General features: G+C 39.7%; 1 protein-coding gene across 1 annotated transcript; it reads left to right on the top strand.

The window, feature by feature from the left end:
* The first annotated feature begins 33,651 nt into the window (after positions 1 to 33,651).
* On the top strand, positions 33,652 to 91,130 carry SNCAIP (synuclein alpha interacting protein). The gene is made up of 11 exons (XM_009953496.2): positions 33,652 to 33,708; positions 43,141 to 43,213; positions 55,697 to 56,559; positions 58,158 to 58,337; positions 61,294 to 61,407; positions 66,705 to 66,830; positions 72,225 to 72,394; positions 80,526 to 80,618; positions 83,099 to 84,161; positions 86,366 to 86,436; positions 91,046 to 91,130. Exons 1-11 carry the CDS (start codon positions 33,652 to 33,654, stop codon positions 91,128 to 91,130), a joined length of 2,895 nt encoding a protein of 964 aa, XP_009951798.1.
* The last annotated feature ends 53,049 nt before the right edge of the window (positions 91,131 to 144,179 follow it).

Consider the following 144,179-nt stretch of genomic DNA (forward strand, 5'->3'; position numbering starts at 1 on the left):
AGACCAGTAGTTCCAGCAGCCTTTGTGGGATGCAGCGTAATATCTTCCCTCACACAGTTTTTAAACGTTTCAGCTGACTAGACGGGATGTGCAGCACAGCTTTATTTCCACCCCTGTCTGTCTCTGATTACCTGCATGAAGTTTCAGAAGCAACCCATGAATCATGAGCATGGTTACAGAGCAAGGAGGGGAAGAGAAGCGAATGATTACTGGTTTTATTTCAGTTTTATTAGAATTAACCTACATCTATTTCAGGTTACAGTTGAAGGTGAAATGCCAGCGGGAGATTATTCTCATCCTTCCTTATGCAGCCATGTTAATTAATACTAAGTAAAATAAAGAAAAGTTCATGTTTTTCAAGTGAAAGTCTCTGCAAAGAACCCATTTGCCAATGCTTTGCTGTATATCATTTAGGAAATACAGTGATTTTGTGCAGTTGAAATGCGTATGTCCATTGTCAAGATGAAAAATATGTTGAAAAAAGTTGAGAAGGATTGGATTTTGGAAGGGCAAGTAGTTGTTCTTTTCAACCGTTGTCAGAATAGGACCATAACTAAAAAAATTGGCAAGGGGACTTGGAGGAGCATTGTGTCTGTCCTCTCTCTTTTCCTGGCAGATCTGTCTGTTTCTCAAAGGAGGCAAAGTAGATAGGCTTACATGGAGCAGGTGCATAGTAAACACAAGGGAATTTCTCTTTACATGCAAATGTGGTTGTATGATAGATTTATATGTGCAATGAAACCATTGGAAACAAGAAAACAGAATATATGCATCAGATACCTTATTGATTTAAGGGCCCAAGAGAAAATAAGAGAGTTTTTAGCTGAGGGGAAAAAAACTAATTAATTAATTTTTGTGGTAGAAATATCACCTGCTGCTTACCTGTCTAAGGTGGAACTGTAATTTCATCATCTAAGATAAAGCCTCAAGTGATTCAAAGGTCTGAAGATCTTAGAGGTATCAAAAAGAAGTACAATTCAGCTGTCGTAGTTTGGCAGTTGAGGCAATCCTTCATTAGGTATATTTTCTTGTATGTTAAGGAGGCTTTACAGAAGCCTATTTTGAATATGAGTGTGGTTGATTTGCGCTTCATAAAGGATTATTGAGTAATGCTTGAAAATGTCTTTTTTTCTGGTTAAAATGTAGCATTAGATTTGTAAGGTTTGCTGTGAGAAAGCTGTTTCCTCCACAGTTCTTGTTTGCAGTCAAACTATTGGCATTATTTTTCTTTGTTTATACTGCAGAAAAAGGCATTGTCTCACTTAGCTTTCAAATTCAATACAGTGTGTTACATGACCTCTCCTTGTGTATAAATCCTCCCCCCTCTGTCCCCACCTGTTTTATTGTTACTGTACCAATCTGGAGCTTACCATTTAAAATTAAATTCTAATCAGGAACTTAACACTTCCCTTCAACCCCCCCATTTTAGCAAACTTGTTTACATCTGTGAGTACAAGTCAGGCTGTGCCGCATAGCTTTCTCACATGTGCATGACAGGGGTATGCACATGATTATGATTTGAAGCTATACTGATCTGCTGGTTATTCATCAGTGTAGTCCTTTTGCAGGAACAGGCCGTACTGACTGGCACCTTTCTTAAGAAATAGGAAATACCTTTAAGTGTCCAGACTAACAACATCTAACTTCTGGCATGTTATACATGCGTGTACATAGTTCGTGTTCTCTTTTATTAAAATACATCTGTAAATATGCTGCCTTTCGTATGCTATGCTGTCAGTTCCAGCTGAGTCACAGTAGTAAATTTATGGAGAGCCCAAGAATCGCTTTTGAATTGGCTCAAGATTTTAAGTATTAAAGTTGTCAGCATGGTGAGAGATTTATTTGAATATTTATAAATGCTGTGTCCAAGATGTTTTTAAAAGAAACAACAAACAAAATAAAGCAAAATAAAACTGGGAAATCTAGTGCGCGCAGAAGCAGAAAAGTGCTAGCAAGGTGAATAAGCTGCATGTCACATTTCCTGACCCACACTTCTATTGTGCTCAGTGTGGGTATACTTATTTATTCTCTTGTACTTTCAGATATAGTCTTAAGGTATGTGTCCTGCTTATGTTAGATACTGGGATATTATAATTTTTCAAACTCATATGTTGAGCACAATATTTGTGCTTGTTGCTAGGACATGGGCAAAAACTTAAGTTACAGAGTGAAATCACAAGGAAATTGAGTTATACTTACATCATTAATTATTTGCTTTTCATTAACCTAAACCAGATCTTAAATTAGAAATAAAGGAATTTATGGTGGCTAAATGTAAGCAACTTTGAATAATACTGTAATCTTGAATTCCACCAATGCTTTTCACTTCATATCTGCAGAATCGTAGTTACCTGGGCCCCTTGACAAACATTGTTCATGTTTAAGTTAAGGGCATCCTTGTGGTAGATGTGAATAGAGTGAGGCGGTCTACCCGTCAGAAAAAGGAGGATTCAGCTTTTCACTGACATTTTGAGTATGATATATTGCACAACAGCTTGATGTGGTATTTGCTTAAAGCAATTTAATAGCATAATTTTCAGGAGGCTGACTTTTTTTATATTCCTCTACATACATCTTTGTGTTAGTTACTTGTGTATGGCATTTTAAGTTTTCCATAGGAAAAGGAGAACTACCTTTTAAACGCTAATTATGATAACAGTAGTTGCTGTTATGATTGAACAGACCAGATCTTGGAAAAAAATCTGTCAATACAATTAGTTGCAACTTAAAAGAGAGACAAATTTGTGATATACTGTTACAGAGCACATGGTGTAGTTCCAAAAATTAATGGCTGGAGGTTTTGCATTAAGTTCAATGTGGTTCCATTAGTGTTTGTTTGTGTTAGTGTACCATGTATCTTTGATAAATGGTGATGATTCTGCTTTTGGTGATAAGCTGACTCTTAATTCTTAGTTCAGGAAGCCTCTGTTTACAAATAGCTCAATACATCGTTTCTTGGAACAGAGTTTTGGGAGCACCAATGTCTGGGAGATGAATATAAAATCGTTACTTACAGTTCAACATTATGAATCTGCTAGTGGTATGTATGACAGAAATTTAGCAATTATCTCAGCTGCTCGGCAGTGATTTCAAAAGCATTGATGTCGGTCTAATAGGTAGGTTTTTCACACCATGCTTGGCAACTTTATCTGTCTTTCTCTAAGACTGAACAGCGAGCAATTAAACTCTCACCCACCTCCTAGTTGTTCTTGAGGGTCATAGATGAAGCACATTAGCAGGCAGCGTAGTGGAAATTGTATGTCTGCTCTTTACTGTCATGCTCCCTGTGTGGAGGAGTTAACCATTGCCTCTCTGCACTTTCTAGAAAAGCATTTCACGAATCGGATCTGAGATGAAATGGCTAGAACAGCACTGCCCAATGACTGGAGGTTTAGCTGTGATTGAGTGCTGAGATGGCCAGATCCAGATAGCTAAGTGGAGCACAACTGTGCACATGCTCAGGGTTTCCACAGAGAAACCAGCAGCAGCATGGTATTTTTATCCCTGCACCCAGAAGTTTCTGTATTTAACTAGTTTGCTTCTTCCCATGGTAAATTAAGCCGTATGTAATCCCTGCTGCTGTGATCCGATTCCTACCCGAACTTTACTTGTCTTGAGTTAACACTAGCTTGTGTGTCTTTATACTGTCCTCATAAGGCAGCTAAGTGTGCTGAAGAACTGCATTCCTTCTTAACTTGTCTTCTGGTTGTTATTTAGCAAAATGCACACAAAATCTTCCTGGAGTGAATCATTCATTACGCAGTCAGTTTAAGAACATGCATAAATCCTGTTGGTCACTTGCTGGACAAATGGTAGTAAGACATCCTTGAGAGAATGTAGTGTCTGTAGTAGTTTATAGATAAGTAGAGGATGTAGTGTTGCAGTTGTACAGCAAATCACTGTTTGAGGGGAGGAGGTCCTGAATTTGAAGGACTTTATCAGCTCCTGCGTTTCTGCGTCACAGTAAGTTCTGCCTCTGGTAGCAGCAGTAGTGGATGAAGGTATTGTTGGTATCTTGATGTTCTTCTGAAATAACTGGCCTTGAAACAGTAGATAACTAATGTGCCTGTGTAGGTAGATAACTAATAAGCCTGAGCTTCAGCATCCAGCATTAGTACTTTATGAAGAGGAATGAGTGCCATTTACATGTAACATGGTTGCCTCCAGCTGCCTGTAAAGTGTAACAGAGTCTCTTCCTGGGCAAGTCACTGTAGCTGAAGGATCAGGTTAATCTGGCCTGATTCTCTGGATCACAAGAAAGGCCAACCAGCACGTGTTACGGTGTCCTCCAGGAGTACAAGGGAAGCAGGTTGTGTAGGTGTAGGAATTAGCCCAGCTAATGCAGTTTAGCAAAATGGACACTCTCTCCAGCATGTGTTCCTCATCAAGTCCCATATGCTTTATGATATGTTCCCAGGCTTTAGTTTTTGCAAATGTAGTTTTTAGATGAACATAACCACAGTAGCACTATTTCTGGATGCGTCTACACTGCAGTCAAGTAGTGTGATTGCAGGACAGGCAGAATGATCTGTATTAGCTTTGATCTATATGTGATGTGAAGACATGTCAGGCTAGACTTTAGAGAGGGCTGTCCAAGTGTTCTGGACAGATTGTTAAGCTGCGCTGAATTCTGCTTTCATCTGTCTTTGCTGCTATTTTTAATTGTGCTATCTCGATTAGCACTACCATGGATACTCCTACACATGCTGACATATATTCACGACTGCATGCCCACTGCTTCACTACAATATCGTTGGTGGATGCGCTGCATCTGGGCGTGCTGTCCCTTCTTTGTACAGAGACGGTATAGTTTTCTCTTCCACTGAGTTTAGTTGTTATTTCACTATTTGATTCCTCTCCATAAGTAATTATAGAAAGGGCAACAGAGTGTAGGAGAGACTTCTGGCAATTTTCCACTCCAAAAATTCATTTTATGGTCTCTATTCCAAGTTTGATTGTTAAGCTCAGCATTAAAGAACCTCCAGATCCAGGCCACATGTTTTTGCAAGTATTGAAATCCAAATGAGAGACCAAGTTGATGGAGCAATGTTAGAGAGTTAGAATTTTAAAATGTTCTTTATGAAAGCGTTGAATCTAGAGCACAATTATGTGGAAAAAAAAAAGTGAAATTATATGAAAAATATCAGCAATGACGGTAAGGTGCTTAACATATATAAAGCACAGTACAACTTTATTAAAAGGATTTGAGTGTATTTTTAAGAGAAGTAACATGTATATTTTTTGAACATTTCAAGGAAGAGCCCTGCACTGCTAAGAGTTCCTTCTTGTTTTGGTTTGTGGGTTTGTTTTTTTTTTAATGCATGCAATAATGGTTGCTTTTGCTTTGTCAGTCAGATAAATTGTTAAGTTACTCCACAGTCTTGTCAATGAAGTGTGCTTCAAACTAAGGTACAATGTTGTAAGGCTGAAGTTTGACGAGTGTACTTGCACATCAGATTTTAGTATTTTTTGTTCAGAAATAGACTTTCCCTTCCTCATTAAAAACCAACCAACCAAGCAAGCAAACAAAACCACATAAAAGAGCAAAACTGGTCTGTATCTAAGGGTATAGTCTGAAAAAATCTGTTGAGCATCCAATTCTTTTACTGTGCAATTTTCATGCTATTTAACAAAGACAAGGGAGAAAGCATGGCATGAAAATTGAAGTTAGGACATAAAAAGATGATTTTATGCAAATATTTTTTGTGGAACAAAAATTTTTCACATAAAAGCAATACTGTCAAGGAAAGAGGAATACGAAATGGACTCTAAAAAGTCCTGTGTTTCTGTGACATGAGACACGCTCTGGAGGAGTAAGGTGAAGCTGAGCTTTTCAGACTAGTGGAATGTTTCAGCTTACTTATCTGCCAAGAAAATGTTTTGTTTCTAGATAGTGGTTGAACTGAAATAAATAAAGTATTCCATGTTCTTTCTTTGAACAGTTATTTAAAAGGAAGTATTTCTTAAAACTGTCCTTGACACCTTTCTGAGGAAAAACAACAGCCTTGATTTACTGGATGGAGCACTAGAATGCAAGCACGTACCAACTAAGCCTGGTTCTAGCACCATGTGGTCTTGAATAAATTCTTTAACACTCTTCACTTATCCGCCTATAAAATTAGAAAAAAATATGTTAGGGAGCTGCATTAGCAGAAGTGTAAATAGCAACATCTTTTTGTAATATGGAAGGCTAAAGATGCCTAACATTTTTCATTATGAAAAAGGTTCATCCTTTTCCTGAACAGGAACATCCTTTTCCTGAACATCGTCTGAAGGTGCTAGAGGCTGAGTGTGTCTCCTGTGGTGTATTTAGTCTTCTTCATTCCCCTCAGTGGTCCTGCATAATGCTAGAGGACCCCTCCCTCCGTAAGACTGTGATCTACATGGGTACTTTGTTATGTGCTGGAAGTGGAGAACTCAATGTCTTCTTTTGGTTGACGCTCCTTTAAAAAAAAAAAAAAGCCATTATTGGAAATGACATGAATAGTTAAAAAAATTGTGATAGTTACAAAGTCAGGTGCTTCAAATTAATAAAATGGGAGAGCCACTTTGTGCTGTCCTCGCTCTTCCCTTTTTTAGCAGGTTGCATGATGGTCAGGCATCTTTAGCAGATAGCCTTGGCTCATTTGCTAATGGAGGTGGAAAGCACAGAGATAACAGGGTAAAGAAATAGTACGAGGGATGTGGTTACACAGGACATGGAAAAGATGGAAGTACTGAATGTCTTCTTTGCCTGTCTTTACCAGCAAGACTGGCCTTCAGAAGGGGAAGGTTGGAGCAAGGAAGATATGGCCTTGGTGGAGGAGAATCAGGACAGGGAATACTTCAGCAAACTGGATTTACGTAAATCCATGGGCCCTGATGGGACGCAGTACAAGTGCTGAGGGAGCTGGCAGATGTCATTGTGAGGCCACTCTCAATAGTCTTTGGTCAGTCATGGTGACTGGGAGAAGTACCTGAAGCCTGGAGGGAAGCAGGTGGCACTCCTGTCTTCAAGAAGAGCAAGAAGGAGGAGCCAGGGAACTACAGGCCAGTCAGCCTCATCTCAATCCCTGGGAAGATGCTGGAGCAGCTAATCCTGGAAACCACTTCCAGGCACATGAAGGACAAGAAAAAACATTAGTAATAGTCAGCATGGGGGGGAAGTCATGCTTGACTAACTCGATAAACTTTTATGATTGAACGTCTAGCCTAGTAAATGAGGGGAGAGCAATGGATTGTGTCTACCTAAGCTTCAGTGAGGCCTTTGACATTGTCTCCTATAAGATCTGCACAGAGAAGCTGTTTTTGTAGGGCCTGGGTGAGCAGGCAGTGAGGTGAGCTGAAAACTGACTGTATGGCTAGGTCCAGAGGATCATGACGAGTGGAACAAAGTCTTGTTGGAGACCAGTGACTAGCAGTGTACCTCAGGGGTCAAATCTGCATCCAGTCGTGTTTAACACCATCGTTAGTGGTCTGAATGATGTGGCAGAGTGCACCCTCAGCAAGTTTGCAGTTGACACAAAACGGGGAGGAGTGGCTGATATGCCAGAGGGTCATGCTGCCAACCATAGGGACCTCAACAAGCTGGAGAAGTGGAGAGGGTGATGCTGCCAACCAGAGGGACCTCAACGGGCTGGAGAAGTAGTCTGACAGTAACCTCAAGTTACTGCACTGAAGTACAGAGCCCTGCACCTGGGGAGGAATAACCCCATGCACCAGTATATGCTGGCAGCCACACAGCTGGAAAGCAGCTTGGCAGAAAAAGACCTGGGGGTCCTGGTGGACACCTGGTTGAACATAAGCCAGCAATGTGCCTTTTCAGCAAAAGCAATGAATGGCATCCTGGGCTGCATGGGACAGAGTATGTCCAGCAGGTTGAGGGAAGTGGTTCTTCTCCAGTACTCAACACTGGTAAGGCCACGTCTGGAGTACTCTGTCCAGTGCTGGGCTCCCCAATAGGACAGAGACATGGACACGCTGAAGAGAGTCCAACAAAGGGCCACGAAAATGAGTAAGAGATCGGAGCATTTCACGTGAGAAAAGGCTGAGAGATCTGGGCCTGGAGAAGGAAAGCTCAGGGGGACATCTCATCAATATATATAAATACCTGCAGGGAGAGTGCAAGGCAGGCGCCAGGCTCTTTCCAGTGGTGCCCAGGGACAGGAAAAGGGGCAATAGGCACAAACTGAAACACAGGAGGTTCCCTCTGAACAGCAGGAAACACTTTTTCACCATGGGGGTGACCAAACACTGGCACAGGTTTCCTAGAGAAGTGGTGAAGTCTTCATCCTTGGAGATATTCTGAAGCTGCCTGGATGCAGTCCTGGGCAACTGGCTCTGGCTGATGATGCTCAAGCATCGGGGCTGGACCACGTGCCAGAGGTCCTTTCCAACCTCAATTGTTCTGTGATTCTGTGAAACGCTGCAGAAAGAAGATAAATTATAGTTAATGACAACAAGGCAACACTGGCTAGCCTGTGTCTCTGCCTGTGTGATGGCAGCCTTGTATGGTGCTAAACGTGAAATCTGAATCATTATATAGTAGGTAGCCACGAAAGCTGTATACTGTCACGTTTAGGTTGTCTGCATTGATCCTTTTGGCATCTGATATGTAGAAGTGAACTACAGTGAGAGCTGTCTCCCGCTTCTGGCAGCAATCAGTATAGTCTGGAGATATGGACAGATACGCAGGTACTTCCATGCGGTGTTTCTGATCCTGGCCTTTCTGCTGTGTTATTCTGTGGCTTCCTGTAAGTTTCTTTGTCTCTGTTTCCAGTTTCTGGATAGGTATAATAACACTTTCTCATCTTGTAATGGAGATAGTGAATGAACTAATGAATGTTTGTGAAACACTTGGACGATACTGATGAGCATCCTTGAAAAAGCAGTAAAGGCATAAGCGATCTTCCATTCACTGTAGGGCTTAGACAGGCTAAAATGCTAAATGCTGGATGGGGGAGGAGAAAACAAGGAAATAGCCACCTAATGCTATGAGTAGTTTTGGTTGTGCATGCATGTACCTGCATGAGGCAGATACCCTTTGGTAAAACATTAAAGTGTGGTCCTTTGGTTAGATTCTGTATCGAAATCAGTACAAGCAAATGAATGTCCCTGTGCATAAATCTTGTAACGTTGTAGTTTTGCATGTAGGGAGGTTTGTTTCTTTAGCATAGTTTCATAAATGTAATTCTGTTTTTGGAAAGTGTTTCAGGGATCTGTGACAGAGACATTACAAAATTATAGCCTTAAATAATACTACTACTGCTATAGTTGGCATTTCTGTGATCATCTTATCCCACACTTTTGTTAGAGCACTAGTATCTGTACAACTGAGCTTTAATATCGAGTCGTATCTGCTGCCCATATTATTTAAAACAAGTAGTATTAGATAGCTGTACTCTACATAGGATAGCATTGTATAGGTGCAGAAGTGCAGTTGCAGTCTATTTCTGATTTCTTAAATGAAAAAATAATGACAATTTCAGAAGACTACATTCTGATTGCAGTGACATAGATGTTTCACAAGAATAATTTAGCTGTACTTCACTGAATTTTCCAGTTTCCACCAAACTTTAACTGAATAAAAAGTTCTTGTTTCACAATGCTTAAATTTACAGTAGTTTACACTGTTTAACTTATAAGAATTTTTGCAAACACTATCATAGGCTGTGACTAGGGAATAAGGTATGAAAAAGTGTCAAGTTTTTTTCCATTTCTTCTTTTTAATTTTATAAAAATAAAGCTATTGGCATAGATGTTAATGGTCGAGTGCCATTATGAATTATGAGAACAGTTAATATTTGCAGTAAAGTTGTTAAATGCTTTTAAATAGTATTTCTTTGCTTTAAAGGTAAATACATGTGATATATGCACACAGTCAAATTTGTGTGATTCATCAAGTAGTCTCAAATGAATGTGGGTTGGTCTGAGTGACAGGGAGAGTGAGATATTGTGAGCAAGTTTTTGAGTTTGTTTTTTTTGGCCCATGGCCACAATATGCGTAGATACATGCTCTGTGTGATGTGCCCACCCTAAGGCTAACTCACGTGCCGAATGGAAGTGTAACGCTGGTTACCCACTGGTGCCCCTGTGAGTAGAACCCACTTTGCATCAATGGGAAGCTTCACTTTGAAATTTGGAGTATTACAGTTTGTTAGTTTAGCCATCGAATGTCCTTGTCAATTCCAGCATGGAAAGGATGCAACAGTAGAGTTGATTGTCCAAACGTTAAAAAAGAGGAAAAAAAAGGGTGCAGGTGGAGGAGGGAATAGGAAGGTGGTTTGCCTGTTACTGCAGAGAAAACAGGCCTTCCACATGTGAGCAGGGCAGTGCATAGACTTCACACAAATGGTCGATACACTTGACATATTGTGACCCTTGCAGGGAATGTTACTTGCATTGGAGTTTTCCTTTGAGTTTATAATTAAAGTTCACATGAAGCAAAAAATCATCATGGGACTAAATGCAGGATATATATTTTGGCAGGCAAATGTAAATGAGGCAAGTTCTGAATTACTAACTTCAAATGCAGCATTTGAATGTTACAAACTTAAGAGAGTACTGTTTGGCATTAGTTCTTTCACAGAGTATTTCTTAAAGTAATTGAACAGACCACTATGGGACTATGAGGTGTTGAAATTCTAATGGATGATTATTGAATTGAGGATGAGGAATTTGAAAGAGAAAATGAAAGATGCAAGGAAGTGTTTGAAAAATGCTTTTTTCTCATCCTAAAAATAATAAAAATAATCCCCCCAAACCCAACATGACCTAACAGATGCTTTCAGTGTTCAAAATATATTGAGGAAAGATATCTGAGATTACTTGGTTCATTGAAACAACAATTATAAATGAGATGTGTTCTTTAATAAAAAACAAAACAAAACAAAACAAAACAGCTTAGGAAGATTTATGGAGATGGTATACTGATTAAATTGTCTTCACATTTTTCTGTGAGCAGTGCCACCGCAGAAGATAGGGTGAATACGGGTGTTGCATGACATTAAGGAGACAAACCAAAGCCAGGATTTGAGCACTGTGCATAAAACTGCAATGTCAGATACTAGGATTTAATTGAACTGATTGTACTGACGGCAAAAACTTATGAAGGATCACTGCCTCATTGCTACTGCCCCAGTGCTGCTGATGTTGATTCAGTGGAAAAATGAGAGACCACAGTTTCTGACTTTAAATGAGAGTGCAGTGAGTCACATCTGCTTTATTAAAGATGTTGACACAGAATTCCTCACCTCCCCCCAAACCAACACATCGTTTGGAAAGGCTGAGCTCTGCTATGCTTGAGCTCATCCTAACATGAGTGCTGGAGCCTACATTACCAGTAGTAGCTGCCATAAGACCTTTGCTATTCTGTATCACTTTGGGGCCAAGTATCTGGTTCCTTGTGGATGCTGTTACTAGGCTGTATTATTTTTGGATTTTTACACAAGGACTAGGCTACCAAAAGAAGGCATCTTTTTTTATTTCTGTAGTTCATGAACTTGCAACAGCCCTGCAGATGTTGAGTATTCATTGCCTTTGCCAAAAGACTTCAGAAATCTTTTACAGCACAGTACTTTTCAAACTGTACCTGGAATAAACTGTTGTTAAAGCAAGATATAATGAATATTTGTATGCATCACTTTCTTCTCAAGTTGATTTGGAATCATATGTAACCATTCATTTCCTGAGTGTTATGTTTAATTCTCCTAAAAATGCATGTCTCTGAAGTCTTGCTCAAGTAAGTACAAGGACAGTGTGTACACTCACACACACTTTCTCACGTGCTGTTTCTTTACTTTGGTAAAGTTTTACATTACTATGGAGTGGTTTTAGGTGGCACAGGGTCTTTATATTTTCAGCTACAGTTTAGGATACAATTTTTGAATTTTCATTTTTCTGTGTGTTTTTCATATAGAACGAATCGTGGTGGTTGTCTTGACTAATGGCTTATGGCATGCTATGAGGCTTGATAGGGAATGTGGAAATGCAAAGGAAGACAACATTAGTATTCAAATAGTTAATTCCTTCTTATTTGAAAATGTTACTGGATAGCTGCACAAGGCTCTGCTCTTTCTTTGCTTACATTAGCAGTGTACTGATTGTGTCAAATAATTTAGGAGTCCTGTCAGCTGATGTCCCAATTGTCATTTAGTAGTTGCCTCTTGAATTAAAGAAAAAGAATAAGCACTGGCTTTAGTGTGGAGTGCACTGTATTTCAGTCATTAGTATTCTTTGAAATACTGAAGTGAACTGCAAATAATCTTGACATGAAATAGCATAGCATTTTATGTCTCTCTTTCAGTGTTCCAAGCAACCATGACTTGATCCATGTAAGTCTTTGGTTCAGTCTCAAATCTAAGTTTAATGGAGGATTTACAGAAATGTTGAACAGCACTAGTACTTGTGCATGATTGATGCAGTGTTCTCTCTATATTTTACAGTTCTGCTTTATAAATTATTTGCTGTTTTAGTATTAAAAACAGATGACAACCTATAGCTTTAGTATTATGTATGCATAGGAGATGGACATATACCCATGCATACTCTCTGTCTTGGTGATTGTTTAATCTCTATACTATATTAAAATGTATTATTCATTTCTGCCAACAATCATGAGTCAGTGGAAAATAATGGGCGCAATCATTTGAAAAATGCACATTCACAATCTGCTAGTATTCATCTCAAAGTTCAGACTGCAGATGTGTAACCATTCATTTTACTGTTCTCAGTGATGCGTATAAGCCTTCTGAGGATTCACATTTATGAACTTCCTGCATTGCCTTTGGTATTTAAAGTAGAACAGATAGGTAACATGAAATAATTTTTTCTTCTGCCGTAGAATTTAATGATATAAGAGGTGGTTATAAAAAACCCAACACACAGCCTGATCTTGTTAGTTCAGCTGCTGTATTTTCACTTGTAAAGTCATAAATTCAATTGCAGTGGGCTTTTCCTAGTAATTGCAAATATTGTATGTGCGTTTTCTCTAAGGAGTCACACATTGCAGTAGAAGCAGCTTTTTTTTCCTAAAATTTTGCAGGAAGTAGAGAGAAAAAGATTAGTATCTTTTAAGCTTAGTTTGTTAAGGAGGCTTTTCTAGTCAGATTTCACATTTCTATAATGACTGAAGAACAGAATTGTTACTTCCTGATGTTTCTGCTCAATCATAATTTTCCATGGAAAGTTATGTCATACACAATCTCCTGATCTGAACATGAATGTATTATTTTAACCTGGGTTTGGTGTTAGCGTTAAATTACCAATACTCAAAACAAATGTATTTGAAGACTTTTTTGGGTAGCTCTGCTTAAGAAAATATTTTTAAAGCACAGAGGAGGTACAATGAACTAGTTACTAGCTGTGTAATTTAAACTTGAACCTTTGTACATACAGTGCTCCGAAATATATCAATGGCAGATTTCCCACTGTTGTGCGTGTTCTGGTTTATTACTGATTGTTCCAGATTATGCTTCTGGTCTAATGTAATCTTATTCATAGCCTGATGGGATATGTAGGGGTTTTTTCCTTTGATTCAGTTGTTTTTGTTTTGGTTTAGTCCATTCATTGATACTGTATCTTGTATGCTTTTTCACCATTTCAATAAGCAAAGGAAAAAGCCCTTTCATACACCTTCTTAACAGAGCTGCTTTTTACATAGTGCTGAGGTCTTGCAATTTCAGAGTTTGTTTTGACTGTGGGGATAGTGCAGTCTGATTAATCATAAATTCAATCTTATAAGAACTTCCAAGAAAATATTGCAGTATCAATCCATTGCTGTAATTTTGGCTCTTGAAACAGTTTGGAATCTGAATTAAGAGAAGCATTTTTTCCTTCTTTTTTTTTTTTTTTTTAATTTTAAAATGTGCAAAGATTGATTGCTGTGATGGAGGAGAAAGTAAAAATCGTGTTTTAATTACAGGTATGGTGTAATATAATGTTCCCTAAGTGTATTAGATCTCCAACTGCAACATGAAAAATGTGAGTTTCACCAGGACCAACAGACAGAAAAATTCTTTTCCCGTAAATGGAGTGGTTTAGACCAAATGGGATGCTTGAAAAATTATAGTACTTACAAAATCTTTTTAAAATATTTGCAGATTACAATTTTTCTAGACATTGCCCTCCCGGATGGCAATGTAATAAGTAACCTGCTTTGAAGGAATTTGCTTCCATGAAATTGAGAAAGTGAAAAAATCACTCTACTTTATTTACAGCACCATAATTCTGCAGAGTGAAGGAAGTCATTCTTTTTCTTGTTTTGAAAACTGAATTTAGTGCAAATTGAGAAAGAGATAGTAATTTTTTTTTGGCATCCCTCACTCTCACCCTATGGAGTACTATTCCAAGGCACCCTGTCCTAGCTGAGAGAGGTGGTGATTTGGAGCCAGCACAGCTAATGCCTGAACTGTTACATCATTCATTGGTGCAAGCAGGAGGATAATCAGTCCTTGCTCTTTTCTAAACTCAAAGGGAGCTTTTCAGATTTCTAAACTAAAAAGTGCACAAATGCATCATGATTTCTGGGGGCTAAAGTACCTTCCCCTGATTTCAGCTTTGGAGACTGGCTGATTTGGCAGCTCTGGTTTTCAGGTGGATAGGTGAATCTCAGTTACGTTAGCAGCAAATCCTGTCTGGTGTTCAGTGTAAATCTGAATTTTAGGTTCTGTATATATTAGGGTGTGATATTCTGTAGAATTGCTTGTTATATGCACTCTTGGTTTCTGTATATACATCCTAGTGAGACTGCCAGCTGATTCTGAAAGATCTTGCTTAGATCTGACTTAGATCCACTTTCCTTATCATGGAAATAACTGCTTAAAAGGACCTTCTACATTTTTAGAAAATTTGTACAAACCTTAACTAATTTGCAGGCAAATGGAAAGTTGAGTCATCTTGCAGGGAAGGCTATGGCTTCATAAGTATTTTGGTGATGGGTTCTTTCAGTCTACCAGTTAGAGGAGAGATTATTGTTTTTACCACTTACAATTCTACAGATGCACCTAATCTCTTGTTGAAAGTCTCCCATAAGCCGCTTAGTAGTTTCTTTTGTGACTCTCCAGCGCTTCTTACAGCTCGGCATGTGTTTCTGCAAATCCACCAAGAATGGTAGTGCTACAAAACTCAGTTGCTTATCTGCACTTGTGGTTGTTAGATCTTTGAGTGTTTGAACAGCCGAAGTCAGTGAAATTCTTCATAAACAATCAGAACTTTGAGAACTCGGCTATGAGGGTTGCAGTCTCTGTGAGATCCAGCATTTCGGGCAGATTCAGAATTCTCTTGCCCCTGTTATTCTGACTTCACTAAATACAATATCATTTTTAAGGCAGTAAATTTGCAAAATTTATATGTCTGAATAACTGCCTGTTCAGCGCAATGTCTGTACTGTAGTTCACATAAGATTTTACTATGATATTGCAACTATTCACAAAAAAAGAACTGATGGTGATGACATAAGGGGCATTCATATTTTACATGAGCCTGAATCACCAGTTCGCAGAAGATTCTGACAGCTGCAGACAATGCACTCTTTTTTTTTTTTTTTTTTTTTTCCCTTTCCCCAGACAGAGTTCTTCTGGAATTGTGAGACATCATCTGTTATCTCCTAAGAGCATTCGTGAGTTACAAGTGACTTTTGAGTAGCAAGAATATACTTCTTGGAAGACAGATTTTCTAGATAACAAGCAACCTAAGATCATATTTGTCAGTAGCAGATAAGTGCTGAACTGACATTGCAATCCAGAGTCCCTTTTCAGACTATATCGCTATGATAAAGATCAGTGAATCGTTGTATAATTGAAACACCATATGAACATCCTGGACCACATAAGGTTCCGAACTTTGACAGGATTCCGCAATGCAGATTCTGGGATTGGCAACACTTTCTTCTGTGTAGTCAGATATATGAACCAGGAAATCCTTGTTCCTCCCTGCTCACCAGATGTATTGCCCCTTTACCTTGCAACAAGTGAATGGAAAAAATTGGAGCAGATTTAAAAAGAGTAATCTTTTCAACAGTTGCAACTGGTGCTGATTTGTTTATTAAAGCTGTCTTGTCTTCCTGGAACTGGGACAGATCCTACCTGGAGTGTTGGTGCTTGTTTCAGTGTATGTGTGTGTGGGAAAAAGAGGCAATAAAAGAAGTATTCCTTTGTTGGAAAAATGTCTTACAACACTGCCTAGCCAACTGCATTTATTCCCAGTAAAGTGATTACACTTGTACCTTGGTCAAATGCCAAGACTAATGATGTGCTTTGTAGATGCAGAAAATTATATTAATAAAACTACAAATTATAGTGCTACTATCCACAAGCACAAGTTTTCCTATGACTGTATTGTTTACTTAAAAACCAAACATTATAACATTGATGCTAAATTGCGCAGATTTAAACCAAATCTAGCCAATCAGTGTTTCTGCTTACTTGTCAGTTGCAGATAACTAAATATTTGCTTGTGAAGCTAAGCTGCTGTCTGCCAAATGTTCTCAGTTTTTTATTTTTCCTCAGTAAATAGATGTATTCCCAGTTTCTAATTTTGTTCTTTTATACTCTCCTAGAGCTAGAAGTAGAAATGTTGGTTGTTATAATTTTTAGTGAAAAAAAGGTATTGTGGTATCTGGCCATACATTCTTTCAATAATCCCTGTCAACAGATTTTACTAAACGTAACAGCTGTTCCTGATGGGCCCAATAGTCATTACTAGGGAGAGTTCAAGAGTGCAGTACAGGCTATCTCAGTGGAGGTGGAGGAGTTGGGGGGACTGGAAATAAAGATGATAGCTCAATGGTGAGAGCTCAGTCATTCTCTTTGTATGATAAGCAGCTTGGGAGTACAGTTTCTGTATCTTAAATTACAGTCCCTTTCAGACATCATCCTAAGTGATATGATTGCATAATTTCACTTCTGAAGGCTAGCAGCTAGGAATCAGAGTTGGATATTAGTTAATAGTTACCAGAGATCAAAGCCATCTGGTTTTTGCATGCTTTCTCGTCGCTTTGAACAGAAATGTAGTTGGTGTGGAGCAAAAAATAAAGCTACTGCTGAGCAAAATCATAAGTTACAAATCAGTCAATACATAAGTGTATCTCTGATGTCCCATTCTGGTTTATCATCAGGCCTTGTCTGGTCATCTTTAGCTATTAAACTTCCTAGTTCTCACTCTCTAGCTCACCACATGGTTTGGTACCTTAATGAATGACTTCTTGTTTGGTGAAGTTTGAGTCAAATATATAAAAAGAAAATAAAATGTGTTTTTAACATTTCAATAGGCTCATACTTGTTAATATTTTTATTTTTCCATTACCTTTGAAATTTTGAGGTCATTGCCCCAATCTTTCATTTGAGGCTGATTTTGGAGTCATTCAGCTTCTTCATATGCTTGAAGAAGAGGCACTAGACTGTTTCTCTCAGCTGCAAACTTTTCCTGTTATCCAGCTCCAATTTTTCCTACTGTTGTCACCCATGTCCATGTATTCTGGTGTTTTTCCAGACAACAAGGCTGCTTTTTGGCTCCTTCATTTCCTTTCCATGTGTCCTTAATTAACAGTGACACCCACAGAAGTAGCTAGAGTCCTTTAGGCAAAGCACTGAAAATCTTGGGCTTTAAGAGAGTCACATGTAATGGAGTAGGGGAGTCTGAATAGTTGTCTGGAGAGTAGAGTCCTGGATGGAAAGTAACAGAAGTGCAAAGGAAAAGTTTTTCTGTTTGTTTTAGTAATTTATAGTGTGGAGTCAAACCCGAGAGATAGATTTAAACTTTAGCAGTAGGACATCTGTGGTCTCGTTTCCAACTGTAGTAGCAAGTCATTGTGGCCAACTGACATCCAAAAAGTTAAAAATACTATTGCAATATTTTTGCATGTGGTAAAGGAAAGCACACTGGTTTAAAAATTAATTTTACCATCTGTGATACTTCAGCATGGAGGGCATCAGTAATAAATTTCTGTATGTTCATTAAAGGTCTGATTTTTTTCTTTCTCTTCCCTGAATTTTCTGCAGCTATTTTTACCAATACAGAGTAAATGTAAGTGAGAGTAAAGTACTGGTAAATTAGAATGGAGGAGTTCTAAACCCAGGTTTTACAAATGTAGTAAATTACACAGCGCAGAAGTGCACCACCCCCTTTCCTTATCTGTTCTCTTTTAAATACATAATTTAAACTTGCATAAATCATAAAGGTCAGTGTTGGTCCAGTGAGTGGAACACAATGAGGCATGCCTGTTCATCTGTCTGGTAGACAATTCTGGAAAAAATAGCAGTTGAGAGAGGACGTGATGCATGCTTTCAGAGAAAACATACACGGTAGTCCTGGCAGAGTTCTGGCTGCTACTGGTTCTGGTTTTGGTAAAAACAGATAATTACAGTAGGTGATACTGGATCACAGAGCTCTTCAGGAAGTCTAATTGCTAGATGTCTGATTTGGAATATGAAAGAACTATATTTAGAATAAAAAGATGTTTCTTGCATTTTTTTCTGGTTGAATTCAGAATGTTTCCATGTCTAGTGTGATCTTGGTTTTTTTGAACTGAATTGCCTTGTTTGATGCAAGAGGATGAAAACTCAGGAAGGAAGCAATGAAGAAAAAATAGCTGAGGAAATCATGCTGTCCGTTTTAGATTGTAGGGTGATCTACATTTTTTTAAGTAGTGAAGTTTTTTTAAAATTTTCGTCAATGTTAGTGTTCCCCATCCTGAATTTTGTGACTTTTATATGCCCCTAATGGCTTATAGATATTTAGCTGAATGACAATTAGTAAGGGAGCTGTGTTGAGCTGTTTGTGTTCTTTTTGACGTATTAGTCAATAGTAATAAAAAAACTGTAGGATCAATTTCAAAACCTCTTAGCAACCACATGAAAAATAACAACTGTATTGATTTCTCTGATAATTGTCCTGGAAGAATGGTAGGAGCTTAATGGTACGAAGGTAATGAAATGCATTTATCAATAGCCTATGTGCTGGATATACTGCATTAAAAGCCTACAGTAAGATGCTGTTGGTAGGGGCTCTAGATGTAAACTTTTGTGGCCTCTTTCACAGACTGATGAAAGTGCAGAAATCATGAAAATAGGAGAGAAAGTGCAGAAATCATGAAAATAGGAGAGAAAACAAATATTACAGAATACCTGTAGCAAAAGGCAGACATTTGAAAAGAAATGCAAGAGTAATGTCCTCTTCATTAATCTAGCAAGTTCCTTAAAAGGATGCAAAACATAGTCTGTTGTACATATGTTCTAGATTTTATAGAAGAGACTTTGTGAGAAATATTTTCAGAGCCTGCTGGGATATAGTCAGGATTATGGCAATTTCCCATAAGAACATGTGTTTACCAGCTCCAGCTTCCTTTTGAAACACTGTAAAGAATTGCTTTCATGACTAGGTTGGGTTTTTTTTCTGTTTGAACAGGCAGAACAAACAGGATATCTTGGTCATAATGAACAGCATAATGAAATTATAAGTACATCCTAACTGCAGCTTGTTTATATCATGATTACACAAACACTTATTTTGATAGGTATTTCGCTTTCTACACACCCTAAAAAGCCTTTAAACAGTATTGTCTTTTTCGTTCTTTTCTCTGTTAAATACTTCAATATATAAGAAGGACACTAAAATGCATTGAAACAATGCCAACCTGTAAAAGTGTATATAAAATGCAAAATTAGTCTTCATCTCTGCCTTGGGTTTAGTTCTTAATGTTGACTGTCCTACATTACTAGCATTATGATACCCAGTGTTTGAAATGTAAGCTTCCTTTAATTTAGTTTCACACAAATTTATAAGCTAGCAAAATAATAGAAAATAAATGCTTAGAGAAAGAAGGCATTGCTAACATAACAGCTACCAATACTAGTCCATACATCTCTTCAGAGATCTGATCTGCTTGGAAGAATACCATGGGTTACAGCCCTGGAAGGAAGAGGAGTTTGAAAGCATTTGTGATATACAAGGATAACCTCCAAGCTCAAGAAAAGTCCATCTCAACAAGCATGAAATCAAGCAAAGGTGGCAGGAGTCAGTCCTTCTTGATGCATGGATGAGCCAGGAGCTCCTGACTGAACCCAGATATGAAATGTACAAGAGGTGGAAACAGGGGTAGGTGACCCAGAAGCAGTATCGAGTTGTCTGATCTTCCATGGATAACATTATGAAAGCCAAAGCTGACCTGGAGTTGAGTCTGTCAAAGGATGTGAAGGGTAACAGAAAGGCTTCTTTTACAAGTGCATAAACAGCAAAAGAAACACTAGGGAAAACATGAACCCACTGCTGAATGGGGCAGGGGAACTGGTGACAAATGACACAGAAAAGGCCGAGGTACTTAATGTCTTGTGTCAGTCTTTACTGGTATGACAGGCTGCAGGAATCTCAGGCACCTGAGATCAGAGGGAAGGTCTGGAGCAAGGAAGGAGGAGGAGGAGAAAATTAAGAACAAGGTTAGGGAGCACATAAACTGGACACATACAAGTATGTAGCCTGAGAGGTTGCAACTGTGAGTGCTGAGTGACATGGCTGATGTCATTGTGACCACTCTCAATTACCTTTGAAAGGTCACGGTGACTGAAGACTGGAGAAAACCAAATGTCACTCCTGTCTTCAAGAAAGGCAAGAAGGAAAACCTGCGGAAAAACGTCCTGATCAGCCTCACCTCAACCGCTAGTAGTGAGGTGATGGAGACAATCTTCCTTTAAAGCACTTTCAAGCACATGAAGTGCAAGAAAGTAATCTGGAGTAGTCAGCATTGATTTATGAAGGGCAAACAATGCATAACTAACCTGTCAGCATTCTACAGTTAGGTGACTAGCTTGGTGGATGACAGGAGAGCAGTGGATGTTGTTTACTAAGACTTCTGACACTGTCTGTCATAACATGCTTGTATACAAGCTGACAAAGGTTGGCTGAAATAAGTGAACGGGGAAATGGATTCAAAACTATCTGAGTTTCTGGACCTGGAGGGTTATGATCAAGGTCTATTTGGTGGCAAGTCACTAGTGGCCTACCTCAGTGGTCAGTACTGGTGCCGGTACTGCTAAAAATTTTCATATTAGCAGTTAAACAGACCTGGACAATGGGACAAAGTGCAGTCTCATTAAGTTTGCAGATGTTACAAAACTGGAAGGAGTTCTACCATTCAGAGGGACCTGAACAGGCTGATGAACTGGGCAGAGAGGAATCACATGAAGTTCAACAAAGGGAAATGCAAAGTCCTGCATCTGGGGAGGAATAACCCCATGCACCAGTACACGCTGAGGGCCAACCAGCTGGAAATGAGCTCTGCAGAGAAGGACCTGAGGGTCCTTGTGGACAGCAAGCTGACCATGAGCCAGAAACAAATCCCTGTGGCAAAGGCAGCCAACAGCTTTCTGGGCTGCTTTAGTCAGTGTTGCCAGCAAGAGAGGTGGTCCTTCCTCATTGTTCAGCCCTGATGAGGCCACACCTGGAGTACTGGGTCCAGTTCCTGCCTCCTTAGTACAAGACAGATATGCACTTACTGGAGCAAGTACAGCACAGAGACACAAATACAATTAAGGGTCTGGAGCCTCTTTCATATTGACAAAGCCTGAGAGAGCTGGGACTGTTGAGCCTAGAGAAAAGAAGGGCAGGAGAATCTTACCCATGTGTATAAATACCTGATGGGATAGGAAGAAGAAGAGGGAGCGAGGCTCTTTTCCATGGTGCCCACTGACAGGACAAGAGGCAATGGGCACAAAGTGATACACATGAAATCCCATCTGAACACAAGAAAACACTTTTTTACTGTGAGGCTGATCGAACACCATCACAGGTTGCCCAGGGACATTGTGGTCTCCATCCTTGGAGACACTCAGAATCCAACTGGACACAGCCCTGGGCTTAACCTGCTCTAGCTGACCTTTCATGAGCAGAGGGGTTGGACTAAGTGATCTCAGGTGAGCCCTTCCAGCTTAAGTCATTCTGTGCTTTAACCTCAACCATTCTGTGCTATTTTGAGGGTTAATGATCTCTCTGTGAGTTATTTCTGAGGCTATGTAAAGCTGCTTAAAATGTCTTCAGTCGTTTTTTCACTTTTCCCTTTGAGAAAATAAATTTTCCTTCCTGAAAATTGATTTTTGTTGACGGCAAAATATTCTTTGCTATTAAAATTTCTGCTTGTAAGTGCACTGTTTGCCTCAAGCATCTATTGTTTTTTTGAAACCATTAGAAAATTTCGTATGAGAAAATCAAGTATATGTCATGGGGAAGACACTTGTCCTTTTTGTGAGTGGAAGAAGTGTCCCTTTCCTACCTCAATGATAAGATCATCACACTTAAGAATCATAAAATCATTAGGTTGGAAAACACTTCTAAGATCATCAAGTCTAACTGTCAACCCAACACCACCATGCCCACTAAACCATATCCCTAAGTGCCACATCAACATGTTTTTTGAACACCTCCAGGTGACTCCACCACTTCCCTGGGCAGCCTGGTCCAATGTTTGACCACTCTTTCAGTAAAAATTTTCCTAATATCCAATCCAAACCTCCCCTGGCGCAACTTGAGGCCATTTCCTCTTGTCCTATCACTTGTTACTTGGGAGAACAGACTGACCCCCACCTCACTACAACCTCCTTTCAGGTAGCTGTAGAGAGCAATAACGTCTCCCCTCAGCCTCCTCCAGACTAAACAACCTCAGTTCCTTCAGCCACTCCTCATAAGACCTGTTCTCCAGGCCCTTCACCAGCTTCTTTTTAGGTAGCTTGCTTTTTTTGTGACTATTTCATACACCTCTGGATGACTGGTTTTTAAATGTACAAGTAGATAATTTAAAATAGACATTAGTATTTCTCTTGTAACAGACATTTGAGAGCTATTATTCTCCACATTAAGTAGAAACACTTTGTCATTTTAGAGTCATGCTGTCACAAAATATTCAGTGGGAAGACTGAGCAAATTCATTTGGAGAACTAGCCTTAACTGAAGATATCATGAGGTTAAATACATATTCATAGAACAGTTTAAAGGAAGAAACAGAAGCTCATTATCATGAAAAGACCCTTTTTAAGCAAGTAAAGGGAGCAGCCATCGTGCCCAAATAAGGTCAGAGGCTGGCAGGAAGTAGTACTCCTCAGCTTAGGTAAGTGGAATGAAAGTAGCAGTGGAAATAGGTAGAACTACAGGATATTTTCCACATTTGACTAGTTTAATGCCCTTTAACAAAACATTGCTGAGAAGAATGAACAGTGCATTGTTCATTTTATCTTCCTTTCTTTTTTGTATGGAAAATTACTAAATAAGGAATAAGCTTAAAGAAATTAATGCTTAAAGTTACTTTGTGGTCCCTGTGTGTGAGAAGTATAACAACGTATCACAGTGGAGAGGAAAGGGTGCTGCTGCAGTTCATTTAGTCAGTAGAAACTGTACCTCTGTGCGTGATACCCTGGTTAAAGCACTGCTTTTCTTACTAGCATGAGTTGGCAAGTGGATAAGTGGCAGAGCCAGACCAGGTTCCACTTCTAATGCAAAAGCTGAGATGTTAGAAGTTGGAGTAAATCCTACCACCTGCTTTTCTTACAGTTTGGCTGCAGATTGCATCCTGGGCAGCAACTATATGTTCCACTCCAAATGTGCACAGAGCATCCAATATAGCTACTATCCTACTCTGGCCTCTGTTGTCACTGGATCAGTACAAACAGTGGCATTATAGAAATAAGTTATGATAATAGAACAGCCTGTATTCTTGCTGTGTGTTCTAGCAAGGTTTGTGTCTGGGCTTTGCCTCCATTTATACATATATGAGCATATGGCATTTACAGAAGGGAGTTGTTCGATCTGGTTTTGATCTGCATGTTGGTGAGAGTTAAAGCCCATAGAAAGAGTTAGCTGGTGTGAAATAACTGAAACAGTTCCCATATAAGCTAGAGAACAGTAAAGTAAGCATATTCATTTTGCATGACTGTAGGGTATTTCATATTAAGAACAAATAGTGTTGTAGTAGTTCAAAGGAAATAAAAATGTAAATTAATCAAATACAGCCAATGAAATATCTCTTTTTCAACAGATCACTTAATGTCTTATTTGTTTTGATCCTGTCATTAAAGTTAAGCAGAGTGTGTTAGCTTTTGTACAGTGCTTGAATCATCTATGCTGTTTCAGGTCTTAAATAACAGCTATTAATTTCCAACTCCAAAGGTTTCTCCTTCAAAGATAATTAAAACAAACAAGTTTATTTTTCTAGGCCTCATTCCAGAACGCTCATGTGCATGTGTTCTGGCTGAATGCTTGATGTCCAGTTTTCTTTATACTTGAATCTTGAAGGAAATACAAAACCATGGGGTGGAAAGGATGGTTTTGTTATGAGAAATCTGGGGTGGTTTCCAGTGAACAGATGTCTTTCAAATTTTGTTACAGTCAAAACAACTCTTCGGTTAGTCAGATCACTCAATAGCCTCAGTATTGATTGCTTTTTTTTAGGTTGCGGTTTTCTTTTCGGAATGAAGAAGTAGAATCAATCTCTTTTACTATTAAATGTAATGGTTATTCGTGAGAGGACTAAATGGAGGAGTATTTAGGAAAGCAAGAAAGAAGTAATTCCTAACAGCCAAATAGACACTCTTTGCCTTAAGGTGAGTGACGTCTTAGTCACACAGATATTAATGGCAAAGCTTGCTTGTAGTTTACTGGAGCTCAAATGCCATCCTTAGTGTAATACTTTCCTTTTGCAGTAAGTTATGTGGAGTGCTAGTCAGCGTGCTGAAAAAAAAACAAACAGATATGACGAACTGTGTCTTAATCATGCTTTATCTTCACTCTGTGCATCTTGACATACATACTACTTACAAACTACATAGCACCAGTCATTGTAAATGCCTCAAGTTGTAATGAATTTTCCATGCAATTCATGGGGGTAGATGATGGAGTAGGTGAACCATACACTATTACCTACCTCCACAAGACTTCTTTGAAATCATAGAATCACAGAATCTTAGAATAGTTTGGGTTGGAAGGGACCTTTGAAGGTCATGTAGTTTAACCCCCCTGCAATAAGCAGAGACATCTTCAACTACATCAGGTTGCTCAGAGCCCTGTCCAGCCTGACTTTGAGTGTTTCCAGGGAAGGGACTTCTACCACCTCTCTGGGCAACCTGCTCCAGTGTTTCACCACCCTCATCCTAAAAAATTTCTTCCCTATAGCTAGCCTAAATCTGCCCTCTTTTAGTTTAAAACCATTATTCCTTGTCCTATCACAGCAGGCCCTGCTAAAAAGATTGTTTCCGTCTGTCTTATAGGCCACCTCCAAGTATTGAAAGACTGCAAAAAATTCTTTCCGGAGCCTTCCCTTCTCCAGGCTGAACAATGACAAATATCTGAGCCTGTCCTCATAGCAGAAGTGCTCCAGCCCCCAGATCATTTTTGTGGCTCTTCTCTGGACTCACTCCATAAGGTCCATGTCCTTCTTGTGCTGAGGAGTCTAGAGCTGGACACAGTACTCTGGGTAGGGTCTCACGAGGCCAGAGTAGAGGGGGAGAATCACCTCCCTCGACCTGCTGGCACACTTCTTTTGATGCAGCCCAAGGCATGGTTGGCCTTCTGGGCTACAAGCGCACATTGCTGGCTTATCTCCCTTAAGACACAATAGAATTGCTTTATATCCAAGCAATATGGGTGAAGTTTGATTATATCTGGCCAGAAATGCATTTGTTCTCATCTAAAACCAATGTTGATTTTGCATTGGCTTCATTATGAATAGAACTGGGCTTGGTGTATGTGCCTCTTCAAGGCTACAGATGGATTGTTCCTGCATGTATGGAGGGCAGTTTTTCTGAAGTTAAGTTTTGAAAATAGCATCTTTTGGTCTTGGTAAATTGTTGTGCTTTGCTGCTTTCCTTCTTCCTGTCCTATCACTGTATCTTGTGCTCAGATGGTACTTGAGTGGTAATTAAAAGCAGTGCTTTTATTTCAACTTGCTTTAGAGGTATCTTACTATTATGAATTGCTGCTGTGAACTTTTAAACTCAGGAAAACTTCTGAATAAATGTGATAAGGGATAAGGTAATCCTGGTCTCAGAATTCATTCCTTCACTGAAATAAATCACATAATTTTTCAGCCTCACTCTTAACTTTTTTAATAAACAATAAATTGTTTTTTAAAATTCATCTTTACTTTTTAAAATCTCCCCCTGCTCCTATCAAACTTTTCCTTTATGTTTTTATATTTTAAGTTTGACTGGACAGATAATTTCCTTTGCATGATATATTTTTCTTGGTTTACATAGAAAGAAGAAAAGTAAATAAAACAAACTAGTGCAAGAGAGGTGCTCAGTCAGTAATAGACAATCCAGACACTGAGCATGACAAGTAATAGAAAACATGTTATTTCATGTAATCAGAAAAAACACTTTGGGAGTCCTAGAAGGTAACAAAAATTGGTTGCACGATGCACTTCAGACTGCATTATAATATCACAAACATTTGTATGACTTAAAATTGTCAACGTAGTTTAACTGTATGTCAGGTTGTCATTTTATTTGAATGCATGAAGATAAAGTGTTGTGCTTGAAAAGCAAATGAACCTCCATTTGGGCTGCAGTGTCTCTTTTTACATTCGTAAAGTCACCTGCTTGAATATTTATTGATTATAGCTAAGTAATTTCCCTCTTAGAGCTAATGAAGAGAATATAAATATGAATGAGAAGCTGGGGTCTTCTAAGAGTGCACATATGTATAGTATTAAATTTAAGTATTTTTCATGACTAGATGATCATCATACATCTCTTCCAGCTGAAATATTCTTCTCTTCCCTCCCCTCCCCTCCCCTCCCCTCCCTCCCCTCCCCTCCCCTCCCCTCCCCTCCCCTCCCCTCCCCTCCCCTCCCCTCCCCTCCCCTCCCCTCCCCTCCCCTCCCCTCCCCTCCCCTCCCCTCCCCTCCCCTCCCCTCCCCTCCCCTCCCCTCCCCTCCCCTCCCCTCCCCTCCCCTCCCCTCCCCTCCCCTCCCCTCTTCTTTACCCTGCCCTGCCCTGCCATGCCCAGGAATATACAAGTTTTCTATGCGGAGGTACCATCTGTACTTGGTGAATAAAGATTTTCAGTTGTCCTGAGGATCTCCTACAAAGCTTCAAATATGACATCTTCCAGAGTCCATTGCAGTGTATTCACATCATGTTTGTTATTTAATTGGATTGCTCTTGTACCACAGAGATCTGTTAATAGACAAGGACACAGGCTATGTGAAACGCCAAACAAATGTAGAGTGACTACACAATACCTGTCTTGAAGAACATGTAGTCTTTAATATGAGGCAACAGACAGCTGGGCACTGGGGAGCTTAAGAACCAGTAAGAGGTGTGATAGCTGGGAGGCGATGGTGTAGCCCAGCCTAGCTTTGCTAGGACCCAGTGGCCAAACTTTCATGTGTTTGTTCGATAGTCCATCTCTCATATTCCTTAATTATGTCAGTGCTCCTGAACATAAAATGCTTTCTTTATACTGTGTATTAAATAGGCTTACAAGGCCAAATTAATTTTTGGTAGAACTTCACTGTTACAGTGGAATATGAGGATGGAGGAACTGAATTCAAAGTTCTAGATATTTCCTACTGCTGACATATCATGTGCCTTCCTGAAATGTAGATTTTAATTGGATGCTGGGCTTTTCACAGCGTGCTAAATAGATTTAACATAATGTGACATTACACTGTTCTATTTGAAAGTGAAGAAACTTGGGTTTATGCTCTTGGTATTTCTTAATGTTAGGAAATAACATTCAGACACCAGATTTCAAGCATAACTTGAAACACATATTATGTGCTTAAATTAAAGGTGTAAAGTCTTTCCTTTCTGCCCATGAATCTTGTTCATCTTTAGCTGCTATAGCCTCTGATGCTTAGGAAAGGGCAATATGTTTATTTTGTTATCTTAGACCTATAATTGTAAAATGTAACCTTATCCCCTAATTAAAAAGCAACCATCATAGCATTCTGGCATTTGAAGCCTAAATTTTTAATATTAACTGTGCTTAAGGAAGCAGCCTTTTGCCAACCACTATAGAAGTATTTACATCTGATTTACTTTATATTTGATTGAAAGTTTAAGTAAATCCCCAAATATTTTGGTATAGTAGTTTTGAGATGTGGAAAATAAAATCCCATGTGGCATTTAGCAGGATTTCTTAGTTACAGCTGAAGTAGATATTTAATTGACAGCAGATCTTTTTTATTGTTATTTGTTCGTGTTATTTATCTATCCATAAATAATTAAAATTATGCTTTCTCAATTAGTTGTTTTGCTTTGGCTCAATAAAGGACATTTCCTCTGTGCTCCCTCTTGGATTCAGTCTTTCATGTGCAGCACTGACAGTGTTTATTTCTCTGATATGCTGGAACAGAATCCTTTCAAAGCTACCAAATTTGCTACAACCTTCTTTAGTTCACAGTTTTGCATTGAGCAAACAGAACAAGAAACTGAACCTGATGCTTATTTTCTGCCTGCAATAGCAGTCTCTTCATTCACTCGGTTAATTGACAGACAGCAAATGCTCACCTGTATGGCCTTGTTCTTGCCTGATGTGCATTAGTATGAATAAGGCAATGGCCATTGGCTTCACAATACAAAGTCGGCAACAGGACTGGCTTTTAAAGTTTTCCTACCATTCCCCCATTGAGTCTTATTCATCCTCAAAAGGCACACCAGCCCCTAAAGACTGTTGTCGGTGTGACTGTTTTTAAAGACTGTGTAGTGTGACAAATCCAAGGCTTGATCTGCCTTAAAAAAGAAATCTGTGAACACTGTAAGCATTTCACCTGTAGGTAATGCATGCCATCGGTCTAGATTGGAGTTTTAGTGTTTGCAGAAATTTATGGGTTTGTTCCCTGTATCTGATGCTGTATTGCCTTTTTTTTTTTTGCGGGGGGGGGGGGGGGGGGGGGGGGGGGGGGCAGGGGGGGGAGCAGGAGGTGTACTATTTTACTGGGTATTACTTTCTGTGCTCCTTTTTTTCCTCATTCACCTAATGTTATTGAATGTTTGCCCCTAACAGGATTTCAGTTCAGACAACTAGTACTAGCTGAGAAGGATGACAGCAAAGGAAATCTATGTTTTGGAAAAACAATAGCGATTGTTACTGTTGTTTGAAAAGTAGAAGGATGATTATTTTTTTTTACTTCATTTTGCAACCTAATCACTGTTTAGTACCTGTTGCAATGCAACATATGCAACATGTTATTATACTGATACTGCTATTACCACATTGCTGTGTGGTAATTTTTAGCTAGATGATTTCTCCTGGTGGAACTGTTTCATGAAACTATGTGAATTTTTTTCTGAACCCTCTGAATACAGGTTTGCTTTTACTTGTATAAAATGTATATGCATGTGTGTGTCTCTCTCTGCAAGCTGAATTGCCAGACAAGAAATGCACTTTTAGGGGTTAAAGTTTTGTGGAATATTTAATGACTAACTTCCAAAATACAGTTGGGAAGATTGATCAGTTAAATGTCAGACATTTCGCTGGCAGGCTAGAGGCAGTCATCTATATTGCTTTGGTGTTGATGCTGGAAATACATTATTCATCTCGTTTCATCCATTGCTGGCAGTTGCAATTTTGGTTGCAATTATTTTTACCTTGAATTTGACCAGTTGTGCTTATGATCTGCTTGTGAATGCTATTCAAATTGTTTGTACTTCTGGTGATATGCTGGATTCCTCTGTTGCAAAGGTCTCAAAATAGTCACAACTCTGAGTACTATCCTTACCGTGTGGTTTGCATTAAACATGGTGTATTTCTTCTACGTTAAATTGCATCAAAAAAGTGCACCTCTTGAATAAGACTCCAACTACAGTCATGGGAAATCTTATTTGGTCATAGTATTTGTCCTGAGTTGCTGTCCAGTCTTACCTCATCAAGAAAAAAGTTAAAATCTTACAGTGAACAGAATGCATGGCATGAGCTTCTTGCCCTTTCCTTACGTGTAACTGAAGACTGTCTTCAGAAACATAATTTTTCCATTGAGAAATGTGGTTGTTTTGGTTACCAACTTTCTTTTCAGCCTATGTGTGTTTCATAGTCTTTATGTTTTGAGAAGACAGAAGATAACATTTTTGGGAAGTAATGTTGCAAGACTGTGGACTGGCATGATGAGTTTTGTACATCTCTAAGTGAAATGCAGTCCTTTTATCAGCCGTAGATGGATGCAGCTTTTTTTTTGCTTCAATGGCTTCTTGCAATTTAGAACCTTAAAAGGAGTTTGAGAGGTTGAGATCTTTTTGTTCTAAAATCTTGAGATATGTGGTAACCAGGAACAGTAGATCTTTTATTAAAGTTATGGAATTTTTTAATCTGAATAAATCAGTTTTAATTGCAAAATAAAAACCTTAGGTCACTTCTTGATTCTGGCTTATTATGTGGCATGTTTAGAGTAGCTTTATCTCTTCCATTGATTTTTGAACATACTGGGTGAGGGTTTTTTTAATCCATTTAATTCCAGTGAAAAACTGAAAATCAATGAAGCTTTGGTTTGTTTTTAGGCTGTTTGTATGTGATACAGTCCATATATGTCTTTAAACTTTGAACTTTTATATTCTAATTCTTGTTCTTGCTTCATCTCTGTATCACCTTATGGAATGATACTAGGTATGTTCTACAGTCCTGTAATTTGTGTAGGACAGTACATATACAGTTGGTATTTATCTTGCTTCTAAAACTGACTTAATTGGTTTAAGCTGGTATCAATAGTCACAGTGATAAACTGACAGCTAGTCTTTACCTCTCTGGAGGGACACTGTGATGGATTGACCTTGTCTGGCTGCCAGATGCCCACCCAGCCGCTCTTTCATTCCCCCTTCTGAGCAGAACAACAGGAGAATATAAGATTAAAAAGTTCATAGATTGAGATCAAGACAGGGAGGTTGCTCACCAATTACCATTGCAGGCAAAACATAGGCAACTTTGGGAAAGTTGATTTAATTTATTGCCAATTAAAAATGTAATTGGATAGTGAGAAACAAACACAAAAACTAAAACACCTTGCCCCCACCTCTCCCTTCCCAGGTTCAGCTTCACTACTTTCTTCCTGACTCCTCTACTTCCTCCTTCCCAATCAGCACAGGGAGACGGGAGATTGGGGTTACATTGAGTTCATCACACATTGTCTCTGACACTCCTTCCTCCTCATGCACTTCCCCTGCTTCAGCATGGGTCCTTTCCATGGGGTGCAGACCTTCAGGAGCAGACTGCTCCAGCGTGGGTCCCCCTTGAGATCACAAGCCCTACCAGCAAACCTGCTTCAGCATGGGCTCCTTTCTCCTCCCTCCACAGGTCCTGCCAGGAGCCTGCTCCAGCATGTGCTTCCCATGGGGTCACAGCCTCCTTTGGGCATCCCCCTTCTCTGGTGTGGGGTCCTCCACAGGATGCAGGTGGACATCTGCTCCACTATTAACCTACATGGGCTGCAAGAGACCGTCTTCACCATGGGCTGCAGGGGAATCTCTGTTCCAGTCCCTGGACCACCTTCTCCCTCTCCTTTTTCACTGACCTTGGTGTCTGTAGAGTTGTTTCTCTCACAAATTCTCGCTCCTCTCTCCCAGCTGTTGCACAGCAGTTTTTTCCCCTTGTTAAATATGTTGTCACAGAGGCACTACCACTGTTGCTGATGGGCTCGGCCTTGGCCAGCGATGCATCCATCTTGAAGCTGACTGGCAGTGGCCCTGTTGGACATGGGGACGGCTTCTGGTGTCTTCTCACAGAAGCCACCACTGTAACCCTCCCTGCTACCAAACCTTGACATGCAAACCCAATACAGTGACAGTGCACTTTGCCACAAGTAAGCTGTAATGTCACCCAAATGCAATGTGTTAAAGCATAAACCTTAAAAAAGTACACTGAAATTCTATGTTTCTGTTAAGAAAGCAAAATTCTAATGTGGAAAAGAATCTGTAGACCTGAATGTGTCACACATTTTCACAACAACTAATTCCTTCCATTGAAAGGATTTTGTCCGATTTTAGTGGTTCCCACTAAGAATAAATTTAGTGTTTGGGAACTGTGCAAAATGAAATATTCTGATTAGTTTAACATTATAGCCACTTCTGTTTGTATAGCCACAACCTCATATGAAGTTGGATTAAGGGCTTTATACTGTTTTTTCGTTTTTGTAGCCATCTCTTTTCCCACTGCTTCACTCAAGTCTTATCAACCACAGTGACAGCCAATAGCAAGTAGCTGAGGTTGTTCTTACATGCTGCCTTCCTCCCCAGGAGTTCCTTCCTTCTCATGTTGCAAGGAGCAGAAATATCCTAATACATTAAAGAAAACCCATGGAATCTTTTCCCCCCTATTTAAAGAGGAAATTATGCTGAATAGTCCTTTACCTTCAATAACTTGGTGTGAAATAAAAATTTGCTTTTCCAGCTCTTCCAGCTTAAAACTGTAGATTTGCCTCTTTGTTCTTCTTCTAGTAACTTTTCAAGAACAGATGTCTTAAGATCAGTTTTGTGCTTGAGTGAGGTGTTATGAAGGAGATTAGTGACTGAGGTTTTGTTTGCCAATAAGTGTAACACCTGCAGGAAAACCTTTTCTTCAAACTGCTTCTCCACAGACTATGTGCAATGAATGTTGCACACAGTGTTTTTATTTAGACCTACACAGCTGACTTCATTATTGATAAACATATTTCTTGGCAGTTGTCATATGAACAAACTGGACTTTTATTATTTCTTTCCTTCAGGCATTTCGTTTTGTCACGTACAAGTACTAGAAGGATTTAATTTGCTTCCGTAATAATGCTTAACACTTATGTAGCGCCTCACATTATTTAAAAATGCATTATGCTTTTCTTTTTCAGCTTCCTTTAAAATAGTTTCCTTTTCCACTTTTACATCTGTTGTGCTTGTCTGTAGTGATAACACACACTTTCAATCTAGGTAAGATTAAGAAAGTAATGATCATCTTCAATCTTCTGATTGTTTAAGCACCAATTTATTTAGAATTATATATTGACTTTTCCAGATGAATTTCTTGCTTTGCAAGAGTGTTGTCTTCTTTTCACTCGCTGTGAGGAGATGGTTAAGGCCTCTGATAATCAGTGCACATTGATATAATTCTGGTTTTGCCTTGGTTACTGTTTCAGGGGAAGTTCACTTGCAGGCTGAGGATAGATAAATCACCCGTTGGTAAAACACTAACTGCATTGTGTGTTAATCTACTCGTTAAATGGAGATAAGGTGTGACAGGATTTTGTTTTCTGTGCACAGCGTGATTCTTAGTTCTTTTCTGCCTTCTTGAGCAGAGGAAAACTGTAGAAACAGAAGTTGCTGTGTTCGGTCCAGTAAAGTAATAGCATCCTTAAGAGAAGATAGTGTCATTAACGCAGCGATGGTTGCAGGGTCATGAGGGTGCTCAACAGCTTAGGTCTTTACACCTGTATTGAAGTTCCGTAAGGACTGAGTGATGCTGAATAAGTATTTTTGCCTTCCAGTTCAAGTACCACTTAACTATTCTCCCTAAAAATTGAAACGGCTTCTTCATGGTATGCGGAGTAGAGATATTTAGCTTTTAGGATTAAGTTATGAAAGACTTTACTATACAAGTTAAATGTTTTCAGTAATCTAGCTACTATATTAAACCATTTCTATGTGGTTTTGACTCTTTAGTAGACAATCCGTTTCTCTTTTCTTAATTAGGTCTTTACTACTGTGCTGACTGACCCAAAATGTCAATAGAAGAATAATGGAAGCCCCTGAATACCTTGATTTGGATGAAATAGATTTTAGTGATGATATATCGGTAAGTACAAGTCTTATTTTATTTGTTCAAGTTGAGACAATCGTAGATATCTGAATCCTGATATAACAACACTATTGTTAGAAGCCACACTGCTTTTTACCTCATATACAGGAATGTTTAAGTAGGTTGAATCTAGAATAAAATAAGGTGTTTTGTAAGGGAAATCTCTAATAAGCTTGGAAGGAAAACTTGATTCCTCATCTTTAGGTAGTAAAAATGACTTACGAATCAAATTAATAAATTATTTTTATTTCTGGGTTGCTTATCTACTCAGTTATCTTGAATGAGTTATATGCATTCTAATGCTAGCCTTAGACACCAAAATGATGTTTACCTTTTTTTAAAAAAAAATGAATATATTTCAGTTGTAAAAAAACTCCTGCCTCTCTCATCTCTGAATTGCTCTTTTTTCATGTAAGTTCTTACTGGGCCCTTCCACCAGCAGTGATCTCCAAATACAGCAAGATTTTATCAATAGGTTTGATGTAGCTACCTGTAACATGGTAGAGTATACAAAGAGACAGAAAGACTTACAGGGGTCCATAGACAGCACTGATCCTTAGTGTCACAACTAAAACAACTGCAGCTGTGCATCTACATTGTTAGTGGTTCTTTTAAGAAGAACAGATACAGTGTATTCTGTTACTCATAATAGTATTCCTACTGCCAGTGTTTCTGCTTTTTGTGTAATAGAGTTGCTAATATGTTGAATCTGAATAACAGTGAACTTGAATGAATAAATTAAATCCACTCTAAGAAAATTTATCAATTAAATTGTCTGATCAAAGAAAGTGTGCCACCATCTCCTTCCACATTTTTCATAATTTTATGGTTTTCTTTCTTTCTTTCTCTTTCTTTTTTTCTTTTTTTTTTTTTTTTTTTTTTTTTTTTACAAAGGGCCTGCTTTTCCCTTTAGCATTTGGGACTCTTGATTCATTTAAAAACATTCCAGATGCTTTATTCACAGACAGATTCCTTTTGGAGAGGATTTTTTTTAACCTATTGTAACATTGAATTTTTATTAAAGAGGAGTAAGGCAAATGCCCAAAAATATTACAGGACAATGAGCCAATCTTGAGTGAATACCTTATTCTGGGCAACTTTCTTTTTATTACTCTTATACGCTAGATCATGTCCTGGTATCTGTTTCTATACTCAGTTTTGTAAAACTGTAAAACATAATAGATGTAACCTCTCCATGTCTCTCCCATTGTGGCTGTTGCTGCATACTGGTGGGTTAGGTTACTCACTTTTCCGCTGAACAGCTCAGGCTGCCTGTTTTAATAGGCTATTCTTTCATTGGACACTGAACCTTGAATAAAAAATCAGCACAAATTATAGAAGTAGCAGTTTTACTCCCTGCTTTAGCAGGTAAAGAACAAAGGATTTGTTGTCAGAACCCAGATTAACAAGAGAATTCATGGTTATTCTAGTGCTCTACTCATATCTCAGCATACACAATTTAAAGATACCTGACCTTCGCATTTTATCATTAGCATGCCATGGAAAGACCAGCTGCACAACATCAGTGTTAGTAATTTATATTATTCCTGTTAGTCCTCTGGTCCTAATCCAGTGCAGAAAAGTACTGGCTAAGAATAATGGCAGCAAGAAGACTGTTAAAATGATACACTTATAATATACTTGAATTAGAAAGCCACTGTGTACAAGTGGCCAGACCCTTGTAAACCATTTCAAAAATGACCAAAATGTAATAGACATAAAAAATAGACAGAAGTTTGTTTTAAAAGGTAAATAGGGTTTGGTGGGTTTGGTTTCTTTTTTTTGTTTATGTTGCATTTGTACATAAGAAAATGAAACTGTACATTTTCCCACTATCATAGACTCATAGAATCATTTTGGTTGGAAAGGACCTTCAAAGGTTATCTAGTTTCAACCCTCCTGCTATAGGCAGGGACATCTTTCACTAGATCAGATTGCTCAAAGCCCCATTGTGGTAGGTTGACCTTGACTGGCCACCAGGTGCCCACCAAACCACTCGGTCACTCTCTCTCCGTCAACAAGATGGGGAGAAAAATATGACAAAAAGCTCATGATAAAGGACAGGGAGGTGACTCACTGATTACCATCACAGACAAAAAAGACTCAACTTGGGAATATTAATTTAACTTATTGCCAATCAAACGGCATAGGATAATGAGAAACAAGAAAACAAATCTAAAAACACCTTCTGCCCACCCCTCCCTTCTTCCTGGGCTCAACTTCACTCCTGGCTTCTCTACCTCCCCACCCTGATAAGCGCAGGGGGCCTGGGGGCCTGGGGGTTGCATTCAGTTCCTCACATGTTGTCTCTGATGCTTCTTCTTCATCATGCTCTTCCTTTGCTCCAGCGTGGGTTCCCACCCATGGGAGACAGTCCTCCATGATCTTCTCCAATATGGGTCCTTCTGATGGGCTGCAGTTCTTCATGAACTGCTGCAGTGTGAGTCCCTTCCACGGTGTGCAGTCCTTCAGGAACAGACTGCTCTAGTGTGGGTCCCCTATTCAGGGTCACAGGTCCTGCCAGAAAACCTGCTGCTGCGTGGGCTCCTCTCCATAGGACACAGTTCCTACCAGGACTCTGCTCTAGCATGAGTTCTTCACAGGCTGCAGGTTCTTTCAGGGCACATCCACCTGCTTCAGCGTGAGGTCCTCCATGGGCAGCAGGGTGAATGTCTGCTCCACCATGGTCTTCACCAAGGGCTGCAGGGGAATCTCTGCTCCAGTCCCTGGACCACCTCCTCCCCTCCTTCTTCACTGACCTTGGTGGCTGCAGAGTTGTTTCTCTCACATATTCTTACTCCTCTCTCCCAGCTGCTGTTGTGCAGCAGGTTTTTCTCCCCTTCATAAATATATTATCACAGAGGTGCTACCACCATTGATGGTGAGTGCGGCTTTGGCCCGCAGCAGATCCATCTTGGAGCCAGCTGGATCTAGCTCTGTCCCACATGGGGGCAGCCCATGGTGTCTTCTCACAGAAGCCACCTCTGCAGCCCCCACTGCTAGTTTGCCACATTAACCCAATACAATCATCAGTGATGGACATTCACCACTTCTCTGGGCAACCTGTTCCGGTGTCTCACCACCCTCATTGTAAAAAATTTCTTCCTTAAATTCAATCTAAATGATGTTCTTTCAGTTGCCCCTTGTCCTGTCATTGTAGGCCTTGGAAAACAGTCTTTCTCTATTTTTCTTATAAGCCCCCCATATATATTGAAATGCCATAAGAAGGTCTCTCTGCAGCTTTCTGTTCTCCAGGATGAACAACACCAGCTTTCTCAGTCTTTCTTCATAGCAGAGATGTTCCAGCCCTCTGACCATTTTTGTGTCCCTCCTCTGAACCTACTCAACAGGTCCATTTCTTTCTTGTACTGGGGGCTCCAGATCTGGACACAGTACTCCAGGTAGGATCTCCGAAGAGTGGAGACAAGGAGGAGAATAACCTCCTTCACCCTGCTGGCTGCACTTCTTTTTTGTGTAGCCCAAGGTATGGTTGGTCTTCTGGTCTGTGAGTGCACATTGTCAGCTTATGCCCGATTTTTCATCCACCAGTATCCCCAAGCCCTTCTCTACAGGGCTGCTCTCAATCCCCCAGTCTATATTGATACTGGTAGTTGCCCTGACCCAGGTGCAGGACCTGGCCCTTGTTGAACTTCATGAGGTTTGCATGAGCCCACTCCTTAAGCCTGTTAAGGTCCCTCTGCATGGCCTCCTTTCCCTCCAGCAAATCAACTGCACCACTCAGCTTGGTGTCATGTGAAAACTTTCTGAGGGTGCACTTAATCCCACTGTCTGTGTCACTGATGAAGGTAGTAAATAGTATTGGTTCCAACATGCACCCTTGAGGTGAATGAGGAAACTCATTACTGGTTTCCACTTGGAAATTGAGCTGTTGACTGTACCTCATTGGACATGGCCAATTCCTTCTCCATCTAACCATCCATCCATCAAACCAATCTCTCCAAATTAGAGCCAAGGATGTTTTGTAGGTCTGTGCCAAAGGCTTTACATATGATGAAGTAGACAACATATGTTGCTCCTGTCCCTCCATCATAGAAGGCCACTAGATAAGTCAGTCACGATTTGCCCTTTGTGAAGCCATGTTGGCTGTCTCTAATCACCTCTCTGTCATCCATGTTTCAGCATAACTTCCAGGAGGATCTGTTCCAAGGTCTTACTGGGTACTGAGGTGAGACTGACTGCTTGGTAGTTCCAGGGTGCTCCTTTTTACCCTTGTTAAAAACGGATGTGATATTCACTTTTCTCCAGTCACTGGAGACTTGACCTGACTTCACATGACCTTTCAAATATGTTTGAGAGTGGCTTAGGAAATACCAGTTCCCTCAGGACTCTGGAATGCAAATGTGATGCTTATTTTGCAAACTGAGGTGGTACTATTCAAGATCCATGTGATATAGTATATTTGAATGCTGTTTAGACAGCAGAATAGGCTTCTGGGACTTTTGTTTACATTAAACAAAAATAATATTCAGTCTGCAATGATGCTAAGCAACTAAGCTGAATATTTTAATTTATTTCATCCTGAGTAACTACTCACAGAAAGGAAGAAAAAAATATTATGACTTTTAAGTTGCATTAAATTATAGATACACTATTACAATTATGTTTTAACCTTTCCCCTTTTTCTGTTAGTATTCTTGATTTTGCCCATAAATTTATTCCTGCTTGTATGTTGTATGCTATTGTTACAGTTACCTGAAGGTTTCCTAATCCTTTAATTAAAATGCAGGATTTCTATTACACTGGCAAACTTTTCAAATTGAAACTATTTTATTTCTTGGTTTACAGAAATAATACCAAATCACCTAGTCATAACCAGAGCTCCTTTTGCTAGTTATTTGTAAACTAGTTGGAGTTGTTGGTATAGATTATTGCTCTGATCATTCAAATAGCTCTGTATGAATAAAAGCCTGGCTTAGTGGTGCTAGTGCAGGACTGGGCCTAATTTGAAACTTTGTGAAATGTGAGTGCAGTAAGTGAATTCAAATGTAATTAAGCAGCTGCTGAATTGTCAGGTTTGAAACAGCTTGAAAACCTTCTTCATGTCAATCTTTGCCTGGCAGGGTAGATGTAGACTGTGTATGGTCAGTACAGCTGATCTCCTGGCCTCCCATTTACTCAGCATGCAGTACCTCCTGAGACTGCTGCCACCCTTCCTTGACCGTGGAAAGAGCTGGGTCACCCCACAGGCTCACATAGGTGTACAGGCAACAGACAGCCAGACTTGCCTACGCCATGACCAGGACTTCAGGGCTCAGCATGGAGGGTCCTACATAGCTGTGCAGGCATAGTCACTAACTGAAGTGGGCTGATTTATTTCCCATCCAGGTGCTGAACTTACTGATAGTTCTCTTTTTTTCCCCCTCTCCCTTTTCAGAATGAAACAAAATGCAGATGGCCACTAAAAAGTTCATAGAAAGTATTAGATTCAGACAGACACTTTGTACCTTTAACCGTGTTAGTGTCTATAGAAGTCTCCTTTAAGTTAAAGAGAAGAGTAACATACAAAATGTCTGTATAAGATGCTATAAACAATACATAGCACAAATAGCCTAACCAGTAATCCAAAGATGCTGATCACAGCCATTAAGTAATAAGTTTATTTTGGGGAGATGTTGTTTCTCACATGCACTGTGGAAGCCTAATCTCTTTCCTCCATGAGCTGCTTAAATTGACACTACTATTGAGAAGGATCTTTCTGCAACCTCAGACCAGGTATTGTTGCTTTACATGTTCTCGATGTATCTTGATACTCCCAAATAAATGTCTAGGAAGAAGGGTGGTGTTGCACAGTTATAAATGATTAAGCAAATATAATATAAAACATTAATTTGATTGATCAAATATTAATGGAACAGTTTATTTTCCACTATGGCAAGTAAACTGAAATGAGACTATTAAATGGCTTACAGTGATAATAACACCTGGAAATAAATTGAGTATAATGAAGGTGTCTGTTTTCTCTGTCTAAATGGAAACAAGGAGATGTGCTTTTAAGAGCAGGACACAGTCACTGGTGTCTTGATCCAGTGGAGGTGAATTGTTTTGAGTTTTGATACTGACTCCAGCTGGAATAGGACACGGTCCTTAGTCTTTTGGGGGTGTCATAGTTCTGATGACATGGTCTGAGAGTCACACTATATGCTCAGCATTGTCCTTTGACTCCATTAAAGGTATTCTCCACAATGGAATGTTAAAAAATAACTTTTGCTTTTTAGTTTACCTTTTGTTACTATTTTGTATATATATTTCTATGCTACTACTCATGATTCAGTATGTCTTCTTTCTAATACTTCTCAGACACAAGTGAGTCTGCAGGTGGCAGACAAGTGGCCTAGCACAGAACAGCCTTACTAGAGACTGAAGGTTTTATTGTCATGTGTTTGGTTTAAAATTCATTGCATCAGAATTTGAGAACCATGTGAAATTAAAAGGTTAATAACATTTGCATTAATTCAAATTCTGTAGTGCAGTTTCACATAATTAACACATGTTTTGTATAATACATTAATTTCCATTTTCCCCTGAATTAATAGTGCCTGTTGAAGAAAATTGGGAATATCTTGCATTTGCATTTAATACTTGTTACTGCTTCTTGTCTCTTGTTTGCTGTTGATACTTTTCTTCCATCTTACAATGTTCTTAAGGGGTTTACTGAAATTCATTTTTACTGGTTGGACATAGGCATGCCTTAAATGCAGAAAAAGAATCCAAACCTCAAACAGCAATGAAAAATGCCATTACATGCATTATGCTGGGAAGAAGCCCTTAGTTCTTGTACTGAATTTCACCATTAACTACAATACACTTTGATTAAATACTAAAGATCACAGTAGGCATTGATGAACAAAGAGACTTGATGCGCTTAGCTCTCACATTGCCACTTACGCCTTTGGGCGTGGCCCTCAACTCTAGTTGACTTGGTTACTCTAATGGTGAAATATGAGAAATGGTGTTTAATTTTGTATGTAAAATGATTTATTATTTTTGAATAAATTAGTCAACAAAAAGTTGGAAATAATTAATTTTAAGTGCCGTTGAATAAGCATTAAATCTAAAATTCTGTTCCAGGAAAGGGTTGCAGTCTGAACCTCTTTTGTGGTCAGTCTGTGATACTGCTAGTAACCTTGAAATTTTTGGCTGAAGAAAAGCTAACAAACATTACTGATGATTAGAGCTGGAGCTAGAGTATGAGAGAAAGTAGCTCTAGAGGGAACAGCTGGCAATGAATTGTGCTTATAGTAGGGAAAGGTCCACTTTAAAGAGTAATTTCAGTTGCTTCCTGGACCAAAAGCCAGTTCTCCACATCTTGACCAAAAAATACAGATGGCAGAAATGTGAATGTGTAGAAGTCTGCTTGTGGACAGAGGTGAGCAGGAGGAAATCTGTTAATGAAATCAAAGCAATACGATTAAAATGCATAGTCAAATTTATAACATTTGATAGATTTTTGGTGGTGGGAGGTGGTAACTGAATACATTTTAGTGCAATGCTGAAGCAGAAAGAAAATCTGTTCTTCCAGGAAAGAACAGGAAAAAAGGCAAGAAGAAAAATGGCTTTCGGTTTTTGATGTTGCCTGACAAAACACATAGCAGTGGAATACAAAAGGCCTCATTCTAATTGAATTACAAACTGTGTAATAGTTTAAACTGCACCAGCTGGTCTTATGAAGCTACCATATTCCTTGGAGATGTGTTCCTTGGACTCTCTTAAGAATCTTACTAGACCATTCAACATTGCCTTCTGAGTCTTTGTGCTGAAATAGCAAGATGTGTAGCTTAACAGCTCAATCTTTATTAAACAATAACTAAAGTGAAGCATGACACATGGTGTTTGTGCATGTGTGCGTTTAACTTGTATTAATTTGTATTTAGTAGCATCTTTCTCCCTATCCCTGTTCTGCTCTTTGATATTTTAGGCTGTCCTGTCCTGGAGCAGTCACAGAGTTATACACAACCCCTTGTTTAATAGGGATTGGAGTCACTGGGTAGTTCTGTGGAGTGCTGCTACATATTTTAATTAATAAGTTCAGTGTTGATCCTGGGACTACTTATGAGATCTTCTTGTTGTAGTTGAGGTTTGTCAATACATCCCTGAATCAGGTCAGCAAGGGAAAAAGCCTTAGCATGGGAGGTTTTTGGGGCTTAATAAAGTAACTATAATATTGAGCAACAGTCTTAAACTTGCGCCAGAGAAGTAAATTACTTCTGCAATTGGTCACATGAAGTGAACTTCAGATTATTTTGAAGTAGATTGCCAGCTGTGCGTTAGAAGAACATCAAACTTTGAATGACGAACTGTCAGCAAAAAACAGGACAATGTATGACCATTTCTTTTTTTGTGTCAAAAGCTCGTGGTTTTATATGTAGTTGTTTTGCTTCGTTGGTCAATAGCGCACCAGCTAAAAATATCTGTTTCTTTGAAAACATATGGTGTTTATATATTCTTTAAAAATTTTCAGTTGTGCTAATCCTAAATGCTTTTTTTCTGGTTTAGTTTCCAAAATACTGTTTTTAATAGGGTTTTTTTTTTATATGAGCAGAGCCATTGATCTTTCACAGACATAATGATTTTCATTTGCTTTAGTGAAGATTCCTATAACATTTAAGCATTTGATTAAGGAAGGCTTTTGATTAAGTAACTTTATTTCTATATGTCAGAATATGTCACTTTATGACACTGGATCATTTATCTTAACAAGGGTATTCCACAAGTTTGTAAGAAGATTTCTGTTTAGTAAGATACATATGTCATCCCTGTTTTTTTTTAATTTTTAATGTTGAATTCAGAGAATAACATACTGAATAATAGCTTGCATATCCTGTCATGTCAAAGTGATAATGCAAGTTTGCTTTAATAAAGCCTATGTTAGAGAAATGAGCCTGTCATCTGATATGTGTATGTACATGCATCCCTCTCTGAAATCAGATATCTGCTGTGCAAATATTCTGCATTAACTTCTACGTATTGGTTTGCAAAAGCTTGAATTCTGATTTTTAAGCATGAGGTATCTTTCAGTATAATCACCATAATAGATGCTCAGGTGGGCAAAGTGAGACCCTTGTGTACTCTGAAGCCTAGATCTATTCTCATCTTTGAGGTGTCTTGCATCCCATGGGAAGGGTGGATATGTACAATGTATTTGTGACTTGAATAGTGGTGATCTGAAGGAAGGAGAAATCTGAGGTGAAGAGATGCTTTGCGGTAGCTTTGAAAGTCTGTTTGATATTCCTTAAGGTGGGACACAAAAGCAGATGCCATCTGCTTTTCTCCTGCAACCTGAGAAGACCATTAGACTGTTGGAAGTACCCTTGGGTTGGTAGATTTAGGCTGTGCCCATGACGTCAAGACCTCTTGAAAGTTTATCTTTTTAAATTATTTACTTCATATACATTTTTTCCTTTTCTACAGTATTCTGTAACTTCTCTCAAGACCATCCCAGAATTATGTAGAAGGTGTGATTCACAAAATGAAGACAGATCAGGTATGATGCCCACTTCTGTCCACCGATTTTCTAGGCTGCTTTTTATCATGTACAACTTGGCAACCGTAGCTTCTTGGCAGTGTTCTGTTATTTTGTTTTCTCTCATTTTTGTACAGCTTTCTGGAAACATGGCTTTTTTTTTTTTTTTTTTTTTTTTTAACAGATGTTAGTTCATTAGAAGGAAAAAAAGTTCCAAAAAAGGATTTGGCTGTATACAGATAAATGTAGGGCTTCATCTCAGCAGCTCCAAACCACAGTATATGCAACAATTTACTTGAAAACCCGAGAAACCATTGGTGACAAGACGTAATAATGTAGGCGCCAATGAAAAAATGTTGGATACATTTACTACCCATATGGCCATGACCAGTTTGAGGGATGATGTTTTGCCAGAGTCTGAAACTGTATCAAGGATGCTACATGATAGAATCTACTCTAAGGCATACTGTAATAGTTAAGATTAAAGCTGAGTTTTTTAGTTTAATAATGTAAACTAAATGAAGAATCATGGCATATAGATGAGAACCAGCTGGAGACCTTCCCCCTGCCCCCCTGACAAAAAGTGCATCCAGTGTTGTTTTTCACTTTGTAAATCAGATTAATCCGCTTTTGTTTCTCTTTTCCTGATGGAGGAGAAATGAATTGGTGAGAGGGGCATTTTTGTTGAGCTATGAAAAGTTTACTGTGCTTTCTGCTGTTTTAATTGAACTTTCATTAATGTTTCGACAAATACTTTTGTAACAGAAACAGGGGACATGGAATTTGTGGGATGATAGGTGGCTTTAAGAATGGTGTTATGGCAACTTTTATTTCTACATTTCCTTTCAGAGAGTTGTAAATTTCTGAAGTGTGTAACTAACTCAAAACTTTCTGAGAGCTACTTCTTCTATCAGAGTAATTAAAAGCCAGGTCATCACAACTGTATGCCACTGCCCTTGGCAATAAAGGGAAGCAAAGCTCTCCTTACCATAGCTGCTTGCCATTGTACTGCTGCACAGGGCACAGCAGGGATTGTCACATGGTATTACCTGCTGCAAGCAGAGGCAAGGAAGAAGTGGAAAGGGAGAGGACCCCTGATTCACCTTCCTCAATTTACCCTATCTCATTCTACCCCAATCTTCCCTCTGTCCTCCCTCATCCTCCACCATCCTTCCCTTCTTATGTCCACCATCCTTCCCCATTACACCCTTCTGTCCTTGCCCTGCCTTACCCCCATCCCTTTTCTTCTCTCTTCTTCCTCCCTTCTTGCTCCTTTTTCTCCCCTTCTTCCCCTTTGTCCCCTCTCCTTCTTGCTTCTTCCCTCTCCTTCCCTCCCTCTTACCCACATACCCCCATTCTTCTCAATCCCTATTCTCCCATTCTCACCTCATTTCTCCCCACCATTCTTCCTCCCATTCTTCCATCATTTCTCCTCCTTCCTTCTCTCCTCCTTCTCTCCCCTGCCTACTTCCTCCCCTTTTCTACTTCTCATTCTTCTCCTTTCATTCTTCTTACCATTCATCCCCTCATTCCTCCCACCATCCTTCCCTCCATTCCTCCTCCCATTCTTCCCCCATTCTGTCCACCATTCTCTCTGCCATTCTCCCCAGTGTTTTCCCACCTGTTCTCCCTACCATTCCTCCCCATCATTCTTCATCACCATTCTCCCTAATGTTCACCCCACCATTCTTTCGCCCAATTCCCCAGAGCTTGCTTTTTCTTTCCCCGCATTCTTCCCTCCCCAGTCTTTCCCACCATTCTTCCCCATGAGTCTTTCACCTGCTTTTCACCCGTCTTCCCCCCAAGTCTTTCCCAATATTCTTCCCACCATTTTCCTAGCTCTTCTTCCATTCTTCTCACCATTCTTCTCCCCACCATTTACTGCCTCTCATTGTCACCTCCATCATTCCCCACTGAGTAACCCCTCATCTCTTCCACATCCCCCTTGCTCCCATTTTCTCCCTACTACCATTTCCCCCACTCTTTCTGCCTACCAGTATTAGCAGCTGATCATGTGGCTGCAGGGCATTTTTTCATCTTGTCATAGGAAGAGTTAAAGCCACTTATTCCCTCAGATCCTCCAAAACCAAAGTAAACCAGAGCACAAATAGCCCCTAAGACATATTGTACTGAGTGGTCTGTCCACGGGGGCTACATGGGTACACAGCCACAGTGGTAGCATCAATATCTATTTTCAGGAAGAAGAGCGTATTCTTTTTAAAATTCAGATAGTAGTCTTAAAGTAAAATGCAGACCGGTATCAAGGATGAAGCACTGGTTATGAGCTCTTCCTTAAGACTGTGAGATAGTGACAGCTTACTGTGTAGCTCTATTATTTCATGGTTGACTCTGCAGTCAGACATTTTTCAATGGTGATTTTAATTACATCTCATCTATTGCCTTGAAAAAGGATTGACAGAAGCAAGTACAGGCATTGCTGGAAGACAGTAGCAGCACTGGGGAGTCTACCAGTGGGTTAATTTGCAGCTTTGTTTAAAAATATTGAGTCAAAAAAGAGGTCTTTAGCACTGATAGTAGTATTACCAAACTGGAAACAGTACTAAAATCTACTTTTTCTCTCTATTTATCACTTACAAGTTTTGGTGAATAGGGAATAGTACTAAAATCAGTTTTATTTTTACTCAATCACTGACTAAACATATAATGCTGAACACAAAATTTAAAACTCTTTACGTCTCTGTACAGACTTCAATACCTGAAGTATCTTGAAATATCAACAGATCTGCATCAGTCAACATTGTGTAAGGACCCATCTGTTGATTTTTCTTAGTTGCTTTTGATGCAGTCTCTTGCCTTCCTCATAATGTAGAGCAATAAAAAAATGTTCCCCAAATTATTGTTGTTATGTGCCATTTGATGGAGATGGATTATATCATAAATCTTTAGTATGCATGGCATTCACGCTATGACATCCTTGTTGGAGAGACATGGACTTGATGGGTGGACCACTCAGTGGATAAGTGACTGGCTAGAAGATCGCACTCAAAGAGTTGTGATCAACGGCTCCAAGTCCAGGTGGAGACCAGTGACAAGTGGGCTTCCTGAGGGGTCTGTTCTGGGCCCAGTGCTGTTTAACATCTTTGTTGGCGACATGGATGGTGACATTGGGTGCAACCTCAGCAACTTTGCTTATGACACCAAGCTGTGTGGCATGGTGAACTCGCTTGAGGGAAGGGACGCCATCCAGAGGGACCTTGACAGGCTTGAGCAATGGGCCAATGCAAACTGCATGAGGTTCAACAAGTCAAAGTGCAAGGCCCTGCATCTGGGTCGGGCCAATCCCAGGCACAAGTACATGCTGGGTAGAGAGTGGCTTGAGATTAGCCCTGAAGAGAAGGACTTGAGGGTGTTGTTTGACAAGAGGCTCAACATGAGCCGGCACTGTGCTCATGCAGCCCTGAAGGCCAACTGTATCCTGGAATGCATCAAGAAGGGTGTGGCGAGCAGATCAAGAGAGGTGATTCTCCCACTTTACTCTGCTCTAGTGAGACCCCACCTCGAATACCCCACCATAATAGGGACATAGATCAGTTGGAACGAGTCCAGAGGAGGGCCAGAAAGATGATCCAGGGCTGGAGCATCTCTGCTATGAGGATAGGCTGAGGGCACTGGGATTGTTCAGCCTGGAGAAGACTCTGGGGGGACCTTATGACTGCCTTCCAATACCTGAAGGGAACCGACAGGAAGGCTGGTGAGGGACTTTTTACAAGAGTGTCCAGCAACAGGACAAGAGGAAATGGTTTTAAACTGAAGGAGAGTAGGTTTAGACTAGATCTCAGGAAGAAGTTCTTCAGTACAAAGCTGATGAGACTCTGGAATAGATTGTCCAGAGAGGCTGTGGATGCCCCCTCCCTGGAGATATTCAAGGCCAGGTTAGATGAGACCTTGAGCAACCTAGTCTAATTGAGAGGTGCCCCTGCCCATTGCAGGAAAGTTGGATTAGATGATCTCTAGGCTCCCTTCCAACCTAACCCATTCTATGATTCTATGATTCTATGATTTTATATCTGTATGCCGTTGACAATTTAAGTAGTTACACATAGAAAAACTCGAAGGTTTTACAAAGAGATATTCCAACTTTCTACCTCATACTGACTCCTGCTAAGTTAGAGGTTGCATTTCTTCTTTAAAACAGAGAAATATGTGGAAGTAGAACTATCCAAGAATTATTTTTTTAAAATCATTCTCTTCAGCTTTGTCTCAGAAAAATATTTAGTTCAATAAGAGTTAAGACAAAATTATAAAGAAAATAAGATTCAACTTGATACTTAAATATATATATATATATATATATATATATATAAAAATATGCAGACAACCATTTTTGCTAACAAGATTGTTAGAACAGATTTAAACCAGACAGTTCCTCTTCGTGGAATTATATTTTTTAATTGTATGGCTGATATTATGGAAGTCTTACTACTCATTGTGCACAGAGAAGTTTAATAAATAGCCCTATAAATCCTATTTTCTTTCCCCATTTCGTGTAAGCATTGAATAATATGTTAGTAACGTATGAAAGTGTTTGGTTACATTGTTTTCAAATGACTCTAAGCACTTTTAATCCTAGGCAAACATACCAGTGTTTACCAGCCAGTGTGGTTTCTCAAGCATTTCACATAGACCTTTCCACAGTTTTGGGGATTTTTTCCGACTATTTTTGCCTGCCTGTGACTTTTGCTCAAATTACTTGTTCTTTTGAACAAGGAGAGATTGGAAAGTCTCAGAAAGGATTTAGCTATGTGTAGTTTTTCCTCCCTGAATTCCCACTGTCACCTCCCTTTATTGGACAGCACTGGCCAGTGATCTGTACTGGTGGGAAGGTCCTGTGGTTCCTTCCTTACCCTTTTGCAAGATGTGCATGGAAGTCATCCAGTCAGTATAATCTCAGTCCTGACTCCTCTTTGTCTTTCTCTGGATTTCTGACTCAGGAAAGTTCCAAGGGGTCCTTGGAGCCAAAGTATATGTGTCATACCCACAGATTACAAGGTAAAAAGTATGTAAGATTGGAGAAAATGTGTAGGGCAAATCCTGATTTAGCCACAATAAAGCGTAGTTAAGGGTAATTGTTTTCTCTACCATCTTGCTTCAAGAGAATGATCTTTCTAGTTAGCATAATAGCCACTAAGATGGGCATTGTTCTTCTTCAAAGATAGAAAATGAAAGAATGTAGTTTAAAAATGGATCTAGCTAACTCATTTTTCTGAATTGAAATATTAGCCATCCTGCCTATTGATTTCCAGCATTGTCTATAGTGTAGAATGATGAATTGAAACAGAAATCAGTCCTTTATGCTTTTGTTATTAAGCATGAAAGTCGTTGCTTTCTTTCTGGGCAGATTTTCTTAGGTTACTTGAACAAATTGTTCAAGACATCTCTGTTCAGCAAGCTTCACTGAGACATATTGTTGTTGAACTATATTCTATCAGCTATGATGACTTTTCATTGTCATTAAATGTATGTCTCAAATGAGGACAATATCCTACTCTAGATCTTTATTCACAAACTGTTAAAAGCAAGTTCATCTTTAATCTCCAGCAGTTATTCTGCACTGCTTTATTCGTTCCCAAAGTAATTGTCATTCACAAAGTTATATGACATTAATTATATGACATTAATTTCACAGAGTCTGTGTGCTCTAAATACCTCCCAGGTAAATATGTCTGAAACAACACAGTATTGATTAGGTAATTCCTTAGCAGAATGCTGAAGAATTTTCTCAGGAAAAAACCCAGTAATTAGTATGCAGTGACACTTGTGATAGCTACAAGCACTTTTCCTACCTTGTTTTCACATCCTTCCTCTTCCCATTTTACACATTTTGTGCCGGAATGACCTCTTCTGATTTTTCAGTAGAACTTTACTTGCTGCCTCCCTTGTATATCCTTAGATCAGTCTGGGTAAGGGTAAACTAAATTTATTAACTTTGACATTTTCTTTGCCTCTTCTATATTCTCTACTTTAGATATGACAGCTTTTGTAGTGTTCTTCCTCAAGCCAAGATAAGAAAAATTATTCATTCATTGAGGCTCTTATTCATGTTTGAATTAACCTGGAAAATATGCATTGTTATTTAAAAGGAAGATTTATTATTTACCCTGTTTGCCCTTTCTTTCCTCTTTAGAGTGGCTTCAAATTCCACTTAAATGGGAACAAACCCTCTCAGGTCTTACCTGTGCAGGGTTGCTCTTTAATTCAGGTTCTCAGGCTATAGAGCTTACATTAAAGAACCCTAAAATGTACTCCTGGAAGTTATTAATATATGAAAACTGTAAAACAGTGCCACCTGCAGTTAAAATTGTTAAATATTATTTCAGTGATATTAATAAAACAGTAAATGGGCATTCAGAACTGGTTTTGATTATCCATCAATATGTAAGGGACACCCCTTCCTTCATCTTGGAGCCCCAGTATTGCTGCCAGTGTTGCAAATAAAGTGGTGTTAACAACAGTGAGGAATTTTCTAAAAATTTCCCTTCTGTAGACACACCTCAGTGTCTGTATACAAAGTCAGAACCACAGTGCTCTAGATGGACCTGGAATAAGTACAAGTCTTAATTGGTTCAAGAGTCTCTGCTGAAGTCATATCACAAAGAAAAGCTTTTTTTTTCTCTCAGAGGACAGTAAAACTCCAAATGTGCAACTTTGTTTATACTTACTGCAGGCCCCAAATGATTGTGTAGTATATGAGCAATATGGTGAAATACTGCATTTAAAAATTATTTAATAGGTATGGACAGTTGTCAATGCTAATCCCAGGCTTCCTTAATGAAGATAATGAAAAGTGAAGTAGACTCTGCAGTAGTGAATCTTTAAAGCAAGGAGGAAGATTTTCAGATAAAGGAAAGTCATTTGAATGCGTTCATCCTTTGGTAGCAACAGAGGCAACCTGACAGAGTTTGTTCTCATTTATAGAATCCTAGAATCCTAGAATGGTTTGGGTTGGAAGGGAGCTTCAGAGATCATCTAGTCCAACACCGCTTTCATGAGCAGGGACACCTTTCACTGTATCAGATTGCTCAAAGTCCCGTCCAGCCTGACCTTTGAACACTTTCAGTGATGGGGCATCCACAGCTTCTCTGGGCAACCTGTTCCAGTGTCTCACCACCCTTATTGTAAGGGTGCTAGACCTTGGACTTGGCCTTGTTGAACTTCATGAGGTTCACATGGAGCCAGTCCTCAAGCCTGGTCAAGGGCCCTCTGGATTGCATCCATTCCCTCAAGAAAACCAGCTGCACCACTCAACTTGGTGTCGTCTGGAAATTTGATGAGGGTGCACTCAATCCCTCAGTCTATGTCATTAATAAAGATATTGAACAGTACCTGTCCCAATACAAATCCCTGAGGAACACCACTCATTACTAATCTCCATTTGGACACTGAGCTGTTGTCTGCAACTCTTTGGACCTGGCCATCCAGCCAGTTCTTTTTGCATCAAGTCGTCCATCCATCAAACCAGTCTGTCCAAATTAGGGACAAGGATGTTGTGGGGGACCGCATCAAAGGCCTTGCAGAAGTTGAGACAGATGACATCAGTAGCTCTTCCCTTGTCCACTGATGCAGTCACTCCATCGTGAAGGCTACTAAGATTAGTCAGGCCCTTGGTAAAGCCTTGTTGGCTGTCTCTATTCACCTCTCTGTCATCCCTACACCTTCACATAGCTTCCAGGAGGATCTGTTCCACTATTTTCACAGGCACGGAAGTGAGGCTGACTGGTCAGTAGTTCCCAAGGTCCTCCTCTTTACCCTTTTTAGAGGGTAGATAATTGAAGTCTACATGGTAAAGAAGCTTCTTCTTGTCAGCAAGAGTAGAGGACCTATTCTCCAAACAAATGCTGCAATGAAGAACATTGCAACCAAGCTACTTTGGGAAGTGTTATTAGGGAAGCAACCATAATGCTCCCATTTCTTTATCAGCAAGAAATAACCGTGATTCAACCTCACAGGTTCATAGACAATTGAAAGATCTATTAAGCATGATAAAATCAGCAAATAGCCTTACCGTAGTCTAAGACTCAGCTCCAAAGCAGTGTATTGTTCTCCATTATTCGCAGTTTTACTGTCATTTGTGGCTGCACAGGTATGGAGTTCATAGAAAACAAAGGTTGAAATACAGATTATTTAGAGTTAGCACAGTCTGGATGCAGGTCAGGTTGTTATATGGAAGCACTAATGCATTGATGACTGATAAGTGTTTAAATAAAGGGAAGTCATCTGCTTTTTCTCCTGGACAGTGGTTCAACACAGTTAACTGTAGAATATTCCTCCCTTCCCTGAGAAGAAACAGAGATAGCAAGTTAAAAAAGACTCAAGGATTTCATTGAGTGATGTAGCGTAGTAATGGTGATCACTGGTTGTCACCCGTGGAAGAACAGGAGTGAAGTGATACTCTTATCCCTGTTAAACCAATGTATGGGTGTCAAGTGACCTAGAAGAGCAACATGGACTCAGTTGCCATCTGCAAAAGACTCAGAACTTTACATCCATTTTTGTGCTTGCCTGCACCGCTGCCTGTTATATGTCCCAGCTGTTCAACAGCAGCATTCATGACTACAGAACGTTGGTCAAAGCATAAACCTAAATGAGTCTGTGGTGATGGTGACAGAAACACGCTGTTAGGAGTTTGACCATTTCCTCAGACAGTCAGGGCTCTTTGAATGTGAATCATTCTGGGTTTGTGAAGATTTGGCATAGCAACATCTACAAATACCACTCTGCAGTATGTTCAGTTCATTTTGTAGTGGTACTGATGGGTGATACACAGCCTTCTGCCACCTCCTATTTGTGTTATCAGTGCTGTAAATGTCATGAAGCCATCATCATTTAAAGAACATTACTGTACTCATATGCCATGGAGACAGACTCTTGCACACACACCAGCAATGAATTTCAGTAGTAGTTTCCTTATAGAGCTGAAGCAAAAACTTTGTTATTTTTGTTATAGTCAGGACAATTTAAAGGTATTCTGATGTTTGGCATTAGATTGTAAGTATTACAGAAACTGACTGTCACAAGGGTAAAGTTCCATCTGTGCATAAGATAGTATTGATGTTTGGACAAAACTCGTATAGTTACCCTATAATTCTACAGATGCTTATATACCAGATATAACTCCCCCTCTCACTTCCCCATGCCCTAGAAACAGAGATGATGTTGAAAAATGGTCTGAAGTCAACAGATGCTTCTAATTGGAAACATGTTATAAGGATCTTTTTTAGAAAGTTCAAGGTAAAATTTGATTCCTAAAATAAAATCTAATGAAGTTATTAAATTGCAAGAGAAGTTGCTTCCTAATTGTCCCTTTTTCTGATTAGTGGCCCCTAGTAGTTCTAGGACATCTATAAATAAGTAAGTGAAACTATAAATAAGCCTACAGGCCTCTTTATTCATGTTTTGCATTTTCTTTTCCTCAAGAAAAGCATAGAGCACACTATATGGTGAAGAATTACTTTTACAAATTTGACCCTTGCCAGTTCTCATCAAATATTTTTTATTTAATGCCAAGGAAATTCTTTGGCACCTCAGGGCTGTCAGGCAGCACGACACTTCTTTATGATGTGAATGAAGTCTCTGCAGTTTTTGTGTTCCTCACTCTTTACTTCAGCAACACAACAATGGGATCTTCCAAATGTCTTATATTAATGAATAAAAATTAAATAAATAATTTAGGCAACATAGTTGGAAAAAAATTTTTTCGTCACATTTTTACATTTGAGATACTGGTGCACAGAAGAGATATGGTTTATCCAAGATTATACCAGAATTATTTGTCAGATTCTTGAATCAAGCTGGCTGCTCCACTTTCTAGTCCCCTGCCTTAAACTGAGACCATCCTTTACTGTTGTTTATAAAAGAATCAAACAGTATTTGTTTGACCTAGACTTTTAATGGCCCTTGCCTGAGTTCATCAGCATGGAGGGATGAGCAAGAGGCTTTTCCCCTGAGGCAGCTGTTGAAGACTACTTGCATAACCCCTGCTGTGCTGGTGCTTGGGAGGACATAGGCAGTACTTGCTTTTGCTTCTTCAGGGAACAAGCATCTCAAAACAGAATGGAAGAAATTCAGGCCATGCCCCCGTACACTCTGGCCTAAGGTTTCAGTGTCTGTAGGGGGAAACCATGCTGTAACTGCCTAAGCACTGACACAGCCTGTACAGCACCTGAGTAGAAAATGGCACAAAGAAGGATTGTGTCTACCAGTCTGACTTGCTTTCTTCCCTACTGCTGTGTGGTTAAATGCTATATTCTAATCCTTTATTAAATGCAGTGTAAATTCATCACCCCAGGTAAGTGAAGAATAAGTTTGTAAGTCAATAAAAATACTGCTAACTATTGTGTTCCAGTTTGTTTTCTGGAAAAACGGTGTTTGTAAAGAGATGTTGGGAAGAAAAACAATGACAAAATAGAGTTACCGTACTCTGCTCCAAATACAGGACTTTACAGTGATCTCAGACAGTTTTATAACAAAGGTAATTGCTTCTTTGCAGTGTTCGATTTTACAGTTTTGTCATCAGCGGTTTATGTAAATGCCTCTTAGTAAGGTTAGAAAGTAGAGAAAGCCAAGCAACAAAACAAAAGTAAGCTTAAATAAAGTGACGACAAACAAAATGTTGATGCCTTTTCCTCTGTCTAGACCCCTGTGTTGAAAGCAGTGTTTTCATAAAACTCAGACAGAATTAATTTCCATACTGAGTGCTTAATAGTTCCTGTCAGAACAAAACAGCTGGGAAACATATGGTATCCATTTCCCTGTATCACTTGGAAAAAATTTCACATGTAAATAAAACCAACATAAAAGTGTAGGCCTTTGAACCTAGAATCTTATACAATACATAAATAAGTCAGTACAGTGCATTCTTTGTATTGGCCCACTAAGTTACATGCCTTGTGATTATTATTATTTTTATTTCTTCTTCAGAAATGTATTCCTAAGTGCTTCCAAAAGTATTAAGGTAATTTTCAGACATCCGTAACTACTAAGCCATACTAATCTTTCACTTCAGGCATTAATGTTGCACTGAAAGTGTATATATCTCTTTCCTTAGGAAGGTGTTCATAGCAAATTGTGTGTTTTGACCACAAATTAGATCCCACTGATAAGCAGTTAGCATTTGTAATAAATCTGCTTTGTTTAAACAGTATTCTTGACTTTCAGAATACATTAACTCTTAGTGTACATTGAAAGGGGCATAAAAGCTGCCTAAAGGCTTTAGTGGTTTTAGTACTGTCCCTCGGCTGAAAAATAACAAAACAAGAAAAACTCTTTGCCAGAGTTCCACTGATTATGGAGATCATAAATATCACCAGCTGGAACTGTGTGAAAGTGTGCAAGTTCAGTAGGATTGAGTTCCAGTTCAGTAGGATTGAGAGTTCAGATGCCTTGTGCTCCCTTTCTTCTCTTCAAGTCAGATTCACTGGTCAAACTCTGTATCTTACAGTGCACTGAATGGTCTGGACGGTCCAGAGCTATACATATGTGTGTGTATGTGTATGTATAAATATATACAGGTTATATACATGTGAGGGATGGAAAATTTTGAGAGAGAAGCCCAACATAGAAAGCAGAAGTGGAAAAGAAAACATCATACCTGAATAAGTAGGCTTAATTTGCAGATCAGAAATTTCACAAAATAATTTAGGTTGGCAGGGCATCACTTGAGATCATCTAGGCCAACAGTCCTGCCTGAGCATGGTCAGCTACAGGTTAAGCCCAGGTCTATGTCCAGTTGGATTCTGAGTGTCTTCAAGGATGGAGACTCCACAATGTCTCTGGGCAACCTGTGCTGGTGTTTGACCAGCTCACAGTAAAAAAGTGTTTTCTTGTGTTCAGATGGGATTTCATGTGTATCACTTTGTGCCCATTGCCTCTTGTCCCATCAGTGGGCACCATGGAAAAGAGCCTCACTCCCTCTTCTTCGTGTAGTTATACACAAGGATAAGATTCCACCTGACCCCTCTCTTCTCCAGGCTGAACAGTCTCATCTCTCAGTCACTGCTCATATGAATTTCCAGTACTTATATGAAAAACACATGTTTCAGAGATAATGGCCTTAAAAATTGTTGTTACTTTTGTTAAATCCACTAAAAAGTTTTGACTAAGCCTTTTATTGACCTCCCAGAAAATCGTCCTGCTCTTTATGGTGCATCTCTATGCAATTAAAAAAAGCAGGATGCAAACTAGCATAGGTGGATAGGACCACTGTGAACACCACTAGGCTTTTATTGATGTCCACTAGTTGATTAAAACTACTTTATTTGTAATTGATTATAATGTATGCCTTGTTTGAAGAAAGTTTTTTTTCTGGAGTGTCAAATTCTTCAGCTGTTTTGATAGAGATACCATTAAATCTGCTTAGATATGAATGTGGCATGTTATCATGTAATTCTTGTTTTCCGGTGTTTGGCTAGGTATATCTTTAAAGCATGCTGTATCATGTCACATGTCTGGTAGTAATCACTAAATCACATTCCTTTATTTCTTTAGTTTCCAGCAGCAGCTGGAACTGTGGAGTCTCAACTCTTATCGGAAATGCACAGAAACCAACAGGAATTGCAGATGTGTGCAATAAATTCAGACCAGTGAAGAGGGTTTCCCCATTAAAGCACCAGCCAGAAAGCTCTGAGAACAATGAAATTGATGACCAGAAGAACCAGAAGGGAGAATATCAGAAAGGCAACAATTCTCAATCTGCACCTCCAAATGATGACCAGAGTCCAGGAGAAGGAGAGAGCCTTAAAAGCAAAAACATCGAGCCCACTGTTCTGCCTGGGGAGCTGGAGCACTATGACCTGGATATGGATGAAATTTTGGATGTGCCTTATATTAAATCAAGCCAGCAACTTGTTCCTTTTACAAAGGTAGCTCCTGAGAAAAAGCTTTTGGGTGTATGTTCAACAGTAAATGGTCTTAGTGTCAAGACCTGCTCTGCAGGGAATGTAGAGAGCTTGCCTGCCAGTGGGATGCAGTTCTGTGTGCTGTCTCCTGTGAAAGGCTCTCAGCTGAGGAAAACACAGCCCATTGTCCTTGATCAGCACAAGCATTTAACAGAAGAATTAGAGCTTTCCCAGTCCTTAGTTAAGTGTAGCTCAGTCCATGAATCTGAAGCCCAGGGCAAGGGCTTCCTCAACAGGACATTTGTTGATCCTCATGCTCACAAAACTGAGAAGACTATGCCGAACTGCCACCTGAGGACTTTCCACCTGCAGACGGCAGTGGCAGAAAGCAAGCAGCTAGAGGAACTGAGCATGAACTGGAGCACTGCAGGGAGCCCAGAAGAGAAGAGCGAAGAGGTGAAAAAAATTAAAAGCATCTTAAACATTGTAAAGGAAGGCCAAATATCTTTATTGGTAAGTATCATCATTTTCATAAAACACATAGAATAAGGACGATCTGTGATGCAGTTTATTAAGCCAGCACTGATGAAGTGCATATTTTGAACTGCTGCCCTTTTTATCTTGTACATTCCTTAGAAATTGAGTATGTGGGCTTCCAAATGGGAAGTTTTAATCTTTAAATCAAATACATAGCAAAATCAAGATACTGGTTTATGTAAACGAGGACAAGATTGCTATTTTGTGCAGCACACTGAAATCTTATAGAAGGCAGGCATTTTAACTACTGAGATCACTTAAATATCGAATTTAAATCTTAATTGAGTTTTTCACAACATTTGTGGGTTGCTGTCTTCAGTTATTGCGGGTTTACCTCAGTTTTTATTTAGAGGGTGGTGATGGGAACAGAGGGGCTTCTGTTGTATTCTGATTATTATTCAGGAGTGTTTATGCTGTCTTGTTGCAGCAGCTTTCTCAGGCAGGAGCTTTCTCTAAAGCCTCGTTGGCCTCTGACCCATATGAAGTTTTGTAGTAAATTCTAGCACTGTGATCAGGCACTATCAATGATGGTTTCCAAAGTAACTAGATGCAAGTCAACACAATGATGCAGAGCGTGTAATCTCCACTCAGAACTGCTGATGGAGGCACAGTGTATGTATAAAAACTGTTTTTGTTAGATTTTTGTTTAGCTTCTCTGTTTACCAGTCTAGCTCCAGCACAAAGGCATGCTGTTAACATAGCAGCAAGAACAAAGGCAGATATTCAAAGACTAGACAGAGGCAGAAGAGAATTTTAGATTGCCTAGTAAGAAATAAAAGCAAATTAAATAGGAATTGGGGAGCGGGGGTGGGGGGGGGGAACAGGTCATCATAGGTAGATAGATGGAAAGAAAATATGTGTATTTTACAAATAGGTCAAAACCTCTGAATGAAGTAGACTCATTGAACAGTACCCCGGCAAGTCTGTGCAACTCTACGAACTTATCATTGCTACTCCTTAACTGCCTTCCTTCTTCAATTTTTCCTTCTGGATTTTCTCAATCCAATTGTTTTATCTCAAAATTAGATTTGGGCAGAAATAATGTATTACGTCATGGTTGTGTAGTGCTTCGGATAAATATTCCAACAAATTTTCTCATGGAAACAAGCTATCAAATAAAAATCTTCAGTCATGTGTTTTAACTACATTTTAGATTGTGCTTAGCACAAGCTGCCAGTTTTGAGCAAAATTAATGAGGAACTTGTTTTAGAAGTCATGGATGTTTTCTGTTTAATTATTCATCAATATAATTAAAGAAAAGAATTAAAAATGAGAGAAACCAAATGCAAAATAGAAATTATGAAAATACGGGTATTTTTGCAGCTACTTCATTGATCAAACTACTACAGACTTAAATCTACTCAAGATCTTGCACTCTTGTATGCCAATTGCATGAGAAGGAGAGAAAGCCAGGTTCTGTATCATGATGTGAAAAGCTCATAGTCTTGAGTTATAAGAGAACATGCTTATGGGGAAATATCTTTGTGTTTGGCTTGTGTCTTGGGCTGTGAGGCTTAATGTTCTGTATGTCTTTTTGTCCTTAGTTGTAACTAAGAAAATGCTTTTTTTAACAGCCACATTTAGCAGCAGATAATCTGGATAAGATCCACGATGAATGTGACAACAATCTGTTGCATGTAGCAGCATCAAAGGGACATGCAGAATGCCTGCAGCATCTTACTTCTTTGATGGGTGAAGACTGTTTGAATGAACGAAACATTGAGCAGCTAACTCCAGCTGGATTAGCAATAAAGGTAACTTAATCTCTGTTCCTACTGTATTGTGGCATAAAAGTCATTTAGTTTTCTTCTGTGATGGCAGCAAGTAATACATCCAGCAGGATGTTATTTTTCAAGCATTTTGTTAAGAGAGAGCAAAAAGAACTGTTCGTTGGTACCACATAAGCAAATAAAAATGAATTACTGTGCAGGTTACATTATCAACTACATAACATTGACATTTCATAGTTGCTGTCAATGCATATACATTAATTTTTAAATTGGTTAACTGACTAAAAAAATTTGTTATATTTTAAGACACTTTCATTTAATTCAGACTCAGTTGTTTCTTTAGAAAGCATAACAGTTTCTTTGATTTTTTTACAAATACACATCTTGTAGGACAGGTGTGAGAACATGTTTTCAAAGCATAAAAAAGCCTCTGATCCACATCTGGAGGTGAAAATTCTTGGTTGTTTACAACAATCACATCAAAGTTAAAATATACATATTATGGAACCACCAGTTAGAAACTGCAAAAGTTAACGTCAAAGCTTACAGGAAAACCTATTATGTAGGAAAATGTGAAAAATATTTGTGTTGCTGCACTAAAATAAAATGTAGTGGTGTGCAGGAAGGCTGATAATTTAACCATACAGATTCTGGTTCTTTAGTAAGTGAGATTGAATGGTTGGATGCCATTCCTTTTAGCCACTAAGTACCTTAAGAAGAAACAAGGAAAGAGGTGAAATGTAATACAAGAGTTTCTGTTTCTTCCGGGGTTTATCATTATTTGCTTCTTGGGAAAACTTTAGAAACTGACAGAGGACTGGTGGATTCCAGCCTTCAGGTTTGCATCTTTGAGACATTTCAATGACCTAGGGCCCTGGTGACCTAGGGCCCTGGTGCAGGTTTCAGTGCTGTGTTTTGTTTTTTTTTTTTCTGGGACAAGGAATATGAATATAAAATTAAACTGATATCTAGTTGTACTAATCAAATGCTATTATAAAAGTAAGGTATTTAGATTAAATTCCTTGGCACACGTCCGAACTGAATAGTTACAGTGCCAATTTGAAATCTTACAATTTTAGTTGGAAATAATTTTCTTTCTTGTTTTTTCAACCTAGGTATATATTGTGTTTATAACCCAATAAAACCTTTCATCTTTTTTTTCCAGAAGGGTTGGCTTTTTTAATAAATGCTTCCTTTAGTTTCTATAATATTTGAGCATGCTTTGACATTCACAGAAAAGCATGTAAATGTAGCTTTTGATCCTTACTCCAAAAGTTGTTTTGCACACTGGTAGAATAGACTTTATTTTTCTTGCTCTTACTTTATACCATTGTAACTCCCATAATATTATACTATGTGGGGTGTGCACCAATGTTCCACAAGCATGATGATTATCAGAACAGAACAAAACTTGTGTTCAGGAACATAAAATTCCATGGAAGAGAATTTCAACAATTTAGTGATAACATTTCCCAATAAGGAACGAATTAATTAAAAATAATTATTTTGATTCAAGACCTCTTTCTGGCCTTGAGCTATGAGCTAGATTGTGAAAATAGAGTGGTATGTTATGGCCAGTTGCACTGTCACATTGACAGTTTATTTTAACTAACTGTGGAGAAATCCTTTCCACATAAGCAAAATTATCTTATTTAGCAGGTACTTAATTTTTTTAATTCTTTACCTTAATTTTAAAAATACAAAAGTATTTTACTCAGTTGTGATACAAAGGAAAACAACATAAAATTTATTAGTTAGTCGTGCTTACTAATGTTTAAACCCAAATATGATGATGAGGATTTTTCTAGTGTAACAAAAAGAATGTAAGTAGTTTCATTGTTTTACTTCCTTATTGAAAGTGGGAGACATAGAGGAAAATAAGCAAAGTAAAATGTTGTGCGTTTTTGTGTTTATATACATACATTACATATGGAAGGAGTAAGACAAATATCAAATTAATTTTATTCCAATTTTTTTTTCTCCCATGTAATTTTAAATGGGTTAATACTTACTACATTCTTCTTGTTTTTATGAAAATAAAACTGAAACATGAAATGGATATTACTTTCCTACTCATGATAGCTTTTTCCATTTTATGCACACAAACAGCTTTTTGTGTCGTGTATGTTGACCTCTGTGAGGTTTTGACTGAGCAATTGAAATACTTCTTTCAGCTATAAAGAATATAATAGCCTTTATGAACACGAGAGTTGAAAAACGAAGTAAGAGCAGGCCGGAATGTAGGTCATGCCAAACTGCATTTACCAAGGTACCATCACTGAAAACGGGCTGCAGCAAGAGAAGCTGCTAAAGACTCTTGCCTTTTACACTGAGCCACAAGCATGCTCTGAAGAAAATGTTCATCCAATTCCACAGCATCTACTTTCCACTTTATAGCAACTTGCAGACCACTAGAGCATTGTGTTGCAGCTTTGGAATCTTGAGACTAGGCTGCAAAAAGTGTTCAGGGCAAGAACAGTCTCCTTTTTTGTGTTTGTACAGTGTCTATTATAGATTGATCCTAATCCATGAGGATTAGGTGTTTAGATGCTACATACATAAGAATAGTTTAGAGAGCATGCATTTAATTCCTGATCAATGAAGACCTGAGTTTGTAGGGAGACTGTTCACTCTGCTTCAGCAAATGATCTCATTTAGTCAGTGAGCCTTGCTGTACAAGATGGAAACAGAACTATGGTTTGCTCTGAACAATATGAGAGTAGGGACCGGATTCTGTATGTTATACTATTTGACTGCCACTTTCAGATTGCCACTTTTGCTATAATCAATAGCCAAGCTATAATTGATCCAGGACAGCAAGGTAAGCAAGTGCGTTACATGAGAAAACAGATAACAAAACGCATTTTCAAACAAATTGGAATTTTGTAACATTTTAATAATTCTGATAAGCTTATCCCTGTTTAGTAGATGAGTTTAGAAATTAAACAACTGAAATTTAATTTTTTTTTTGTTTGTATAGAATGGTCAGCTGGAGTGCGTTCGATGGATGGTGAGCGAAACAGAAGCTATTGCAGAATTAAGTTGCTCAAAAGATCACCCAAGCCTTATTCATTATGCAGGTTGCTATGGTCAGGTATGACTTTCATTTACATTTTCAACTAGATTATTTAGATGCTTATACGAGAATTTAAACTTAAAGCACATTTATAATTTTGTGGCTTTTAATTACAGGTGTTCTTATTTAGTTCAAGTACAGCAAAATATTTTCCCACATAATCTGTGTATTTTTTGTCAGTATTTTCCCTTAAGTCTTTTTTTTTTTTTTTTTAAGCTTTAAGTGGTGGCTATTTAGGCCAACCTATCTATCCCAAGAACGTCTAGGGAAATTAGCTGTCATAATCCCTAGAGGACTCCGAGGACACCTAAGAAAACCATCAAATATTTTGGGGTAGTTCACATCCTCTTTCCAGGAGAGACTAATCTCAAAAAATTTTGGCAAATGGTGACAATTTAGGAATTCAGTATATTGGAAGTTAAGTGAAGTGTGGTGAAACTTGAACATCATCTGTCTAGCTCTGGGCAGTTTTATTGAGAATTACATATAAAAATACATTGTAAATCAATCCTGTTCCACACTTAACTTATCTATAAATCTAATGATGAGAAACCACAGAAGTACAGCATTTCAGTCCTTTGCTAATGTCTGGGGAAACATACACCATTTAATTGCACCACATTCTCTTCCCACAAAGCCTGGTTTTCCTAAGTAGACCTTACAACAATCCCTCTTCAAAGGACCTTCTCCAGGATCTGCTACACAAGGAATAGTGAGCAGTTATTCTTCTCTAATCTCTTTGGTGGATGGGCCACTTCATCACATAGTTTTTTCAACAGATATTACAAATAAATGCAGAAGACCCACTGTTTCTGTGCTAATGCCTTTTTTCTCTTGTTAAGAGAGAACAAGCAAACTGTCACCACTAATAAAATTATAAAATTATCTTTTTCTTTCCTGTACAAGTGTGGTTTTGTCATTCAATGTCATACAATTATTGTGGTGTATTTCTGCTGTTAACTGATCCTGTCCAACCATGAATTTACCGGAGGGGGAAGGAAAGAGAGGGGGCAGGTTTGGAAGGCTGTGGAACTGGAAGTCTGCCCTTTCTCATGCTGTTTCCATAGGTACATGGACACCCTTATTTTCATACTGTGCAAAGACTTCCTTTGCCTTTTCTCAACTCACCTACTATGCAGGTGTTACCAGTGCAAGTTAGAATACTGCTGGATATACTGATTGCTTGTGTCCTGCTTTCCGTAGCAAGTTTGACCTGTAAACCTAGCACTGAATATAGGGAGGCTAGGAAACAGATCAGAACTGGATTTGAGAAAGACATGTTTGCTGCTGGGAAGAAAAAGTTTGGAAGAGAAAGTTTTGTGCGAATTTACATTCATATATTCAATTGATTAGCCTAATTTTGTCCTCATTTCTAAAGATACTTATACAAATTAAATTCAGTGAACTTTGTTTTTTTCAGTGAGCTATGCTGTCTACTGCCAGGAACAGATCTGGCACACTTTATCTAGATTGTTTTCAGAGCAGAACGGAAGCTCTACCAGTTAAGAAGCCAAAGCTACAATCAGCCACCCATGAAATTTAAAAAGGTGATATATAAATTGCTGCCGAATTCTCATAGTTAGCTGAACGCCAAAGAAAGTTCGCATGTAATGTCAATTATCTTTTGTTTATAATCCATAAACATCTTGCAAACATGAGGGAATGTTGAGACTGAAAGGTTGCCAGACTATCTTACCCAACTGTATTTAGAAAAAAAAACTCTGAGAAATCCAAATGCATAGCTGACGCTATCCTTGGAACTTTAATTTATTTTACCATTACTTACACGAGAGATAATCCACGTAAACACTGGTCTTGGCAGAATTACAAGAGTAATATTTTTACAAGGAAGACCTGTTATTGAATCATTTTCTAAAAGATTCAGTCCATCCATTGTTTCCCCAGGCATTAGACATGCGCACCATATTTTTCTTCAATAAATGTCATTTAGAAGGGCAGCAAAAGGGAGTTCATAGTAAAGCCTCTATGTTAAAGGTCATCAAGCCACAGTCACGGCCTGGCTCCAGAGACATCTCAACAGTATATTTTTCCAATGAGAGAGGGACCATATAAGTTTATCGGATGGAGGAGAAGAGCTTAAAGTCAGCCTGTAGCCTAGTCAGCACACCTCCTAGCAAGGGTTTCTTTAAGCATGGGGTTATGCAAGAGGCAACCATGGTTGTTGGCAGGCCTCTCCATGCCAGGCATACATCATGGGTACATGGCAGATTGTGTAGCAGCTGTGTCTAGCGCAGTCACCATGTGACAGGAAGGAGGTGGTGGTATAGCCCTAGGTGCACATAATAGGTCCTAAGAGCTTCATAGGGCTGTAATTTCTTTCCAGCACAGATGCTGTGGAAGCATGGACTGCACAGGTAGGAGGCAGAAGGTGCTAGAATGAATGCCGAGAATTTGTTGCCTCTGAGCTCCAGAGAATCCATGGGGACTTTAGGGAACCAGAGCTACAGCATGGCTCACAACCTAGAATGGGTTCTGTGCAGCACTTAACAGTGGTTTAGTGCCGGAGAGCACAGTGGGGAGGAGCGTGTGACACCCAGATACACAAATGCCTAACAACACGCCTTTTTTGCACCTCAGTATGTTTGTCTTCCTGTCTAATGTCATTTTTCCAAGGATAAGGTGTTGTTTTCACTCACTCCTACTCTACTGGGAAGGGATACTGGGAAGGGCGGCTTATTTAATTAATATGGAATGATGGGGCAGAATTAGCTGTAGAGTCAATACTCTTCACCATTCTAATTCTGCCATTTGTAGTCAATTTAATGATTTAAGTGGTCTTTATTAGTTGTTCTTTCTGTCCAAAAGCCAGCTGATGGAGGCAAAGTCTGCAGCCTATCCCAAAATGAAAGTTACGTATTGTGACATTTTTCCAGAATCTTTTTTAGGGAGGTTTGAGTTATTTTAGGTCTAGAATATGCCGGAGGGGTGTTAACCAGTGCTACAAGTATTAAGACCATTGTAGGTTTTAAAATTATCAGATATACTGAGTAATTTGTCAGTATTTATCAGTCCATGCTACATAACAAATATGTGATTATTTTCAATTATATTAACGTTACAACTTTTCTTGTTATCCTTCATTTTGCCTGAATAAGTTGAGTTGATAACTCTAACACTATTCCTAAGAAAAACTTTTCTTCCAAGTATGTAATGTGTTACTAAAATGATATGTGATCTATTTTGACATGTGATGTTTTCATCTTCCCTAGAGGTCAGTGAAGAAAACAGTTGTTTTCGGGTTTTTTTTTTGGTCAAGGATACATTTGTTAAAAAACATAGTAATTTGAGAGAAGCACAAACTGTTTGAGTTGGCCTCTGACTTGTGCCTGTGATCAGCTGATGCACAGTCATAAGCACAGATGATTGCATTTAGCCATCCAGGCACTTGATTCCTGTGTTGCTAAGACAAATGATGAGAAAGCATCATTTGCTCTATGCTGATTGTCATCATAAAATTACAGAACATGCTTAACATTTTAGTTCCTATTATGTTCCAAAGAAATACATACTTTCAAAGCTATAGTTGTCTTCCAATTCTGCAGAGTTTTGCTTAAATATTTTTCTTTTCATTATTAAAACATAAAGGAAATTTATAGGAGTAGTGTAATCCTTCTTCATTGCTGGCCAACACCACAGGCATCTTGAGAAATTGCTCAAAAGTATCTTAAAAGGGATATATGATCTGAAGTCATCTCTCCATGCTGGCTGTCAGCTGTATTGGGCATTCAGCCAAGGAGAAGTAAAAATACGTATCCTTTCACCCTGTAATAAAAACAAAACTGTTGTTAAAGTGCAAATATGAAGAAGATAAGTTCCAGACAGACTAGCCCTCTGAAGTAGTAAGCAGAGATCCAGGTGCTTGAATGGGCAGAATCATTTGGAGGAAACCCAAAAGAGTCTGAGGATCTATCTCATTTGCCTTCACATTAAAATGTCTATGGTACTTTCATACAAAAAAAGAGATTTATACTCAAGGTTCCTAGCTAGAATTTCCTTTCGTCATTTTTGTTCTTTCTCTTTCCTACTGATTCCTACTACTTCCTACCTAATTACTGCTTAGAGTCCTAGACATACTTTCAGTACTGTTTTATTGAGGTACAGTTCAGTCTTACAGACCCACATATGTAACTATGCATGATTATGTACTTATGTATCACTGAAGCTACGGAAGTGCTGCAGGTTGTCTGTGCATTGGTGCTTGCCTCACCACACTGCAATCTACAAAGGCCTTTTCAACTAGAGCTCCTAGCCAGGGTAACACATCATAGATATCAATGGAAGATAATAAAAAATGTTTAGATAAAAAAGTTTTAAGCTAGAAAGTAATTTATTCTTTTCAGCTATTCAGATGCAAAAACTGGGAGTACAGCTGTAGGCAACTGTCCTTTAATGGAACTCACTTTTTAATGTAATCTAGATTTATTCTAGATTTTCAGTATGTATTACATTCAGCATGGCACAATAAAATTTAATCTGGAGAAGCATGGAATGCTCATAGAGAGAAGATTTTTCTAAATAAACCTGCTGGGGAAAATAAGAAATAAAATAAGCCTAGTGCCCATATATAAACTCTCCATGGTTTGAAAAGAATACCTATGTAAATGTGTATTACATCTGCATGCACACACAAAAAGTGGTGTTAAAAAGAATTCAGTTGACACCTCAGTTTTGACTTCCAGACTTTCACTTGAAAATTTTGCTGTCCAAGTCTCCCCATCCTTCCCAACATGCGGACACATACAAATAGTCCCATTAGTCAATATGCTGAGGGCTCAGGATAGAGAGATTTCCTGGGTTTAGTTGTGTTGCTTCTCCTCTTGCACAACAGCCCAGACCTGGGGAATGATGGTAGATTTGAAGAATGTAACTGCTCAGCTCTTTGATCTGTGCATACTCCAGTTTTAATTTTCCAAATAGGCTTGTGAAGTTTCACAAAATTTCACAAGCTGATTTTCAGATTGACACACAGACTGTTCTGCCTCAGGTCTCCCCTCCAACATACAGGCATGCATGCTTTTTAATCTACAATTTCTCAGAATGTGTTACAGTACTCATATTTTTCTTGTTACGTCTTTTATAAAACAAATCAAGTATTTCGGCTTATTTCCTTGGGAAAAAAAAAATAAATTAGAGGCAGACACATGGTACACTAAATCCTACAAAGTTAAGAGAGACTGAAGCAAGGAATTATTGGACAGTATTAGTAACAGATCACAGAACCAGTATTCTTCTAGTACCTTTAACTTTTTCTTTTTTCTTACCTCCTGAGATAATCTCTTTTCCCCCCACCCTAGGAGAAAATCCTTCTGTGGCTTCTCCAGTTTATGCAAGAACAAGGAATTTCGCTGGATGAAGTTGACCAGGATGGAAATACTGCTGTTCACACAGCTGCTCAACATGGCTATCTAGGATGCATACAGGTAGAGTGATAGCTATATCAGAATCCACTTTACATCAAACTTGAATGACAACAACCATTTAAATGATTATAGCTCTTACAAGTGGGAATAATTATTGGTACATTAAAATATACTAGAAAGAAGAACTTTAAAACAGTAGAGCACAGACTGAAAAGCTCTGGTTTTTGGATTCTCTTCTCAATTATGTTAACGTTAACCTAACTTAAGTGTTGTATTGCAAGAAGAAAGCATGATTATATTGTTTATACATAAGCAGCTAATGTGTATGTTTTTATGTTACAAAAGGGCAGCCCATGTAGATATGCGTACTCTTCTTACTGTTCTGATATTTTCTTTCTGTTTCTTTTTCCAATGAACAGTTGTATCTCTTTGGCTTAGGGGAAGTCTGACAGACAAGTTTCTTTTGTATTGAAGGATTTCACATTGAGTAAAACACCCTTTCCAGACTTGTAGTCTTTGAATGTATCTATGCTAAACAATGCAGTGTGATGGTGATTTCTAACTAACTGTCAATGAATCAGCTTGGCCTTGAATATAGTTCTGTTATATAGAGCTGCTGAAAAGGGTAATTTGTCCTGCTGAGAAGGCTTACACAGGTACAGTACTTCTGGGAGCCAGATCTGAATAAATTTGAATACCTCTGTACAGTACCAATGTTCAATGGAGACACACCAAAAAAGCTGTAGGATTGAACTGGATGGCTAGGTGAAGCATCTCAACTTCGCGCTGAATTGCAGATGTACCATCTGTCCATCAAAATTATTAGAACTGTTAGCCACAGGAGTATATTTCAGTATGTGGTGGTGTTGGCACTTTGAGTGAAAGCTGTTTGGAGAAGAAATAACAATAAAGTTATTCCAGGAGACTGCAGAAAGGTATTTGGGAAACAAATCAGTCATTGGAGAAGAATAAACAAAACAATAAATAACCACTTGGCAGAAAGGCAAGAAATAGATATCAAAGCAATCAAGTCAAGTAGCAGAGGAAAACATGTCTAAGGAGTAGTAATTCTCAGAGTCTGAGGACTCAGATATATATCAGTAAACATGTTAATCCTGTTACCATACATGAACTGATCCAGACCACCTCTTAGGCCACTGCAAATACAGAAGATTTGGATTAGTTCAACCCTAGAAGAAACACAGCTAGTCAACTCTCATTAGCTAACCTCTTCAGAGACCTAAATATATTTGTGCACATTTTTATGTTGAATCTACAGATGCATAGCTGCTTATTATTATTATGGCAGTCTATTTATATATCTGGACATAGAGAAGACATAGCTTTGTAAGAGCCAGTTTGAGATTCTCACACAATAAAATAAGAAATAGCCCTGCTTTCCCATGAAGAATGAACCTTAATAAATGGCTTAGCATTCTCAGGATTATTTTATTGTAGATGAACATACGAATCAACAAGTGTTTTGTGTTGAAGTGAAGCCATGAGAAGTAAATCATGAAAATATCTAATGACAAAAATATTTCTGAGTCATCAAGTTGTCTTGTGTGGTCAACACACTGGAGGGAAAGGATGCCATCTAGATGGACTTTGACAGGCTGGAGAGGTGGGCCTGTGCAAACTTCAAATTCAACAAGGCCAAGTGCAAAGTCCTGCACCTGGGTCAGGGCAATCCCAAGCACAGATACAGGCTGGGTGATGAGTGGATTGAGAGCAGTCCTTCAGAGAAGGACTTATGGATGCTGGTAGATGAAAAACCGAATATGAGCCAGCAATGTGCACTCGCAGCCCAGAAAGCCAGTTGCATCCTGGGCTGCATCGAATGAAACGTGGACAGCAGGTCAAGGGAGGTGATTCTTCTCCTCTACTTTGCCAAAGAGGTCTTGCTACAGAAAGACATGGACCTGCTTGAGCAAGTCCAGAGGAGGGCTATAAAGATGATCAAGGGTCTGGAGCACCTACCCTATGAGGACAGGCTGAGAGAGTTGGGGTTGTTCAGCCTGAAGAGAAGAGACCTTCTAGTGGCCTTCCAGTACTTAAAGGGGGCCTGCAGGAAAGGTGGGGAGGGACTCTTTGTCAGGGAAGGTAGTGAAAGGATGAGGGGTAGTAGTTTCAAACTGGAAGAGGGTAGATTTAGATTAGCTATTAGGAAGAAGTTCTTTCCTGTGAAGGTGATGAGACACTGGAACAGGTAGTCGCAAGAAGCTGTGGATGCCCCCTCCCTGCCGGTGTTCAAGGCCAGGTTGGATGAGCCAGGGGAGTTGGAACTAGATGATCTTAAAGGTCCCTTCCAACCTAAACTGTTCTACAATTCTACACTATGTTAGTAATGTCACTTCATTAACGCCTTACAGTCTTAAGTGTAGTTGATGTTCTGTTTTGCTGTGAAATAAAATAAGCTCTCTACCCAGTGAGCTTATAGTCTAAAACAATGTACAGTGAATCATCCGGTAAAAAGAAAGAAATGGTAGAGGAGGCAGGGAGATTTTAAGTACCAGCACTAAAGCTGGAGGGTCACAGGCTGTCAGTGATTCCCCAGCCCTCGCATTCACTGTGTTTATGAGCAGGTGACACTGCTGTCATGTCCCAAACTATAAGATTGCTTTCTGCAGGGTTATAATCCTCCCTTCTTTATTTTCTTTACTGGCAAATTGAACCAAATTTACTGACATGGGATGCAGTTCATAAGTTTCCTTTCTATATAGATTTAGCAGACTATACAGACCACCATTCGTCTCTTTTGTCAGCAGACGTAGAGGTCTCTGTGCCTGCAGTTCTGAGTCAGCAAGGCCACTCCAATCATCAGTGGCTTACCAAGTCTGCTTGGATAAGTCAACCAAGAGCTCAGCCACGCAAAACTTCTTCTGCACCTATATGTGTAATGTTAATGATGCTGTAGTTTTTAGATACATTATGATTTTGTTCAGATTTTTTTCCAATGTGCTATGAGCAATGTATGTCTGAACATTGCTGAGAACATTTAGGTCCTGTTCTAGGTTCTTCAGTAAAGTGAATAGTATGTAATACTGATTATCACAAACAGATCAGAAAGAGTGAAAGTTTGGTCTCAATTCTTGCTTCAGTTATTAGATGTCCACGGTGTCCCACGGCATTCTCCTAGAGAAATTGACTGCTCTTGGCTCGGATAGGCATATGCTTTGCTGGGTGAAAAACTGGTTGTATGGCCGAGTCCGGAGAGTTGTGGTCAATGAAGTTAAATCCGGTTGGTGGCCAGTCACAAGTGGTGTCCCCCAGGGCTCAGTACTGGGGCCACTCCTGTTTAACATCTTTGTTAATGATTTGGACGAGGGGGTGGAGTACACCCTTAGTAAATTTGCAGATGACATCAAGCTGAGTGGAAGTGTCGATCTGCTTGAGGGTAGGGAAGCTCTACAGAGGGATCTAGATAGGCTGGATCGCTGGGCCAAGGCCAATTCCATGATTTTCAATAAGGCCAAGTGCCAGGTCCTGCACTTCGGCCACAACAACACCCAGCAGCACTACAGGCTTGGGGAGAAGTGGCTGGAGAGCTGCCAGGCAGAGAGGGACCTGGGAGTGTTGATTGACAGCTGTCTGAACATGAGCCAGCAGTGTGTTCAGGTGGCCTAGAAGGCCAATGGCATCCTGGCCTGTATCAGGAATAGTGTGGCCAGCAGGAGTAGGGAGGTGATCATTTCCCTGTACTCAGCACTGATGAGGCCACACCTCGAACCCTGTGTGCAGTTTTGGGCCCCACTCTACAAGAAGGACATTGAGGTGCTGGAGTGTGTCCAGAGAAGGGCAGTGAAGCTGGTGAAGGGTCTGGAGAACAGGTCTTACGAGGAGCAGCTGAGGGAACTGGGGTTGCTTATCCTGGAGAAGAGAAGGCTGTGAGGACACCTCATCACTCTCTACAACTACCTGAAAGGAAGCTGTAGTGAGGTGGGGGTCAGTCTGTTCTCCCTGGTAACAAGCGATAGAACAAGGGCAAATGGCCTTAAGATGCACCAGCGGGTTCAGGCTGGATATTAGGAAGAATTTCTTTACTGAAAGGGTTGTCAGGCATTGGAACAGGCTGCCCAGGGAGGTGGTGGAGTCACCATCCTTGGAGATGTTTAAGAGACAGGTAGATGTTGTACTTAGGGACATGGTTTGGTGGTGTTGATAGAGCTGGGACAATGGTTGGACTTGATGATATTGAAGGTCTCTTCCAACCGAAACTGTTCTATGATTCTATGATTATATGTCTTCAGGTCACCTGAGAGAATTTCTTTTGCCCTAACAATGGACGGGATTCAAGTCCCAGATGTAAGTCATTTATCACGCTCACAACCTGGACAGCTCTCCAGCAACAAGTTAGGGTTCTCTGTTAGTACTGTGCGTAGCACAGGGGTATACATCAGAGTATAAGCCATTATTTTTCTTAAAGACTAAAAGCTGACACATATTTGAGTATCTCTTCAAAAGAAAATAGAGGGTAACCAAGGAAGTGCAAAGCAATGAGACTTATTTAAGCACTAAAAAAGCCCAACACCACATTCACAAAAACTCCAACCAGATTGAAAAAGTTATAGTACAGATTTCTTTCTGCAAAAAGAAATTTGTGCCTAAAGGAGTTGTTGGAAAGTATCTGCTGTACCTTTCATATCCAAACATCCCTTGGCTTAGGAATCAGGACATTGAGACTGCTGCGTTGAGTGTTTTAAATTCAGGTATTCTGCTGTGGTAGACAATTGAGAGCTAAACCACAAAAGGAGTCAGCAAATATTGTAGCAAAGACATTCCCAAAATGAGATTCTAAGGGTGTGGAGATCCCACGAACAGCAGATACCAGACCTGATAAGCCATTACAGCTCATCAGCACCCTCTATAAACTGGCTAGCAATGTGTTCACCCTGCCCTGGATCCTGGTGTTATCTAGCACAGATGTCCTTTGGATTGCACTTGCCTGTGTCTTCTAGGTCTACCATGTGCAAAGATAGCACAATGTTCAGTAAAATATAGACAGGTGCATCTGAAAAAGTTTATTACTGTGGCTCAGGACAGAATCAATAGGTGCCTAAATGTAAATCCTATGTTTTCATTTGGTGGTCCCGCTCACTGTATGAATGCTACGAGTCATGCTATGCTGTACAAACAAACAGAAAACTAATGAATTGAGTAGAACTGCAAGGGAAGAGGAAGGAAGAATATAGTCTTTTTATAGTTCTTCTAACCGCAGCTCACTCTTCTGTGTTATCTTTTCACCTGAGTGATAGATTTTAGTATTATGTGTTTTCAGTTCAGGCTGCATACAGACTTGTTAGTGACTGATTTTTAAAAATTATTGGCTTAGACCAACATTTTCAAGCATTTTATTCAGGAGTACTTTGTGTCCAGCCCTTCTTGTGGTTGGCCAGAAATCACAGTAGATACTTCCACTTACAGGTGTCAATGTTTCCTTTTGTGTTTTTATAGACACTGGTTGAATATGGAGCAAATGTCACCATGCAAAACCACGTGGGAGAGAAACCCTCACAAAGTGCTGAGCGACACGGGCACACCATGTGTTCTCGCTACTTAGTAGTCGTGGAGACATGTATGTCATTGGCCTCTCAGGTTGTCAAGCTAACTAAGCAGCTGAAGGAGTAAGTGTTTCGTTGATAGCAGAGGGATAATTCTTAAAACAGTACCCTACTTTGTCTTCAATTCATTAGCAGCATCTGTTTTCTGCTTCTCATATATGATATTTTCAAGTTGTATTTCTACCTTCTTTCTCCACGCTTTCCTGCTCTCAAGCATCTGCCCCTTCACCTTTAGCCGCTCAGTTTTTCAGCTGTTCTCTTTGTGGCAATTCGCTGTGAACATATATAAAAGGGAGTGGGAGTGGAAAAGGGTATGTATGAAGCAATCTGGTCCCTTTTCCATTTGCATACCTTGGGATCACATCATTGCTGATCATCATTTCTGTTTGCATAGCATGCTTTTATATGCAGCAAGTGGCTCTTCCCAGTTACAGTGCTGGGTGTTAATATTGGGAGGACTAGTGGAAAGAGCAGTTGGAGGGGTTTTTTTAGACTTGGAAGGTCACCAAAGCCCACAATGGCTACTCAGCAAATGCCTCATGTTCTGTTTTTGCTTCATAGGAGCTGATTTTAATATATTAGTATGGTTTTTAATAAATATTCTGTAAAGACCCTGTTATTTTGAAACATGAGTTTATGCAATTGCTTGCTTTTATTGTAGGAGCAATTACTGTGACTTAGCATGATAACAGGCTCATAAGATAAGACTCTTAGAATCTATCAGTACTGACTTGACATTGCTTCAACTTAGATACATGATCAAGAGCTTGTCAGCTACCACAAGCTGTAAATGGCTTCTGACAGTCCCATGTTTAGAGGAGACCATATCAGTTTATGCAAGCAGCATGTGGGTAGTTGTACTGGGTATAAATTACAAGACTCTGATAGCAGGGGTGGTACAGGGGTGGCCTCTGTGAGAACAGGTGAGGGGCTGCCCTTTGGACACAACTGGTTCCAGCTGGTTCTGCAACAGACCCACTGCAGGACACAGCTAAGCACATCAACCAACTTGGTGACACTTCTGTGAAAACATTTTTTAGAAAGGGAAGAAAATGCCACTCTGCTCTGATGAGACCCCACCTGCAGTGCTGCATCCAGCACTGGGGGCCCCAGCATAAGAAAGACATGGACCTGCTTGAACAGGTCCAGAGGAGGGACATGAAGACGACGAGGGGGCTGGAGCACCTCCCCTATGAGGACAGGCTGAGAGAGTTGGGGTTGTTGAGAGTTGGAGAAGAGAAGGCTCTGGGGAGACCTTCTAGCAGCCTTCCAGTACTTAAAGGGGGCCTGCAGGAAAGGTGGGGAGGGACTCTTTGTCAGGGAAGGCAGTGACAGGATGAGGCATTTTGAACTGGAAGAGGGTAGATTTGGATTAGCTATTAGGAAGAAGCTCTTTCCTGTGAAGGTGGTGAGACACTGACAGAGGTTGTCACAAGAAGCTGTGGATGCCCCCTCCCTGGCAGTGTTCAAGACCAGGCTGGATGAGGCTTTGGTTAGCCTGGTCTAGTGGAAGGTGTCCCTGGCCATGGCAGGGGGGTTGGAACTAGATGATCTTAAAGATCCCTTTCAGCCCAAACCGTTCTATGATTCTGTGGTGGAGCAGGCACACCCTCAAAGCGACTGTGGCCCATGGAGTATGCATGTTAGAAGAGGTACACCCTGTGAAAGGACTGCAGCCCATGGATAAGCCCACACCAGAGCTGGTGCTTCATGGAATGGTCATGCAGCCTGTAAAGGACCCACACTAGAGCACAGGAAAATGTGAGAAGGAAGGAGCAGCAGAGAGAAACTGCTACACACAAACCCTGACCTGTGCTACTCATTGCCTCACTGAAAAGACTGGGTGTAACCTGCAGTGATGACAACAGGGGAAGAGGGGTGCCTGGAGTGACGCCGTAGAATGTGGGAGAAGAGGGACTTGGAGTACAGATGGACCTGGGAGTGAAGCTGAGCCTGGAAAAGGGGAGGACAGGTGTTTTAAATGTTTGTTCATTTTTGTTTCCCAATACCTGAATCAATAATGAAATATTTATGCTAATTGGCAATGAATTAAGTTAAATTCCCCAAGCTGGGTCTTTTTTGTCCATGATAGTAATTGATATCAATTTATCTTGACCAATGAGCTTTTTTGCCTCTGTTCTTCCTATTTTCTGCCCCCATCCCACTAAGGGATAGGGGCAGTGAGAGACTGGCTGTGTGGATGCTTGACTGCCAGCTGGGGCCAACCCATTACAGGGATACAATTTTTAGTTTCAAACTGGATGTTTTGAAAATAAAGGCAAAAATTATCTGTATTGTTAATTCACCCTTTTGGTATAATCTGCTATCTATTTTGTACTGTTTTTACAGCAAAAGAAGTGTGTAGTAGAGTCCTTTCTACCACTACAGAATAACTTTCCTGCAGTTGAAGTATGCTTATTTTTATGTTTATACCTCTAAGTTTTATATTATAATGGTATTTTCTCTTTGTGGTCTCTTCACTCTTCTTTTACATTTATACTCTCATAAATACCAACAGTGAACTGAGGATAATTACAATTTTCATGTTTTTCGTAATTTTACTGTGTCTGACATTGTTCACTGGATGTTTCAAAGTACCAGGTGTTTTGTAGTTGGTTCATTTGCTGAGAAATACTAAAATATACAATTCATCTGATACAAAGGAAAAAACCTGAACATGGGGTGTTCTCCATGTTTCAGTTCTCTTCAGTGTTCACACAGTACTTGATATATGTTTACCTCATATGGAAAAGAAGACTTTTTATGCCAGTCAGCGGGCTGTTTACACCCATAGAAATAGACTAGTTCTGACTTTCCTGACAAAAGCATTAACACTTTTCCAAGTCTCCCCCCTGTCATCTCACAGGCTGCATGCATATGATTCTTATCTGGCTCCTGATGGGTGCCTTTGCTTGCCTCAGCTGGAGTTACATCTGCTTGCCTTGAGCAGCCTATTTTTTCAGGCTTCAGATTTAGCTTCAATAAGTGCAGCAGCAGCCTTTTCTTCTTCCCCTACAAAGAGAAGTGACTGTCTTGTGCAACCCTATTGCACTTTACTGAGGCTGTGAAATACTCTATTTTCTGCTTGAAAGAACAGCCTCTGCATGCTATTTGAGCTGCAGGCCTCAGGCTGTGAGTGACTCTGATGCATGCAATCGACCATGTTCAGAGGCCCATGCTCAGGAGCCAGAGGGGATGATGACCTGTTCTACAGCCCCATCCTGCATAAAAATAAAGGATGGTAACAAAGGATGTCTGGGGCAGCTTCTCAAGGGACCTTACCTCTAGCATAACAGGAGAATTCATTGACTGCAACACCTCTGAAGATCTTGAAAGCATCAGATGGCAACAGATGGAAGGCCTGCTGTAGCATAGGAGTAGCTCCAACTTGGGCAACTGAGCTGGCTTTGCTGTGTTTTCTCCACCTAATTCACCTGGTGTTAATGGACATTGTTCTGGAGACCGAGGAGTTATGATTGTATTATGATGGTTTACTTAAATGGTCAATATCAACACAGAAAGCCCTTATGCGCTTCCCAGCCTTCCCTCAGTTGCTGTCAACATGAACTGATCATGCAATCTTCTTTTATTCTGGGTGCCTTATTAGCCAGGGATAAGAGCCTCTTTCTGATAACTCTATATGTCCCCAGCCACAGGAAGAGTGAAATGATTGATACTTTGCAAGAACTGCAGTGCAGAAACTGTTTTAGACCAGCACCTAGCAAGACGTATCTTCAAAGGTCCTAAGCCAAAGAAGGAAGCACTGTCTTTCATTCTCTTTTCATGAGCTCTTCCAGTCATCAAGGCAACACAGAGCAGTTCTAGAGAGAAGTTATCCTAATCCATCACACTCTTTGGAGACATTCCTGTGAAGAAGGCACAAATGAAAAACAGTAAAACCACATTTTGCCAGAGTCTTCACATCTTACAGTCCTTTGATCCTGTAATAGGTTTGCGTAGCAAGGTTTTGGTAGTGGGGGAGGGGGATTACAGGGGTGGCTTCCATGAAAAGTTGCTAGAAGTTTCCCCTATGGCCGATACAGCCAATGCCAGCTGGCTCAAAGATGGACCTGCCACTGGCCAAGGCCAAGAAAATCAGTGACAGTGGTAGTGCTTCTGGGATAACATGATTAAAAAAGGGAAAATGTTATTGCACAGCAGCAATTACAGCTGAAGAGAGAAGTGAGAATATGTGAGAGAGACAAATCTGCAGACACCAAGGTCAGTGAAGAAGATGAGGGAGGAGGTGCTGCAGGCGCTGGAGCAGCCATTCCCCTGCAACCTGTGGTGAAGACCATGGTGAGGCAGGCTGCCCCCCTGCAGCCCATGGAGGTCCACTGTGGAGCAGATATCTGCCTACACCCCGTGGAAGACCCCACGCCAGAGCAAGCGGATGCCCGAAGGAGGCTGTGACCCTGTGGGAAGCCCATGCTGAAGCTGGCTCCTGGCAGGACCTGTGGTCCCATGGAGACAGGAGCCCACACTGGAGCAGGTTTGCTGGCAGGAGTTGTGATCCCACGGTGGACCCACACTGGAGCAGTCTGTTCCTGAAGGACTGCACCCTGTAGAGGAGGCACACACTGGAGCAGTTCATGAAGAACTTCAGCCCGTGGGAAGGACTTACGTTGGAGAAGTCATGGAGGGCTGTCTCCTGTGAGAAGGACTCCACACTGGAGCCCGGAAAGTGTGTGAGGAGTCCTCCCCCTGAGGAGGATCGAGCAGCAGCAACAACAGTGTGATGAATTGACCACAACCCCCATTCCCTGTCCCCCTCCACCACTTGATGGGAGGAGGGAGAGAAATCAGGAATAAAGTTAAGCCCAGGAAGAAGGAAGGGGTGGGGGGAAGGTGTTTAAAGATTTGGTTTTATTTCTTGTTACTCCTTTCTGATTCGATTAGTAATAAATTACGTTTTTCCCTCTGTTTTGCCCATGATGGTAGTTGCTGAATGATCTATCTCCCTGCCCTTATCTCGACCCGTGAGCCTGTTGTTATATATTCTTTCTCCTGTCCAGCTGAGGAGGGGAAGTGATAGAGCGGCTTTGGTGGGCATCTGGCATCCAGCCAAGGTCAACCCACTACAGATCCAAAGCAGCTTAGATGACAAATACAGAGTAGTATGGCAAAACCTTTTGAGTTGGGTCTTCATTCACAAAGAAAAGCCTTTATAGTTGAAAGAAGGAAATAAGTGGTAACTGAAAACTTCAAATTGAATCTTCACAAGAGGATTAACTGATACTTTCCGCCAAAAGAGGGATGGAACCAAGCAGTTCTTTCCATAGGTAAAAAGGAAAGTGGCCCACAAAAACTGCTGTTACTGGCTTAAAAATAAAAACTTTGGTTTGCATCTCTTGCTAATTATAGAAGTTTGGTCAATCCAGTTTCTGAATTACACAAAACACTTAGGACAGTCACAAAAGTTTCTCACAGAATCTACACAACATATTGTCTTTCATTTTACTTCCTAAGGTCTCTATGGGTCTTACAGTCTCAGTTATTCCCTCAGTGATTTCATCTGCCTAAAAAAACTTTAGTTGCCAGTGTAGAAAATTCCTACGTGCAGAAATACATGGTTTCTAACACTGACATTAGCTTAATGACTTGTGTTGTTGGGGCTTTCCTGGCCTAAAGAGACCAAGCCAGAACTAATGACATAAAATTAATGCTTCCCTAGACTTCTTTTACAATGCTGCTTGATGACAGACTGTTCTACCTACATTCCCAAAGGGTTGCACTGTCCTACATTTTATGGACCTGCATGTGCAAAGCAATTAATGAATGAGGCACTTGTTGATGCTTTTGATACACTATCAAGCCAAAATCTCTGGCAAGACAACAATCAAAGCAAGCCATGAGTCAGATGATGAAGCTGAGGAAGTGGTTTAATATGCTCTGTGGCCACCTCTTTTCTGTGTTCTGTAAACAAAATCCATTATTTTTTTGAAAGTTCATAGGAATATCTGTAAAAATAGCTGAATAAAAAATTATTGTAGTGATATGGTAAAGTGTGTGCAAGTTGCTGGTTTGTTTTGTTGGTTGGTTGTTTTTTTTGTGGTAGTAAGTGCTGTATAGACATTTTGTAAGAAACTCAGCATAAATTTTACAATGTTCATCTCTTTTTTTACTTAATTAGGCTGTTTCATTTTCTGCTTTGTAGAGTGGCCATTTCTGTTTTATTTGAAACAAAATGGAGAACTAAGGCAACATACTCTGAAAGATACTTCGGTAGAGCCTAGTGCCTCAACCTATTCCCTGTTCAGTTACTGAGCTCCCTGATTTCAGTAGGAGGTAGCTAGTTCCCACAATTGTCTAAGTAGACACAGAAGGGTCCTTACATATTACTGAGAACATCGTCTAAGCTAAAACCCTCAGAATTTGAGCATTAAATATTGTAAAGTAAGTAGACCCTCTTACCCATGAAGCTACAGTGATCTTGTCTCCTAAATCAGTCTGATTTTAATACTTAGTGATATTGGTATTCCAAGAAGTTGTGATCTCTTGTTGTCAATGTTGTCTTAGATATATATGTGTAAGTTATATATCTTTAGAGACAGTGCTGCCTGTGGGTTTCTGTGAGCTATTTACTAACTAGTTAAACTGTGAAAATGAAGGAAACTTTAATTCTTGTAGCACAATAAAATGTTTAAGTGGAATGAGAACATTAACTCAGCAGAAGAGGTGTCAGAGATTTCCATTAAAGCTAAAAGCATAAGAAGCTTATAAGAAGTATCTGGGGAGTTGCAATATAAGCCAATGTTGACAGATGGTAGGATTAATTTTAAAATAGTCTAAGGAAGTGTGTAGGCAAGGGGAAAGATGGAAAATTAAAGGAAGAAAAGATCTACATAAAGCGTGATTGTATTGTAGAATGTTATGGCAAGGCAGTATGTCAAGATCCCACCTTTATTTCTGTAGCACTTTTCAGACCTACTCTGATATGTTCAAAGCAAAATGTTTGTTTTCTCCCAGCCCTGCAAGTACAATTCCTAGTCTAAAAAGTAATCTGGATTCTTTCTGGCTTTGACATTGCCAGTTATAAAGACTGCATTTGGAACTCAGCTAACTCTTCTGCTGATGGCATGCAAGCTAGGAAAAAGTCCAGCTTACTGGTGGAGAACCGTATTAGTTCTGCAGATCCAACAAGAATAAAAGTACCAAGAACATGTTATTTCTGCAGCAACAGAAGCAGAGCCTGGGAGAAGCAGATAAAAAGCCATTTTCACATGGTCCTTTGATCAGGACGAGGGAATAAAACCAAATGTACCGATTGTATTCCAGGTGAAAGCATATGTACAGTAATAAAAAACTGGAAGTCTCTTGTTTTCTCGTAGTTTCCCAATAAATCTGAACACTGTACAGTTCTATGGTAAATGGTGTTTCTAATATGGATATCACTTTCATATTACCTACAGTTTATATCTACTATTACAATCTTTTAAACATTGGTCTCTAAAGTTATTCACAAAGCAGTGTAGATCACAACACCATGCTGAAAGTGATAGACTGCAGTACATGCAGTCCTACTGAGTAAAAGATGGGTGCACAGGTAGGACCGTGGGTAATGTTGGCAGCAAGCAGTTGTGTTTTTTCTTTCTCCTGTCAATACACAGAGGTCATACATAGCTCCATCCTGCAGCTGAAGAAGATTGGACCAGCTTTTCCCAGTGGGCAAAGGCTCCTCTCTGAGTTCATTTGCAGATAGAAAAGGAGAGAGCAGCTGGCTGAGCTATCATTTAGCTGAGTAAAAGCCATCCACCAAATGTAGGAAGTGACTTGTCTCTTGACTCTATCCCTTTCCTCTTCCTTTGCACAAACAAGTAAGAAGGAAGTTGCCTTAAGTTTGCTCTGACATATCTTTGTTTCTGGACTGTTATTTTCTGTGAGCCACTTCGTTCCAATGAACTGCTGCTTGTGATCCCACACTTGTCCTTATATGAAGTGTAATAAATAGTCTCAGAGAAGGAAGCCTCTCTCAATTGGTCTTGTACAGTGATAACAAAATATCCACAGGGATTCAGAGAGAATTAACGTTTCGGTTATTATTTATGATTTCTCTTTTTATTTACTATGTAAATTATGGGTGAAGAGGACTTCTTTTTTGAATAAAGTTGGATGGGTAGTATCAGTTATCCTGTAGCTTACTAATGCTGACAGTTTTACAGTTCAAGGTAAACAGTCTTACATTTTCTTGCAGGCAAACAGTGGAACGTGTGACGTTACAGAACCAACTCCAGCAGCTTTTAGAAGCCCAGCGGTCAGAGGGCAAGTCACTGCCCACGTCCCCAAGGTAAGCTAACTAGAATTGTGCTGCAGCATGGATTTGCAGTTTAATGGTACATCTATTATCAGGAGAAGCTGTGACCTGTCTAAATAGATGTCTTCTGTAAAGTAAATGTGGGGTTTTTAACTCATGGGCTTGAAGTGAGCTTCTAGAATTTGACAGTGTGTAATGTTGTATAAATACTGGAAATTTCCTGTGTGAAATTGTCCCTGTTATCCAACAGACTGAAAATCAAATTTACAGTGGAATAGAATATATTTTTTATTAGATAAATAGCAGAGGATCCTAGAAACCCCTAGAGAAGTTGTAAAGTTTGACCTTGTGGTGGTTCACCATACATTATTGCCAGCAGTAATTCCTAAAGCCAGTTACCAATGAAACATGCTTTTAGATTAATAAGACTCCTTACAGTCATTAAATCTTTTGCTTGCAGTAGCTTGTATAAAAAGTCAAAATTCCAGAAATTTTATGTATTATTTACATATCCTGTCAGAATGTCAGAAGTCCCAGAAATAGACACAAACTGAGTAGCGTTAAAGAGGAGGAAAGTAAAGGCAGAGGACTGGATCCAGAGTCTGCTAACATATCTCTCTGACCTCTGCTGTGTGATGCTGGAACTCAACCAAGCCATGACTTCTCTCTGATAGCAATCTGAAGAAGACTTTGAAAGGAATTGAGTAACTCACATGCAAATAGGTCTCGGTTTATCATTACCTTTGAATTCAGTTTGCTCTCTGGAAGACAGCACTTTTCCTTGTTTCAGAGTTTTGAGCGAGCTACGTATGTGTTAAAGTGTAAAGCTAGCATAAAAGCTTCTGCAGGCATTGATGGCCAGAGCTTTGGGTCATCAAGTATGAACTTGTAGGATCAGTGATGGCTTTCTTTCCATTCTCACAGAATCTCAAGCACTTTTCTGGACAAGTGCTCCGTGTCCCTGAAATTCATGTGTCAGTGTTTCAAAAAGTGCAAATAGTTACAGAAGTAGATAACAAAGACATTGTGATTGGAGATGCATTTGTGTAAAGAAACTTCAGCTAGGAAAGGGCTGTAAGTAGAAAACTGCACTGGAAAGAGTTATTTTGTCCTTTTTTTTAGAATTACAGTCTTTGTCTTCCCTGTCTACCAGCTCGAACAGGGACAATGGGACCAAATGCTATCTTCCAGATCATTTGACTTCTGTGGTTTTTGCTGACTGATCTTTCCAAGTGGTCTCACATCTGAGTACTGGTGAGCACCAGGACTGATTTACTTTCAGTATCAGATTATCTTAGATCAGGTGAGAGCAGATTTCTCATCATTCATTATTCCTATAAAAGGGTAGGTTTCAACATCTTTTTAGTTCAGTAAGCAAGTCTGAAATGATACTTTATTATTTAAAATTTTATTTCATAGTTGGCTACTACTTCCTTCCAGCTAGAACTCACCTGTGGACGCTATCATCATCCAAGGAGCTAGCAGCATATCTGAGAAAACCTATCCCTTTTACTAGGCATGTCTGTTGTAGATACATACATATTCTTCAGTATCTCTTTTGGTTTGCCACAGGAGAAAAAGCGCAAAATTAGTTGAAGATGAGGTGGCTAGTATAGGCATGTGAATTTTGTACACTGTGAGAACTATGGACTCATCAGAGTAGAAGTTTCTTGCAAAAAAAGAAATTAAATTATTAATTCACTGTCTCACAGTAACCTTAATTTTGTCACCTTACCCTTACTTAGAGGAAAAGTGATTTAAAATAAGAACTTGGACTATTATGAGCTCTGGCGTATGTCACAGGGAAAGAAATGGTCTCTGTAATTTACATTCCTTGCAAATCAGGCTTACCTGAGATTGCTGTTTCCTCGCTATGTAATATTTGTAGTTCTAAATTTAATTTATTATTCTAATAGTATTTAAATAAATTCATGTCACTTTCTCATGCTTTTCAGTATTTCATATCTGAAAAGGTTTTGAGTGCAAATGGTCCTGACTTTTTATGAGGTCTTATATGGCTATTATTAATACCAGGTGAAGTTCAGATTTATTAAATCACTGTTATGCAGAGAGCTGGTACTATCACAGTACTTAGAATAAGCTACTTTTGGATTGTGATGTGACTTGGATAGTAGGCATTTGGCCTTGCAGGGTTTTTTTGCCTTTCAAAACATGTCAAGTTTTCCACAAATCAGAAACAGTAGTTTCTCTAGAGTTTTCCTCAGAAAGTCATCTTTGGCATTGAAATAACCATTCTAAGTTTTGATTTTAAGGAGTTTTCTTTGTAAGAGAAAGTGAAGAAACTCAAATCCTAATTAGGAGTAGAAGCAGGATTACATCCTTCTCTGTGTAATCTTCACTGTGGCATCATAGTAATGAATTCCATGTGAGTAGCGATGAAGAGGATAATAACAATAAACTGAGACAGACACATACACTGGAAATGGCAGTTTCACATGTTATATGTGCATTAATTTGGCTGTGGTATTTCCTCCTCTTTTTTTTTCTTTAAGCTTACCATCATCTCCTGCTTCTGGCAAACCCCAGTGGAAACCATCTGAAGCAGATGAATTGTCTCCACCAAAAAGTAAATTGAACACCCAAGATGGGATTCAGATTCTTGGCAGCTTGGGAAATTCTAGTCGCACTCGAGCCAAGATAAAAGATGAGGACTCAGATAAAATCTTGCGCCAGTTGTTGGGGAAGGAAATCTCTGAAAATGTCTGTATGCAGGAAAAGCTGACTTTGGAATTTCAGGATGCTCATGCATCCTCCAAGAACGTGAAGAAGATTTTGCCAGAGAAAAGGGAACTGAAGTTAGCCAGACTGAGGCAACTGATGCAGAGGTCACTCAGCGAGTCTGACACAGACTCAGCTAATTCTGAGGACCACAAGAACACCCCTGTGAAAAGAACTGACAAACCAAGGCCTCAGCCCATAGTGGAGAGTGTTGAGAGCACAGAGAGTTTGCACCTGATGATTAAGAAACACACCTCTGCAGCAGGACGCCGCTTCCCTTTTGGTATCAGGGTCTCTAAGTCTGTGGATGGCCACAGTCCTTCCCCTACTTCAGAGAGCAGCGATCCGGATAATGAAGGCCCATATCAGTCTGGTACTGTACCTCAGAGCCAGTTTTGTGGAGACAACTCTGTGTCCAGCACAGACAGTGCCACTGCTCAAAAGGTTGCCACCAGCCCTAAGAGTGCTCTCAAGTCTCCATCTTCAAAGCGCAGAACCTCCCAAAATTTGAAACTCCGAGTAACTTTTGAGGAGCCTGTGGTGCAGGTGGAGCTAGCAGAGTCAGAATTAAATGAGGAAAAGGGTAAAGACCGGGGCAAAGGACTCGGGCGGGCTCCACCCGGCTCTGGAGAGCCAGTGGGAGACCAGCTGAAAAGGCCTTTTGGAACCTTTCGGTCCATAATGGAGACGCTGAGTGGCAATCAAAATAACAACAACAACTGTCAAACAGCAAACCTGATGAAAACCTCATCAACGCTGCCTTTTACCTCGTTAGGAAGGAAGACAGCAGACAGCAAGGGAAATCCAGCAGCTCTCACAAAAGGAAGAAACAAGCCAGTGAGTGCACTGAAAGGAGGAAGGGCCTTTTTTTTCTTGTCTCTTTGAGTAATTAATAAGTTTGACATCTTCTTCTTCACGCTTTTCTATAGCAAAAGGATGCATACAAATACTTTACTGTATTTGACCTGTAGAAAGTCCGTCCACTGTTTTAATTTTGGAAGGCTTTTCCAAGGAGTGGCAAATACTACTTGTGTACAGAGTCCATACTCTTAGTGCACATGGTTCACATGTTCTGTGTTGAAAGCTTTCTACAGAGACGTGATTCACCAGGAAATTATGTTTGATATTGCTCTGAGTGACAAGTCGTACAATGAGAATGTCATGCTTGGTATTTCTGAGGAGTAAATAACTGAAGGACTAGCCGTGTCCTGTCTTACAGCCAAGACTGATGAGGCCAACAGAATAAAAATAAATGGTAGAATATAAAGAGGAATAATAGCAGAAATGGTCCTTCCTGCTTCTGTGGGAGCTACAGCCATCCCCTAGAGGTTGAAGCTGTTGGCACTCAGCCTTCTTTGTCCACCGTTTCTCTTAGCACAGTCTTCTCATGGCAGAGCATATGGTTGATCTGTAGCAAAATCTACTGGATCCAGATCATCCCATCTCTGCAGTCAACAGAGTGTCCTTTCTGGGATGCCAACAGAAAGAGGGGTGTCTCCAGTTAAGAGGCTGGCTCTCTTGTTCAAAAGAAAGGAGAAATACTTTGAACAAGTGTATCTTCCAAGAGAAGGGAAGAGGTGTTGAATGAAAGAGAAGGGTAGGAAATACTGTCAGCACAGTGTGTTTGTGAAGCAGAGAGAAGTGCGAGCATCTGGAGATACAATAGAGTTGAGTGAGAGGGAATAGTAGATGATTTAATCCTCTGTGAAAGACAAGGGGGGAGGGAAGGGGTGGATGGAAAGGCATGAGGCAAAAGAATAATTTCAAGATAAAAAAAAACAAAACCATAAAGCAGGCCAAGAGGAGGAGGAGGAATAGTGAGTTATATACTGTAAAAAGTACAACAAGGTAATGGGAGAAAAACACAGGAAATTCTTAGGCATAGAGGAGGCACAATGAGTATGGAAAAGAAACAATGGAAAGAGAACTGGGAAACAGTGAGCAGTCCTTATTAGTGGATACTTCTAGAATAGTAGTGCTCTAGCAGAATGTGAAATTAAATGAAAAATTCAAAGGAGACCTAATAGTTTAAATTGAAGTGGGACTGCATTTATTAAAGTTTACTCAGAATCACAGTATGAACTGCTGATTTGAGCCTTTAAAGACATGCACCATCTATCTGAACAACCAGTTTAATGTAGAAGTATTTTCATAACACAATGGCAACTTTTTTTGAAACAGTGATTCAGTTTTTTTAGTTACAGAGGAAAAGACAGTCTGTCTTCAAAGATGTTCTGATTGATAGATTGCAAGGTCATGAGCAGTTTTTATAGTGCCCTAATATATTTGAAGATTTAGATGAGGTAATTCTAACAGTATTGGTGCTTGCACTGTAAAACATGTGTTCATAGAATCATAGAATGGTATGGGTTGGAAGGGACCTTAAAGATCACCTAATTCCAACCCCCCTGCCATGGCAGGGACACCTCCCACTAGACTAGGTTGCTCAAAGCCCCATCCAACCTGGCCTTGAGCACTGACAGGGAGGCAGAATCCAGAACTTCTCTGGGAAACCTGTTCCAGTGTCTTGCCATCCTCTCGGTAAAGAGCATCTTCCTAATATCTAGTCTAAATCTACCCTCTTTCAGTTAAAGCCATTACCCCTTGTTGTATCACTACATGCCGTTCTAAAAAGTCCCTCTCCAGCTTTTGTGTAGGACCCCTTTAGGTACTGTAAAGCTGCTATAAGGTGTCCCCAGAGCCTTCTCTTCTCCAGGCTGAACAATCCCACCTCTCTCAGCCTGTTTTCATAGGGGAGGTGCTCCAGACCCCTGATCATCATGTTGTCTGTGAAAGACCATGTTTGCATGTCATTTTTGCCAACATCAAAATTGTGGAAAGAATACATTTTCATACCATCCCAAAGGATCACAACACACATCTCAAAGAGGTAACAGATTCTGCCTCATTTACTAACTCAAAAAGAAATCTGTTAAAATGTCATTGTGACTACTTGACTGCTTGTTTTGGTAGACTTCCATGTTATGCATGTGGTATGCTCAGTGCATGTTTTTAACTGATATGATGTTGTACTTCCTTAGGGTCCTTACTTCAGCTACACCAGTCTTTCCTCTAGCACGTTGAATGAAGAACTTCTGTGTTACTATGCTTGGTATGTGCTTATGCATGATGATATTTAGCACCTCTGTTGCTTTGTTTTCTCAAATTGCATGTGTTTGCTAACTGAAATACTGGAATTGATTGATGCACAAGAAGGGAAATGGATGAACAGATGAACATCCAAATACCTAGAAAAGCAGAAATTTATGATGGATTTCTGCTGATGTCACCATTGAACTGGCTACAGAATTTCAGTTCCAAGCAAGTAAAGAAAGTATTCATACTTGTAAATCCACCAGGGAGTATAACACACTTTGGCTGAGTATTCAGCCTCTGTTGAATGGAAGTACCAGATGAGTATGGAAATTAAATTTCCTCTCATGAGGAGAGCAGAAAAAACACAGTTCATCTCTAAATGGAGAATACAGAGAACACGAGGAAGAATGCTGTACTTTAAGTCTAGTGCTCTCCTATTTCACACATTTTTCTTACTCTGCTTCAGTCTTTGAAGTTATATCTGTTTTTAAAAGTCTGATAACTTTGACTGTGTTCAACCTCCTTAATTTAAACCTGTTCCATCAGGACTATTCAGGCAGATAGAGACCAGTCCCTCAAGGTCCATAAAGACATGTTGGAAAAAACAACATTTGACAAAAATGTGTGTTCATTTTGTAAGCAAATGTTTTGTAAAAATTACCTGTCATTTTTATTCGACTCTTAACACTCATGGATTCTTTTGCTGATAATTTTTTTCTGGTAAACTGGGATGTAAATCCTTTCGTTATGCCTGCAAATGATTGCTATTCGCACCAAAATTATATATTTGAAGATACTTCTGGGAAAATGATAAATTAGTCATCCAGCAGTTCAGAAGCCTAAATTACTTTTAAGTTACTCTTTTCTAAATGTCAAATACATTTTTGTTGTTCTTTTGTTTTCTAATGCCAGGACCTTCCCATACTTAAAAATGCAATTTCCATAATGGAAGTGGAAGTCTTGTTCTGAAGTCATTGGCACAGTATCTGTGACACCAGAAACAGAACTGTAAGGTTTCCAAGAGGTTTCATTTTCTTCTGAAAACAAAGAGGGAAATTCCAGTGCAGAAAACTGACTGCACAGCAGCAGTTTGAGGGAACATCAGTGGGCAGCCTCCAGGCAAAACACCCAGCTGCCTGTCCAGACTGTGGAGTAGTACAAAACCATTAATTTCATCCTTATGTTAGAGCCATCTCCTGGATGTAGTTGTAATTCAGTATTGCCTTGTGTGAATGCTTTTGTGTGAGAAATCCCTGGCAGCATGGCTTTTCCCCAGAAGCAGCAAGAGATAGGGAAGGCCTGGCTGCCACTGCAGAGCTGCCAAGTCACCTGCTGAGAGGGTGAAGGTTGGGCCTGAACTCCTGGCCTATCACTCCAGGCACTGCTGATCCAGGCACCATGTCCTGAAGCTGCCCCTATGGCAGTGGGCAGGTGGGAAACCAGACAGTGGGAAACAAGGAGCAGAGTGCACTAAGGGCACAGCTTGAGGAGGCTGTTATTGTACCCACAGATTAGGACACAAGTGAGATAATTGTGTGCCGGAGTCTGTGGCATGAGATTTCCATAAATCACATAAGAATGGAAGATGTATTGATGTATTCTCAGAAATCAGAACGCAGACCTGAAGGCTCTCAGAGCTTCTGAGCCAGCCTTTGTGATGCCTTTTAGCATGTGTTCTGATTTTTGAATGGCAAAATGAGTGCCTGTCATTAGTCCGCTGCATGCTGCCCTGTAGCCTGTGAAATTTAGATAATAGAACATCACTGCCATGTGCACAAGCCCCTGGACACCGTCTGAATTTTCCCTGGATGGTCTGGGAACACTGTGTAATTACCATTTCAGAGCTATTTTGAAAAAGATCCTTTCTAGAAAATAGTGCACTCTTTGGTGTTTTAAACCTTTATAGATTGTTATGTTTCTGGACATAGTCTCAAACCCATTTTAACTCTAGACCCTTATATAGGGGATTTTATTAGTATCTTCTGAAATCTGAAGTCATTATACAAAATCTGCCTTCAGTCAGATGACATTCCTGTCCACCAGTTTCCAGCTTCTTCAGCTTCTGTTAACTTTTTTTGGTTTTTTTTTTTTTTCATTCAAAATACTGAAGTACATCAAGGCTTTGTAGTTTACTTTTTCAGATTGGTCATAGCTTCATAGTGGAGGATTGTATTAAATTTTCTAGTGTCCCTTTAAAATTTGATACTCCAGTTTTTCTTAGGGCCCTAGAGTAGATATCGTATGTGCAGGGTGGGTTGGGATATTTTTTCCCCTTTTGGAAGGATTGGGTAGTTTCTTGCATATTACAACTCCAAGAAAATGCTCGTAGTTTTTTCCATCTTACATTTATGCCAATGAATGGTTCTTTCCCCCACTTTAAGTCATCTGAGATCTGCAGTACATTAGAGTAGGCACTAACTCACCATATCAGTACAGAATCCTGTATTAGCTGCTGCTATAAACAGCAAAAATTGCTTCGTATGTCAGGGGCTATCATCAGAATCTACCATCAGGTTTCTGTCAGATAGTAAACGGGGCATGCTTCTAAAATAGTAAGTGAGTCTAACCTAACAGATGTCCCCCTGCCAGACCTCGTGCTGGATAAATTATGACTACAAATATGTACACTAGAAAAAGGATGCTTATCTGTGTGTCTAATAAAACAGTTACGATTCAAATTAGTACAGTATAAAATCAATATGAAAGTAATTTAGGCCTTGTCCCAGACAATTTACAGTTGTTCTGTTGTGAACTGCTATGATCATGCACCAGTGCCTGTTGCATGAGTGGATGTTTAGTATTTCTGTGGTGACACAGGCGCCAGAAGATATTAGATAGTTGGTTAGTGATTATTAATATCGGTAATACTTTTCTTTTGGGTCAGCAGGCACAGTTGAAAAAGGCATATCTGTTCAGTGTTGTCACCTAGAGACATCTGCATTAGCTAAAAATGATCTTTTCAAGGTCACAGTGCAATTGTAGAGCAGCAAAATGGGGTCTTTGGAGTGCCTTGTGAGCCTCTATATGGGGGACTCACTCACAGGCTCATTCAGCACTGCCAGTCTAAGCTAATGCAGTAGGCGATTGGTGCAAATTATCTTAGCCTTAGAAAGTATCCTTTAATAAAGCTCCATGGTTAACACTAAACATACTGTTGATAACAGCAATGCATGTTAAGTGCCAAAAAGTAGTTATGGCAAAAATTTAAGTGCTCCTCTTTTACCTTCTCAAACTCAGTCCTACAAATTCTGCCTCCTCTAGCTCAATTCTATGTCTTTTGCTCTTGCTTTGGGTATGTGGCAACAGTAATTTAGATGAATGAAGGGGATTTTAAAATAAAATGATCCCTCATGCCCTCTTACTAGGACCTGCAACTGTTGTCCCTGAGAAGGTCGACTTCTGTTAAATCCTGAAGTACCCACAAGGTTATCTAAGCGCCCTAAGTATCAGTCTCTTGTGCATATTTGGTTCTTTGTGGTGGATGTAGACTGGAATAAAGCTGTTCTGGTTTACAACAAGCAGACTCACAAATATGCAAGTTTAAGGCAAACTTGGCAAACTTTTTCTACACATACACTTACCCTTTGCTGTGGGTTTTTAACCTCCTGCTAGTAGCTGTCCTTCACAGCAACAAACCAGCTAGTCATGATTGTATTGTAGGAGTTTTACTGTTCAGGAGTAATAACTAAAAATGAGCCTTTTAACATGTTTGAAAGTTGCTGTGGGCTGGATGCCTAATCAAAAATCCTTCAGCTGGAAGGTTAATTGAAGAAAGGGGAACAGAATTCAGATGTTCTGAACGTCTGGAGATTCAGAACAAGGACATATGAAAGGAAGTGAAGAAACTGAGTGTTACAAATATTTAGTGTTTAATTTTTCTACTTTAATTGGTAAGCTATCATTTGAGTCGTACACAGCAGATATAGTTTGTGGGTTTTTTTTTAATTTAAGTTTACCTAGTGTGGAAATGAAAACACAATACAGAGAAATTATCCTTATCTGTGTATCTAATAAAATCTTAATGATTTGAATTGAGATTTTACCTAAATTAGAATGTTAAAAGAGATATAGGACCCGTGCCAGAAAGATTTACTGCTTGCCATTTTTCCTGTGGCCTTTGCCACCATCTTCTGCTTAAGCAAACATATAAAGTAAGTCCGATGAATCACTTCTGAAAGTGTTTATTTCTCTCTGATGATTATTAAAGGGACTAGATGATTCCCTTACGGGCAGAGTCAGAAACAAACAGGGTATGTCTAATGTTTGTTGTAGTGCATCTTTTTATCACTATGGTACTTTTCCCTAAAGAACAGGGAATTTTTGGACATTCTGTCAGTGTACTAATTATGTCAGTGTACTAATTAATGCAGTGACTTAAAAATCACTTCATCGTCCCACTGGTTTCTAGTTTTAATTTCAGAATAGGAGCTAGAAGAAAGTCAGTAAGAATCCATAGTATTAAAAATTGTTTTGTGCAGTACATGTCTAGAGAAATAAGCCCAGAGAGAAAGATTAATTTAGGGGTCAATACTTGCAAATGGAATAAAACAGGGTAAACAAACACAAAGCAAAACCCTCTATATTGTTAGTGTTACCATGAGTAATTTTCTTCTTTTTCTCTCCAGGCATGATGGCATCAACAGGAAAAGCCAGAAAACTGACAGTCAAAAGAGTACTGAAGATCCAGAGCTGCAGGAATTCTTCCTCTAAACCGCATCTCATGATGTCTCACTTTGTTTGAAATACCTGAAATATATCCTTTTGAAACACAATATGAGACATACCCCTCACCAGCAAAACACCAGCTGTTAGGATGCCTTAATTTGTAGCAGGTAGACCATATACAAAACTTTTTTATGATGTATGTGTATATGTAACTTGTTTGTAAGCTGTGTTGTGTAAAGGCATGGGTGAGCAAAAGTAACAAGTTGAAAATTGTTATGACACAGGCAAAATCCAAAATGTTTGTTAGGCCACAGAACACATTTTGTACTTTGTGTCTTGCATGGATATATTGTCATATGTCTTTATTTCCCTTTGTCAATGGCATATACTGTCAAAGTTTCAGCCAGGACTCTGCCTGCTCGGCTCCTCAGTGAGACCAAGGCAAAAGCATTGATCTTTTTGAGTATGTTTTGTCTGTTGTTATTTCTGTTTTTTGTAAAAAGGAAATAAAGACGGTCTTAATAGGACGCACTGAGTGCAGGTACTTCTCATACTCCACTGTTTCATCTTTCAAGTTGTAAGAGTTTTATTCGTCCTTTTGGTCTTAATTTGACAATGAGACAATGTCCAGTACCAGAATTTCAGTTCAGTCAATCAGCTGAGTCAAGAATTTCTTTAATCTTTAGTGGTCAGTTTTCAACTTTAAAATGTTCAGAAATAAAAAGAAAGCGTAAATGCAATTTTAAATTATAGTTTCTTTTTATTTGCTGAACACTGGCAATGTGCTCAGCTCTGTTCAAATTACTGAGTAATCTGCTAAGACCTAGGCCATATTCTCTCAAAGCTGTCACGATCCTTTTATTGACATTCTTTGAACCTTTCAGAGAAAATGCAATCGCCTACTGAATTCACTTAGTTTCTGGTAAACTATGAATACATTATGCAAATGTGTCATACAGCACAACATCCAGAAACAGACTACTAAGCAATCTTTAATTGACACATTTATTTATATCAAGTATGTATGTATATATTTGCTTTATTTTGATTCTATTCATCTATTTCCATTTGCTGCGGTTTGATGAGAAAGTTCCAAATACATGAGGATTTATTTTACTGACTGTTCTAAGAAAACACAAGGAAGTCACAGGAAGTTTGCCAAAGACGTTTTTTATCACAAAGACAATCATAGAATCATAGAGTAGTTTGGGTTGGACAGAACCTTTAAAGATCATCTAGTTCAAACCACCCTGCAGTGGGCAGGGACATAAAAAATTAAGAGATTATGCAAATGAAATTCCTTCAATTGCAGAACTAGTAAGTAAATAATGTGGACGCTCGAGGATTTTGCTTAAATACAATGGAGTTTCTTTCTATGCAGTTTCTCTTGCCCATTTTTTGCTATGTTCATCTTGGCCATTGGGCTTCCTTTCTGGTCAGTGAGAAAAGAGGGACTTTCTGAATGTGATTCATCCTACCTATTATAGATACCTCATTTACAGGAGTACCAATCCCTTCCTACTTATTGCAGGGGAAGCTGAGGTAGTAGGGTTCTTAGAAGAGTTACTTAGTATTTGGATGCCTTTAATTAAGTGAGATAAATGTCTTTCTTTGGGTCACTCTTCAGAATGATGTCATGTTTGGCCATAAAGCCACCATGGACCAAGATGACTGAATGCCTCAGGCACCCTGCTTATAGTCTTTGGATAAGCACAGAGTACTACTGGATAAAATGGAGCCAATTGAGAGATCAGCAAAAATCCCCACAAATAGAAATAATAAAAGCATGCACTTAGAGAAATGAAATTCTGAGTTTCTTTCCACGGTTCTTATCTGTCACTTGGCAACACTTTGATTTTTGAGCTAAAGTAATAAACCTAGCACTCCAGCTGACCTGAGCTGTGTTGTTTAAAGAAACAACCAAACCTCCAAAAATATCTGTCAGCCGGGAACAGCAATACCTCTAACTGGGCCTCCTGTCGTCTCTGTGCATATGAAAAATCTGAATGCAAAGTGAGAAGAGACACATGTGCTGCAATTGCCAGAGTGCTGAAAGAGAGCACAAGAAGGAGAGATCCTTCGTCTGGTAGATGGGCTTAAAACAAACTGGCAATTTGCATTTCTGAGAGTGTGAAGAGTGTTGACTATAGTCAAGTGAATGGCAGGAGCAGCAATCCTGCTGAGTGATCTTGACTGACTGGAGATGTGTAAAGTTTGCCGTAGCTGTCTGTAGTATCTAGCTGAAGCAGGAGATAAAACTGAACTTCTGTTAAAGGATTTCAAACAGACCAAAGTATAAGTCTTGTCAAATCCTGAAAGAAATTAATTGCCTATTCTGGAGACTGAGGATTTAAGTCACATGATCTCTGCAGGCTAGCAATTTCTACAGAGTATATTCTTATACAGCAGATGGTGAATTAAATTATGCAAGTATCATAGGGCAATAGAGATTACTAAATGAGATGGGATTGGGATGCCAGAAGATGTTCAGGGTCTGTGGTTAAAGATACCCACTAGGTAATTGATTTTGTGTCAAAGACTCCCATCCCAGATAATTGGATAATTGAATACAGCTGAGGAGGGCTGGGTGATTTGAGTGAGTGCTACACATGCTGTTCATATGGCTGTCAACGGTTTCTGAGCACATTGGGGCAGAAAGAAGTTTCAGGACTAGCTAATACAAAAGAGAGGCCAACTTGATGTAAGCATGAAAAATAGTGTCTGGAGGATTTTATTTCTGGAGAAGGTGAACTCATGTTGTATAAACTGCTGATTTTATTGTCCTAATTTGTAGTTTCTTTCCTACCTAGGGCTCTAAAGCCTACATGTGGTACACTCTGATGTCATGCCTGTTACAGTAATGCTGATTCTGTGATCTTTAGCTGGCTGAAGCGTGTGCTCTGCATATTTGTATCCTTAGTAGCTATAGAATCCAGGTGCCATAACTCCTGTTTGGTTTATAATCCTCCAGGCAGATCCCTCCTGGCATGAGTCTAAGTCAGGCATCTGTCAGCAGAGGATAAGCATTTCCCAGAGGCAGAAGAGCTAATCAGGGATTTTCCATCAACCATCTTCAGAAAATATCAGTTAGCCAAACCTTTTAACAGGAGCACAAACCCCTTTTGGTTACAGCCTTTCGCAGAAAAGGTCCTCCTCTGTCCACTCAAAAATTCCTGATGAAAAGAAGGTAGTGAAATCATTTGCTAGCGAAGCAGTGTGTGTCCTAGTAAAACTCTTATCTGTGGACACCATAGGTATAAAGAACGGCTTTGTATGTTCTGTCACCCCCAAAAATGTCAGAATAAGACCTCTCTGTATTTGTCCTGTAGTGCTGTACCAAAGGTGGTAAACCAAAGGTGGTTGGAGATGTAGTAGTGAATTCCCAATTTCATGTAATCTCTGGCTTTCCTCCTTTGAAGAATGAAATTGTTTGCTAGGACCCTTATTTTTTCGTGGTCGGCTGATTCATTTGTTTCAGGTATTTGAGATAGGCAGCGTATGAATACATGCAGTATCAAAACTGCAAGTATGTTACTTTATTTCATCAACAGGATGGTGGGCTATGCTTTGTCCTGCATTAGTAGAGCAGCATTTTAGTAATATTTTATTTATTTGCCTTTCAGTCTCCGTATTAGAAGGCAAATGCCTTGGTTTACTAGGTTACTAAAGAATAAAATAAGTATAGTCAGCATAGTTGGTATATGAAAGAGATGAAGGAGACAAGTTAGACAAACAGTTTAGATTTAATATTCATTTCACTCTGACTGTCATTCGGAAACCTTTTTGTAACATCAAACTGACATTAGATCAATGGCATAATGAAATACAATTGACGTCATAACAGTAAAAAAAAATACTGCAACATCCACTTATTTATAACAAAATGGTAACTGTCTCAGAAACATGTTCTCTAAGACCTGATTTGTTGCATGTTTCATCACCTACCGTTACAGCAATGTCAGAATACGGCCATACAACACAGTCAAAAGTAAAGTAAAAATGTCAACACATCATATACTAGGTATGAATTAATGGATTGGTGAATGAATATCATGGTAAGACAACTTTTGTCTGCATGTAGACTGAGATTGAGCTTGTAGTACCCTTGAAATATTTCTTAGCCATTTAAAAGCTTACACAATGAAAATTTAACAGAAAGGTCTGTGAAAAATTTAGTCACTGCATTTCTAGCATCAAACTGCAAGGCTTAATTGTCTGTCATGAAATGGCTTCCCAATATAGGACATAATAGGAATAATTTCTCAAATGATACTGCCTTTCCTATTGTAACTTAAGAAATGTCTTTATAACTGTACAACTGTATCCAAGTATAGCCTGTTACATAATTAGATTTTGTATAATGCTATTTCTCTGTTTATAAATGCATTTTGAGGTTGCAGGTAAGAAGACAATTATGCATGAGAAATAAGTATAGCACATGCCCTGTAACCAAAATGTCTGTCAAATACAGACCTGTGTTGAGTATAAATTGCCCAACTGAAAAAGCCCAAGTACTGAGTAACCTGCAGTTCATCCTCTGCCTCTGCACAATATTGCTGCTGTATCATCTTCTTGCATAAATCAGACATACTGCCCACTATGTGTTATACTGACCAGTCAATATGTACTTTGACCCAAGTATCAGAGTGCAGCCAGGAGAAGTCAGGTAGGTTCTTGATATGCTGCACAACCCCTTCCAAATAAAGAAGGGATGCTATGTACACAGCATCAACCATCCATCCTACTAGCACACATTTAATGATGCATCATCAGTTTTCTAGATACTCCAGATTTTGTAACATGGGCTGCTTTTGTCTAACATATATGGACAGCTATAAATACTAGCTCAAGCCATCTGTTTCCTGAAGAAAACATTACCCTGACATCTGCACAGCCACTTCCTTTCCCACTCTTAACTGCTAGGTGTTTTGCCAGTGTACTTACTGGCAAGCAGTGTACAGGAGGAAGGAAAATAATTATTCTGGGTGTATTTCGGAAACTGATAAGAAATCCTGAGGCTATTAGAACACAGAGCACACGTATCTCTTTTATCAGTCAGCAATACTGCTCCAGGAAAACTCAAAATCATGTGGCTCTGGAAAGGAAGAGGCCTGAAAGTAATTTACCCTCCTTCCTGTACAGATGTGAATATAAACTTGTAGATGTACATGTGTACAGGTATCTGTAGAACCTTGAAGAGCTGCAGAATAGGGACCAACTTGGATTTTTCAATGAAAAAGCTGTGGCCCAGCCATATACATATGTGTCTGCATATACTTGCAGATAGATATCTGTATGGATGTGTAGTAGAAGACAGTCTTTACATTTTTCTTCTCAGCTGTGGATACAGACAGAAAACCTAGAAATACATTAAACAACAAAAAACAAATGCGCAAATGCAAAGCCATAAGGAAAACTTCAAAGGAGTGAGTTACTGAAAAAAAGAAAAAAAAGTGTCAAGTGGCAAAGACAAGAAAACTGTCCTCCAATACACAACTGTAAAGGAGGATGAGAATAAATCACCTCCTTGTTGCTCTGCACGTTGTCTGCTATGGGTAGAACAAGAAGCAGTGAATATAGAACTGTAGCAAAGGGGTTGAGGTTTTGTGTTAGCAAGACTTTCCACAAGTAATGATAATGGAATCAATAGTCTGGGGGAAGATGTGAAAGAGTCACAATTGGAGGACTTTAAGAACAGGTGGGAGAAACAACTGTCAGCAATGACAGGCCAGCAACAACCATCTGAAATGCCATGGGGCAGGTGGTCGAACTCAGGATGACCTCCTGAGATCCCCTTCAGGCTGCTCTCTTTTAATGGGTCTGGGATTCAGTTCTGGCAGAACCAGCTTAAGAGAGAAAACTGTTGAGGTCTTTACTGAGAACTCATGGCTTTTATAGCACTGTCAAGACAATCACCAATTCTGCCAGAGGTCTGTGATGTGGCATTTGTTATCTGAGAAAACTGGTAAATAATATCCACATATAGGTTTGCTAAGGAGTCAAATAGGTGGCATAACTTTAGTCTTCCTTGAAAATGTCTACCCAAATTGTGGCAGCTTCTAAAGTATGTTTCTCGTCCATTAAGAATCCAGATAAAATCCTTTTGCTCAGTGCAAGCACAGTTTTCACTAGGCGCAAGGTTTCTGATCTCAGATTTCACTGTACGTGCAGTAGTGGCACAGGAGAAAAGAGGAAAGATCACTCCCTGAGAGTAAATGATCAGTCCAGATTTAGTGAAAAGGAAGAGCCTCCAGCAGCAACTTAAAAGTGCCCATTTTGGTGAAGAGAAGCTGCCACTGCCCAAGCAGGCTAGTAGTGCAGTTGTGGGATGAGACAGTTGCACTGCTAGCAATTGTGAGAGTGATCCTGGTCCTGTACTTAGCCCTCACTTCCCTTTCCTGTTGCTGAAACATGTATTTTGTCTTCCCCTTGCTGGAGATATGCATAAAAAAGCATCCCAGAGATATCAACAAGATAAATGTGACTTCTCCCGGCAGCATAGGAAAAAGTTACTCTTGCCATTCCCATGATAAAGGGCTGAGTTCTTGGCATGAAAACAGTGCACTGGCAAAGGGCTCTTGAAAGCCAGACTTGCTGCTGTTGCTGCTGCCAGGTTCTGGGAGGAAAACAGGAGAGGAGAGTTGCATCTTCAGCAATAGCTGCTGCCAAAAGTACTCCTGCCTCTGTCTTAGCAATAGCTACTATCGTTTCCACTGCCCTGACACCTGCAAAGTGGCAGCGGTGCTGCCAGTAATGGGAGCAAAGCCTGTGCAGAAAATAAGAGCTTCACTGAGAGAGTACATGTGTAAAACAGTCTGTTGGTAAGCCTTTTCTTGTTTTTCAGAGGGAAATGTTTGTTAGATGCCATTGGGTAAATCTGTTACAGATACTGCTAGCTCTCTTGGGTACCTTGTTCTGCAGAGTGCTCATTTGCTGCACTGCTCACTGTTTACTGCTGGTGTCAAGGGCTGATTCATTGATGTTGCTCAAGAAGATCTCACTTGGCAAAACACAATAGGATTCTGGTTATATCTGTGTTGCTCCAGGCTCTTTGTTTACTTGGGCTGGACCAGATAACTAAATCAGGCAAGTTCTTTTTTTTCCTGGACCGTGATGGCTGTCAATTCTCCTCACTTTATCTTGGAGTGAAGATTTGCACCCCAAAATAGTGGCTGAGGCAGGTGCATTTGTATGAGTTACTTTCTGAGACACTTGTTAATGACAATACCCTTTAGAGCACCGCTTACAGATGATGTTGCAGTTCACAATTGTGCTTTGATTTCATAAAATCTTAACAGAAGAAAGAAATATCCTCAAAATCTATACCCTATAGTTGCTGTATCCCCTGGGAATGCATTTGCAAGAATTAATTTTAAAACAAAGTACAAGCAGTGCTGTGTGCGAAGTGCTGACTGATCTTACCTAAAAGTCACTTGTATGTCTCACTGGCTTGAAGGTGTCTGCCTGATATGTTCCCGGGCATCCTCTCCCAAGTTGCTTTTCTGAAGCTATGTTCCCTCTGTAGTATGAAGTAGTTAGAAAACAGTCAACCATATTCATGGGCATCTCTAATTCTATGACGGAAAATTGCCATCCAGTGACATCCAGTGTCAGCACTGGAGATAAGTTTTGTTGATTTTTCAGTAGAATTGTGCTGTGTCTTCACAAACCTGACAGTGCTGAAGGTAAGTGCTTTAAATGGTACTTCAAAGCATTAAAAGACACTGTGTACAAAGAATGCTCACAAAGAAATTACAGTGTAGGTATCCACACTGAAAGCTTTTGCCGTCTTCATATGAACAAGCTAAGTAAATGCTGCAACAGAGTCCACAGGAAAAGAAACAGGGAGAAAATCCTTTTTATGCTGTAGCAATAAAAAACCCCACAACATTCTCCTCCTTTGATTTTTATTATTATACTTTTATGACAAACATAAAATATGCACATACTTCAATAGACAGAGTTAAATAGACAAAATGTCCATCTGAGGATCAAATGCTTATGTATGGTACAATTTAATTTGAGGTTTTATTTATAAAAGTCCACTACTGGAAAAGCAGTGACGCGCACGCTTTTTGAATTTCTGGTTTCACGGATAAAGAAAATTTGCCACATGAAAAACAGTAGCCATCTTTAGGGAGCTGTTTTTCATCCCTTTCCAGCCTTTTTCAATAGAAACAGAGGAGAGATTTGTACTTCAACAAAAAATTTTTAGGCCAGAATCTGGGTTTAACAGGTCTGTTATCTGTTCTGAACAGCCTTTAAAACAAGGACCAGACCACATCCAGCAGAGACTAATGGAAAAAGAGTTTGGTGTTGATTAAAACCAAAGACTCTAAGCCACTTGGAGATCTCCATTGCTGTCTCTTAGAGAAGTGCTTGACAGTTAAGAGGCCACTTCATGCTTCTCCTGTAACTGCACCCTCTGAAGATGTTGGAAGTCACCATCTCTTGGACTATTGGACTAAATTAATTTATTCTGAAAGCAAAGAGAGCACAGGGTTTCCAGAAACAGGAGAAATCAATTTCAAACAGAGAATGATTTTTCTCTTCCACCCTTATCATGTAGATGGATAGATGGATAGATAGATAGATACTCTTTTACATGTGTATGTAAATGTGTATATATATATATATATATATGTATCAGAAGAATTTAAGGTGTCACATAGATAAAACATTTGACTTGGCAGCTACCTGTTAAAATAACAGGTTTTCTCTGGCATTTTGTGCTCCTTATATGCATTTATGTAGCAGAACATATGTCAGTCAAACACTGCTCGTTTGGAGTAACAGTAACTTCAAAGCAGTGAAAGCATGCTGTGCAAGGCACCAGAGAGCTGTTTTAAGAAATATTTCATATAAAAGCCTTTTTGGGAGCCAAAATTTTCCTAATGATTTATTTAGAACTTGATTCAACATACGTTTGGAAAGATTTTACATAGAAACTTTTTAGAAGTTAAGTTCAAACTGTGTGCATTGAACTTGTATTTGAAATCGGGTAACTGCAAAATTCTAAGTTAGTAGTATGATCATCCAATTAGCAACTATCCTTAGAGTATTAGTTTCTGTATTCCAGATGCTTTTTTGGTGCCACTTCAAGCGCAGCATGCTCCAGCTTTTAGCACATAGCTCTTCAACATGGTCTCCAGCTTGTGGCATTAAAGCATTACAGGAACATATTTCAGCAAACTGAAAATTATTGTTACAGGGACCAAGCTGTTAAAAAATTAGGTTTGTGGAGAAGAATGCAGACATTGTTTGCATACAATCATTTGGGTTTTAAGTGGAAAATTAATGGTATCCTGCGTATAGAACGCAAGTGACAGAGAAAATACAGTGACAGACAAACCAAGTCAGCACGGAGATGCTCGCTGCTGTGTGGCCACGTTGATCACCAGAGGGAGACAGAGCGTGTAACATTTCAGGATAGCTCTGAAAGAGGCAAGCGATGCTTAGGGTAAAGGTAGCACAAGATTATGCGAGTTTCCAAAACAGCGAGAGATATGCGTAACAGTCAGACTTCACTGCTTCACTGTGTTCCTTAGGGTGGGCATGCATGTGATGAGAGAGAGAAGAGTAGCTTTGTATCAGCTGAGGACAAAATATTGCTTGATAAGGCAGACTCACTAGTAATTATTCTGTTTTATTCTAAGTTAATGCAGTATTGTGCTGGTTTTGGCTGCAGTAGGGTTAATTTTCTTCATAGTAGCCAGTATGGGGCTATGTTTTGGGTTTGTGCTGAACATGGTGTTAATACGGGTTCACAAGGGTTCGTAGCGGTTGGATGAGGGGTAACAGTTTTAAGCTAGAAAAGAGTAGATTTAGAGTGGACATTAGGAAAAAGTTCTTTAATATGAGGGTGGTGGATCACTGGAACAGGTTGCCCAGGGAGGTAGTGGAAGCCCCGTCCCTGGAGACATTCAAGGTCAGGCTTGATGGGGCTCTGCATGACCTGACCTGGTTAGAGATGTCCCTGCTTGTTGTAGGGGGGTTGGACTAGATGACTTTTAGAGGCCCTTTCCAACCCAATACATTCTATGAGTCTGTGATGCTATAATGCAGGGATGTTTTAGCTGTTGCTGAGCAGTGCTTACAGAGAGTCAAGGCCTCTTCTGCTTCTTATCCCACCCCAGCAGTGAGTAGGCTGGGGGTGCACGAGAAGCTGGAAGGGGACACAGCTGGGACAGCTGACCCCAACTGACCAAAGGGATATTCCATAACATATGACATCATGCTCAGCGTATAGAGCTGGGGGAAGAAGGAGGAAGGGGAGGACATTCAGGGTGATGGCCTTTGTCTTCCCAAGTAAACATTATGTGTGATGGAGCCCTGCTGTCCTGGAGTTGGCTGAACACCTGCCTGCCCATGGGAAGGGATAAATGAATTCCTTGTTTTGCTTTGCTTGCGCACACAGCTTTTGCTTTACCTGTTAAACTGTCTTTATCTCAACCCATGACTTTTCTCACTTTTACTCTTCCAATTCTCTCCCCCGTCCCACCGAGTGGGGAATGAGTGAGCAGCTGTGTGGGGCTTAGTTGATGGCTAGGGTTAAACCATAACAATTTATGCAAACAGGAGCGTTTTGACCAAATCAACACAGAAGCACATGTGTACGTGCTTTGTTGGAGTGCAGCCATATTGAGAGAGAAGTAAAAGGGTGTATGAGACCTCATCTTCAAAACAGAGGAAACCTGTTATTATTAAAAAGGGCATGTCTACATTGATATTGAATTGTTTCAGAACCTGTTAATAATACTGTAAATTTTAGTGGCCAGAATACTGAGGGGGAAATCTCATTCTCTTTTATAACCACAGTGCTTGTAATTAGCCTGTGTCACAACATGGCTGAAAAGACAGCAGAGATCTTCTCTGACTGGGAGCCAGAGCCTGACACCTGCAGAGCAGTGAGATCAGCCCCTGGATGATGAACTCAAGCCTTCCTTGTTTCATCAGCCAAAATAATGATTTAGAAGTCTACAGTGGCTGTAGCAATGACTGCTGGAAAAAGATCTGGCAGCCAAAAATTACGGTACTGCTCCAGGCAACAGACCGGCAGATCTTAGAGGCATCATAATTACCTGGATGAGATGGCTTCTCACAGCTACCACAGCTAATCAACATCCTCTGCTCTCAAGAAGTTGGACTCACTAGCTCTATATAGCTAAAAATGTTTGTTCTGCTTTCTATCTTGCCTTACCGATAGGAAAGAAAAAATTGGTTACTTTTAATGCTTTGCCAGTTCGGGCTGTCAGACACTGTTATTTGCTGAAAGCCCATTCATTGTTATTTTCCTAATGTGTCTCAGAGCAGAACCATTCTGTAATGGTCAAGATAATGTGGATTCTCAAGTACTTTGTATTCCAAAATCCATGCAGAAAATCTACCGCTTTTTCTGTGTACCACCCATGATTGCAGGAGGAATGGATTACTTGCACAGCACTCATTTTAAATTACCAGGTTAACTACAACCTTCATCCATTCAAACACAGTGACATGAAGAGTTATTTAAAGTATAGGAGAGGAAAAAGAAAGACACAACAGCTTCCACACAAAAGCTTCCACAGCATGGAAAGGCAAAAAATTTCTGTTAGAGAGCTTGTTTCGTTCCATTCAGAATAGTGTGCTTTTGTGTATGGCTCTGGCCTTGGTTCATTTTGGCTATTGCAACTGTTTTAAATTTAGTTTGGAAAAAATGTCCCATATGCCAGTTTTATGAAGCATTTCTTTTGTAGTGCTGAAATAATGCCATTTCTGGATTGGTCAAGCCAACAGGATTACCTGGTTGTTAATTGCTTGGGTTTGGCTTTATTAAAAGTTTTTCACGATCAAGAATAATCTGAAACAGATAAGCAAACACATACTGTTCATCTTTTATTATATTTCCTTTCAGATTTGCCAAGTTTCTGCTAGTTCTCACATGAATTCTATATAGTGGGTAGAGAAAAGAAGTCATACATATTTTTACAGGTAGTACATGCATTCATCTGAATACTACCTGAACTGGAAGTTTCTGTGCTAATGTAGCATAGTTTCCTTCAGGAAATATCTCTGTTAGTGCAAACAGAAACTTAAATAGAACAAAAAGTTTTTCAAGAAGACAAAAGCCTAACATTATATCTATTTTGAGCATCCATTTTAAGATCACTTTAGAATATATACACTACTAATGTTTTTATTTCAATTCTTTTCCTCTTTTATTTAATGATTTACACTATATCCATCATGATAAAATTTAGCCATCTGTAGTATGTTATATGAGCCAAATATTCTTTCTAATGATGTTCCTTGGGAATTTTGTCATTAACTTTCAGCTATACTGGGAATTTTTCCCAGTGTTTACACTTAAGTAATGTCTTTCATCTCCAGAGATCCTTGGAGTTTCTCACATGCTGTGGACCTGCCCCCAGCCATTCTTAGTTCTTCAAAGAATTTGTCTCCAGTGATGGGATTTAGGTTTTAGTTCAGCACATGCAGCGTTGGGTGTGTATATATAATGTTTTTATAGCAAAAGCAAACAGTTTTGTGTGAGTGCTTGAGTTTGTACATGCACGAAGACAGGTTGTGTGTTTTAAAGTGCCATTGTTTCGTTTACTGGCAGAGGCTAACACGGGAGAGGCTGACAGGAGGCAACGGAAATATGAACTATTTTGGCCTGGGAGTAAGGAAGATCACCGAGATCCAAAGAAGCAATTTGATGCTTTCTCACCATCTGCAAAAAGATTTTCTCGGCTGGTTGGTATAGGCTGCTACGGACCATGAGTGAGCTCATGCCTGTGTCTGTCTCACAGAGCTTCCTGCTGCAGTCACTGGAAAGCCCATTTTCTCTCTCTGTTGTTGCAGGCAACTTTGCTAAGGAAAGACTATGACAGCGTGGAAGTGGAACACACAAACCCTTTCTATGAGAGGCTTACCTCTGAAAATTAATTATATTCCTTCTATTTGGTCTTTTGATTTAAGTTTCAGTTCGATGTTAATCGGAAACTGCTAATAACCCTTCTTCAATTTCCATGGTTTTTGTTGGAATCTAAACTGCATTGGCCACTAATTGCCGCTCAAACTCTTCTTTACCTTCCCTTGTGTTCTTTCTCCTTTCATCTACTTCTGGAGGGAAGGAAGGGTTAAGTCCATGTCCTAACAGAGGAGTAATAGTTCTTCCCAAAAGACAAGTCACAAGCAAACTATTTAATTGTAAACGTCTCACTGAAGAATTGGTACACGAATGAGACATGACTTCATCCTTTAACCCACATACTTCACTGGTCTAGGGAACCCTGGTGGGTTTGGCCCATTTTAGTCATAGTTGTCATGGGAGATCCTTAATGACTTAGTAAGGTAGCTTAAAAAATCTCCATACAGAATCCAGCATATGGTATATTTATTGGCAAATGTTAATCCCCCTAGGAACAAGTTCTGTAGTAACAAATGATGAATTATGTGGCTTCATAAGAACTCATGTCATCAAATGCACCATTGACCTTTTTACATTTTCAGGGGGATTTTCTGCTGTGTGCAGTTTCTTTGGTTTGGAAGTGAAGCAGTTTAACAACGTGTCCTGAAGGAAACAGGTAATCAATAATTTCAGTTTTGGTTACTGTAAAAGGTAAATGAGACCATATATATTTGTTGGGCAAGTAAGCAATCCAGGGTTTAGCAAAGCTTAAGCAAGGGCTAAAAAAGAACATGAATACTTACAGTACAGGGACACAAAGTAGAATTCCTTGACAGGAGGAAAGAAGTAAGAGTAGGCCAAATAGGTCTCACAGGGCCAGAGGGAAAAAAAGTGTTAATTTCAAGCGTGATTTTTTGGGGCAAGAAGTAAAACTGGGAAAATACCTCACTCCAGTGAATAAGTCTGTTATGAAGTTTAACAGAAGATACTTATAAGGTAGCCTGAGTTAGAAACCAAGAGGATGGATCCCCTTTCAGGTTAACCTGAGAGATGATTTGATTCTGTTGTCTGAATGCTGCGATTATAATTTTGGTCTTGGGTTTGTTAGGACATGGAAACTAGGAACCATATTAAGAACTGTAGAAGGGCTGCCTGAAATGACCAGACTGAGAAATGAAGCAGAGAGGATCGGGATACTGTCATTCTGGCTGTTCTCATAGCTTGAGACTAATCTGCCCACAAGAACAGTGTCTAAACTATCAGCAAAATAAGACTGCTGCTGGAACCAGAGCACCATTTCCAGCAGAATGGTTTTCCAAAACTAACATTTTAAGATCTGATAGAAAGGGTCAGCGATTACTACATGTATATAACACACACAGCTCTGTGTGTACGGTGTGCAGTCTGTGCTGCACACGGGTACCCACTGACTGCAGTATAGGCAGAGCTGAGACAAAGAATGATTTCTTTTCCTCATTAACCATAGTCCATGTTAAATTCAGGACTTTGTTGAGCTAGCTGATGAATTTGAGCTCTTCTCTCCTTACCATAATCACTACCACAGTCTGCTGTACCCAGAGCTATTTCTGAAAGCCGTGTGCTAGAGCTGGTATCAGGTCAGGCAGCCCGAGCTAGTATCAGGTCAGGCAGCCCACATGGGAAAATTGAATCCATGTTTCATGAAGTGCATCTGCTGCCAAGTGAAACCAAGGAATCCATAGCTACGGTGGTAATGTAGTTATTTTTTGTCCTGTTCTCTCCCTTAGTTCTGCTAAGAGAACAGCTGAAATGAACTAACATAACACAGTGTCACAATACGTGTACGTGCTGCCCCAGCTGTAGGCAGACAGATAGCTGTTGGAAATACCTTTTTAACTCGTGGCTGAATCTGTAGAAGACATGTAAGTAAACATGTAGGTAAGTTATCTTGATTGTAATTCACTTGTGTCGTAGATGTCAGCACAATTCTGAGGAACAGCTAATATCAATTTACCACGCATTGCACTGGTACACTACATGCCCCTAAAATCAGTGCTAGGAATTGTTCGGTGATTAGTCAGAGGGAAAGGGTGAGCCATTGGCTGGACCACGACCAGTGATTCTTTGTTTTAATATATTTCTTATGGGGCTTTTCTTCATGGCTTGGCTGGGCTGGACCTACTTCACTACAGAAGCTGAGCAGGGTTGCAGATGAAGTTGAGGTCGAAGTGCCACCTTCATTACTTTTGTGAAGACTGACTGCAAGCACAGTGTGGGTGTAGGAAGCTGGGCACTTCCACAGCTCTTCTCCCGTCATATGCCTCTTGCTGCCCATCCTTATCCACAGAGACTGCCCACCACAGACCTGTTAACCACCTCCCCTATCTTTGCTGCTCACCTTCAGGACCCAAGGTAGGTAAATTCCTTGTCAGCATTGCAGAAGCAATTCTTGAGGTCACACTCATCCTAGAAGTATGAGGCAAACCACACTAGATGAGCACAGGCACACTGGAAAACAGAGTAATTTAAGCAGGCTGAATAGCTTGGGGCTTGGTCTGCCAAGAGAATTTTTGGGCCCTGAGAACATTTCTACAGCCTGGGCCTGAGCTGCCTTCTCCATCCCATCATGACTAATGGTCTTAATTGATTGGAACTGCCAAGCCCAGCTGCCAAGCAGAATATTTTTACAATCCCAGTTCTATTTATGCACTAACAAATACAAAGGTTGGTGTTAGAAATGAAAATGCAAAGCAGAACTGCAGGAAAAGAAACAAATTGGCAGAGAGGACCATGAAATGATGAACGACAAGGCTCTGTGGGGTGGTACCACATGTGAATACCTGTGCGAGTGAGTGCTGAGAGCACTTCTTGAAAGAAGACTACAAGGTGTCTGAAACAGCATTTGACACATATTTTGAGAAGTTGTTTTGTTTTGAAACGTCCACTGGCCTCTACTGGGGATGCACTTGTTTTTCTGCTTTCAGTCTTTTTCAGGGACAAATGCCACGCACATTTATCACCTTTGTCAGAGCACTTTAAAATATAGAACCAAACCTGTTACAAAATGGTAGCCACTGTTACAATGTTACAAAAGGATCCCTGTAGCAGCAGATTATTTTTATTGTCTATGACAGAGAAAACTCATTCTTTGGAAAAGATTGTTCCCGTCTCAGGCAGCACTGCAGCTTTTCTAGCCAGGCAGAGGAAAAGGTGGTGTCCTGGTTTGATTTTTTCTGTCCACTTGCTATAGGGGAACCAGCTTGGAGGAGCATGGTATTCTTAAGGCTGGTTTTTATACTAGCAGATAATAACCCAGGTATTTACTGCAGCTGATCCGATCTAAAATACCTTTTCTCTTCCATTGCTACCTATAAAAGACATGACAATAGTAACAACTTCTCTCAGAACAGCTCCTCAGTTCTGCTACTGCTTGTGCACTGATCACAAGCCTTCATAAGACTGTTTGGCTTACATTTATTCAGATGAGTGTGTCCCTCCAGTTACACTTACTCTAGTTTTATGAATGCATCAAGCTCAAATGAAACACTTGGAAAAAGCCAGAGAACATCTCAAGTAGACCCTAGGAGGCATGAAGACGAGACTAATCTTTAAGGTGATGATTTTTACTTTATCTGAGTTTGGATTTTCTCCACTTTTGCTCTCTTGCTATTTGGTATTACAGACTTCTGTTTCCTGTCAGTCTCTGAGCCCAACCCTTTTCAACAGCAGAGGCTGTCTGCAGCTGCCCATCAAGCTAGTAAAGTCAAAGAGTAAAAGTGAAAAGTGGATGCATTTCCAATACTTGGTAAGAGCTTATCTGAGATCTTATATTGTTCTCTTTGGGATTCTTGACTGTAGCAATGAGCGACAAGATGCCCAAGCAGATAAGCTTGTCAAAGGACAACAGCAAAGCGAGGAAGTTCAGTAAGAAGCTGTGTTATTAAGTAAGTAAATACAGCCGCAGTCAGAACACAGGAGGCAGGCTGGCCTAGATCAGTGCCTCTTTTCATGCATGAAGTAGATGACCTGATCTTTTATGTGACCCACTAGGAGTGTTTTATAAGCAGAACTGCCACAATAGTCATTTGTCACTGTAGGGCTGGGAAGATGACTGCTGAGTTTTGCCTTTCTGGCTGCCTCCAGATATGAAAATTGATCATGCATTGATTGTATGGTATATTGGCTTACTGCTAACATCATAAATAAGGGCTGTAAACCTGCCCAGTTTTTCACAGCACTGGCTAAGATAAGGGACTGCCTACACTAGATGAGTGCCTTATGGTGTTCTCCCACCTAGGCATTGGTAGCAACAGGAAGGGGAAGAAAAATTAACAGTTATCTCACATGACATATCATGAGGTTGTGGCATGGCCAAGCAGCAACAGGCACAGGTAGAGAAAAATGCTTGTGAAGTAACCTAATCACCTTTCCTCCCTCACAGCCCTGGTGGAAAGAAGAGATACCAAACCTTCCTTTCGACATCTCTCCAGAAGGAGAGATGGTGGGCTTTAATCATAGAATCATCGAATGCATTGGGCTGGAAGGGACCCCCCAAAGGTCATCTAGTCCAACCCCTCCTGCAGTGAGCAGGGACATCTTTAGCTACATCAGGTTGCCCAGACCCCCATCCAGCCCGATCTTGAATGTCTTCAGGGATGGGGCCTCCACCACCTCTCTGGGCAAACTGTTCCAGTGCTTTACCACCCTTATGGTAAAGAACTCCTTCCTAATATCCAATCTAAATCTACCCGTTTCTAGTTTAAAACCGTTGCCCCTTGTCCTATTGTTACATGCCCTTGTAAACAGTCCCTCCCCACCTTTCCTGTAGGCCCCCCTCAGGTACTGGAAGGCTGCTGTAAGGTCTCCCCCAAGTCTTTTCTTCTCCAGGCTGAACAACCCCAACTCTCTCAGCCCGTCCTCATAGGGGAGGTGCTCCAGCCCTCTGATCATCTTTGTGGCCCTCCAACATCTCCATGTTCTTGTATTGAGGGCCCCAGAGCTGGACGCAGCACTGTAGGTGAGGTCTCACCAGAGCAGGGTAGACGGGGAGAGTCACCTCCCTTGATCTGCTGGCCATGCTTCTCTTGATACAGCCCAGGATGCGACTGGTCACTCTAAAACGACACCTTCGTGTCCAAGAAAAACAAGAAAAAAAAAAAAAAAAAATTAAAAAAGCGTATTTTCTGTGGAAACTCATTTCCTCGAGGAAGGCAGTAGAGGGGGCCCTTGCCCCGCAGTGAGGCAGCGGACCGGCGCCTCCTGCCTCTCCCCTCCTCCGCTGAAGCGAGGTGGGGACCACCCCGGGCAGGAGGTGCCTCCGCCCGCTGCCCTCCGAGGCGCAGGAGGGGTCAGGAGCCCGAGGGAGCCCCGCCGCCCCCGCGCCCGGCCCGCAGCGGCGGCGGAGCGGCGCGGATGCTCCGCTCCCACCAGGCGCTGCCGCGGCCGCCCCGGCTCCGCGCTGCCCCGCGTCCTCCCCACCCGGCGGCTTGTTTTGTCCTCTGCCAGTGGGGAGGGAGCGAAGCGGAGGAAGGAAATAAAATCTGGCGACTGCTGCCCCTGAGTTAAAGGAAACGTTTCTGTGACACGGGAAATAGCGCTCGCCGGACCCCTGTCTGTGCTGCGCTTTGCAAAACTAAAATTAAAGTTACCAGCCCAGGAGAAGCGCTACCGCGGGCAGCTGTGCCTTTTCCCATTCCCCGCACCCATCCTCCTTCCCTGCAACAGTCAGTATGAGAAAATGCTGGTCCCCGCCAAACCCCACTGACTAATACAGGCACATCTGATATTTTTGTTCCCTTTACTAGGACACAGTTTGGTCTCGCAATTTTTATTTTTATTTTATTTTTATTTTATTTTTTTTTTTAATGCACAGGTCTTAAAAAGAAAACAAGAGAAATCCAGTGAGATTGAATTGCTTCCCTTATATTCAGGAAAATCAGTTACAAAGGGTGTCATGTTCTCAATCGGTCTGATCTTCCAGGAAAGTAGTTTAGAACACCACATGTTTGCATCCATCATGAGTCAAGAGCACGAAGTGAGAACTTCCCAGAATATTTGCCCTTTGCATAGCAAGTGTATTGGAGGAAACTGATAAAAGCTGCAGAACAAGTTTTCACTAACAAGGCAGCATTTTTTTAATCACAAATAGATTTAAAGGATAGGTACTGAAGAATTGATTTAGCACTTGTCACCAGAATTCACCTTATCTCTGAGCCTGATTCAACAGCACAGCATTGATGCCAACAGGAGAATGCACAAAAATGTTCAAGAGGAAACCTTGTTGTAAGACCCTGTCACAAAGTGCAATCATTATTATGGCTATCATGCAGAAGAGTTTGGTTTAGTAATTATTATTTGCTGAGGTTTCCTGTTCTCTACAGAAATAAAAGAGTGACGAGTTGTCATGTATAATTCACACTTTCTCCATTTGGGTTTATTAAGCAAGAACTATATGCCTTAGCATAAAAGGAACTCAATCCCTGATACAACAGCCTACAATTCAGAGACAAGACAGAAACAGAATGCAAAGGAACAGCGAATGGCAACAAAAACTATTTTTATTTACTTGTGATGTTTACTCTTTCCCTGAGATTCTGCTTTGTACAGCTGTCTCACTTCTTGGGGCATTCTGTCTTCAGGTGCAATGTAACACATTATGTTTGATTCCTCAAATAGGCAAAAATATTCCTGGAAAATAATTTGTGTGGAAATGGCAAATTATTTCCTTATTACTTTTTTTTAAGTGGCTGGACAACAGAGAGACTGTAAGGGGAAAGAAGTGATAAAAGCACCAGCCTACATAATCATATTTCAACATCAGTTTAGAGGTTTTATGCATAAAGGATATCACAGTTTTCCTTTTCATAGTTTTTGAGTAGTCGTCTGATTAACTAAAAGCTGTGATTACCATGCATTTCTGAACAATTGTTTTTCTACAGGAAAACTCACAACAAATGTCAAAGTTGCTGCACAACTGATCTTCATGAAGTGTAATTTTTTAAGTGTGAGTGAAAAATCTATGTATATTTTAAAGAAAATGTTCATGATTAATTTTGTCATCTTGCTCTTTTGGCGATCAGAAAGGTTTTGTTTCTTTGCCAAACACGTGGAGGAGAGAAACGTGTTGATCATGCAATAATGATTCAGATGGAATCCTCAAACAGTCGGCACTGCCCATTTGTCAGGACAACCTGCTTTGGACAAATAGTGAGAAGCCAGCAGGAAGGAAGACGCTTGCCTTTAATGACTGCTAAGGAAGAAAAGTGAAGAAAAAGTGTGTGAAACAGAAGACGAATCAAGAATTTGAGATGAAAGCTACCTATCTTCTCCAGAGTTGTGCAGCAAGTCCATCTCTGGGAAAGGCATTTTGAGGTAGCATCAAGCTGAACTTGCTTAGGACAAGTTGGAGCATCAGTCTGCTGCACCTCGCAGCACAACATGGATATATCCTGTGCATAGCCTTCATGTGCTCCCACGACAAGGAACCAAACTGCAGAGATTAAGATTTGAAATTGAGTTTGCAGACCCTTGCAGCTCTGGAACCTCTGCTTATCCCTGGGTTTTGCATATTTCTCATCTGCCCAAGCTACTGTCATCTCCCTTCTTCTGTAAGTGTGTTTGTCTGCCTTCCTCTCCATAGGCATATAGTGTCTGGGCAGTTGCGGCAGAATTGGAGCCACAAGGAGGAAAAGCTGCTCCTGGGGAGGGAAAGGAGTGCTTTTGGGAGGGTCATGCAGCAGGCTGTTAACCTAGGGGCAGCAAGAAGGGCAAGAGAGAGAGAACAGGTGGAAGTAAGGAAAAGCCAGAAATCCAGATCATTTGCTTGCTCCCTTGTGCTTCTGTGACTTTCTGGCTACTTCATGTCACCATGTCTGTCAGCCTAGTGCCTCGGAGCCTTTTGGTGGGCCCACATGTCAGTGGATAGCCAAAAAACACAAGGAGGCTGGGACTTGGGCTGCCAATTATCACCCAGTGATGCTGTAACACTGAACATGTTTCTAGTGACCTTAGTGATCAAACTTTCACTGAAACCAGTCAATGCTTCTAATGTTTCTCTGAGCTGGGTAAGGAAGCACTGCTGCTCTGAGTTTCCTGATGAAAGAAAAGTGGCAGAGTAGGTATGTGACTCTCATAGCCTTGAAATGTCAGCGATGTCCCTCCTGACAGCTCTGTGCTCAGTGCTGTACCAGGGTGTCCCTTCAGCCACTTTCCCATGGGACCACACACTAGACATGCTACAGCTCTGTTCCAGTACACATCTACCTGGAAAGACTTAAATCCTCTTTGATACTCGCTGTGTCATCGATATAATTGTGCATTAGAGTTTTTGCTTTTCAATGGTACAACAGGTACTGTGAAAACAAAGTTGGAAAAATAAATGAGTGTACTGTGAAGTAATGACCTGGGATCTGGTCTTTCACAATATGCAGGAAAACCATCCAGCATCTCAGCAGCATAATGCACTGGCTTGCATTATGCTGCTGAGATGCTGCTGCTAACCTGGACTTCTTGTCCGTCTTGACTAAAAAGGTAGTGTTTGATTTGGAAACAGTACATTTTTTATTTTAAATGGAATAGAAAAAAATTGATTTTAAGCCCTAATTGCATACATGTCAAATAACATGTCACATTTAAAGGCTGTCGTGGGACCCAACCAGTGTAATTGTATATGGACAGTGTTATCTAATTTACCCTGGTTTGTATGATTTACTGGTATGTTTTGCTGTGGGTTTCATTATTTAGTTGTTTGATAATCTCTTTTCTTTCTGTTGTGATTTATGAGATGGGATTTCTGCTTGTTTTATGCCAGCATGTTATTTTGTCAATCAAAATCTCTTTGTGCAACAGCAATATACAAAAAAGATAGTGGAGAACAACTCATAGATTGTATCTAATGTTTGCTTTAAACAGATTATTTATGGGGAAATATATCAGAGGAACCAATTTGCAAAGCAATGGTTGATTATATGTAAAGAACAAATGCTGCAATCAGCACCCTGTGGGTTTGCTTGCATATGTTTTGTGGATCTGTACAGTTGTCTAAATGATTAATGAGGACAAAATGAAAATTCTTTTTTTCCTTTTGAGCCTTTGTACTTTTGCCTTCTCTCTCCTGATGGTGGAGTCATATCCTCTGTCTTTGCTGCATCACATTTCCTCTTCACCTTTCTAGCCTTATCTGGGACCAGGCACAGGAACATTATAGGGCCTGGCTATTGCGTTTCCCTGCTATGCAGGCTACCGTCACTGGCTGGGGAGGTTTAGAGGTTTTTTGTCTAATTTGCCAGCTTTGTGTCCCTGAGTCACAGCTGATGAAAGAAAAGGGGATGGAATACATCCTAAGCATTCCAGGCTGTGTATTCGAGGGGCTATATATGCATGCCAAAGGAAGATGTAGAGAATAAGTTAATTATAGTACTTAATATCTCCTAGTGAGATGAGAACGCAGGTGTTTCATTTGATCTCTTTCTATATGGGTATCAAATTTTGCATTTCGTAATGCATAATCTTACAAGTTCTTTTACTGATCACTCACTGGGTTTTTTATTTATGGAAACCGTCATAAAGCAAGAATTTACTGAAATTAAATAAAATGCATTTTAGACTTGTGAAACATGGTTTACTGTGAACTCTCCACAAAATACAGCAATGCTGTAACAGCTATGCCAATATTATTACACAAAGTAGAGAGAACAATCTTATAAGGGTACGCAACGCTTAAAAGAAAATTTCGTATCAAACGTTTTCCATTTTATCAGAACCAATTCTTCTAAGACAGGTACCCATTCAGATAATTGAGCAAGCAGTTGAATGATCATGTATAGTACATGCAGGCAGCCTTCTTAGATCACTACAGAGGTCATAAACACAGTGTTAAAAAGGTGCTGCTCAGTTTTCTACCTGTGTGAATTCATGGTCCTGTTTCTGGCAACAGCAAAAATCAAATTGGCTTCTGCAGGGACTTAGATTCACTCTTTATATTAATTTATCAGCTAAAGCATTAAAACTCTGATTATGACCCCAGTTATTTACTATCCATATGATTCACATGTCAGCATGACATAAGCAGGATTTCAGATGGATATAAGGAAAAGAAAGACAACAAAAATAAAATTACCTCTATTGACAAAGAGAGAATGCATGTGTCTGAAATAACTTAGGAAGATGGAGCCTTTTTGTTGATTTCAAAGAGCTTTGGAGGGAATGTAAAATACTTAGCACAATATTGCATGAGATGTGCTTATACCTTTAATCATCTCACATGTTTGTCAGGGAGAAAAAGTGAATCTATTTTTAGAAACAAACTTTGCCAGAGAAAAGGGAGCATGAGAAAGTGCAGTTCCTACTGAAGCTGCAAATTTGTATTTCCAGGTTAAGCGCCCAGAGGGGTTGATGGCCCTACTCAGAATTACAGGTTTACATGCATTCTTTCTCCGTCTTTATCTCCTGTGTTCACAAGCTCAATGGATGCTAGGGATTTAACCAAAAAATGACAATTTATTCCTTTGAAACAAGACAACTTCACAGGTCCAGATGACTTTAAAATTTGCAACGCAAACAAAAGCAAGACAGAAAAGAAACCAACATAATTCTTAAGCATCAATATTGCTAAGAGAAATTCAAGAGTATCCTTATTTTTATAAAATATCTAGACAATCAAAGAGCATTTTCTATGGAAATGAGAAGACAAGCAGGGTGGTGGTTTAGATGGAGGAAATAAACAGGTATGGTATTTTGTTATCTTTCTGACAAAATGTAAAAATTCAAAAAATTAACTGCAGAGGCAGCACGCAGAGCATATATAAACCTTTATTATTCCTTTACTTATCTCTCCAACTGTACATACATTGTTAAAAAAGGTACAAATGGAGCAGAGACACACAGGCCCTCTAAAGGAGTTCTGGTATTTCAAGTACAAAATGGAGAATATGCTCCACTGAAAAAGACTTTGTACTGACTGTAATGTATTTCTGGTTTAAGATTTATAAAACTTTTTCATGGTAGTTAGCAGCTCATGTATGCATATTTCTGGATTATCGAAATATTTCTCTTTTTTTTATGGATCTAGGAGATTTTTAAAGATAATGTAATGATTGCCTTTGAATTGTACCAATATACTAAATTCTCATTATAATTTAGGCATAAATAACAGGAATGTAATTAAACTTCTGTATTTTTAATGTATATTTTATGGGAGAACTTGAGTTAAAATTCTTCTAGTAGAAAAATAATTCTAGTAGAAGAACAGAAGTTGGTCCCTGAGTAATATTCCAGTCCTTTTCTGAAATTTAGTTTAAGATGAAGTTTGGTGGAAATAATATAAATTATTGACAGTGAATGTACTGCTTATATCTGAAGAACAGACCATTCATGTTGACAATGAAGTCGGCATTTGAATGTTGCAGAGACCTGCAAGATTTTGTTAAAGGATACAATGCAACTGGAATTTTCAATCTGCCTTATTTCAGGCATTTTGAAAGAGACATGGCTACAAAATTGAAGCACAACTTTGTTAAGCTTTGGGCTTTGTTTTATTTTATAAGTTACTTCTATCATCTTGATTTTAAAATTGCAGTGAAGGTGAAAACCTTTGCAGATAGGACTTGTGTAATCAAGGGTTGTTCATTCCAAATCCTTTAGTGCATATTTTAATGGCTAAATATGAAGGATTATCAAACCATCAAGTATGGAGATGTCTGTGACTATATTATGTAATGCTACATATTTTTATGAAAAATCTACACCATTGTTCATTGCGTGTATGATGCTGCTGCTGGAGGAGGTATGAAGCAAAGTTGCAAACAAAATAAACTAAAAAAAAATCCCAGCTCTTTAGAGACTGAATAAATAGTGAGAAGCATGTTTAATACAACTAATTTATAGATGAATGTGATGCCAAGTCAGAATACATTAACAAGGTAAGGCTGCAGGGTCTCTAGGTAAGATAATATATTGCTTTCATTAAAAAGCAATCTGCATGGACCATATCCACTAACACTGGAAACTCTGCAGCTGTCACCTTTATCAGGGGAACAAGAGCAAGCCACTACATTTTAATCACTGGAGTTTGTCAGGAACGAAAAACAGCCAGCTTCCCACAAATCAACAGACATGTATCCTGATAAGGAGAGTGAATTGGAAAAGGACAGCTACACCCCGCACTACACCACCTATTCTGGAGTGATCAAAGCGCTGTAATTGTAGCAGATAAATCTACTGAATTAGGCTCTGGGATGAAACACCCGCCTTTTCACAAAACAAACACATGCTTACTTGAGTCATCCATGACATATTTCACTTTTTAGTTTGAGTATTCCCAGTAGTTCACAAAGGCAGCAGGAGAGAAAATAAGATACTTGTATCCAAAATCCAGCAGCATTTTTTCCAAAACCTCTTTCCTGATCATTGCGCAGTAATTAATTTCTGCACTGAAGTTACTGAGATACTCTTTTGAGTAGCTCTGCCAATAAAAGTAAGTATAATTATTTGTTAATACTCCTAGTCTTTGAATTTGTCATATCTGATATACACAACAGCAGATACTATTTTTCTATGGTAGATAATTATTCTTCAAAGAGATGGCACTAGGGAATTGAGAGTGGGATGGGATGCTTGGGATAAGAACTTGAAGATTCTTGAAGAATACATATTAAGGAAGTCAAATTTTTAACCTCTAGTGCAAACATCATTATATGATAGCTATATGGTAAGCAATGATTGCAAATATGACCCCTGTAATGGATAATACAATAAGGAAATTAAGAAGTATTGTTGAATATAACAAAGAAATGAAAGAAGTACTAACTATAGAACTGTCATGAAAAATTATTTTGTGCAAGGGAAATACGGAAGTATTTGCTTGCTTCTGGAGGGATGACTGTAACTTTTTCTTTAAGGCAGGGAGGGACGGCCAGACAAGATTACTTTTTTTGATGAACTAGCACAGTAAAAGATAATTGGGGTATGGGGAGAGGTGTTTTCATTTTCAAGAGCTTTGGAGTGCTGATTAAAATCAGCATGATGTAACAGAGAGGGGTTTTTAAAAAGGGTAATTCTAATACTGTGCATACAAAGCTTGGAGGGAATGAGCTATATCGGTTTCATAGGATTTACAATTCTGAACTCCCCACTAATGTTATAAATTGACTAGGATTAGCCCATTTCTGTGAGCTGGTAGGATCCTTGCAGGCAGTCCAGGTGAGAGCACTTAGCTAAACAACTTATTGCCATTTGCACTGGCAGTTCAGGTTCTTAATCAGCAGTGAGAGGGGAATAAAATAACTATTACCTCACAAGGTAACAGTATTAATCTTGAGAAATACAATGCACCAAAGATCATTATTGTGATCTGTTACTGCTGCTCATTAGAAGATAAAATTTAGATAGTCCTTGTCATCTTATAGTACTTCAAAACTTTCTAGCATTCAGAAAATAATCCAAATAAATCAATTAAATAAATGTTATTGGAACCCTTCGAGGTGGTTTCATGTATGAGGTCTGTTCTCCCATTGCTTATTTACGGTTAACAATCATGAAGTGTCAAAGCCACAGGATGTCAGAAATTAATTTGAGCTCATAACTAGAACATTTATTATTAGGCTGTTCTGAGAGCTAAGCCTCAGAGAGATCATGTTGTGGTGTAGTTTCCATGAGGACACATGTCCCATCTACAACAATTCAAAAGGCATGGGGAGGCAGGCACCAACAGATACAGACAGGTCACTGCAGAGACTTGGGAAAGTGCCTGAGCAGCTGTACAGGACACATATCCGGACCTCCATCACGAGTCGTGGACACTGGGAGTCTAATTTCCACAGGCACTCTAACAAGCGTAGGAGATCTATAGCTGTGTGACTGCTTCTTCCGTGCCCCTTTACCAGGTTTACACGATTATACCTGTGCAATAAACCAGAGTTCGCAGGACTGTCAACCGTATCTTTTTGCTGCTTGTTGGTGTTGGCGCGGCCGGCTATCCATGAGAATGGCTCAAGGCGATTAGGGCACTCACATGCTAAGCAGGTAGCTAAGCAAACCAGTCCCCGTCACCTTACCCACTGTGTTTTTGTTCTTGCTAAAAGCTGTGATATCCAGGCATCACCCCCAGCGCTCAAACACAGAGAGGGAGATACGTGCATGAACACTGCTCCCACATGCTCAGCATTGTAGAATGAATCCACAAATACGTTCTCTCCCCTGGTTTCATGGAGAGATTTTATATATTTATTTATTTATTTAATATGTCTTAACTGCTACAGAGGTGGGGACATCAGAATTTATTCCGATGGGTGTTAAGAAGCTCGCTACACAGCAAAGAAGAGCTACCTACCTCTGTTTCCAGGCTCTGTTTAATTCCACAATTGATCTCAGAGTATAAGAGAATGATACTGCTAAACGCTTCCAGAAACAAAAGGGAATCATGTTGGCATTCTCCAAATATTTATCTATGAGAGAACCCCAGGCTGGATTTCATCATATACTTGAAACCTGTTGGTTAACTGAAGATGAGAAAACCAAATATTAAATCAGTTTCTTCTTATGTTTCACCTCCCAGAATCAATTGCTTTTATCTCCTCTGCATTTCAACAGTCCTTTTAAGGGTAAAATGATATCCAGAATGGTATGAGAATCAAGGATTTCTTTTTTGCCATCATTTTCTTCTCAAATAAAAATTTGTGTAATCCATCATCTGGAGAGCTACTGAAATAAAATCACCAATACTCTGTCAACACTATGAAGAAAGTCCCATTGTCTTTCTGTTTTCTTGTACTTTACAAGAGAAGATCTGAGTATTTCATGTTGATTGCTTGATTGGCTGCACTGGGACTCTTTAAAAATAGTAAAAAAATCAACAGTCTGGTACAAATCAAACACAAGCTTCTATCAATCATGAGCCTGGGGTATTATCTGAGGTTTTAACCCAGAAAGATGTCATTAAAAGTTGCAGAAATTAATTGGTGCCATTGGCTGTAATGGCCTTTCCTGACACAGTTTCTCAAATGTAAAGAAAAATTATGGATAAGGCAAATTCCTCATGGGATTTTTATAGATGTCTGCTTTGTTCTGTTATTGTTTATTGCAAATGTTATTACTGTGATCTATTGCCCCATCATGCTTTGTCTATACTGCTTATGCCATTTTGCAGCCCGCAACAACTGAGGGCTTCCGTCACTGACCAAGATAGCGTTTATTTTTAAATTCTATGTTTTATACATTCCTATAGTGATCTCTAGGTGTTAATTTTGTGTGTTTAAAATTTCATACTCAAACAGATCTTGTTCTGATAGATTACATATTGCCAATGATCTTCCTAGAAAAATTGTGAATCTTTTCTCAGTATACACATCTTCTTCTACACTTAGTTTAATTGCTGCATAAAGCTGCAGGAGCAATTAGTTTATTTCAGTTGTTCTGTTTTGCATAGCTAGGACACAGGTCAGTTACAAGATAGTTTTCACTCCCTTCCTTTTTAAATTTATTACTTATAAGACTATCTTCTTAGTTACAAGTTAGATTATCCTGAGAGGTAACCTTCCAGAAAGGTAAATCTTTTAGAAGCAGAAAACTAAGAAGTGCAGCCTGTGCCTTGCAGCAGTGCAAATATGGTAGCAAATTAATTCCTAAAAATTAGATTTGAGATTCACAAAAGGTTTCATATTTAATATCAGCAAGTCTTCTTAATACAGTCACTGAAGTCAGATTATGCATTTTCCACTCTGAGGCTTGAAAGATCCACTTAAAGGCATTTGGGACAATAAGTCTTGCTTTAAAAAACTCCTGTGAATTAAAATTTAAAGGACTTTTCTTTACTAAACCTCATCAGAATACACTGTGTACAAGTCATTGGACCTTTAGGTTAACCTTTCTGGTGTTTTCTGTAAAATGTGATAGATTGAGTGTAATATGCTCTGGCAATATAATTAAAACCCAACAAACATGGTCAGAGGAAAACATTGCTATATTATAATTTCTGCAGTGTAGGGGTGTTTTCCTGTTTTTCCCCTAGGCTTTGGGCTCATCATACATACATGTGAAGTAGCATGAAAGAGTCTTTAACCATATGCACAGACTTCAGTCTGTAAAACAGTGATGGTTAGCCTATCATCTTTCAGTTTTATTCTGCTTCTGCCCTGTGCGTTAGTAATCTGTCTTCTGCCCACACATTTTGACTGCTACTAGTCTATCTAGTTCTTGTAACTTCAGTGTACAGCTTTCAAACACACATGTTATCTCTTTGTAACTGTCAGTTTGGTTTTGTTTGGATAGTTTCAGAGCTGTGCTTCAGTATTCAAATTGATTATCATGTGCTAAAATTGTAAAACCTTGCAAAGCCCCAGCAAGAGTTCACTGAAAACAGGAACAAAGGGCTGTGTGAGCTCAAGGGATTGGTAATAGAAACACAGACTTTCCTTCATATGGGTTTTTTGTGGTGCACCTTGCCCCAACACTGATAGTCTTATTCCAGCACAGGTCTTTGGCGGTCTATTTTACATTACATTATAGTAACATCGTGAATGTAATAGCCAAATATCCCCAAATCAAAAGCATGACTGTTGTTATTTAGACTTCTGCTGTCACTCTCAGGAAAAAAGATCTGCGTTTTAATAACTCTAGAGGTTGAACATGGCCTTTCTCATAAAGGCAGTTCCTGCAGGGCAGCGTTGTTAGATTGGACGTGTTGACAAATCCCATCCTGTGAATCTCAGATCAATGGGAAAGGGCTTTCTCTACCCTTCTTTGGTGATTTACAAGACCACTACTCAGCTGTTTTTCTTTCTTCATGTTTAATGTTTCATCCTCATCTCTCCATTATGGGTCAGACATCCCATATTGTTTAATGGCCCTCACTGTGGGTATTAGGGAACTGCTGAGAATAGCTGTATGCTTGGTGTCACATTGGGTCTTCAGACAACCCCATCAAAGTGACACGAATCTAAGCTGGAGGTCCCAGTGACATTGTTCCCATCTGGGATTGTTACCTATAGGACCACAAAGACCACCATCCATATAGCTAGGTACTTGTGGGACAATATTGTTTACCATTAAAGCAGACAGAGTACATGTATTTCTGCAGTTCCTGGAACTTAAAGCAGTGCTTAATGCTGGGATCTTGCCTCCTGTTGTCTGATCATCTCCCAGCTCCATATGGTTTTCAGGTGATCATTATGAGTATGGTGATGAAGCCATTCACTGAAGGTGTGACACAGGATGTCAAGTGATACGGCATTTACAGCAAAAGCTGTAAGTAGACAGACATGGTTTTTTAAATCAACTATTCATCACACAATTTAAATTATTCATTATTTTGTGAAGTTTTGATGTATTCTTAAGCACCTCACAAAAAGCATACGTTTGCCAGATTGTTTTCAATACCCAGTTCAACCCTCTGTAATTCATGCCTAGAAAGCTACTGAGGTCTCATAACCACTGTGTCCTTGTTTGTACTGAAAATAGAAACTGCGCTGCATGTCAAATGCCTTGCTTGTGTTTCACGGGAAGAGGAATCCTTGGGCAGTATTCTGTTCCTTCTTTCTCATTCAAAGACACCTGTATAAAGGTACTCAGAGGCAATGCATCAGAAAGTTCCGGGGTGCTCGTGTGAACCCCCTGTATCTAGAGCATTCCCTTTGCTGCCAGGTCCCAAGATGAGACCCTGAGGAGATGCAAGGAGCATCTCCAGAGAGGGTGAGCGGTTACCTGCTACAGTCATATTTACTATGCAGGGTTAACTTCCCTGTGCCTCATAGGCTAAGGAGGCAGGCTGCTTTAACTTCACCCAGGGGCTGGTCAAAGGATATATGAGATGGATGCAAGGACACCAGCTTGCTGCAGTTCAATCACTTTGCTTTCCACCAGGTTGCAGTAGCAGCAACCAACAGGTTTCTGAGTGATATTTCCTATTTATACTCTATGTATCGCTCTTCTGACAGCCATCCTTAAAAAGACCTATAAAAATCAGCCTGTCAATGTGCTCTGGGAGTGGAGTCAGGTTCTCTTAGAGGATATTGTTCAGATTTATTGAACCTACTGACGACTTGACAAAGTCAACAGAGAGAAACCTTAATTTTTATCAGGTCATCCATGTATTCAGGCTACGAGCCTCTGTGTAACGACACTGCAAGACACACACACACACAAAGAAGGCCTGTTGTGCTTGTGAAGACCTGCTTCTGATTTCTCGCTAGTGTAGTTGTGCTGTTCCCAGGGTTGCAGAGACAATACATAAGAGCATAGTCAGGTCTTATTAAAGCCATGGTACAACACAATGCAGACCAGACCAACTCTTTTTCAGAATAAATGTGAGCTTGATCCTCAGTTTGTGTAAACTGGCAGAACTGAGGCTAGCTTTAATAGGGAACTGTGGTGATTTAAAACATTTGAGAGGCTGGCTTCCCGGGCAGAACAATGAGAAATGTAGGACAGCCAAAAAGAGACACAGACCATTAAAAATATGTTGATAATAGAGATTTTTATATATATATACTGCAGGCTTGTCTTTAATCTTCAAAGTTTTAATCTTTTGGTGTCTATGAGACAGAACATGATGTATTTTTGATATATTTTCAAAGGTCAGGCCCAAAGTCATGCTCCTTTAGAGGTCTTATGTCTGTTTGTGCTTTTCTGATGTTTGTACCATCACACAGACCTGATAAGTAGATGAATGACCATGATAAATGTGCATAATGAGAAAGTGATAAGAATTGCAGCATCTGACATGAGTTATGTCTCTGTTGTCCAGAAATGGAGATGCTCTACTTTTATCTTTACTCGCTAATTTCTTAATTAGAAAGAAAGCATATTTTCCACCCAGTGGATATGTATTTGGCAAGCATGCTGTCTAATAACAAGATATCTCAGCCAACGACCTTATTATAGACACTGCTGTGATTTTTTGTTTAAAAATGTCTCTTCTCCCTGTAGAGCATAAGCCACAGGACCAAGCTTTATGCAGTGATAATAGCAAAAATTGCTAGACATAAAATCTGATGGGATCCTGACAATTTGCAAAAAAAGAAGGACTAGGGACCAATCCAGCAAGCTTTTGAAAATACATGCTCATCTTCTCACATATATGGTCTGACGCAAGTTGCTGGGATTACTTATGTGAGCAATGACGCACACATGTATTTTGAAAACCTAACTATTGGGATCAGATTCTAATCTGAGATGCCCAGAAAGTCTGGATCCTGAAAGCCTTATAAGGCCAAAATTCCTGTTAATGAGATTTCTCCCATGGATAGGACTCTTGCTTTAGAAAGACAGCAAAAGTGTAGCCATTGAAATAGTCCTCTAAAATTGAGCCGCTGCATGCTGTTGGAGAATGAAAGCTGTGGATTTTTTTTAGAAAATGCAGTCTGCATTCAGGGACCTCAACTTTCCAGAAATCAAATGAATGTTCTGAATTTATTTATATCAGGGATGGTTTTGATCCAGTCATCGTTCATTGTCTTACGCCTCTACTCTGCAAAGATTCAGAGAGTTGCATGCTTTTTCATGCTGAGCACTTACACTGAAACAGGATATACATTTGTGCAAGCAGAGCTTAATGGATTGAACCTACTTCTCTCAAAGTGAGTGGCAAAACTGTTCGCTTGAGTGAGAGGAAGATAAGATTGCCAGCAATAAAGCTATACCAAGTTAAGAAATTCTGCATGCTGTGAGCAGCAAAACTGATTGGCTTCAAAATCATAGAAAGAGAAATTAAAATTAATCTCTTCTCATTATGTACTGCAAAACTTTTGAATACAGTATTTTATTCTGCCATTTAATAATTTGCATTATTTTTCTGTGATAATATTAAATTAATTGTGCTTAAAAGCTATCAAGAACAGTTGGAAGCTACTATCCCAGATAACTGCAAAAGCATATTGTACATGTTTTTGTTTTGCTTGCATCTAAAGGCAAAGTTTATAAAACATCAGCAGTACTATGTGTAGCAAAGATGAGAGAAACATTTTGTGGAGAGTGTTTATTTAGATTTTCTTGTTTTCCTTTCAAACTAAGATTTGTTTACTAGAGGCATTACAATTTAGTGAGACAAATTAGGCTAAACTTTTTATCTCTGGTGGTTTGCACATGCACTGATTGAACTAGTATTTCTTCTAAAGATTGCCTAGGAAGATAAATGAACAAGAGGAGCAATTAGAGTAAGGAAAAACTAAAGATTGGCTGACATGATTTAAGTTTACCTCTAAGGCAGTTTGTCATTTTGTCTCTATAATCTCTATCAGAATTGACTAAAACCGTAAACATAAATCATTATACTAATTTATTTCACCATACTGTGGTCTGGGAGTAGAAGATTTCATTTTTTTTCAACAGACTTTGGGGGATTCAAGCATTTGCAGAACTTTTTTAATACAGTAAAAAAAAAAAGCCAGCCTAAAGAATCATTGATTAGCACTTTGGCTTCTTTAAAATCTGATTCTTTTTGGTGTTAAGCCAAGAAATGTTCCTGTTACTATTGCTAAAATAACTATTAAGAATTCAGAATAAATGGGCATGGATTTGATTTTTTAAGTGACTGTATAAAGCTTAATGCATGACAAAATGTAATGCAAGGCCATCAGTTAATACTTCACACTAGTCCAGTTAATAAGCAGCCTTTTCTCTTGAGATGCATCAGAACGAAGTCTATAGGACCATGGAATACCTTTGTGGGAGAGAAACCAGTAGATATCTAAGGACATGTTGCAGTATAAATCTCCATAGGCTGTCATGAGGCCTGTTACAGACTCTCCAAAAATAGAGCTCTGTATATCTTCATTAGGAACTGTACTAACAATACTGGCCACCTGCAATTTTATTCAGATGCCATGGTAAAGCGAGGATTATATTATGTTCCTCTTCTCAAGTGAAATATTCCTTATCAGTGCCTTTAAGGGACAGATTTTCCAATGCCATTTAGACCCTGTTTGTGAATGGTCTCATTTGGTTCAGTGGAGCTCCTCGTATGTGCCAATGGCAGCAGGATCGCTGCCTAAATTTTTCCCCCAAAGGAACACCGTCAGACATCTTCCCTCCCTTGTGCCTGAACACCCACAGACCCCTTATGGCTCAGGCTGCATGTTGCCTAATTTCACTGCCAACCAACCATATCAAAACGAAAATGTTTCTCCAGGTCTGGATGTGCAGCCTGCAGCTAAATTTTGTTAAGCATTTTGTGAATATCTTGAATGTATTTCTAAACCTGGGCTAGGGGTGGCACTTTCCTACAAACCCTTACTTAAAAACCGCTAATTTGAGGAATTGCTGGAACTTCAGGAGTCTGATTTCCTATGGATTTGTGTCTCCTGCTTGATTTACTTAGTAGTCCAAGAAGGAGAGTATCTGGCACAGACATTTCCCCTGTCAGACTATTTATAGGTCTCTGTGCCCTTCCTTAGCACCTGTTTTCATGAAACCTTGAGGACTTTAATTCTCTTTCAGACCACTCTCCCTCCATCTCCTGTAACTCTATGTAATCAAGGGCTCAAATGTTTTTATAATGGAATACACAGATAAACATTGCACATACTTACAGAGCGTGATTCCACAAGCCACAGGAAAATACAATAAACCAGTACCCTTAAGTAAGTGTTGTTAAGCAGAAAGCTTCAGGGGTTTCAGAAGCCTAGCTTGCCCTGATAAATGTTTCTGTTATCCATCTTCTGTAACTGGACTCTACTAATTTACACTACATGCAGCACAAGGAAAATATGGCAGGAAAACATGTCCTTTCATTACTCACTGCTGCTTAACATAATGCACACACCACAGACATGCATATCTCACTAAGAAATGTGTACAGGACCTGGTGTTCCATTGTTTTCACTGGCACATCCACTGTGGGTGGCAGTTAATCCTCTGGACCATAGTGATACCTTGTGGCCCCTGCAAAACACAGAAGCAGCCCACGGGATTGGGTGCAAGCACTGGAATAAACTATCTGCGTTTTGCTTTCCTTCTGCTTTATGCCTTTTTTTTTCCCTCTTTCACTGGCAAGTACAAGTAACTTGTACGAGAGAAATCCCGCTCTTTCTCAAATTTGTATTTCTAGACTAGAGCTTTTACCAATTAAGTTGTGTGAGCAGCTTTGAACACAAACGAAAACCTGTGGCTCTCAACAGTCAAATACCCACAGAATGCAGTAGAATTGCATGGGCTCTTACTTTCTTGTCAACTTCATTTCTTGTACTTTTTTCTTAAAAAGCATGCTGCAGAAGTTTGGGCGAGTTTCTTATCATGCCCTCCCCCCACATCCCCCCAATGGCCTGTGATAGCTAGGACTGGCTATTAGGGCTGGAACAGTAATTTCTATAATTAATGGCAATATATGGGAACAAGAAATCGCTGATGCCCAAAAATGCCAAAGACTTCTAAACTTCTTTGGAATGGTTCTAAAGTCAAGATAAGCATTAGTGATGTAATGAACCAAGATTAGCTCCACTGTTGGCTTGGACCTAATGCAAAAGCTGCGATTTCAAGGAGCAAGTATTTCAATCGTCTCTATGCAGTTAGGACAGGCTGAGTGAAAGCCAGAAAAATCCCTGCTTAGTTGTAAACTCAGTCAACGGAGGGAAAAGAAGCAAATAGTGCCAAGGCTTCTGCCTGAGTAGGAAAGACATTTTATGTTGAGAAAATGCTCATCCCAGCTTTGAACTCCAGAGGGCAATAGTCCACAGAACGACAGATATTTAGGCGTTTGTTAAAAAAAAAAAAAAAAAAAAAAAAAAAAGAGTCATTTCCAATAGCTTTCTTGATACTACCAGCAGAACGGCAGTCATGCCAACAGACACATAACAATGGTGGGTGCAGAATGCACAGCCAGAGTTGCCAGAAGTGTAGCTGGTAACAGACTATGGGGATAATTGGAAAAAAAGCTCTTTGTAATGTCTGAAAACAGTCAAACAGGAGTTCAGTAGCATGCTGGAGGAAGAGCAGGGTAGGACACAAGTGAGGAGAAGACGTGTTGTGGAATCAGATCAGAATGGCCATGTAATTTGGGTAAGTCCTTATGTGTGATAATTAATAGGTTTAAGCTGACTGTGGCAGGTATGTACAAACTTATGATTATTTATTCTGATTTTAAAAATCGCCCTTTCACATGCTAGGAACACAGGAATTCTTGCAAGCATCATCCAAGCTGCAAACACTCCTGCACAGTTTGTTAATGCAACATACCATCTGACTTTGATTAATTAGGAACAAAAATATCTTAATACCACTAAATTGTTTAATATCATAATTGTAATATCGAGAAGTACTTTTTTTGAAAGGTACACTAGATGGGGCTTATGTTTTTCAAGTAAAGGACCCTCACTCCAGCTGTGTCACTGGTAATATCAGTAAGCGCTCCCTAGCTTCTCACAGAAGGTCAGTGCTATGGTGACTTTTGCTAATACCTGGAGTCTATAAGTTGTTTTAATACCTCACTGCCTACCTTGTCACTGCTGGCACTGCATCTCTCCTCCCATCGTGCAGAGGAAGATTTCTTGCCCTGCTCCAGCTCTGAGCAGAGGTAATGAAGTGGTCTTTTTGCATGACATTTTTTTGTGCTTCCGTGAGTCATGTGTTTCAGATAAAGAACTGTTTTGCACTGTTTGCTGTTACATGCTAGCAACACTGCTTTCACTGAGATCAAGGAAGAGCTGCACCTGCCTGCCAAGGCTTTACTGGGGAAGAAAAGTTTGTCAGGAAGCTGTAGGAAGTTAGTCATCCACCCATCTAGGATTTAATTCAAAGAGGTGAGGGATGAAGAAGTACTTCACTGTACATAGATACTTCTGAATATATTTTTTAATCCCAAATTGATATTGTAGTCAGATACTCCTGTTCTTGCAGCTATTTTTTTTATGTTGTGCAAATAGTGCTTATTTGGCTTTATTATTTTTAGGTTTTCTGGGGTTTGCCTTCGCACACTAGTTTTCACAGTGGATACTGTACAGCTGCATGTTGTAGTTTTACAGGGGAAGCATGTATATAAGCTCTATTGTCCACCTTTAATGTAAATAGCACTGTCTCAGCTACTCACCAAATAATTGGAAGCCGTATCTGGTTCAGGCTGAGTACAAGTAAATTTGAGATAAAACTAGGTTTGGTGGGGGGTTCCCTTTAGTTGTGTTTATATTTGCATTCTTTCTGAAACACATAAGTTTTAGGGTTTCTCCTCTTGAACTATTAACTGGAGCAACAGCACAGGTTCTTTACAGTTCCACAAAGCTGTTGGACGATCACATACTTACAGAGGCAAGATTTATGATGCCAGAACATTTCTACCTATCCTGTTAATGCCAGAAACGGGCACAGTAATCACAGATTTGTTATCCCTGGGTGTGACTCTTATTTTTATAAGTGGAATCACCACATAAGTCTTAATATTGCCATGCTTGCATGTAGCTAAATCTAGAATTATCGCTGCCGTTGTACTGAAAGCAGTACATTTCCCCATTTTAGATACCTGAGGGTCATATTTCCTTCTGCAGAGATAACCTTTTGTGGCAGTTGCATTCCACTGTACCCAGAAAGCTACTGCACAGTGAAACTAAAGAGGATTTTGGTTTGTCTTCTTATTGCTTCTTATTCGTAAGAACAAATGTTATGATAGAAGTATTGGCACCATACAAAGTGATACTGAGTGAGGGGATCACATCCAAGATGGAAGTAAAACACAAATTTACATTTAACATTTTGAGTTGAATGTGAGTTTAAAATAGAGGGACAAAATTATCTCTGTATGACAATTGTGAAATCTCTGGCATATAAATTCACACAAGTCAGGCAGTAAGACTTCATAAGAAAACCGTGATACTGAAATCAACTTTACAGGTTCATAATTAGCGGTTTATAGCTAAAAGAAAACGAGTGATCCAAGCAACTTACCATCCCAAAGTTTGATACCATTCTCCAGTGATTGCATGGAGAAGGTGAAACAAAGCTGCCTGGATTTCAGGGAAGCATTCGACAACCCCTAACATGGAAAATCATCAGTTAAGGTAGAGATTAACATAAGAACTGTGAAGTCAGTGGTAACTGGCTAAAAATGAGGTGGCAGCAGGTTCTGTGGAACAGGAGATTAGAAACCTGCTCTAAGGTTACATGGGGAGTTTCTGAGAGGTTGCCATGGTAAGTGATATTACTTCTCAATATTTTACAAAACCTTATGACAGTTGTCCAAGGTGCAGAGCTGAGAGCAACTGCCAGCAGAAGGGGATCTGAGTGTCCTACAGGAACAAACAAACAACAGCGAGGGTTACAGTAATAGAAACAAAAGGAAACTTAATCATAAAAGCTGCTGGATTAATAACATAAGTAGTGGTAAAAATCTCTGCTATGAGTGAGAGACTTTGTACTTGAAAATGAGAGGGAGAGAAACAGCAGTGATCATAGATCACAACATAGTCCTCAATCATGTATGAGAAGAAAAAACAATGATGATATAGTAGACCAGAAGTATTGTACAGCAACATTTTATGAAGGCTGGATGAGATCGCATGGGGATGTGCACGGCATGTAAAGTTTTAGTGTCTTTTAAAGACAAATGAAGTCTGCAGGTGTTGAGAAAGATATTCAGGGAAGATGAGTGGACTACAAAGTCATTCCCCTCTACTCATGTCCTTTTGATGTGTCTTTAAGGTGAGGAGAGTTCCTATATTCTTTTGACTCACTCTGGTGTTACAGAAAATGGCTTTTTATATGTGGATTTGTAATTGTCATTAGTTTTGTAACTTACATACTACTCTTTCACTTTCACCCACAGACTCTCCTTCTCAATGTTCTTTTTTCAAGGGCAAGTCTTTCAGAGCTCTTTACCAATGGTGTCTTCTTTCTGAATGTAGAAATGCAGTGTCCTTGGCTTTTGCCAGACTGTTTCTTCTTGCCCTGCTTGTAAGCTTAGAGTCTAAATTTTTTCCTACATGCCATTCTAATACCAATGCTATAATGAACCTCAACATTAAATTAAGGTTCTAAAGTCATATGAAAGAACAGTTCCAGGTTAGGAGTAGGTGTGTTGCAGATATCCTTGGATCAAAACAGAGGCAGGCAAGTTAGGAAGGTTACACAGAAAACATGTTAATCTTCATCCTCTGATGTGACCAGCACACAGAGTAGTGTGTGTAGTTTTTACTTCATGTACAAGAAAGATCTTTTCTGTAGACTTCAAATCCTGTATTGGGTAGCATATGTTAAAAAAAAAAAAAAATGGCTTTGAAGCAGCAGCTCATGTGAGAATGTTTTTGCATCACTGAGCAGCTTGGAATCTATTAAAAAAAAACCCAACAAACCAACCAAAAAAAAAAAAAAAAAGTAACACTTCAGTATCACTCAAATGTGTAACTAAAGCTGCTCTGCATTACCAGAGTTTCCATTACTACTGATGTACATTAATCTTTATATATGAGAAAACAATAGTTTTGTTCCTAGCACAAGCTTTGTCTGTATCAAAAGCATATTGTAACATTTAATGTCAAAAAAGTACTACTTTTCTGTAACATGAGTTTATATCCACTAATTCTGTGTTGTCTTTTCTACTCTTGATTTCCCACATCTCTCCGTTCCATCTACTTGCTTCTCAAGACACACACAAATTAGGTTAAATATATTCTATGGCAGAACCATTAGTTTTTGATCATTAATATTTTGCATGCTGCATTTCTTGAGGCACAGTTTTCCTCTCTATGTATTTTAATAATTATCTCCTAAATTTTTGTACTACCTTTCTGATCTTTTTGGTCTGCCTGTTTCTTTTAGAGCTCTGATGGTGAGCTACAACCCTATCCTGCTGCTCCTTGAAGAATATATCCTCTCCTAGAGCACCTCCTATGCTGGCCACAGATTTCCTGCATCTCCACCACTTAAAAAAAAAACCCAGTAAGTTAGTTTCTACCATTTCCACGCAGAGTCAAAGCAAAAGGATTGCAGGAAAAGTAACAGGGGCTGTGTTTTAAGCTGTAATCAAACCCTTCCACACCAAAACCAGCACTGAGCTGTCTTTAATTCTTTTCATTTATTTTTCTAGGAATGGTTTATTGAAGTACCATAGTATGCAAGTCCATACCACTCAAGTATATTTTATTCAAATACATCTTTCAAAAGGGGAGAAAAGGTATGACAGACAAAACGTGATTGCTAACAAGAGCTCACACAACTTTCAAAATGCAACGTGGCAGGCATCGCTTCACACTCCGGGCAAATGGCACACGGTACCGGGAGACATTAGGTTTTTAAAAGTGAAGTTAAACTGATAAATTAGACCTCATTTATTGAACAGCAGTTACAGCCAATTGCCCAGGGAGTCATCTGACACCTTTGAAGACCCTGCTAACTTAATTGGTGATAGTTTGGGGGCTGAAGGAAACATTTAAGCCTGTAGCAGCAGGACACCGTGCAGCATGAAAATGGAGAAGACAGGCATTCTCACTGACAAGGGGAGTCATATATAGATTTTTGTGTCCATTGTTTTCGCTTATTTGTGTGTGCGCTTTACTCAGTCAATCAAATATAATTGACACCACTGGGTTCTGTTGTTTTGTGGATGACAGGAGCTAATGCAAGGGAAAAAAGCTGGCAGTAAACTTCCCCCTGAAAGGCTGTGTAAAGGTTTTTCCACTGGGCTTGTGACATTTTTTGCTCAATTGTATTAATTGATGTAGTGACAAAGCAGTTGGAAAGATGATGGATACTGATCACTACACTTTTCCCTTTTTTTTTTTTTTTTTTCTTTTTTTTTGAAGTATCTGGGCATTAACATAAACTCTGCTTTTCTGTGAGCGGTCAAAATGCAGCCAGTAAGAACATAAGGTTTAAGCACCTGCAGACTGTTTATGGGACTCAGTAATCAAAGAGATTACTACAGAATGAGCAAAGGATGTTGCCTTGGGACAGACTTTTACTCAGGACCCCTATGGCCCCACCTTGACTTTTCTGTTCAATTTTCTTCCCCTTGTGTTGGAGCCCTCCAGACGTACCAGTTCCTTGTATGAGCTCAGCCATATTTAATCAAAGCTAATCTGGCTCTTCCTTCTATTTAAAGTATCTCCAAATTCAAGTTGGAAACTTAATTGCCTGCGTGACGTGATAGAGATCAGTAGATTCTGGTTCCCACAAGTAGTTAACACAGTTAGGTACCTGGCTGGCTTCCAGCTCTGCAGACTACGAGTGGGGGTGATTCCCAGATTCAAGGTACAATGTAGTAACTACCCTGTGCCTTTCTATGAGGATGCTGACAAAATCACATACACATTTATTATACTGCCTCACAGCTTTCCACAGAGGACACAGCAGTTCCAGCACAAAGGAGATGCCCCCATGTGCATGTGATCAAGTGCCGAGACAGAGGGAATATGGTAACACAAGTATGGATTTGCTTTTGAATACCGATGCTTGATCTGGGCTAACACAGACGTCAATCAGTCAGTTTCCTAAAGGACGTCATCTCTGGAGTTGGCTCAGTGTGTAAGTCACATAATCATAATCTTAGTTTTTCTGAAAAGACACCAACGTCTGTTCCGTGCTAGTCAACTTCATTCAAAGGAGGTGGCTAAGAAGGGAGTTTGTAAGAGTCCAGACTTCTAAAGGAGAAAGTCTGAGGCCTTGACACAAAAAAATATAAGTACACCTGTGAATCAACATTAGGGGGAGCATAGGTATCATCTATCAACACACAGGTTGAGTGAATATTGAACCAGTCATACTCTCCCATTTACTCCTTGTCTTTGGTGGTTACTAGGCTGGGATGATTAATGCATTTCCTAATTAGAAACTGGGCTTTAAATGTCCCACCATCTTCTTCTGCATCCTATTACCTATTATTGGCTTAAGAACTACAAGTAAGAGGGGGCATTACCCAGAGAAATTTGTTCCCAGAGATCTCATCCAGGGACAATGTTTCGTGAAGAAAACTCAGGCAAATTCAGGAAAACCAAGGCTTTTTTAAAAAATAAATATTCCCGTAGGTGATTTTATTCCATATACATTTGCTTTAGCAACTTGAAATAAAAGAGTTGTGACCACAGTTTAAATGATCTGAATTAAATTCCTCCTCTACCATTGACATTGTGTATGATGGTGGCAATCTAGGGTGAGAGCCACAAAAGGGCTTAATTTCTAGCTCCTTCTGGAAATTCTCGGTAGGAAGCACTATTTTCCCCCGCCAATGCAGAAAGCTACATAAGAATAGGATACCCACAAAAAGGCAAACTAGCTAGGAGGAATCCAAGTTAACCAAAAGAAATATGTGGAAGGGAGAGACTCAGCTCTACTCTTCTCTGTGAGCTAGGAAAAGGGCAGCACCTCTTTAAGCCAGAACTGTAGCCAGGTACAACCTCCTTTCTCTAGGTTTCTAACCCAGTTCTTCTCACACAACATTCTTTAGTGGTACCTTGGCTCACAATAAATGGTCATGGCTTTTCTCCCCTCCTCTTTCTCATGAATGATTTGTATCCACACTTCGGGAAGCATCATGACACCAAAAGGAGGTTGTCCCTTGGCTCTTGCTGGATCTATTTCAGGAGGGGTGGATCTGGCCAGCATGGAGCCTAGCTTTTGCTGGTGGTGTCTGTGGGAAGTCATTCACCACTCTGAGCAACAAACAGTTTTGTGCCAGGACCTGTCTGGTTGTGCAGCAGCAAAAGTGAGTAAGAGTTTTACTGATGGACATGTGAGAGTCTACAGACCCTTCTTGTATTTTCAGACTGCAAAATTATTTTACCTGTATTTCCACAAATTCCCAGAAAAAGTGCAAGAAAGAGAATCCATTGTTTCCCTCTGATTTCAAGCTTCACAGACTTTCCCCTTTGGATGCTTTGGTGTGCCTGATCATAATGCATAGTGTGCAGCACGTGAAACAGTTGGGCCTCCTGTGAGGCAGATAGCTCTAGAAAAAAGGTGGAAAATTCTGCAAATTAAGTGGTAGATAATCAAAAACAGATACTAAAACAAGGTAAACAATGTCAGTGTAGAATTATCTTAATAATTCAGTCAAAGGTTAAGGATCTCTTTCTTGTTACTTCTTTGGTACTTACTGATACAGTTTGCTCATTTGGAAAGCAGAGATCCATCAACGCAGACCTGCGGTCACTTCAGAGTATTTGACTGTTATTGTTTCTAGTCTCAGTCAAAAGCCAGTAATAAGCTGCATACAATCAGACCGCGCAGATGTTTGTGTTGTGTACTTTTAGTGTACAAGCTGATGGGCAATAAGGGCCAGTCAGAGAGCTATTTCTGCTTGAAAATTACCAAGTAGCTACCAAAGGGAGAGCCATGAGTTTCACACTTCATTGAAGGATAGAGTTGTCTACCAACCAGTGCAGACTCCTGGTATAAAAATTTATATCTTTGCATACCTATGGAAAGGAAAGCCTTTGTTTTTATTAAGGGGACTAAGGTCAAGTAGGAGAGTTAAAGGTACCACACTCCAGCAAGAAAGGAAGGGAGGAGGGAGGGAACAGCAAGTTATCTGAATGAGGGCAGGGGACATTCTTTTGACATAATCTTAGTGTAAGCAGATGAATTGCTGTTCTTGTTCATTCTTCAGCTCTGTCTTATGTATGCGCAAGCATTCTGCCTGGTTTTAGATTTTAAGGACAATTATTTTACTCGGACTTCTTTGATCAGTGACTTAGGGGAACTGGAAGACAACACAATGTTCCTCACCCAAGCATGTGGTGAGGCTATAAAATGAAGCCCAGGGACACCTGAAGTGTTTCAGCTTCTCAGCACATCCTCCACACTCTAGCCAACAGATATCAGACACCCCTTTCGATTGCATTGGCCATTGAAGAGTGGGCATCACAGAGATCAAAGGAGGCAGAAGTTTCCCAGTGACTGCTGGTAACACTTGAAGGTTTTCTTCATGCAACGAAATACTGGGATATATGCTTGAGCTTGGAGGTTCACAGAAGGAGATGTGTCATATTTGTGAAGATGAGATTTTCTTACTCATGTAGAAACTTGGAAAATTATGAGGAAACCAAAACTCAGTATCTTGAAGGAAGACATAGAAGTCAAAATATTCAACAGATTAAACAAAAACTGTCTGATGAAACTTTCAGTTTTGATGTTAAGTTCATCTGAAACATTTGAATACCATTAAGTTCAGTAAACTTTCAGTCACACACTGTAATGTTTAAGAATACATAACATATGCTCCACATTCAGATGGAGTTATTCACAAAGAGGTGGCTTCCCTGGGACAACATACACAGCAAACAGCTGAATCAAATCTGGAACTCAGTTCTTCTGGAACAAGTGCAAAGCCTAGCCCTTTGAAATGTAGTGTTACTTCGAGTGGCTGACCCTACCTAGGAATTAGTATATTACTGTCCTTGTAATTCAGCAGATAACTTCCAAAATGTGTAAAACAGAACCAGACATTTTCTGCTGCCAGGAAAAGCACCACATGGCTGGAATTGTGGATTTCTTCCAAGGTGCCATGAAACCGGTAACGCGTGCTGTGAAGCCCCCTGGACGTCCGGGTCTGCCAAAGACAAGGACCTACACAGAAAGGATGATTTGGACATACACAGAAGAAATGGGGTTTAGAACAATTTTTATTATTGCTATCTTTTTGCCTTTAGATCACTTGCAGATACTTCTGAAAGTATCTATGTCACCCTGGAGCTGACCTTACTAATTAATCCTTCAGAAGTTTGATCATATATGCATTGATTTATGTTTCTGTCATGTGTTGTGTCATTATACAAAGTAGAAGCTCAGCCTGGCATCATTGAAAAAATCTGTCAGTGGATGTTTTATTCCATTTCAGCTAGAGATTTTTATTCTATATAGCCTTTGTATGAACAGAGAGGGAGTTATTTGCAGACTTTCCTGAAACTGAAACAACTCTAGAGTGTTAGCACAGTGTGAAAAAGATGTACAGACACTTCCCCCTGCAGATGTTTTTAATTTTCTGATTAATTCTCCCAAAGTAATTATGGCAGTGTGGGAAACATTGGCAACAAGGAGCGTGTCTGTAGTCAACATCCATTCTGTTTTCTATTATGAAGCTAGAAATACTTCTCTGTGCTAGGAAGATAAAATCCAATACAGCTTAGGAACTGTGGCTCTAGAATCTGCTATCACTTCATAGTGGAATGGGTTCTACTTTCAATCAAACCCCAAGAAAACAAAAAAGGTTAATAGCGGTATTTCTTGTTGAGGTGGTGAACATCCTAACTTAAACTTCCTTACAACAATTTTTTCAGTTATTCTTTGCTTATCTGCATGGTAATTAGTTAAGTCCTTAAGATAAACAACAAGTGGAAATCCTTATGCTAAAAATTGGACGGAAGACTGAACTCATCCAAAGAAAATGTTTCCCAATGTATTGCATAAGCTGTCATTTGTGGGAACAGTGATGCCTTTAGGAAAGCTCACTGATGTATGATACAGCTTATCATTCAATTCACCATCCGTCTATTGACAAAAAATCTATGCATTGGGTTTTTTATTCTTCTTGAAGTATACTGATTGCTTCACAGACAATGTGGAAAAGCATGATGTTTATTCAAGGGGCTTTCAGTGTATGCTTCAGCTGTATCACAATAATTGTGACACAAATAGAAGCAGCAATGGATGTATGCCAGTATAAAAAATACACATGATCTTCACTGTAGCACTAAGCAATATAGTCTCATATTGTTGTCAGTCCCTTCATGCTTAGTCTTATATGCTATAGTTTCTGATCAAACAACATTTTTTATTTCCAAACCATCATCTGCAAACTCCTCGATAGTATCCTTTGGATGCGTATAACATGTATGTCATACCAACATGCAGATGGATGATGGTGCATGTTAGATATCTAAAAATCTGTCTACAATTGTATTTCAGTGTTGCTTTACCTGTGACCTCATGTAAGTGTGTGTTTGGTGTTTGTGCAAAGCAAGATTTGTCCATTTATTGTCTAGTCAGATTTGCAGGAATGGAAAAGCTGTAGTTCTCTTAGACGAATTTGATGAGGTTGTTACTTGCAAATTGATGAGGTCGTAGGCTTGCCAATGTGACATCCATTTACAAGAAGGGCCGGAAGGAGGATCCAGGGAACTACAGGCCTGTCAGCCTGACCTCAGTGCTGAGGAAGGCTATAGAGCAGTTCATCTTGAGGGTGTTCACATGGCATGTGCAGGACAACCAGGGACTCAGGCCCAGCCAGCATGGGCTCATAAAAGGCAAGTCCTGCTTGACCAACTTGATCTTCAATGACCAGGTGACCTGCCTAGTCGATGAGGGGAAGGCTGTGGATGTCATCTACCTGGACTTTAGTAAAGCCTTTGTTGCCATTTCCCACAGCATTCTCCTAGGAAAGTTGGCAGCTCATGGCCTAGACAAGTGCACTCTAAGCTGGGTAAAAAACTTCCTGGACGGCCGAGCTCAAAGAATTGTGGTGAATGGAGTTCAATTCCCCAGGGCTCAGTATTGGGACTGATCTTGTTTAATGTCTTTATCAATGATCTAGACAAAGGGATTGAGTGCTCCCTCAGTCAGTTTGCAGATGACGCTAAATTGGGTGGGAGTGTTGATCTGCTCAAGGGTAGGAAGGCTCTGCAGAGGGACCTGGACAGGCTGGATCAATGGGCTGAGGCCAATGCTACAAGGTTTAACAAGGGCAAGTGCTGGGTCCTGCACTTGGGTCACAACAACCCCATGCAGCGCTACAGGCTTGGGGAGGAGTGGCTGGAAAGCTGCCCGGTGGAAAATGACCTGGAGATGCTGGTCAACAGCCGGCTGAACATGAGCTGGCATTGTGCCAAGGTGGCCAAGAAGGCCAACAGCATCCTGGCTTGTATCAGCAATAGTGTGTCCAGCAGGAGTAGGAAGGTGATCGTGCCCCTGTACTTGGTGCTGGTGAGGCTGCACCTCGAATCCTGTGTGCAGTTTTGGGCCCCTCACTACAAGAAAGATGTTGAGGTGCTGGAGCGCGTCCAGAGAAGGGCAACAAAGCCAGCGAAGGGCCTGGAGAACAGGTCTTAATGAAGAGCAGCTGAGGGCACTGGGGTTGTTTAGTCTGGAGAAGAGGAGGTTGGGGGGAGACCTTATCGCTCTCTACAATTACCTGAGAGGAGATTGTAGTGAGGTGGGGGTTGGTGTCTTCTCCCAGGTAACAAGTGACAGGACGAGAGGAAATGGCCTCAAGTTGCACCAGGGGATTGGATATTAGGAAGAATTTCTTTACTGAAAGAGTGGTCAAGCATTGGAACAGGCTGCCCAGTGAAGTGTCGGAGTCGCCACCCCTGGAGGTGTTCAAAAAACATGTGAACGTGGCACTTTGGGTTGTGGGTTAATGGGCATGGTTGTGTTGGGTTGACAGTTGGACTTGATGATCTTAGAGGTCTTTTCCAACCTTAATGATTCTATGATTTCTATGATTTCTGCTCTGTGGCATGTGCAGAGACCAGCTCTTCCATGTGCAAAGATGCACCTGATCTGTGTACATATGCCAAGTAAACTCATGATATTTTGTGCTACTTCTTTTAGGTCTTGAATAGGTAAATTGTGCCTTAAGATAACTAGGGATCATGACTAATGCCCAATGAAATTGTAAAACAAGCAGAGGGTTTATGTCAAGATAGAGAAGTCTGGAGTAGCTGTACCTTAGCTGTCCATCGGATCATTAATGCCTTGTGGCATATCTCCAGGTTATGATGAAGCCACCACAGGATCACTTCTTCAGTTTCTCATTCACAGCACAGATGAATGTAGTCGCAGACTCAACTCTTGCAGTAAATTATATGGCAGCTGGTGTTTTTTTAATATATCCATTATTGAGATGCCTGCGTAATTGGGCTTTTCTAATTGAGTTTGTCAGTAAGCAGTGCCCTTTCCTACTTCATAATTAGCATCTAAATTATGCACTTAGCTCAAGATTTTAATAAGGCTTCAAAGGATCTAAGTCCAGAGAGTGCATCAAGAAAGCGAAAAATATTTTAAGGAGCAGTATGTATAAAACATATGTGCATGTGGAGACTATAATGGAAGTGCATTACTTTTGACAATGTCTTGGGTTAAATATTCTGAAATCAGCATACCTGCAGTATAAAATTCTGTATTTTGTAGAATTTAACAACTGCAGCTCATCACAGCCCTTCACTTCTGCTTTTTCACTCATAGCCAAGGCAGGTGCTTGGATGTATATGCAATACGTTAAAGTTAATGGGCCTTATATGAATGCAAGCAGCTGCCAAAATTGACTGTGAAATCAGAACCTTTTTTGGTAAATAAATGAAAGAACAGCTTTTGTACAGATCTTTTGACACTTTTTTACTAAACTTACTCTAAAAACCAAAATCATTTAGGCAGAAAAATGAAAATTAGTAACATCATAAAAACAGAGAAGATTCAGAAAAACACAAAGAAATTGAGCCTTTCAGTGGGTTGTCTTACCCTTCTGTTTTTGCTGAAGCTCTGCCAATGTCATATAGGTCTAAACTTTGTTTCATAAGCATGTTCATGTGTATGCTTGCATTTGCCAGGCAGGATGACTTTTTCAGCTGATTTAAACCAGCATATTGGATCAATGCTGTTAGTGTTTTATATCAGTGAAGAATGCTGCCTGTACTATGCAGCTGGCATGCTAAAAGAAAAAGCTAGAGTTTTCTTAAACTCACTGCATCGCATGCCACAGTGGGAAACAGAAATGTAGGGCACATATTCCTTAACACATTCACAGATGAATGAAAGTTTGGTGTCCAATAAATACTTGACACCACATGCACTTGGATTCATGAAATAGACACAATATTTGTAGGTTTCACTCTAGCTTTTGACACTTGCTTTTCACCAATCAAGTGCTTGCACATTGGAATGAAGCTGACATTATTCTTGTAGGCCCTCCAGAGGCTTGTGTTTATATTTTTCACAGAAACAAATAAAAAACCAAGTAAACTGTTGGCGTGGGTATCCAAAGTCCATTTTCTCTTTATGTTTATTGTCCTGCAGTTGTTTCTTTAACTTATTCTGTTGGTCTAGGGAGGGGAGGCTTAGTGCTGTGCCACAGTCACCCTCTCCTTGGGGAAAGAATAAGCAATCCCCGAAAAAGAAGAGGAAGAAAGAAAATGAAAAAAAAAAACAAACACAAACTTGAGGATTGACTGGGGGCCCTAGTGTATTCCTTCTTACACTAGAGCATCATTTAAGTCTATGTTCTTCCATCTACCTTGTTTGCAGTAAATAGCTGCCCATTATGTCAGGTCAGGCAAGCGCTGTGGCGTCACAGCTCAGCAGCCGTGATCAGCTTGCCAAGCGTGCACGGGACGGCCTCCAGGGAGCAGACGCATGTGTCAAGTTCTTGAGCTGTCAAGGCTCAAAGCGACAGTTTATCTGGAGGGTTTAAAACATCTTTGCACAGTTTACCCTTCTTCCCTTCCCCCCTCCTCTTGTTGACAATCTGCTTGAAGGAAGACAGATGTTGGAGCAGTTTTCTTTAGACTTATTTAATTCCACAAGATGCAATGCACTAAATACAATTCTGCCCGTCTTTTAAGAGGCCAAGTTGAGGGGATAGACATGTTGTTGGGGGGAGAGCAAGGAGTCCTTTATGATAACACAAATATTTCCAGAAGAATTTGTTACTGTCATTGTACCTTCCCTATGCTCTTTGCCCACAATAAACAAACTGTTAAAGTTCAAGAGAATTGTGGCTGGGGTGACATTTTTCAAGCCACTTTTCAACCGCAGTTAGTTGAATACTTTATAGCCCTTTAACACAGCACCAAGTTATCAATATGACACATATTTTTCCCTTGAATCATTTTAGCCTTAGAACACAATAGGGTTGTCTGCATGAAAATAAGATTTATCTTGTAAACAGAGCTGAATCACTTATGAGAGCATATCTTAGAATGCCAGTTTCATATCACCACCACCTTTGCAAGCTGATTCTGTTCATGGTACAAATCCAGAGCCATTTGTCCTAGACATTATGTCCAATAGAGTATGCTTTAAAAATATAACCTCTCAAAAAAAATTTATTATGTACTTTCTTTGTAGTTTGTCATCCTCTGATTACAAGGAAGCACATTTTCACTCAGGGCAAGCCTTTTTCTGCTCCTGAGTGCCTTTTGCCACACATTAAAGTTAATTTCTATATTTGCTCCCTAAGCCACACCTGCATCAGGAAGAGGGGAAGTAGACCCTTTCAAGACATCTTCTCTCTTTTTACTGTGCTTCCTTTCTGTCTTCTCAAATATATCCCAGGCAGCCAGTAATAGAAAATCTTCCTTTGAGAAAATTCTGCCATTGCCCATCTCCATAGAACATGAAAAGTGATAAAAGTAGTGAAGAAAAGATGAAGTGTTCCTCCCTCACCACCACTTTTGCCATGCTTGATCTCCTTGAATAATTTTCTCCAGCAGAAGATGCAGAGTTTAGAAAAGCTCACAGCAGGGAGAGGAAAAATTTAAGCCTGGGAGTAGACAGAAAGGTCCATTGGGTTTATTCTTGAGCTGTCTGCAGACATAAGTGATCAAATTCTTGGACATTCACATGTATATCCTCAAACTCCAGGCCAGCAAACTGACCTGCATGGCATTCTCACTTCTCTGTATTGTCTCCCGTTGAAGATCGTGATCCATATGCACATAGCACTGAACAAAAAGACACCCTCTCATCCTTCCTTTAATAAGTAACCAGGCAGGTTTGGAGTTAGCATCACCAATTCCTGTGTTTTTCTTCTGATTTCCATCCAAATTCAGATAAAAGAAATCTGTACTGACCCTGATAACATTAGCAATGGCATCAAGTCTATTTCTCTGGTCTAGACAGTTTCCTGTGCCTCTCCCAATCTTCTTAAACATGTTATGTTAGATACTGCATCCAAACCTGAATTGACAGCTTAGTTACTGCCAGCAGGGTACTGTGAATCTCACTCAGATATAGCACAGAATGCCTCACAGTAGCACCAAGTTTTACATACGTAGCCTGCACCATGCTGACCTTGTAGCATGCACAGCCTCGAACTGAAGAAAAGGAAGCTCAGTCACTGTGGAAGAAGTGATTTTTCTTTTCCTACACTATCAGCAGGCTGTTAAGATAATTTCCGAAATAAAAAAAGAATGTTGCAGATCAGTTGTTACAGACTATTTATCACTTGATTGCTCTGCAAATCTTTTTGAGTTACCCCTTTACTTTTGCCTGGCAGCTTACCAGTCACTGAAGGAACATCTTGGGCTCTTTCAGATCTGTAAACTGATCCTGGATGTCAGGGCATAGATATGCCACACTACAAGGTTTCTGAGCAAGTTTCCACAATGAAAAAAAAAGCAGGAAAGCAAGCTCCTTCAGCAGTAAAGTTTTACTAGCAATGCAAGTACATACAGTAATTTTCAGGCTCCTCCTTAGCACAGCATAGGCTCAGTGGAGTACTACGTCATGAAATGAGGACTAGGAGTTACATCTGAGCATGTGGTCTCCAGCTAGTGCTCTGTGCTGCTTGGGCAATCTCGTTCCTCTGTGCAACTGCTTCACAAAGACAGTACAAGTTGGCCTTCCAGAACTAAACCTACATTATTTTCAGCTCCAGCCATCCCCTCTCTTACTTGCTCTACTGCATAACAAAGTGTTGATGACTAGTATTCTTCCTTTGTTATATCCAGCATCCTTAATCTTTTCATGCACTAAGTGACTGCGCGCTGTGTGAGAAAGAGTAAATAAAGCAAACGTAACATTGCACATTAGAGTTTCTTTACAAGTTTTGCATAAGCTCGTAATAGCATAGAAATGCTCATGAGGCGATTAATGATTTTTTAATGCAATGGAAGGTGTGAACGATGCATCCTAAGCATAGGGCTATGCTCTGAATAATTAAAAGAAAATAAAATATTGAACATGCTTTCATTCTCTGTACTGAATAATAAAATGAACCTAATCATAATGCATATCACTGGTTGGACAACCTTGTGGCTGGCACAATCAGACTTTTGAGGGCACGATGCACTATGCAAACATGATGTCATTTTAACAAAGTTTTTTGTCTGCAATACAGAAACTGAGCAGACAGTTTGTAAAGAGGTTAATTTTTTCCTTAAATGGCTTTCATATATGTCTCCATGGAGAGCAATTTTTGTTCATACCACATTGGAAAGCAGGAGTTAGATTATAGAAATTGCAAAGTACTATAGTGATTGATGAACGCATATTTTAAAATTATTTTTTCCTATTACATTGAAATCGATAACCTCAATACATCTCCTCACAGCTAACATGATTCCAAAATCACCATTTTTCTGTCTTTTCTACATCTTCCAGTAAATCGAGAAAGTGATAAGGTTAACTATTTTATGTGGGATTTAGATTTTTTTTTGACAGTGGCCTATGAACAGTGACCTTGTTCACAGCAACCCATGACCAGGCCTTTCAAAAGAGCTCTTCTATGTCATTTTGTAACAGCTTTGAAAGATATACCACCATCATCAGAAAGCCTACCTGAACTTTGAGCAGTGTTTTTAAAAATATGTACTTGATCTTAAATAGCAGAAGTGTATGGATTTCACTTTCTCCTCTAAAATTCAAGATTGTGGAGATGCTGAGAGAATCCAGGATATCACTGTTGTGATTCTGTTAGTGTCCTACTGGTTATACAGTGCAGTGGAAACTTCCTAAGCCGTCCTTTAGGATAGCAAGTCTCTATCCATTTCAGGAATGCTCAGAATTATAACAAGGGAGCACTTGAATTCATAAAAAACAGGCTGCAATCAGGAAAAAAGCATTTATCAGAATGAAGTCTTTAAGTGCTTTTTTCTTGTAAAAATGCATCAAACTGAAGAACTGAACTGTATTATTGCTATTTGAGGAAAATTTACTTAGTGATTAGAAAATGTCATTAAAAGGAAAATGATTGGCTGTAAAAGTCTTTCCCTGATAAAATGTGTTGACCTAAATGATATTCTTCAAAGGTAAGTCAAAGTGTTATGTGATGTACTCTTATTGATTGTTGATTCTGTGTGTACCTCTGGGAACAGAAACCACAAAGAAATGTTTTGAACAGAAAAAGAGTGACCTTTTCTGGAGGCATTTTAATACTATGTGATGCTGAAATAAAGAACTGAAAATATAACAAAGGGGGGGGGGGCTGAAATCTTCATGAAAAAGTAGGCATTTTTGTATATTCAGGATGAAATCAGTTACAATACAGTAGCTCCCATCTACACTGAAAGCTAGAACTTCAAACCAGCCCTTTATATCCATGCACTCAATATTGGAGAGGTAACGTAAAGTCTCTTGCACAGAAAGCATGGAAGCCTCATCTGCAT

This window comes from Leptosomus discolor, chromosome Z (genome assembly GCF_034619465.1).
Source record: "Leptosomus discolor isolate bLepDis1 chromosome Z, bLepDis1.hap2, whole genome shotgun sequence".
Classification (NCBI taxonomy): domain Eukaryota; kingdom Metazoa; phylum Chordata; class Aves; order Leptosomiformes; family Leptosomidae; genus Leptosomus; species Leptosomus discolor.

Coding starts and splice junctions, on each gene's coding strand:
- SNCAIP (XM_009953496.2), top strand. CDS start 33,652: ATGGAAGCCCCTGAATACCTTGATTTGGATGAAATAGATTTTAGTGAT. Junction 43,214..55,696: donor ACAAAATGAAGACAGATCAG/GTATGATGCCCA, acceptor TTATTTCTTTAG/TTTCCAGCAGCAGCTGGAAC. Junction 84,162..86,365: donor CAAAAGGAAGAAACAAGCCA/GTGAGTGCACTG, acceptor GTACTTCCTTAG/GGTCCTTACTTCAGCTACAC.